We start from the raw sequence: 144,179 nt of genomic DNA on the forward strand, positions 1-144,179 counted from the left end.
TTTTTTTGAAATCAGTTGGTGGCCTATGGTCCACTTTATCCGGATGATTACTGTTTGATGATTTTAATTTCTAAAATGCTTTACTTTGCACATGTTCACACTTACATGAATTCTGTGGGGTACAAACTTGAAGTCTTGTTCTATTTTGTGTTAAGCTGCGATGAGCAGGTGAATTTGATATTTTGAGAACCAAGGTATATAAAAAAGAGAAGAAAGAAAAACGGTATGTATGCAATAAATGAAAAAAGTTCTTCACCAATGTGAAAGAAGTAAATGAAAAAAAAAAAAAAAAAAAAATTGAAAATGGTTAAGTTTAGGTTTATACCTAGATTGCTTGAGCAATTAAATTCTTAGGGGTGTGTTATGACACCTAATGCCCTAACACCATTTGGTTTGGGAGCCATTGGCTGAAAACTCGTTACATAAGGGGTTTAGGTTGCCTAGATTACTGGAACAATTAGATCCGTAGGGGTGTTTTAAACACTTAATGCCCTAAAACCATCTGGTTTGGGAGTCATTGGCCGAAAGTTCGTTATATAGGTGATTTAGAAAGCTTAATAAACCTAAACATTACACAGCACCCTTTTTGAAAAAAATAAGCGCTGAATGAAATAATGCATATCTGTAGAAAAATAGGAAAAATGCATTAGGGATTGGAATTTGAAAAGTTTACTTGTGAATTGAGGAATAGCATGGAATAGATACAAGTATAGATAGTAAGCCACATGTTTAAAACTGTGAGTTCACTTCTAAAAAGGATTTTAGAGATTGACGTTATTGAATAAGTGATTAAACTGACATGTGGGGACCATGGTTGCTAAATTGAGATCAGAAGTTTGAAATTTTTTCCAATTGATATAGTTTGTTATACTTGCTGTATTTGATTGATTGATGAACTGTTGGGACATTATAATATGAAAGCAAGTTTGAATTTGTGTATTTGTGTATTTGTGGGTATTCGTGGGTACCATCACTGGAAACCCTCACAAGACTACAACTCGTCCACTAAGGGTAACATAGGGGTTGAAAGGCTTTTTATATAAGCTAAATGCAACTGTGATTCCCTCGAAAGTGGATTTTTAGTTTTGTATTGCTAAGGGACTAGCAATATGTAATGAGCGCTGAATATTGAATATTCGAGCCCCTAAATATACGTATGTTAAGACCTTAAATAATACTTCTATCCAGTTTTAGACTGATTTATGTTTATTTCATATTTTAGGTACTTTCCCAAAGAAACGGTTAAAACTGGGACTTTAAGATAAAAATACTGATATCGAAGCTTACAGAGCCGTTGTCAATCATCTGAAGCAAGCTTGGAATCAAAATGATAAAAATTCTGGATTTGCTTCAGTATTTTGAGTATAACTTTTCACTCGAAACTCTAAATTAGGAAAACTTAGCGGCTATGGAAAGAAGACTCGAAGCCTGATGTTTTTGTCTCTAATAACAATTTCGAGATTCGCATTCCAAATATGTCAAAATTGCGTTACAACTTCAAAACAAGTTACTGACAGAAAATCAACTAAGGCAAAATAGCTTGAGCTTTGCTTGAAAGCTCGAGCCCTGAGCCAAAAGCTCGAGCTCTAGACCTAGGGCTCAAGAACCATGAAGAAAGGATCGAGCACTGTTAAAAAGAAAAACCCAAAAATATTCTAAGTATTGATGGAAAAGATGGTTCAGAAAATAATTGAAGAAATTTAGCTAAGTATAGAAATAGGAATCGAGCACCATTCCACTAAGCTCGAGCTCTGGGCCAAAAAGCTCGAGCCCTGTCCTGAAAGCTCGAGCTTTGTGCTAAAAAGCTCAAGCTTTGCTGTTAAGTCAGATTTTCAAGTTGCAGGATATGTTCTAATTCAGTCATACTTCATCCCAGATGGGCCCAGATTACCCCAGAAGACCTAAAAGCCCATCCAATCCTTATTAGAAGTTAATTCTTCTATAAAATAAAGCACAAGAGCCATCATCTGATTCCTCTCTCTCACGGTGGCTTTTAGGATTTTGAAGACAAAGATCCAAAGGAGTTCTTAGCGGTCCATGGCGATGAAGACCACACCAACACAAATGATATCTTGCGTCGTCATGAGTAGCTAATTCCTCTCTTATGACATTGATGTAACTCGAATCCGAATACTATGATTTGTTTGTTCTATACTTTGGGAATTTAATATATTATGTATTTTGATTACATGATTATTGGCAATTGACTTAATTTAATTGGTTTTTAATGATTAATTAGTGTTTGAATGTTTAATACTTTGTCTTAGATTTAATTGTTCTTAAATTATATTCAACCTATTCATAGTGTACGAAATTGGTGGCTAATAGCTTCTCGGATAATAAGAATAGAGATCGTGCAATGGTGTTTAAACATTTTTTGTGAATGAATGTTTTTATAGTTTATGCCTAGGGAAGACGAGTTATACTGCAAAATTAGTTAGAAGTAGGTAGGTACATAATTTGTGCCAACCGAAGATAGGTTATTATTAACTCAAATTCATAAAACATATTTCTTTAAATCTGAATTAAACGAATGTTATTGAGTTTAATTTTATATAATATATAATTGTTGAAATTCCAAGATTGAACAGTTGACCATAGTATGAAGTTCGTGGTGAAGTCAATACCTAAGTCTTTATTCTTTTGATCTAAATCCTTTTATTCCGTTTATTTTCTTTTATGTTATTAAATTGCATCACATCACAACACAGCAAATCAAATCCTCTTTCTAAATTAAAATAGTATTAATTGAAAATTGATAAATCACCACAGTTCTTGAGGTTCGACACCCTCAACATAGCCCTATCCTACAAGGATTCGTTCTAATACGAGTGGTATTTTATTATTAGTAAATAAAAACATACATCACTATTACTGGTGGATGTAGACCGTTGTATCTTGGGAGACAAGCGCCACAGAGTCCGTCAACACCATGCGGGGAATAAATTGTCTTAAGGACATAGTATCCAATACTAGCCTCGGTCCAGGTTCTTTATTTATTATTATTATTTATTGTTTTAATTTGCATTTTAATTAAATATCAAGTTAAATATTTAATTAATTATTTTTAGCATATTATTAATTATCTCATGACATATTAGTATAAGATTAGTGATATCTTAAATATCATTTGAAACATGTATCTTCAAACAGTACCAAGATTAGTTATTTGTTTAATCTTCCATTAGTCTTCTTATGATCTTTACATTATCTTATGCATTGATTGTGGTTGATTGATCTCAATATCTTTACTTATTGTAGTCGTGTGGGTGATGGTTAAACAATAGTGTTTAATTAATGTAATTGCAATTGATTTGATAGTTCATGCTTAGATTTTGATTCAGCTTTCCAATGGTATCTATATATATATATATGTATACAATATTTTTATATTCACTTATATAAGATGATGATTTTTTTTTTTTTTTAAATGTTTTTGCTTTCTTTCAATTTAATACTTTTTCATTTGCTGCAAGCTATTCAAAATGCTTATACTTCACGAGAATGTTTCTACTTTGAAAATAACCACAGGATATAATCTTTTTAAATAAGACAATAATTAATAAAATGTATCATGCAAGTAAACCTTCTATGTTGTTGTTCAGAAGACGTCCTTAAAATACCATGACATTTAAATCAACCCAACAACGATCGTAATTGATGACATCCTCATTAACAATCCAACAATTTCAGTTAATGTGGTTGCCTTTAGGACAATACTAAGGAACATGTTCAGAGAAATAACGATTTTAGATTTGACGTGTTTCAATAATTGTAAGCATCTTTTTCTGGGCAGACTTCATAGTCGTCTTCGTATAATCATTTGCCCTCATCAACCTCAACAAATTAATCCCTGCCTCTTTGTGTAGAAAATAATAATGCAATGCACATTGGATAAAGAGACTCGTAAGTGTTGCCTCGGAGGTAAGCCAACCCTGATTCTTCGTCATGCATAATCCATTCAACCTACTATTTAATATGCAAATATAACTTAATGTAATCGTTATAAAATCTAAAAAATCATTGTGGTTTTGAAGTATAATATCTATAGTTTTAGTATAAGTACCACCGCTCTAGTGAATTTTGCATTAGGATTCCTTGAGAAAAAACACGAGTGGAGGTATTATCTCCTTTGGTCAATGACACTATGTGAGGCATTATCGTTGGAAAGTAATCGGACTATTGCATTGTACCATTCCCACGTGATTTTCCTTGGTGCATTTCCCAATTGATCCATTTCTTTTCATTAAGAAAAAAATGTCATATATATGACACATAGATGATGATACTTACATTATGAGTTAAAAATAGTAATTATTGTAATGTAACAGAGAAAATAAGAATCATATACAAAACTAATCATTCATGCTTGTTGTGATATTTTTTGAAACATATAGCATCAATTCTCCTCTACACATCATCAATTGCAAATTAGATTTCTATATCCATAGTTATAGATGTCCAATAGTTGCAGCAAAATTGGACTAAAAATATATTAACAAACAGACGCTGGAGTGTACGTTTAAATAGGCAACTTTTACTAGGACTGAAAATATATGTATAAGCAAATGGGTCAGCCACATGAATTTTCTTTCTTCACTCATATCTTCTACTAGATTTAATTTTTGGTAATATTTTTTATCACTTCATTCCATATTAGTTTTGGCCAATATCTTTGTCTCTTATTCTCTATGCAAATCAATCTTCTTTTCTTCACAGGTGCAATTATAGGCCAATGATATGTTCATACCACCTAAGCCTACTTTCTCCTACTTTCTCGCTACTAGACGCCATGCCTAGTCTCTCCCCAATCCTTTTATTATTGTTAGACAAGATATGATGACTGTAACAACCCAAACCAGAGGGTCTGAAACACTATCTGGGTCCTAACCTGACCCGACACTACCCAAGGGTAATTAGTTCATTATAAGGTGAACGAGAGAAATAATTTGACTCTGAATAAGTCAAGGGGAGTCTATTTAAGTCATCATATCCACATAAACTCATTTAGTGTGGTTCGAGATACAAAGACAATGATCTCACTTAATTAGGCCTTTACAGTTTGGAAGATTTTCGAAGCAGTCTGCACTAAAATGGTCATAACTTCCTCTACATTTGGAATGTTAGAATGAAATTGGTACCATTGGAAAGCTGAATCAAAATCATTTAATTTAGACTCAAATTTGATCCAATTTGGTTAAGAAATGAAGGAAATATAATTGTTTGAGTAGGGTAAAGAAAACTAGTGCGCTGATGGCTTTAGCCGGCTGAAACGATGTTTCATCATGAAAATATTATGTTCGGACCAAAATTATACTGTCAGTCAGCTGGCTTATATCACCATCCGACTGAAACTCACTGGGAGAGAAAAATGGGCCATTTTTGGGTGCTCAAGGCATTGGATACCCTCATGGCATCAATAGTGACCTCAATTTGGTTTCAAACATATCCCAAGTGATCTAAGAACATTTATGAAATATAAAATGAGTAAGAGATGCATCGTACATATACATTCACCAAGGTGAAATGATATTAAAAAACCCTTTAACTACTTAATTCCTTAACAAAGATCCCATCCATCAATATAATTGAAAAATAGTGTATAGGGTTGATAATTACAAGCTTTCAAAAGAATAAGTTACATTGTCATTTAGGTGATTACAAAATAACTCTCTAAACCTCTGAAATGATGCCCTGAAACATGGAGGTGTATATGTGTATGTAGATATATAGAGAGAAAGAGGAAGTTATAGAGAGAAGGGATGGCCAAAAATGGGAAAGAAGGAGGGGGTTGGCCAAGTCAATGAGATGTACATAGCTCTCATTGTGCCAAGTGTCAAATGATGGTTAATTCTAACTTTGGTTAAAGTTACCAGTATGCCCCTCCTTGAAAAACCATGTACATAAGTGTCCCTAAAATATCATACCATACACACACACACACACACACACACACACACACACACACACACATATATATACATACACACAACATACCAATAAGTAACCATTGAGGAAAAACCAGGAAAGGATTCCCGAGCACAAAAGTGTCCCAACTCCGAAAAATTTTAAAATCGATCCTGTCAATCCCAAAATGCATAAAATAATCAAAATGCAGTTCTAAAAATTTTGAGCTCAAGAAAATGTCTTGAACGACCCCCGGGACCCACGTGGCATGCAAAACGAGGTACAAAAAATAAATAAAATAAAAATACCGAAACAAGGGCATTGTTTGTTCGGCACCACCTGCTCGAGAATGGTTTGTGGAGAAATTATTGATGATTTGTGATCTAAGAAGATATTGGTGATTCTTCCACTACATATTTTAAACATATGTATGAAGGAAAATGGTCTTAGGAGATTGTTGATTCTTCCATCTATATATTTTAAATATGCGTATGAAGGAAAATAGTCTGAGGAGATATTCTTGGTTGTTATGGACTGAGGAGACATGGTTGGTTATTTATGGTCTTATAAGACACTTTGATTAGTTGATCGACACTTAGATTGTGTTTGAGGACGCATTGTCCAAGTTGGACGTCTCAGATATTCACGCACTAACATGATGGGGAGTGGTTACAGAAATATGACAACCACAAAATATGGAGTTTGACTTTTTTTACGCATATATCTAGCAATAAAATATGCTGTGATTTGATTTAATTTCTTTTCTTGTAATACGAGTATTTTTTTTTTTAATCTATAAATACTAGATATGTAAATGAGTTATTTATCTCATTCAAGCTTTTTACAAGTTTCTCCTCTCTTTCTTCTATATTGTATATATTTTATTATTAATCCTATCTTCCCTTCCTAACATTCACCTTATCATCCACATTTCTGCCACATCTCATTATGTATTTTATGAAAAACCATTTCATGTTTTATATTTTAGTACTGTTCAAATTTCAACACACTAGTTGTGTCTAACATTGTTCGCGTTTCCCAGACCAACCAACAAAGTTTTCACTTTAGAAGATGCAATTTGTGTCATATTAACACCCAAATTTCAAAATACTTCTATTTTATAGAAGGGTTAATTTCACTGACACCCCCTCAGGTTTGGCCAAATATCACATTAAAATACTTTTCGAAATTATTATCACTCACATTACAAATATGTGCTCCATTTTTCACTCACACCCAAAAAGTTATTTTTCATATATGTTAGGCCACTTTTTATATGTAAAATTACATTATACCCTTTTAACACTGCATTGACTTACAAAAAGAATTGAAATGACTTAGATACCATTTACAATTATTATTATTATTATTATTATTATTATTATATATCCTTATATGTAGGGAAACATGTTCTTATATTGGTTTGAAAACCCTCATTTGAACACACAAATCTTCAAGACAAATAACCAATCCGTCTACACTGGATCTGTATAGCTGACCAATCCTAATTTTAAATCCTACTTATGTTGCATATAAATTTTAAAACTCTTATGTGGCTTCTACTGAATCAAACTCTAAACCCACATACGGTTCAATCTTTGACTCTCCCTCATCCTCTCTGTGGCCATTATCTTTCAAAACCACTGCACCAGCTAGTTTTGCTCTTATATAGTGTTCCCAATCTATTCTCTATTCATATTAATATCTGAGCATGCTAATGCCATAGCAAATATTGCTGTAAAAAAAAAAAAAAAAAAAAAAAAAAAAAAAAAAAAAAAAAAAAACACACACACACACATCAAATACAAGAAATATCTTATAATTATTATTGTATAAGATTATTCCCTACTCTTATTATTATCTCTAATAAGCAATATAAATATAGTTATAAATATCAATAAAGCACAAAAATGGTGTGGCCTCCTCTCCTTCCTTTGCCACTGGCGACTCATCAAAGTTTTCTCACTATTTGAAATGGTATTAGTAAAACAATTTCCACCCATGTGAACCGATTAGGATAATTAATTGAACTAATCCAAGCAACAAAGGAAGTAATCAAATAATTTTCTGCACATCAGCACTTTCTCAATCATTAAAGACTGTAGAACCACCACCAACCACCCATAAGTGACCGACTTCAACCCCAACCACACACCCCCATATAAACGGGATCACACACATATCAGATAGAGGAAAAAGATGAACATATAATTCAAGAATGGACACTCTGTTTCAAAGCAGGGATTCATGGGATGACGTCACCAATCACAATCGGTGGCTGTGGTGTTAAGGTCTGTATGAATCATTCTCATATTCCTGCATCCGTTGGGCGGTGGAGACCTCAAACAGAATTGAGAATTAAGCTTTATTAACAAAATGAAGCAAATTATAGGATTTAGATGGACACACATACACACATATATTGGTGAGTCAACTACACTATAACTTGGAAATTGAACATTATGTAGGGATGATATCAAAATAATCAAACCCCCCCTCCCCCGGGGGGGGGGGGGGGAAACTGTATTAAAAGCTTTCTCGAAAATAAATTGTCTAGAAAATTAATTTACATGAACATGACTAATTAAGAAAGAGAACAAGTCAAAAAGAAAGAGAGAGAGAGAGATAGTAAATATACAAAGTAATTAAATAGCCAGGACCACATATGTCGTCATTAAGAAAATTTAAGATCCAGCAGTCCCATGACTTGGATATATGTAAAAGTATATATATATATATATATATATATATATATATATATATATATATGTCAAATTGTGTTCGGGTATGACATGTGCCGCGGGGCGAAATTCGGATAGGCTTTCTAAAATGTAGTTCGGATCAGCAGCAAGATATAGAGATGAAAAAAGAAAAGAGATAGGTGGTCGGTGGGTTTGTTAAAGGTCTTAGTCCTTGGAAGGAGGGTTTGCAGAAAAGGTGGAGATGGAAGAAGTGGGAGTGGATGTGAATTTTAGAAAGATAAATAAATGGGGGCGATTTTGTCTTTTAAGTTTGTATGATATTTTAGATTAAAATGAATTTTAAAAAATAGGGTTAAAATTCTATATTTTTAATGGTAAAAGTGATGAAAAAGTAAGCTAGGGTATGAGTGATAGTTATTTTCGAAAAGTGTTTCCATGTGATATTTGGCCAAATCTGACGGGGTGTTAATGAAATTAACCTTTTTAAAAAAAATTTCCTTCCAAATCTGATGATTTTAATGTGACAACTTAGATTCTTATTAGATTTGTAATTGTGACTAGTGGCTTAATTAATCATAATTGGAGATCTTATGGCTACGTTTGGTGTGTAGGAATGGAATGTAATTTGGAATGGAATAAGAATAAGAATATAATGGGATGACTATTCTTATTCCATTGTTTTGTGTGACACGGTGAATCATTATGGAATGGAATAATTGTTATCATTCTATTGTTTGGTTGATTATAATTAAATTTGGAATAGAATAATTTTTCTCAAAAATACCCTTTTCATTGGCTTACATTACTTTTTAATAAAATCAATCTAATTAATATTCTGATGATGAATTATGAGATGCTATAAGATGCTCAATACTGTAATTGAAAAAAATAAAGAAAAAACTTTAAATTAAATTAAATTATTTTTAATGAGATTTTAATCTTAATAAATGACTGCAAAAGAAAAAATATCTGAATTCCCAAAAGAGCAAGCACAAATCCAAAGCCACCTCCCAGCCCCATGGTCACAATAATGTTCTAGAATTGGCTTTAAATCTTGGACAGATTCAAGTTTTACAACTAAATCAATTCACTATGATTGAAGACACGCAAATAAATTTGTCAGTATAATTTTATCCAAAAACGGTTGAATACTTAATCTAAAAAGCTGATGTTACCAACGCGCAAGTGGCCTAGCGATATCAGCCTCTTACTTCCCAAAGGGAGGTCAGAGGTTCAAGTCTCAAAAGAGACAAGTGTATGTGAGTACCAACTAGGAAAAAAAAAAAAAAAAAAAAAAAAAACTGATGTAATATATATATATATATATATATATATAAAATATGGTTGAAGGTCTTACAACTTTTTGTCAATGGCAAATATATTTAGAAGAGAGGGAAGGTGAAAGACCTTTACCATGTCTAATAAAGAAGCTCAAAAAACATGAAAAATGGAATGTGAAAGATTTTTTTGTCTATGCAAAAGATTTTTTTGTCTATGCTTGGAATGTGATGGAGGACTTATTGGGAATATTACAAAAATATTTAATCTTACTATGGAATGGAATGGCCATTCAATATGTTTAGTAATGGAATGAATTTTCATTCTCTATTCTATTCCTGCTCACTAAACAAATAAATTGTTGGAATGGATATTAGTGGGAGTTTTTATTATTATAATACGGGGCAATTGTGTGATTTTCAAATTGGACGAGGAAGGGTTTTCATTGTAACACACGTCTTACATGCATATAGCCACGTATATACCTAGCCTTACACCTGTTAATACATGCACCCACCTTGACACACCTCATAAGCCCCATTGGTTTTCCTACGCATACAAAACAAAAGGGAGAAATACAGAGAGTAGGGAATGAGAAATAGAGTTGGGAAGAGAGTAGAACAAGAGAAGAGGAGTAAGGTGGTTCGGCCATGGAAGGAGAGACTCAAGGCTGGAAGTTTTAAAAAGCTATATCCTCATCTTCACACCATCAACCTCTTATCCTCATATCCTCATCTAAAGGTAGGGTTTGTTCCAACTTTTGTTTCTTTGTGTGATTTGGGTTCTTAGTTCATACCTTGTTGCCATGAAAATTATTCTTGATCTGAAATTGCAACTGCTCTGTCAATTACTTGAACATCCTCTTTGATCCAACACATCTTTATTGAGTTTCTTGTGCCAAAATTGTTGAACAACTTGTTGGTTCTTATATATGTGTAATTGATATGCATATAATTTCTCAAAGTTGCAAAGCATTCTCTATTCATGGCTGTTCTTCCTATTTATGTTCTTAGATCCCTTAGCAACATTTGTTAGTGCATTTCTTACTGGGACTTCTAGTCTCCCCTCATTTCAGGTTTCTATGATCAGTGAAGAATTGGAGTTGCTAATTTCATATAGCTGGAGACTATTATATTGTGCATACAGTGTTTGAGGAAATGTTTGTATTTGAAATATTTGATGTATTTGTGAGGTTAAATGTCTATGTTGTATATAAACCATTTTTTGGGCATCTAGAGATTGGTTGTACCTATCCTTCTATAGTAGTTGTGATAGATTTTGTATTTAGAGCTTAAGTAAGAAAAGAAGGATTTTGTATTATGCTGAAATTCAATATTTTCTCCAGGGAGATGTAATGTTCTGATTGCTACGAAATTTTTACCACAGGTTCCTCTGCATGTCTAATTACTCTTTGCAAAATTTCATAATTTTTGGCTGAACGTTTATTTTTTTAAAAAATCCGACAGCACTTGCTGTCCGCTGTTAGAAAACCAATTTTAAAATTGTTTATTTGAACAACTTCTCGACACCAGATCATTACCAAAATTTTCAGTTTTATACTACCATGAATCTACTATCAAAATAAATTGAGTTTGCCTTGTTTCGATTTGAAATGAATTTTCTATGGATTTTTAGTTAGCAGCTATGCAGATTTTGTTTTGAGGTTGTTTGATATTATTTGTGTTTGATTTAGGACCACGAATGGACTCCTAATTCATATTTGGGATAATTTTTGGTTAGTTTATTCAGTCTTTTTCCGAAATCATATTTTGTAATAGCCCCTGTTTCAGGTCGTGACATTTTAATTCCGTTCTAAATTCTGTCTCCCCTTTCTTTATTTCTTTTAAATTTAATAATCTATGTCGAATCTCCATTTTTGGTCCTCCTCACTTCCTGCTCTCATCTATGGAGACAAAGTCATCAGAAACTGCAATTCATGCCATTTTAGGCCCCAATTCCCTAAGTTCGTCTAGACAAGACCCACATTTCGCACACAAAAGAACCAGAAAACCCACCTTGAAAGTGCTTCAATTTAATCTAGGAAGAAATGGGTATCGCCCAATTCAATCTTTTTCAACTTTTCCCACCAAGTAATCCAATATAAAACAATGTGCTTCCTTTATGTAAATTCTCTCCTTTTTTTTTATTTTTTTATTTTCTTATTTATTTATTTTTCTGCATTTTGTGCTTTAAAGATAGCTAGGAATTTGATTATTGCTAATGAAGATGATCTCATTCTCTACACAGAAAAACACATATATTAATGTTCTGATTGACACTTTCATGATACATATTAAACCATGAATTGTTGTTTGAGGAATACAACTAATAGTTCGAATTACAAGGGGTTGAACTTAGACTTGTGTATAGGCTATGATACACTGGGTTGATCTTTAAATATCGTTTTGGGTTGAGTTTGAGTTGATATGTGATCCAATCTAATTGTCTGAGTTGTAATCATGCACATTAGATGTCTCTTTATTGGAACAAAGAAAAGGGCTAGCCTAGTGCACGAGTCTCCCGCATTGCGGGGTCTGGGGAGGGTCTGATGTATACAGTCTTACTTTCAAATGGATAATGTTTCTAGTTTTGAACCCGTGACTTCCAAGTCACAATGGAGCAACTTTACCGTTGTGCCAAGGCCCACCCTCCTCTTTATGTGAACATAGTAATTATTTTGCCTTCTATGTGGCAATGCTATAGTTTAGTCAAAAGGTCTTTAGAAGGCTTGTTGGTAGGAGCATGTGACGGCCCTGCTTCTTCAAGGTAGTGCGTCCTGTGATGAACCGGAGATTGACCCGATAGCGGATCCAGATGCGGAAGTAAGAAACAAGACAACGGTCTCCCAAGACACAACATGCTTCTAAGACACTTTGATGACCTTCCACGAGGTCTGGAACTCAATGAGAACTGACGTGGAAACAAAAGATCGAAAAAGTAACAATTTAGCCCCCAGGGGCAAAATAGTCATTTATGAAAATATGGATTTGGGTGCCACCGAGCACACCGCTGGAAAGACAATGAAAAATTAATCAAGATGGACTCAAGAATCGAATGATTCGGAGTCCGGACGAAGGAGAAACGGTATGACGAAGAAAAACGAGCCCTTAAGGCTAAAAGGGTAAACTGGTAATTATCCAGGAAGATCCGGGTGCAACCGAGCACACCGTTGGAAAGACAGCGAAAAATTAATCAAGTTCAAAAAAAAATTCACTCAATTTGGAGTCCGGACGAAGGAGAACGAGCGAAAACAAAAGTCGAGACGAGCACCCTGACAAGTGGCATGACATACTAGGGGAAGAAAAGTTCCAGCTAGAACTGAGAGCCGAAAAGAGGTCTAAAACGAATTTTTCTGGAAAAACATGAAGAAGAAACCCCTCAAAATCAAGTTTTCTACCCGACAACGCGGAGGAAAACAAAAAAAACTCACTGTGAAATATCCAAATTGCCCCTAGATCATAGGAGGTCAAGAGGGTCAAAAAGCTGCTACAGGATCTGTCCGCGACTGAGAGCAAAAACGGGCCATCAAACGAATTTTTTGGGAAAACACAAAGAAGAAACCCCCCCCCCCCCCCCCCCCAAAAAAAAAATCAAGTTTTTTACCCGACAACGTGGACGGAAACAAATAAAATACACTGTAAAATGCCCAGAATACCCCCAAGAAAATTAGGTCAAGAAGTTTAAAATCTTTCCGAGCTGTTGCCAAAGGAAAGGAAATGGGGTTTCGGGAGGTTTTTAAATTGTCTAAATTGAAAATGCAATCTTAAAATACACCCACAAAACTCCCGAAAGTTTTGGATCGGTCGACACATTTTTCAAAAAAAAGTCGATGAATAGTACCAAGTACTAAAATCTCAAGTTTTAAAAAACATATTTATAAACTTTACAATTAATGGTCCTTGGCCTCATGTCATACATACAAAACAAGCATCCAAAAAGTGTACTTAGGTACACATTACATATTTGGAATCAAGGATACAAGTTTTGACATATAAGACTACAAAATGACATTTCATGCTAACATTTGTATGAAATGGAAACTTGAAAGCTACAAGTCATCCAAGGAATGATGAGCATCACGAACCAAGTCTTCGTACCTGAAACAAATCCCTAGTAACTTAGGGGTGAGTAACATAAAGCTACTCGTAGGAAATGAGCATGCATCGATCCAACATTTTACAAAATTATCACCTTAAGGTGAAACATGTCAAGGGGCTCATGCTACCTAACGTCTATGTCAAACTGAGACTCAGGGAGCATTCTAAACTACCTTAGATCATTTTTAGCATAAATCACATCATTCATGCAATTTAACTATATAGAAACATACTATACAACGCAACAAGATATAGGTTCTCAATAGTATTAATTTGCAATCTAAGATACGAAAACAATTAAAGTGGGTCATGCCACCTAGCGTCTATGTTCCAAATGAGTATAAGGAATCATCCTAAGCTACATTAGAACAATAAAACACAAGTGACGATATTGATGCAATTTAACCAACATTGGAACTTCTAATACCACACATAAAGCATGATTTCTCAAGTTAACATCTTGAAACTCAAAATGGAAAATCAAATAAGGAACAACAAGTTACGATATCATCTAGTTATCAACTTGAAATGAAATGCGAAATCAAACCAGGTAGATACTTGGACGCCACGTTGGATCAGACCGACACCATAGTTACTTTAGGGTTACTAGCCCACGGGTAACCTCCCTATGTGCGTACTAGACTTGTAGAGGGACAATCCCCCATACTAGAACCATGTCTTAGCCTTAGTCAAACAACGATATCCCCAAGTTTCCAAAATCAACAAGTTGTGCAACAACGTATATATCAATATGTATAAGATAATCAACTATCTATCACGCACAACCAAAATTGGAAACACATACAATACATGTTCTAAGTTCATAACTACTATGGCATGAAAGATGTCAAATACAAAATATGCAAGTCATTACACAAGACAATGATATATTCAATAAAGAAAACATATTTTCATGAATATAAATATAACAATTATGTTATCCAATGCTCAAAATGTAACCAAGTAAATATACAACAAGTCCAAGTCCATGATTTAAACATAGAAACAACTTTCAAAACACAATTAAATCCATGGAGCAATTAGATAGAATTTAATTAAATAAAAATAATTAAATTCTCTAGATTCCAAATTAATTCCAAATAACCTCAAATTTATATATGTTGAAGGACATATCATGGTCATCACATATATAACATCAAATAACTAATTAAGTGATTAAAACGCTAAAAATAAAATTAATTAAGCTAATTAATTAATTTGCTCAAGATTTTTAAATAACTCCAAATGCTCTCAGATTAACATATGTTCAAGAACTCGCCAAGGCCTACTTTAATATCACATTACAAGTTTATTTCATGCTTGATACAACCAAGTGAATTAAACTTTCACAAAAGATAAATATTAAATAAAAGTTGCAATTCTTATTCAAATAATCCCAATTTAATATATATCAACCACCATACCAAGGCCTAAATTTCTAGCATGCCACAATTTAATTCTAAGTTGAATATCATCATTAGAATTAAATCTTACACAAAGAAAATAATTAAATTAAATTCTAGATTATGAACAAAAGCATGCATATAAGTTGTATAAGCATCATTAGCATGCAAGACAACAAAAATATGAAATTATAACACCCCTTACCTCCATTTGAGATGAAAATCTCAAATCCCCACCGAAAGAAAAGTGCTCCGAATCCGACGATACTCCTAGGTTATATCGGGGACAACACGGTGAACATTAAACTCCAAAGAGGACATACCAAAATCCAAACTTGACTTCAAACTCGAACTCAAAAATAGCCAAAAATGGATTCTAATAAGGGGGAAAGATGCGCGCAGTTAAGACAAGCATAAAACACGAAGGCACTACGACTTTTTAACAAAGGGAAGTAGGTTTACTTGAGAGAAGAAGGGTGGCAGCTCCCTTAGGCTGCCATGGTAGCTTCTGGTCGTGCATGAAGAGAGGGGAAGATCATTTTTTTATTTTATAACCCCCTATTTATAGGAAAACCCTAAAAGTACCCTAAAAGGGCCCCGCCTGTTCCGGAAAAGTGAAATTTGAGCAGACGTGCTCAAACGGCAAAACTCTATGAATGAAAAAGAACCGAAATGAGAAAATATGAACAACGGAAGAAACGGCGTCGAAAACTGGGTCCCGAGCATAGAGATATGTGCTGAACAAGTTCGACGGCAACCAGGGTCAGAAACCCTGAAACTGGGGAAAAACGACCAGAAAAGCATTTTAAGAATACACGACTCGATGAAAAGTGAAAATGAATCTCATATGAGGATCCAAGCTCAAAACGAGGCATTTTTGCAATAACTTTCATTAATTGCACAATGGCCCCTCCAAAAAGTGAAAACTGCACTGATAACCCAGAATGAAAATATCTTCCAAAAATATTTTCTTAAAAATCCCTGAAATAAAATATCTTCAAAAGATATTTACGAAAAATACCCCAAGAAAAGAAAAAGATTCTGAAAAACTATGCATCCATGTCCCTATGGACACCGGGAGCAACCAGAGCACTTTACTGCAAAAGTAAAGATACGTATTTAGTGGAAACCACTTAGAATGAAGATACGTGAAGTCAAAAACCAACTCCGAGCACGAAAAGTGAGGTTGTGCCAAAAAATAACAAACGGGGAAAAGACAAAATAGGGAAAAGGACGAAAAGTGAATAGTGTCGAAAAACGAAAAATGTGGAAATGACTCAGTCCTTAAAGGAAGTTGTCAATTCAAAGGAAAGAGTCTCAAAAACCATTTCCGAGCACTCGAAACGACACTAAGTGATGAAAAACCAAACACAGAATAGAAAAGATAACGGAAAAAATTTATCCGCAAAATTTGAGAAAAAAGGAAAGGAAGAAAATGACCGGGTCATTACAGAGCAAGTGTTGTCAAGCACTTAAAAAGCCATTTGGACAACTATCCAAATGTCAGTGGAAAAGCGCATCTCATTGTATGATACCAGTTTCTAGATTCCTATTTCCAGAATCAAATTTTGACTCGATAAGACTGAATTTTTTTTCTCTCTTTCATTTAATAGCTGCTAGTAATGCTTTTGGTGCATAGTAGAAAGTGAAAGCATGATGGCAATTAGAACTAAAGGTTGTTCTCAGGGACTACTTTGGGAACTTATATCAGAACTTCAGAGGCCTTTGCCATCATGATATCTTCATTACTAAGTGTACAACCTCTGATTAATTTTCTAAATTTTGAATGAAATGGATAGATGTAAGGTGGTTAGTTAAGTGACAAAGTTGTAACCTCATTTTGAATACATCTATATCAAAAACAAACAAAGCAGGTGTTGAAAAAATGCATTTAGTGGTTATTTCCCCTTGTCCTGTTATTTTTGAAACAAAAAGCACTTTTTTCATCATTCATTATTTCATTTAACTTTCAAGCAGCTTTATAAATGGAAGTTTATAGAAGTGGTAAGTGCATTCTACAACATGGCTTTGCGTGTGTAAGCTTCAACACCCCCTTACATTGTGTTTGGGCAAAGAGATTTGGAAAAGGAAAGGAAATGAAAAGGATCAAATTTTTTTTATTTGTTTGTGTATATATAAATGAAATCATTACCGAAAAGTTGCAGAAAGGTAGAAATAAAACAGTAGAGGCAAAGATTTCTTTCCCTTGAGTCAAATCATTCCAAATCTGACCATTTTAAAATATCTAAATCCATCCATTTTGAACCATCTGTTTTGTTCCAAACACTAATACACTAGCTTCCTGTTTTATCAAGCAGGGATTGTTTCTTTCACCAGACTTTATTTCTCTTTATCTTCTTTTGTCTTGCTTACCCTAACAAACCCCAACCCCCCCCCCCCCACAAACCCTAAACCACCAAAAAAAAAAAAACCACCCCCACCATTTCTCTTGAGGGTTCAAGTCCTTTAGGGACAAAGTGGGTGTGAATGAGTTTCTTGTCAAGGAAAATAAAAAATAAAAATAAAAAAGAATACATGTATGACTTACTAGGGGTGCATAGCACTCCATTTATACAAAAAAAAATCGAAAAATATTCCCAAGGAAGGAAAAGTTTCCTCCCCCAACTACCACAATCACTTGAAAAGCTGGAAAGTAGAAAACGTTAAGGCGTTGTTTCCAAAGCTTAGATCAGCATGGGCACACACAAGAAAAGCAGGACATAAGTAATATAAAGCGTCTAGGGTGGAATTGCTCTCCATTGCATAGTAAAGAAAGAAACAGAGACTCCTTGTTCAAGATCCATCTTGCGTCTGTCACTTATTTTGAACAACTATGGAGGCAAAACTATCAGAACCTGCAACTCGCGCCATTCTAGCCCCCAACTTGAACCATATTTTCCATCCAAATCCAAAGCCACCCTTAAATGCAGGAAAGTCCTTAAATTCAATATAGGGAAAAAAGAGCATCGCCCTATTCAAGCTTCCTTTTCTCCTATAAGGTAAAACAAGATAAGAAACTCAACTACCCTTTTGGAATCCTCTGTCTCTGCATTTTGTGAATTGAGTTATAATTTTAGCTAAGAATTTAATTATTGTTAATTAAGATGATTTCTTTCGCTGTATTTTCTTTTTGGTAAAAATTTTGTTGTTGACCTTTCTTTGGTATAATATTAAACCATGATTCTTGTTCTACAGCGAATAATTGGAATCAAGAGTTAGATTGGTGGCCATTTGCTGGTTTTGAAATGTATTCTGACTATGATGATTATATGTACATATAAGAACCTATAAAAGGCCTTGCATGTAGGCTGGGGATGATGATTTCTGCAATTTTTGAAAAGTTGAGGGGGGGCACATGCTCCCCCGAACTGGCTCCGTCCTTGACTATAAGTGCTATCATGTGTATGAAGACTTACATGTAAAGTGATATATTGGGATTTGAGATTTATTTGTCACAGTAACTGTCCAGAATGATAGTTTCTTTAAAACCTTTGTTATGTATCTGTTAGCCATAAAATTTGTTGAAATCTAAATTAATTTGGTTACTATCTCTAAACATTTCTTCAAATCTTATATGATGTATGCTACTTTACTGACTAATCCTTTGTTGCACTGAATAACAAAATATTTGTATATTGCATATCTTTATAGAAAAAAGAGTTGCTATTAGTTTAGGTCCTCATGAAACATTAAAGTATAATCAATGGTAGCAGACAACAAGGTATTTATGCATATTCGATACTCATGCTTGTGACACTACGGATTTTTACTTAGGCTTTGAATCATGATTAAAGACTTGATTTTTATATTTGGAGACTTTGATAATATTATTGGGGTTGTTATAGTTCATTTTGGAGGTGGGTTATAAATTGAATTAGATATAAATTGTGGGAGTTTTATGGGAGACACTTATAATATTATTTATTTAGTGGTGGAAGGTTGGGAGATGATACGTGGCAGCCTTAGGTTTCACCTAGTGACACATGTTCTCCCCGTAGACATGTTTGTGTCCTATATCTCACCTTTTGTATTGCATCACTATTACAGGGAGAAGAGAGACAATAGAGGGACAAAGATCAAGAGAAGGAAAGGAAAGAAGTAGGAGGTCCGGCCATGGAAGGAAGAAATCAAGGCTGGAATTTTCGGCACCAACCTCATCTTCTCATCATCTCCATGTTTGTATAAGGTAGGGTTTATACTAACTCTTGTTGCTATGGTGATTTTATGTCAATTTCTTCATGTTGCCATGAATAATTGCTGTACCTAATTCTTGTGTATATTATTCTGTTTTGAGTTGCTCCATGCTTTGGTCATTTTGATTCTCCACCATCTATTGAATTCAGTGCTTTGTTGAGAGGTATCTTGTATACATATGTTCATATGCCATGTACTCATTCTTGGTATCATGCTCCTTTGTTGAGAGGTATCATATGCCTTCATGAAATCTCTTAGCAACATTTGTTAGTGTACATCCTGCTGGGACTTTTAGTCTCACCCTACCATCATTGCAGGTTTCAATGATCATTGGAGAACAATTGGGAGTTGCTGAAAATTATATCATTGGAGACCATTTAGTTTTGTGTATAAAGTGTTTGAGAAAATGTTTGTAGGACTTTATACTTGAGGAATTGGATGTCTTTCTGTGTTTAAGTGCTTTTGTTGTATATAAAACATATTATGGACATTTAGAGACAGGCTGTGCATATATATATTTTTCTACAATATCTGTGATGGATTTGGTATTTGGAGCCTAGACAGAAAACAGTGATTTTAATTTTTCTGGAATTCGATATTTTCTCCCCAAGGCTGTAGTGATCCAAACGTTTTATCACGAGTTCCTCTGTTTGTCTAGTACATCTCTGTAAAAATTCGTTATTTTTGGATGAACAGATTTTTTAAAAAAAATACAACAGTGCCTGCTGTCCATCTTTAAATCGCTGCTGGAAAACAGATTTTAAATAATTAATTTGACTAACTTATTGACACCGGATCACTACAATAATTTCCAGTTTTTTACTTCCGCGAATCTACTTTCAAAATAAATTGAGTTTTCCCCATTTCCATGTAAAATGAATTTTCTATGAATTTTTTATTATCCGCTGCACAGATTTTTCTTCTAATTTAGCCCTGCTGTCCTATTGAATTTTCTACTAAGTTTTTAGTAACCACTTCACAGATTATTGAGTGTCATTATCAGATTGGCGCAACAAGGTTGTTTGGTAATATTGGTATATTTAATTGATGTTTGATTATGTTGTTCGGGTGGTTGTCGGACTATGAATTTGTCATAGCCCCTATTTCAGGTCGTTGCAATGCTGCTGGATCATGATAAAGTAAATTGCAATATGTTTATGTTTTCACTGAATAAACTATTAACTAAAAAGGTTTTTGTTCTGCGTTGTTGACTTTATAAGTTAGATACCAATTCCCGACTTTGTATTTCCTTTTCACACAGATATGCTGGCAAGAAAAGGGAGGATGAGAGTGATAGCATCATCTTCAGCATTTTAGAGAGGGCACAATATTGTTATAATGCATACACACATGATCACAATGCATTCTCCATGGATGGCTTCAGTGGTTTGTTGGTGGAGTACATGGTTAGAGAAGCTGAAAGCTTCATGCCCAGGTTACTAACTTTTCATAGAGAAAAAAATAAAAATTATAAAATGTAGAAAAGCAGAATGGTGCTGTTAACAGTTTTCTAAACAGATCTTCCCTTACAAATTAGGTGGGCAGATACAAGAGCACCCGATGAGCATCCTTTCTTCCCAGTGGACTTTCCGGAACCAATGCTTCCACCTTTGCAATACCCACAGGTAACTGAGACTTCATTCTACTAGTTGGTTAAGAACAAACTTCCTAATCTGAAGGTTATATGCATTCTTTTGGCATATATTGTAACTTTTTTTTTTCCTAGTTGGTACTCACACACACGTCTCTTCTGAGACTTGAATCCCTGACCTCCCTTGGGAAGTAAGAGGCCAATACCGCTAGGCCACTGGCCCGTTGGTCATATATATTGTAACTTTATTGCAGATACTATTTGGAATTCAATTTGTATTGTTTGTTTGATCCTTTAATATCCTGTTTTTAGAAATGCACTTGAAACTTATCCTTGAGAGTTTGTAAACATTGACTGTCAGAGATAGGTAGCTAGATGTTTTAATTAACAGTTACAATTTTGCTATGGCACAATGAAGAAACATTCTGGTAATGGTAATTTGTAGTCGCTTCATCATAATCAGATGAAAATGAAAAGAAGGCCATTCATTAAAGTATATTATTATTTTTTTTTTGGAGTGTGTTTGTAGAAGTCTTAATATGAACTTGACATTTTAGTTTTCAGTTTTAAGATGAACAAAAAGAATTATCTAGATGCTTTGTAGGAAAGCAATTGATTTATTTTGAAATTTATGTACAAGATAAAATCATACAGTTTGCACTGGACACGGTAATCCATACAACAGGGACTAATTAGATGTTGATGTTTGTCGTATTTGTGTTGCATATAATTGACTTCCAAATATATGGAAGCACATCTCTCCACATTGTTAACTTAAAAATACTGTCTTGGGGACTTGTTCTTGGCAATGCTGTGGACGACGTAGTCACTTAGAACAATGACATCACCTAGTCATTTATGATGTCATATACCAAATACTATGTGCTGCTATCTGATTGAATTAATTTTTTTGATGTTGAATGCTCTATTCCTCCCTTTTGGTAATGAGTAGAGCAATCTTCTATTAAGGTGCCAAAGGGATACAACCCAAGTAAGACAAAGGATAAAAGAACAATCCATCAGAAACCTAAAAGTATCTCATCAAAAATTATACATGGATTTACAGACACAAGAAAGACTTGGACATTAGTGCTAAGTTCTTGCTTCATTAGCTGATTCCACCTGTCCTTTGTTCTGACTTGTTAATAGGTTTTGCATCCTGGTGCTGATGCAATCAATATCAACAACTAGGTTTGGAATATGTATTTTAAGGATCTTCTCCCAAGAATGGTAAAAGGAGGGGATGACGGTAACTGCGGATCATGTGCTGTCTGTGACACAATGTGCTTGCAGGTATCGTTTGTCCTAAAATGCTTTTATTTACATTTATTTTATATAATTTTTTTTGTGCTCTCATTCAGTGTCACTAAGTGATATAGATAAGTACACTGTGAATCCACAGTACTATTAGAGATTGGATTTTTACATAATGTTTAGATGTCAAAAGGCAGTTTTGGAGCAACAACCAAACTTATATTACCAAGCTTTACAAGAATGGTTTTAGGCAATTTTATTGTTGGATTGATTACTATCTTCATCACACGTGGATTCCTTTGTTGCTCACTCACTCATGGCCTACCATGATGCAGCTGTAGTTATGGAAAAATGCAGGGAAATGAGACCCACTGTTTGATGGCTCTCTGCCAGAAACCAACCTCATGTAACTATGGCTATCTGTTTTATCAGGAAATTTATGTGTGTGTGTGTTACAATTAATGACAATAATTTGATAGTAACTGAGTTAAATTTATTTCCTTTGCATTTAAGTAAGGACAATAATTTAGTGGAAGCATCAAAGCAGGCTGCAAAAATAACAATAGGCTGCTGTCTTCAACTCTTTTCTGCATTTATTCAGTTTAATGTTTTTGCACCTGACACAATTAGCTGACAATAATTGAGGTTTTGTTATATAAAGCGTGTTTACAAGTTTTGTACGCAAAATTATGCCAGCCTTCAGTATTCTTAGTGATGTATGAACAAGGCAGTTTCTAGTGGTATACAAATTAAACCAAAATTAATTGCACAATCAAATTATTGAAATGTTCATTTCATTTTCTTCATGGTAGGACTTTTGCTAAATGCTTTGCCTCTTATCTTCTTGGTGGACTATCTTGTCATCTTCATTATGCCTGCAGGCACTGTCGAAAAGAATCCATTATATTATTATTATTATTCTTATTTGTTGTGTTGTATCTGTTTAGTTTTTCGTTTCGTCAAAAATATTGAAACATAATTGCTGAATTCTTCTTTTTTAAAGTGTGTTCATATTAGTTGGAGGAATCTTCCCAACTTTTACCCTTCATAGTTTTCAATATATATTATACATATTTAATTTACTTAAAATTTTATTCAATTTTAATTTTTTCTAAAGAGGCTTGTCTTACTCTCCGAGATAGTAATATTATTTTTATTTGAAAAGCATTTGAACAATCTTCTTATGTTTTATAGAGACTAATTATTAATAGTTAAAAATTTATAAATTGGCCAAAAAAACCAATTGTTGGGAAAATTCTAAGCATGTTTGAATAATTAATAAAAACAAAAATTTAGTTGTAAAGAATGAATCATTTTTCACAATAATAATAATAATAATAATAATTGCAAAACATCATGTAATTTTAGAAGAGTATAAATTGAAGATCAAGAGATTTAAAATTTATGTTATTAAATTTACTGGTCTTATTGAATTTTTTACAAGTCTTTGTGGCATTTAAAATTAAAATATTTATATTTACTGACAATTTTTTAAAAAATTCCTTTGTTTTGAAAGAACACATCCACTCTATTGAAGAGTCAACCCTCAATATTTCAAATAAAATTGTAATGTCTTACTATTTAAGAATTGTAATTAGTGGTACTTTTTTGAAGAAAAAAATTGTTTTACTATATTTGACTCAAAACATAATTTCATTTAGATTACACAGCTAAATTACAAGAACACCCTCCGCTATTAAACAATTTACCTTTCTTGGGAAAAGTGAGCGCAGCTTTTTATTTATTTATATTTAAGCAAAGCTGAATGTTTGTCTCGGATTCTCCTCCATGCCCCAACCCTCACTGTGTTCAAAGCATAGCTATAGATAAATATATATATATAGAGAGAGAGATGATAGAGAGAGATTATGGAGAAAGCTCTTTTAAAAGTTGGAAGCAGTAAAGCCGGAAGCTATTGGCTTTCCAAGAAGGCTAAGGAGGAGTTCACCAACATCACTGAAGAAATCACTGTACGTACAAAAATTTCAATCTTCTCTTTCTTAAACTCTGTTTTTCAGTTTTTGATCTGTTTTTTTAGTGGGTTTGTCCATTGGATAATTTTGGGCTAATTATTGGATGAACACGCGGGTTTGTGGATATTTGTATAAATGACATGTTGAATGGAAAAACAGTTGAAATAAAAGGTTTAATAATAAAAGGTATATGTATAATGGAAGAGATGTGTCATTATTATGTTATAGGATAGGGCTTAATTAAAGTGCGCACATTGGTTAATTTTCGGCCAATTATTAGGATGAACAGAAGGGTTTATGGATGTTTGTATAAATGACATATTAAATGGAACAGTAGTTGAAATGGGATGGTTTAAACATAAAAAGATGTATGTATAATGGAAGAGATTGAAATCTTATAATTTTATGATGACTCGTGCCAGTCTTGGTAAAATTATATTAAAATTATGTTTGGGAATAAAACTGTGGTAAAACGCTTGAGTATCAGTGTCATTGACGCTAGTTCAAGTCGTAGAACATTCACTTTATTAAATAACAAAGGTTAGGTCTCTGTGTCTTCCCTCCCCAAGATTCTGTCAGACTAGAACTGGGTAATGCCTTTTTTAAGGAAACTGTCTCTTGATTTATGATAAGTAATTACTGAAAAGGAAAAGAAAAGAGAGAGATTATGTTTGGATATTATATTAAGCATTCTAGCTTAGGATGTGTTTGGTCACAATTTGAAGTTGCATATCTCAACAGAAAGGAGAGAGAGATTCTGATTGGACATTTGTGTTAAGCACTATGGCTTAGGAAGCGTCTGGTCACAATTTGAAGTTGCATATCCAGCGGACGCGATGGACAGACTGCAAGAGAGAGTATGAAAGAAGCTCATGGCACATTTGCACTTGCCCCTTGAAAATAAATGATATCACCTTGAAATCATTGTTGGGCATTGTCTCTTCATGTAGAGCTATCAAATAATTGTACCACATCAAATCTTGGTTATCTGTGACTGGAAAATTGTCAAATAAGAGGATTGCTCATAATGAACTTCTTGACCACAACTGAGCTGCACTTGTCCACAACCACCACCACCACCAAGCCTTTTCCCAATTACTTAGGGTCAGCTACATGAATCACATGTCATTCCGCTCTATATAAGGCCATAGTGTCAGTCAATCCACATGTTATCATATCTTTCTTTACTAACTCTATTCACGTTAACTTTGGTCTTCTTCTCCTAGTATTATCCATTTATCCTCAATGTGGACTATGTCAATTTTCCTATACGGTGCACTTCAAGGTCTTCTTTGCACATGTCCAAACCATCTTAACCGATTTTCTCTCATTTTATCTCCGATTGGTGCTACTCCAACCATGTCCCAAATGTGATCATTTCTAATTTTGTCCTTGTCCATGAGGCACATTATTATTATTTGTAAATTTGATCTTTTGACAATATCATAATAACTGGCTTCTTTCTGTTCTTGCTCTCTAATATATTGGTGCAATTATGACTGATACATACCTCTACATAAATGGCCTGTTAGCTGTGAGCTGTAGGTCTGATTTTCCTCATTTTATTTTTTTATAAGTTGTTACTAGAAGTATAGAAATAAGATATAGTATAATGATAAACATACATCATTGCAATATATGGTGCATCCTATTTAGTGCAGAACTGCTAGGATCCACCACCAAAATCAATGATATTGTCCAATAACTACCTTAAATCAAGCATGGATGTGTGTACCGTATAAATAAAGGGGAAAAAAGAGCTATTTAAACCTATTTCTTTAGTCGATGAGTGTAGCCAAAGTGTTTTTATCCATTTGATGAAGTGAACAAGATCAACACTGACTCTCATCCACTTCATCATGTGTGGATAAAAACCCTTCTACTATGATTCTGGTTTAGGAAAAGGGTTTAAATAAAAAAGCTAGTCCACTGCACGAGACTTCCACCATGACTAGCAAGTATAATTTTAAATAAAATTACTAAATAAATAGGAAATAGTTCTAAAGTTAAATAAACGGAATAGCAAGTATAAATTTAAATTGTACGTATGTGTGTGAGTATATATATATATATTCGCCGGATAATGATATATTTGGTAAGTAATATTTATATTAGAAAGAAATCGAGTATATGAACAAGGGCTTTCCTGCAATATTCTGGATGTAGGTGATGCTCTTTTTTTCCTTAATTGAATTGAAGGACTTTCCTGCAGTTAAGTGTGGCTTTGGATGGAAAATATGGTTCAAGATTTGGTGAATTTTGAAAGTTGGGGCTAGAATGGCATGAGTTGCAGCTTATGATAGTTTTGCCTCTATATCTATTCAAAAGAAGTGATATACACAAGATGGATCTTGAATAGAGATTCTCTGTTTCTTTCTTTACTGAACAGTGGAGAGCAATTCCACCCTAGACGATGTATATTACTTTTGTCCTGTTTTCCTTGTGTGCGCCTATACTGATCTGAACTTTGAAAATAACGTCTTGACGCTTTCTACTTTTTAGTGTTTTAAGTGATGGTGGTGTTTGGGGGAGGTAACTTTTTCTTTCTGGGCAATTGTTTTCAGTTTTGAGTTTTCGTACATATGGGGGTGGTATGCGCCCCTCGTAAGCTATACCTAGGGACTTGAACCCTCGACTTTCTACTTTGGAAAGTGAGAAAGTACCACTAGGTTACAACTCTTGTTCATGTACTCGATTTCTTTCTAATATGAATATTACTTACCAAATAAAATAAAATAAAATAAAGAAGAGAAATGGTGGTGGTGGTTGTGGTGTGGGGGGTAGGGTAAGCAGACAAAAGAAGATAAAGAGAAATAAAGTCTAAACAATCCCTGCACTTGATGAAACAGGAAGCAAGTGTAGAAGTGTTTTGATAAAATAGGAAGCAAGTGTAGCAGTGTTTGGAACGGAACAGATTGTTCAGAATGGATGGATTTAGATTTTTATTCTTTTTTTTTTTTTTTTTTTTTTGGATAAGTAAGATTGTATTAGAAGCGGTCAAATTAGTAAGATTTAGATATTTTAAAATGGTCATTGGAAATGGTTGGATTAAGAAGGAATTGAATTCTCGAGAGTAAAAAAAAGAAATAAATATTTGCCTCTTCTGTTTTATTTCTACCTTTGGGCAACTTTTCGGCAATGATTTCAGTTATATATATGAAACACAAACAAATAAAAGAAATTTGATCCTTCTTATTTCCTTTCCTTTTTCAAATCCCCTTGTTGATGATCCAAGCAAAATGTAAGGGGGGTGTTGAAGCTTACACAAAGCCATGTTGTAGATCATTCAAATATAATTTAGTGGTGCAGGGCAGTAGCAATAAACTGCTGTCCGGCAACTGTAGCAGTGCAAAACCACGAAGGAAAGGGTTTTCCAGCAACAAACAAGCAGAAAAACATAGAGATAAAGCAATAGAATCGAAGTTGGAACATAGATAGGTGAGTTCTAGGGCAAAGAGACCAATGGAAAGTGTTCAATTGAAACATGAAAACAATAAAAGAAATTTAATCCTTTTTATTTCCTTTCCTTTTTCAAATCCCCTTGCTGATGATCCAAGCAAAATGTAAGGAGGCCTTGAAGCTTACACACGCAAAGCCATGTTGTAGATCATTCAAATACAATTTAGTGGTGCAGGGCAGTAGCAATAAACTACTGTCCGGCAATTGTAGCAGTGCAAAACCATGAAGGAAAGGGATTTCCAGCAATAAACAAGCAGAAAAACAGAGAGATAAAGCAATAGAATCGAAGTTGTAGATAGGTGAGTTCTAGAGCAAAGAGACCAATGGAAAGTGTTCAATTGGAACATGAAAACGTGACTAAATTGGTCCTAGTTACTCTTCGGAACGGAGTGGAAGAAGCCCGAGAGAAACTCTAAATATGATTTTCTGGAATAAAAAACTGCATACAAAGTCACTTAATAGTCTATTTATACTAGGGTTACAGCAGCCCTAGCATCCTTGCCCTTGATTACTTCAATAACTAATAGATCTTAACCCTCCAAAGTAGTTAAAAACTCACATGACAGTCACATGACTATTTAAAAAGTCTAGGACTATAACTATCATCTACCAAATAACATAAAACATAAAAATCAAATAAGACACAAAGAAAATAAGCAAATAACTAAAACCCTAAGATAACTAGAACCCAAGCCTAGTTGGCTAGTGGGCCCGATTAGTCTTGGAGAGCATTGTAGATGCTCCTGCATCCTTTAGTCTCAAGAGACCTAAGAGGATGGATACAGTTGCCACTTCTATAAACTTCTATTTAAAAAGCTGTTTGAAAGTTGAATGAATGAAAAAAGTGTTTTCCGTTCCGAAAGGAAATAATAGGACAAGGGGAAATAACCACTAAATGCATTTTTTCAACACCTGCTTTGTTTGGTTATGATTCGAAACGTAGTTACAACTTTGTCACTTAACTAACCACCTTATATTTATCCATTTCATTCAAAATTTGAAAAATTAATCAGAGGTTGCACGCTTTGTAATGTAGAGATCATGATGGCGAAGGCCTTAAAAGTTCCTGAGCTCTCCTTTCAGTTTACATTGTTGATTGGGAATGTCAATCTGGATAAGAACCCTTAGTTCTAATTGCTGTCATGCTTTCACTTTCAACTATGCACCGGAAGCATAACCAGCAGCTATTAAATGAAAGAGAAAAATACAAATTTCAGTCCTATGGAGTCAAAATTTGAAATTCAGAATTTGGTTTTGGAAATAGGAATCTAGATATTGGCACACAGATACAGGAATCATACAATGAGATGTGCTTTTCCACAGGCATAGAGAGAGAGAGTTTAGAGAGAGAGGGAGATTATGGAGAAAGCTCTTTTAAAAGTTGGAAGCATTAAAGCTGGAAGCTATTGGCTTTCCAAGAAGGCCAAGGAGGAGTTCGCCAATATCACTGAAGACCTCACTTTATGTAATTTTCAATCTTCTTCATTTTTGGTAGTTCTACGGAATTTCCAGTCTTCTTTTCCTTACATTCTGTGTTTTGCAGTTTTTGATCTGTTTTTTTAGTGGGTTATTGATTATGATATAGAATGGGGCTAAATTAAACTGTGCCCATTGGATAATTTTCGGCTAATCATGGGATGAACACAAGGGTTTGTGGATGTTTGTATAAATGACATGTTAAATGGAAAAATAGTTGAAATGGAAAGTTTAAAAATAATAAGATATTTGTATAACAGAACAGATGTGGCATTATTATGTTATAGAATGGGGCTTAATTAAACTGCGCACATTGGATAATTTTCAGCTAATTATTGGGATGAACACAAGGGTTTGTAGATTTTTGTGTAAATGGCATGTTAAATGGAATATTAGTTGAAATGGGAAGGTTAAACTATAAAAATATGTATGTATAAAGGAAGAGATTGGCATCTTATAGTTTCCTGAATTGATAGAGGTTATTATGTCAAATGAAAACCTATGAATTGTATAACTCAATCCTTGGTAAAATTATATTAAAATTATGCTTGGGAATAAAACTGTGGTAAAACGCTTGAGTATCAGTGTCACTGACGCGAGTTCGAGCTGTAGAACATTCACTTTATTAAAAGGAAATGCCACATCTGTTATGGATATTTCTTCTTTAGCGGAAGTCCTTGGGTGTAGGGTGAGTTCTTTTCCAATTCCATATTTAGGCTTGCCTTTAGGGGTTTCCTCTAGAACGGTGGGGTTTTGGGACCCTGTGATTGATAGGTATGCGAAGAGATTAGCAGGATGGAAAAAACAATACTTGTCTAAGGGAGGGAAAGTTACGCTTATAAAGAGCATTTTATCGAGCCTTCCCACATATTTTTTATCTATGTTCCAAATTCCTTGCTCTGTTGCTGATAGGATTGAGAAAATTCAAAGGGATTTCCTTTGGGGTGGGAGAGGTGATGAATTTAAGTATCACCTTGTCAATTGGGAACAAGTTTGCAAGCCAATGAAGTTTGGTGGTCTTGGTATCAGAAGACTGGTTCCCTTTAACCAAGCTCTTCTGGGTAAATGATTGTGGAGGTATGGAAGGGAAAGACATCGCCCTTGGCGAAGGCTTGTTTCATGTCGATATGGGGAAGTGAGTGGTGCTTGGTCTACTCGTCCAGTTTTTCTTTTGGGAGGAGTTGGGGCGTGGAAATTCATAAGGAAGGGATGGGACACTTTTTTTACTCATATCAGATTCAAAGTTCATGATGGCAGATGTGTACGCTTTTGGGAGGATCTTTGGTGTGGAAACCGGCCTTTATCTTGTTTATTTCCCAGGTTATACAGTATTGCAGTTGATAGACTTGCCTACGTAGCCAACTGTTATCAACTTGATAGTAGAGGGATTACGTGGGACGTGCAATTTCGACGCTCTTTTCAGGATTGGGAGGTGGACGAGGTATGTGTTTTCCTGGATTTGTTGTATCGACAAGAGGCAGTTGGCAGAGGCATTGATGATATGACATGGACTCCCTCTTCCCATGGTCGCTTTGAAGTTCGTTCCTTATTCTTATGTCTTTCTGATTTCGATATTGTTGATTTTCCATGGAAGACTATTTCGTGTTCTATGGCTCCAACTAGAGTGGCATTCTTTGTTTGGACCGCTGTTTGGGGTAAGATCCTTACGATTGATAATCTAAGGAAATGGGGCAATTGTCTTGTTAATTGGTGTTGCTTGTGCAAACAAGATGGTGAGTCAGTTGCTTACATTCTCATGCATTGTCCTATAGCGAGGGATTGTTGGAATCTTATCTTTTGTTTGTTTGGTATGCATTGGGTTATGTCTCGTTATCCTAAGGATTTGATTTGTATATGGAGAGGATGCCGTGTGAGTAGCGTTGTTCGCACTTATTAGAGAGTTGTACCACATTGTGTTTGGCGGTGCATTTGGAAGGACAGGAATAGTAGAATGTTCGAAGGGAAAGAATCGTCCACGGCGATTCTGAAACTTCATATCATACGCTCTCTTTTCAGTTATGTGAAGAGGAAGTCCTGTTCTTTTTCCAAGATTTAATCATTTTTTTGGCTTCTCTGGGATCTTAATCCCTAGTTCAATTTTGTATAAGGGATGCGTTCCCCTCTTGAACGCCTATTTTATTTCAATTATTACTTATCAAAAAAAAAAAAAAAAGATTCTGTCAAACTAGAACTGGGTAATGCCTTTTTTAATGGATCTGTGTCTTGATTTATGATAAGTAATTACTGAAAAGGAAAAGAACGGAGTGAGATTATTTTTGAATATTATGTTAAGCATTCTAGCTTAGGATGTGTCTGGTCACAATTTGAAGTTGCATGTCTCAACGGAAAGGAGATGTAGATTCTGTTTGGACATTATGTTAAGCACTATGGCTTAGGACGTGTCTGGTCATGATTTGAAGTTGCATATCTCAACGGACACAATGGACAAGACTGCAAGAGAGAGTATGAACGAAGCTCATGGCACATTTGTAGTTGCCCGTTGAAAATAAATAATATTACCTTCAAGTCGTTGTCAGGCATTATCCTCTTATGTATAGCTATCAGATAATTTTACCACATCAAATCTTGGTTATCTGTGACTGGCGAATAGTCAAATAAGGGGATTGCTCATAATGAGCTTCTTGACCACAACTGAGCCGCACTTGTCCACAACAACAACAACAACCAAGCCTTTTCCCAATTACTTGGGGTCGGCTACATGAATCCCATGTTACCAGCTCTATTTAAGGCCATAGTCTCGGTCAATCCACGTGCTATCATAACTTTCTTTATTAACTCTACCCACATTAACTTTGGTCTTCTTCTTCTCCTAGTATTATCCATTTATCCTCAATGTGGGCTATGTCACTTTTCCTAACTGGTGCACTTTAAGGTGGACTTTGCACATGTCCAAACCATCTTAACCGATTCTCTCTCATTTTATCTCCGATTGGTGCTACTCCAACCATGTCCCAAATGTGATCATTTTCTAATTTTGTCCTTGTCCATGAGGCACTTTATTTTTATTTTTAAATTTGATCTTTTGACAATATCATAATAACTGGCTCCATTCTGTTATTGCTCTCTAATATATAGTCGCAATTATGACTGATACATACCTCAAAGGGCCCGTTAGCTGTGAGCTGTAGGTCTGATTTCCCTCATTATATTTTTTTATAAGTTGTTACTAGAAGTCTAGAAATAAGATATGGTATGATGATAAACATACATCAATGCAATGTATGGTGCATTCTATTTAGCGCAGAACTTCTAGGATCCACCAACACAATCAACAATATTGTCCAATAACTACCTTATATGAAAATGAATGTGGGTACTGTATTAAAAAAAAAAAAAGAAAAAAAGAAAAAAAAGCTATTTAAACCTATTTAATTAGTCGATGAGTGTGGTCGAAGTTTTTTTATCCATTTGATGCAGCGGATCAATTAAAGCAATTAAAATAAATAAGAATAGCAAAGTATTCATTCATTAAACACTCGAATCCACGAGAAGAGGTTGAGAGAAACTCTCGATTTTCTGATATTGATAAAAGTAATAACTGATCCCTAAACTATTACAATAGCATGTATTTTTAGGCCTAACCAAATTCTAAACGATTTAGGAATTAAAACAATGAAAACTTTCCTAAAATAGATACTAAACTAATAAGAAACTAAAACAATAAAAACTTTCCTAAAACATACACTAAACAGTAGGAAATTAAAACATTCTGAAAATAGAAACTAGAAAACACTGTTCATACAACTGTTCTTTCGCTGTTTACATGTACTACATCAATACACGAGAGGAAGGTAATCAAAAAAGAAAGAAGAGCCATGTAATTTGCTCAAGGAATCCTTCCACACGTTGAAAATCGTTTAACAAATATTAAATGATCAAGTATACCCTCTTTGTTTAGGCTTATCTTCATTTCATACCTTTTACTTTTACTCTCTCTAAAATTTATCAAATCTCTCTCTCTCTCTCTCTCAAATTCTCTCTTCTCCATCTCCTTTGGCCAAATTTTATGGTCCTGAAATTGGGTATTCAAAATGGTTGAATATTTGGAAGTTTTTGTTGGAGGTCTAGACAGACTCAATTTTTTTTAAAAAGAATTGGTATAGAATAATTTTTAGTAATAAGTTTTATCATCCTATTTTTTTGTTATTTTTAGACTGTTGGATTTTAGACTTATTTTTAGCTTTCATTTGCCGTCAGGTGTTCTTCAGAGAGAGCTAAATTACATTAATTTATACAATATATCAGGTTTCTCTTTTTGCCTTTTGCTTTAAGCATTCAATCAATTCAGCTTCCGCTTCATCAATATATTTCCACAATACATGCAACGTTGCATTGCATTCTTGATTTAATGATTTTATAAATGTAATATGTTAACTAAAATAGAAAATGCAACACATTCATATATTGCATCCTGGATTTAATGGTGTTAAATCCTCAACCTAATATATATATATATATATATATATATATATATATATATATATATATATATTTAATTATATCTAAAAATGTATCCAAATATGTATCAAAGAGGATTCGAGTCTCTCTCTCTCTCTCTCTCTCTTTTAAAAAAAATAAAATTGCTACATGGAAAGGCCCTCTCAAGTCTTCATTCATTGATCTATTTAATGAAGTCATAAAAAAAGGATTTTTTTTTTTTTTTTGACATAAAATTTTCTTTCGTCTTTTTCTCTTTTCTTTCTAAATCAAGAGTTCTGAGTTGTTTCACAAGATTCTTACAGAACTTTTGAAATACTTAAAACTTTCTTTTCATTTGTTTCTTCTTCTTCACCATCATAATCATCCGTGTCTTTATCCTGTACAAATGGGCACATTTCTTCAAGGAATTGTTTGCACTCAAGACAATTCAAACCTTAGACCTGATACTTCATGAAGCACCAGGGCCAAGTTCTTATCCACTTGAGCCAACCCCTTAGGGTTATAGGTCAGTGATATGTTCATACCACATTAGTAAACTTTCTCTTATTTTCTCGCTACTAGGCGCCACACCTAGTCTCTTCATAATCCTTTGATTATTAATACTATCTTCCCTTGTTATTCCTAACATTCACCTTATCATCCACATTTCCACCACATCTCGTTATGTATTTTATGAAGAACACATTTCATGTTTTGCGTTTCAGTACTGTGCAAATTTCAGTACAATATTTTTGTCTAACATTGTACGTGCTTCCCAAACCAACCAACATAGTTTTCACTTTAGAAGCTGCAATTTGTGTCATATTAGCACCTAAATTTCAAAATTCTGCTGTTATTGAGAATTTATTCCTTCCAAATCTGACCATTTTAATTCTGTTCTTAATTCTCTCTCTCCCCTTTCTATATTTCTTTTAAACTTAATAATCTATGTCGAATCTCCATTTTTGGTCCTGATGACTTTCTGTTCTCATCTATGGAGACAAAGCTATCAGAAATTGCAATTCATGCCATTTTATGCCCCAATTCCCTAAGTTCATCAAGACAAGACCCACATTTCGTACACAAAACCACCACAAAACCCAACTTGAAAGTGCTTCAATTCAAGCTAGGAAGAAATGGGTATCACCCATTTCAATATTTTTCAACTTCTCCCAAGTAATCCAATATAAAACAATCTGCTTCCTTTCTATACGTTCTCTCCCTCTCTCTCTCTCTCTCTCTCTCTCTTTTTTTTTTCTTTTTTTTTTTTTTTCTACATTTTGTGCTTTAAAGATAGCTACGAATTTGATTATTGCTAATGAAAACACGCACACATTAAAGTTATTGTTGACCCTTTCATGATACATATTAAACCATCAATTGTTGTATGAGCAATACAACTAATAGTTTTAATTGAAGGTTGGGTTGAACTCAAACTTGTGCATAGGTTTTGATACACGGGGTTGATCTTCAAATAGAGTTTTGGGTTGAGTTTGAGTTGATCTATGATCCAACCTAATTGTCCGAGTTGCAGTCATGCACATTAGATGTCTCTTCATGGGAACAAAGAAAAGGGCTAGCCCAGTGCACGAGTCTCCTGCCATTGAGGTGTCTGGGGAGGGTCAGATGTACGCACCCCTACTTCCTCATGGAGAGTGTTTCACAATGGAGCAACCTTACCATTGCGCCAAATCCCAGCCTCCTCTTTATGTGAACATGGTAGTTATTTTGCCTTCTATGTGGCAATACTATAGTTTAGTCAAATAGGTCTTTAGAAGGCTTGTTGGTAAGAGCAAGAGCTATCAAGCACTTAAATAAGCCCTTAAAGAGCACAACTATCCAAATGCCAGTGGAAAAGCACATCTCATCGTATGATTCCATATCCGTGTGCCAATTTCTAGATTCCTATTTCCAGAACCAAATTCTGAATTTCGAATTTTCTCTCCATAAGACTGAAATTTTTATTTTTCTCTTTCATTTAGTAGCTGCTGCGTATGCTTCCGGTGCATAGTTGAAAGTGAAAGCATGATAGCAATTAGAACTATGCACAACCTCTGATTTATTTTTCTAGATTAACTTTTCATTTAGTAGCTGCTGCTTATGCTTCCGGTGCCCCAATTTCTAGATTCCTATTTCCAGAACTGAAAGGAGAGCCCACGGACTACTTTGGCAACTAATATCAGAACTTCAGAGGCCTTGGCCATCATAATATCTTCATTACGAAGTGTACAACCTCTGATTAAGTTTACAAATTTTGAATGAAATGGATAGATGTAAGGTGGTTAGTTAAGTGATGAAGTTGTAACCTCATTTTAAATGCATCTATATCAAAACCAAACAAAGTAGGTGTTGCCATCATGATATCTTATATCAGAACTTCAGAGGCCTTTGCCATCATGATATCTTCATTACGAAGTGTACAACCTCTGGTTAATTTTTCAAATTTTGAATGAAATGGATAGATATAAGGTGGTTAGTTAAGTGACAAAGTTGTAACCTTATTTTGAATACTTCAATATCAAAATCAAACAAAATTGGTGTTGAAACAATGCATTTAGTGGTTATTTCCCCTTGTCCTATTATTTCCTTTCAAAACGGAAAGCACTTTTTTCATTCATTCATTATTTCATTTAACTTTCAAGCCGCTTTTTAAACAGAAGTTTATAGAAGTGGTTTTTGTATCCATCCTCTTGTGTCTCAGACTAAATTGTATTTAAATGATCTACAATATGGCTTTGCATTTGTAAGCTTCAACACCCCCTTGCATTGTGTTTGGATCATCAACAAGGGAATTTGGAAAAGGAAAGGAAATGAAATGGATCAAATTTATTTTATTTGTTTGTGTATCATTTATATAACTAAAATCATTACCAAAAAGGTAGAAATAAAATAGTAGAGGCAAAATTTTCCTTTCTTTTTTTACTCGAGATTTCAGTTCCTTCCAAATCCAACCATTTCCAATGACCATTTTAAAATATCTAAATCCATCCATTTTGAACCATCTATTCCGTTCCAACCAAACACTGCTACACTTGCTCCCAATTTTATCAAGCCCTGGGATTGTTTCTTTCACCAGACTATCTTTATCTTCTTTTGTTTGCTTACCCTACCAACCACCACCATCATTTTTATCTTTTTATTTTAGTTTATTTGATAAGTAATATATATATTAGAAAGAAACTGAGTACGGGTACCAAGGGTTGTAGCCTAGTGGTATTTCCTCACCTTCAAAAGTAGAAGGTTGAGGGTTCAAGTCCCCTTGGGGGGGGGGGGGGGGGGGGGATATTGTTGTCAAGGGGAAAGAGGCCCCCCCCCCCCCCCCCCCCCCAAAAAAAAAAAAAAAAACAAAAAACAATATGTAAAAAAACTGAAAACAATTCCCAAGAAAGGAAAAGTTACCTACCCCAACCACCGCCATCACTTAAAAAACTGGAAAGTAGAAAACGTCAAGGCGTTGTTTCCAAAGTTCAGATCAGCATAGTCACACACAAGAAAAACATGACATAAGTAATATAAAGCGTCTAGGGTAGAATTGCTTTCCACTGCATAGTAAAGAAATAAACAGAGCTTCTCTGTTCAAGATCTATCTTGTGTCTGTCACTTCTTTTGTACAGTTATGGAGGCAAAGCTATCAGAAGCAACAACTCATTCCATTCTAGCCCCCATCTTTCAAAATTCATCAAGAGTTGAGCCATATTTTCCATCCAAAGGCACACTTAATTGCAGGAAAGTCCTAAAATTCAATTTAGCAAAAAAAAAGAGCATCGCCCTATTCGAGCTTCTGTTTCTCTTATAAGGTAATACAAGATAAGAAACTCAACTACCCTTTTGGGCCTCCTCTGTCTCTGCATTTTGTGAATGAGTTTTAATTTTAGCTAAGAATTTAATTATTGTTAATTAAGATGATTTCTTTCTACGCATTTTCTTTTTGGTAAATTTTTTATTGTTGACCTTTCTATGGTAAAATATTAAACCATGATTCTTATTCTACCGCGAATTGGAATCAAGAGTGAGATTGATGGCCATTTTATGGTTTTGAAATGTATTCTGACTTGCATCTCATATATTATGATTGTATGAACATATAAGAACCTATAGAAGGCCTTGCATGTAGGCTGGGGATGATGATTTCTGCATTTCAACATCTGCTTGCAACTTTAGTCCTAGACACGTAGTTGAAAACTGAAGGTGCTCTCTTTCTGTGGGTGATCGGGCACTGGACAGTATGCTACCACAAATTCCCATATAAAGGTGTAAAGCTGTGACATTGGATGTTATTTCACCCACACATGCAAACTTTGATGATCTACTAGATCCTGCATTTGCATTCACAACCCACAGACATTCATTTGCTTTAACTACTGATATTTTAGAAAGAATTTGGTCTGCCAAGCTGCATGCATTAGTTGGTACCATAAGTGCTATCATGTTTATGAGACTTACATGTAAAGTGATAAATTGGGATTTGAGATCTATTTAGCATCGTAACAGTTCAGAATGATAGTTTTTCGAAAACCTTTGTTTTGTATCTGTTAGCCATAAAATTTGTTGAAATCTAGATTATTTTGGTTACTATTTCTAAACAATTTCTTAAATCTTATATGAGGTGTAATACTTTACTGACTAAATCCTTTGTTGCAACAGTCTCGTGACAAAATCTGTTGACAATTGAAAAGTTGCACTGAATAACAAAATATTGTTTATTGCATATCTTTATAGAAAAAAGAGTTGGTATTAGATTAGGTCCTTATGAAACATTAAAGTATAATCAACACACATGATCACAATGCATTCTCCATAGATGGCTTCAGTGGTTCGTTGGCGGAGTACATGCCGAGAAACTGAAAAGCTTCAGGCCCAGGTTACTAAATTTCCATTGAGAATATTTTTTATATAAAATGTAGAAAAGCAGAATGGTGCTGTCAACAGTATTCTAAACAGATTTTCCTTACAAATTAGGTGGGCAGATACATGAGCCCAGATGAGCATCCTTTCTTTCCGGCAGACTGACCGGAACCTATGCTTCCACCTTTGCAATACCCACAGGTTATTTCTTTTATCATTATTCTACTAGTTGGTTGAAATTGAACTTCCAAATCTGAAGCTTATATGCATTCTTTGGCATATACTGTAACTTTATTGCAGATATTATTTGCAAGTCTATTTGTTTTGTTTGTTTGATCCTTTAACATGCTGTTTTCAGAAATGCACTTGAAACTTATCCTTTAGATTTTACAAATATTGACTGTCAGAGATAGGTACCTAGACATTTTAATTAACAGTTATAGATTTGCTACTTTGAAGAAACATTCTGGCAATGGTACTTTGTAGTTGCCTCATCATAATCAGATGAAAATGAAAAGGCCATTCATTGAAGTATATATTTTTTTGGAGTGTGTCTGTAGAAGTCTTAATATGAACTTCACTTTTTAGTTTTCAGTTTTAAGAGAAACAAAAAGAATTATCTAAATTCTTTGTAGGAAAGCAATTGATTGATTTTGAAGTTTATGAATAAGTTAAAATCATCCAGTTTGCACTGGACATTGTAACCCATACAACAGGGAATAGTTGGATGTTGATGTTTATTGTATTTCTGTTACATATAATTCACTTGTAAATGTATGGAATCACATCTCTGCACATTGTTAACTTGAAAAATACTGTTTGGGGACTTGTTCTTGGCAATGCTGTGGACAACATAGAACAATGACATCAACTAGTCATTTACAATGTTAAATCTAATCGTACACCAAATACCATGGACTGTTACCTGAACGAATTAATTTTTTTGAAGTTGAATGTTCTTTTCCTCCCTTTTGGTTATGGGTAGAGTAGTCTTCTATTAAGGTGCCAAAGGGATACAACCCAAGTAAGACAAAGTATAAAAGAATAATCCATCAGAAACTTAAAAAGTATCTCACATAAAAATTATACATGGATTTAAAGACACAAGAAAGACTTGGACATCTAGAAGTGCATATATCTCAACATGCATTGCTGTTACTTATACATTGAAAGTTCCTCTCCCTTAACATACCTCTTGGTCCTCCCCTTCCAGAAACATCACATGGGATACAGGGGCTACTGCACTTCTCTGACATTTCCCAGGGACCAGTTTAGTCACCATCTTGACATCTCCTGCATGTTCCTGTGAAATAATAGGATCTATTACAATTTTGACTTGTTTGTACATTCTAGTTGAACTGCACATGATTATCCATATGGTTGATGTAATGAGTTGTGTTCCTCACTCATATATCTGGAGAAAACATTTGTAGCAACATTAGTGCTGAGTTCTTGCTTTATTAGCTGATACCATTTATTCCGACTTGTTAATAGGTTTTGCATCCTTGTGCTGATGCAATCAATATAAACAAGAAGGTTTTGAATATGTATTTTAAGGATCTTCTCCCAAGAATGGTAGAAGGCGGGAATGATGGTAACTGCGGATCATGTGCTGTCTGTGACGTGCTTGCAGGTATCGTGTTTGAGTTGATTTCACTGAGATATATAAGCAACTTTTAGCTAATCTGGACTTTTAAACAGGGGAATATCACTCTGATGTCCTAAAATGCTTTCATTTACATTTATTTTATATAATTTATTTGTGCGCTCATTCAGTCACTGAGTGATATGGATTAGTACACTGTGAATCCACAGTAATATTAGAGATCCGATTTCTACATGATGTTTAGATGTCAAAAGGGAGTTTTGGAGCAACAACCGAACTAATATTACTAAACGTTACAAGAATGGTTTTAGGCAATTCTATTGTTGGATTGATTACTATCTTCATCACACGTGGATTTCTTTGTTCCTCACTCACTCATGGTCTTCCATGATGCAGCTGTAGTTATGGAAAACTGCAAGGAAATGAGGCCCACTGTTTGATAGCTCCCTGTGGTGGCTCTCTGCCTGAAACCAACCTCATGTCACTATGGCTATCTGTTTTCAGGCAATATATCTATGTGTATGTTACAAGGACAATAATTCGATAGTAACCAAGTTAAATTTATTTCCTTTGCATGGAAAATCTCATTTCTGGGACCCATTGATATTGAATGTTGCTTCTTATATGAGCAACAGGGGTGGCGTCAGTTTTTAACATGGATTCGTTAATTCAACTTCCCACATCTGCTGTCCTTATCTAATTGTTTGTTTTTGCTGGTGTATCTACTTCTTTTGCTGTGTTAGATTGTCAAATTAATGATCAGACAAGAAAATTTTTGTGGAAGCATCAAGGCAGGATGCAAAAATAACAATAGGCCGCTGTCTTCCCCTCCTTCCTGCATTTATCTTTTGCGTATTGTGCGAGTGTTTTGTACATAAAAGTATGTCAGCCTTTGGTATTCTCAGTGATGTATGAACGAGTCAGTTTCTAGGGGTATACAAATTGATCAAAATTAAATTGCGCAAACAAACTATTGAGATTCATTTCATTTTCTTCATAGAAAGACTTTTGCTGAATGGTCTGCCTCTCTTATCTTTTGGTGGACTATCTTGTCTTCTTCGTTATGGTTGCAGGCACTCTCGAAGAGAATACATTATGGAAAATTTGTAGCTGAAGCAAAATTTCGAGAATCCCCAGCCAGCTATGAGGCTGCCATCAAAGGGCAAGTATGGTTCTTAATTTCTTCTTTTCTCCTTTATGTAATCCTGTACTGGGGATGTTGGTTTTGCAGGACAGGGCTCAACTTATGGTACTACTGACATATGAAACAGTAGAAGCAGCAGTAAAGAAGAGGGTAGAGCTGAAAGCCAAGACGTACGGCCAGGAGGTAAAAATTGAGCCAGTGAAAGACGCGGTAAATCCAGTATATAAGATCAAGCCGATTTTAGTTGCCAACCTGTATGGAGATTGGGTCATGCCCCTCACAAAAGAAATTCAGGTTGAGTACTTGTTGAGGAGGTTGGACTAAACCTCCAGTCACCTTCTGGCCTGCTTGTGTGATCAAGCATTATAATTTACGGTTTCCAATCTAGAGACAGCCACCTCATCCAAATCAAGCTGAAGAAAGTTTGGTTGTTACCAAGATCAGCCCCTCCTACCACCTCAGATTTGCAGGAACAGCATTCCGGGCCTCGTTTGTAGTGCTTTGTGGATGGATGAGTAAAACAATTACAACTTTTTGTTATGAAAGTTTTAATGTGTAGCTGGTCTGTCATCCTGTTTTGTCGACTGAATGTGCACAATTTAGAATGCATATATATGTATATATATCCTTCAATGTGTTATGTAAGTTCTGTATCCTTCAATGTGTGCTTTCATGGCTTGGCCAAGGCTGGTATTGGGCTAGTGGTTTGTATATCATTTACTTGAGGACCATGCACCCAAATGCCTATCAAAGAAGTGTGCTACAGTTGTGACTGTCCGCCGATACTGTGCAAGCACAACCCTTATAGATCGGGGGCTCAAAGATCTAAGGGTTACCTTACGTAGTCACGACTGCACTTGGCAACATGCAATTCTATCATTTATTTCTGGTAAGAGTTCTAAATAATCAAGTAAATTAAACTTAGTGACGGAATTAACTTTTTAGGCAGGGTAACAATCAACCATGTACAAATTTTGAGACGATTCGTCTCAATTTTTGTAGATATCATCTGTTTGGCATACTCTCTTCGGAGTGATTTGTTTAATTCACAATTTTTAATTGATCATGCATGTAAAATATAAGGAAGTAGAGATTTTACTTTCTTACCAATAAAAGTAGTAAATCAAATAACTCACTTTCACAATTCGACCTAATTATCATTATTCTTTCTAAAATAATGCAAGACTCACCTTAATCTGTTTAGATATTATCTGTTTTGTGCACTTCTCCCCATTTTACTCCAAACATTATCTACGAAATATTCATATTTTAGCTCTTAAAAACATTGTCTACGAAGTATTCATATTTTAACTCTTAAAAGTGATTTAGATGGTTGCATCAAATTTTGCAGGTAAGGTGGTGTAATTTATCATTCATAAAACTAAGGTCAAAACCTTGGTTGTCATAATCAACTTTTGAGCTGGAATATATGTGAGCTTGACCCTACCATGTGCAATGAAACTTTTTTCCGGTCACATTCTTAAAAATGTTCTTCTTTCTCTTTCCTTTCTTTTCTTGTTTTTCTTCACCCCCTTTGTATGTTTCTACAAAAAGCTTGGTGTTGCATGTCTAAAGTATTTTTCTTTTTTCCTTGGTGGTTCGTATCTTTTTAGTCATGCATATCGTCAAAAATATTAGAAAAATATCGTCAGTGACCTAGTAGTATTAGGTTTTTACTTCTCAAAGGAAGGTCAGGAGTTTAAGTCTCGGTAGAGATATGTGTGTATGAATACCAATTAAAAATAATAAGAATTGATAAATTCTACCTTTTCCTACTTAAAAATGTTTTATCCATTAAATTATTCTTCTTCTTCTCCTTAATTTTGAATAACATATATATTAAATTTATTTTATTTTAACATTTCACTTATGAAAAAAAAAATTATTTTACATTTATATTCAATTTTAATTCTCTCTAAAAAGTCTTAGTTTATTTTCTAAAGTAGTAATATTAGTTTTATTTGAAAAGAATTGAACTATTCTCTTATATTTTATAAAGACTAATTATTAATAATTGAAATTTATAAATTGGTGAAAAAAAAAATCAATTGCTAAGAAAATATTAGACATATATATATAATTTTTGCACCAAAATCTCAAACCAATTTATTTAATTAGAATTTCTATCCCTGTAAGTGAATGCGACCCATGTTTAAGGTTTATCCACGTGATTAAATATCATTATTCCTTATAAATATATCCATTATCCTATTTTTATTGTAGTAATAATTAGTCACATGTATCATGGTTTACCAATTACCATTTTTGTCACTCACACTTAAATTACACAGATAAATAACAAGAACGCCCTTCGTTATTAAACAATTTACCTTTCTCGGGAAAAGTGAGCGCCGCTTTTAAGCGGAGCTGGATGTTTGTCTTTATACCCCTCGTTGGAGGCTGTGGTGAGTGAGGCTATAAGACACTGCCTTCAAACCACAGCCATAGATAGATTTTTAGAGTGAGAAACAGAGTTTAGAGAGACAGAGCTATTATGGAGAAAGCTCTGGTGAAAGTTGGAAGCATAAAAGCCGGAAGCTTTTGGCTTTCCAAGAAGGCCAAGGAAGAGTTCACCAACATCACTGAAGATCTCTCTGTATGTACACATTTTTCATTCTTCTTCTTTTTTCCGGTTATTTTACTGATTTTTCAGTTTTCGATCTGTTTCTTTTAGTGGGTTATTGATTAAGATATGAAATGGGGCCTAATTAAACTGTGCCCATTGGATAATTTTCGGCTAATCGTGGGGATGAGCATAAGGGTTTATAGATTTTTATAAAATTGAAATGTAAAATGGAACAATAGTTGAAAAAAGGGAAGGTCTAAACATGAAAAGATACATGTATGTTGGAAGAAATGTGGCATTGTTATGATATAGAATGGGGCTTAATTGAACTGTGCCCATTTGGATAAGTTTTGTCTAATCATTGGAATGAACACAAGGGTTTACAGATGTTTCTGAAAACGACATGTAAAATGGAACAATAGTTGAAATATATATGTATATATGTATAATTGAATTATGGAAGAGATGTTGCAACTTATTGTTTCGTGAATTGGTAGATGTATTTATGTCAAATGAAAGCATATGAATCATATAACTTGATCCTTGTTTGTGAGTCATGACTAGTGTCAGTCTTGGTAAAATAATATTTTCATAATGCTTGGGAATGAAACTGTGGTAAACCACTCGAGCCTTAGAGCAGCCACCTTGTGAAATAACAAAGATTAGGTTTGTCTCAAGTCCTTCCTTCCCAAGACCTCTGGGTAATGCCTTTTTTTGTGTGAGTTCAGACTAGAACTGGGTAATGCCTTTCTTTATGACACTATGTCTTGATTTATGATAAATGACTACTGAAAAGGAAAGGAAATGAGAGATAGATTCTGTTTGGATATTATGTTAAGCACTCTAGCTTAGGATGTGTCTGGTCACAATTTGAAGTTGCATATCTCAACGGAAAGGAGAGAGAGAGAGAGATTATGTTTGGATATTATGTTAAGCACTATAGCTTAGGATGTGTCTGGTCACAATCTGAAGTTGCATATCTCAACGGTGCAACAACAAGACTGCAAGAGTGTGAAAGAAGCTAATGGCACATTTGCACTTGCCTGTTGAAAATAGATGATATTACCTTCGAAATCATTTTCGGGCATTGCCCCTTTATGCATAGCTATCAGATAATGGTACCACATCAAATTTTGGTTATGTGGTGACTGGCAAATTCAAGTTAAACAAGGGGATTGCTCATAATGAACTTCTTGACCACAACTAAGCACTTGTGCATGATGCACATTGTTATTATTATTATTGTGTAAATTTGATCTTTTGACAATATCATAATAATAATTGGCTCCATTCTGTTCTTGCTTTCTAATATATAAGTGCAACTATGACTGATACATACCCCTACATAAAGGGCCTGTTAGCTATGAGCTATAGTTCTGATTTTCCCTTTTTTTTTTGTTTTAAGTTGTTACTAGAAATAGGATACAGTATGATGATAAACATGCACGATTGCACTATATGGTTCATCCTTTTTAATGCAGAACTGCCAGGATCCACCACCACAATCAACAATATTGTCCAATTTCTGCTTTGGGTTCCCCTCATGGTTTCAAAATGCATTTTAACATATTGACAGGAACCCACAAAGAATATTGCATGTAGTTTATATTTTTAGCAGGTTATACTATATTAGGAGCTTATAATGAATGTTGCTGTAATTTTTTATTTTTTATTTTGTATAAATTTTTAGAGGCTTTAGGATTCAAATTGAGGTTTTATTTACTACCATATGGGGCCGAATTTGTAGTGTCTCTGAATATTTCTATGATCTCTAAACCCTAACAAAGTGCCTTATTGTTGTAACGCTGACCCAAGGGTGCATGAGGGTGCATGAAGAAGAAGAGGAGTGAGGACCATCATTGTCCTTAGGATGTCTGGGCAACCCTTATTATATTTTATACAAGTGTATAGTCAGACTTTCACTTTTCAATTTGCAATTGATTACTCAAATAGGCTTAAGCATGTCAAAATCAGATAATTTCATCTGCCAAACGCAATATTAATGTTCACTTTGCAAATAGTTATTCCTTGATTTGATACTTACTGAAAGATTGCTTACTTTGGCAGACTTTCTCAAACACTGTTGAAGAGAAGGCGAAATGGGTTTTCAACAAGCTAAAAGGTTTGCAATCAGATTCTATTTAAGTGTGCTTATGATAGTTTAAACATCAAGATTATCAATTTATCATGCTTTGAGTCCTTCATGCTGTTAAATATACAAAATGAGAAAAAATTTCTTTAACGTAAGTCAACATACATCCTGCATTGGGGTTTTTGTCTGGCTGAGGAGCAGGAACTCCTTGAGCTCAAGTAGGTGCCCTCACGATGCACTGTGGACCTAATAGATAGATGATGTTACAGAATTAATTTTCTTTTGGGCTACCTCATGACTCGTTATGTATAACTTCATAATAGATGTAGAAATATAGGAGGGACCGAACAACAAAAAAGCAGAAGGCTGATCATGGTAAAGGATAAACTACGTTCAGTTTGACATTGGAGTATATGTTATTAAATTGTAGGCAACTTGATCTTAAGGGGAACTCATCTTGTTTGCTCGCAAGTGATGGGAAATATATTGTCACCTTTTCCTTCTTGGGACATCCAATCCATAGTTTGTAGCTGGTTATTTAGGTTATGTGCTATGGAAGAGTTAAAAAGGAAGAATTATACCACACAATGCAGATTCTGTTTTCTTGGAACAAATTTTTCTTTCCTCCTCTTTTTTTACCCTTTTCTTTTTGACTCGTGTTGTTCACTTGTTCCACGGTGCAGAATCTTCTCTGTATGATTAGTTGATTGTCTATTTATTATGTTTGCATAGGGAAGCCACTGAAAACATTGCCAGATCTCCTTCGAGAGTACAACTTACCACCAGGCCTCTTTCCCCAGAACATTACATGTTACGAATTTGATGACACAAAGGCCAAACTGGTTGTTTACTTGCCCTCTACCTGCGAGGTCAGCTTCAAGGACTCCTCCGTCATAAGGTATGCCACTCGGGTAAAATGCATTCTGTTGCGTGGTAAGCTCACCAGCATAGAAGGAATGAAGACAAAGGTCTTGGTATGGGTTAAGGTCACAAATGTGGCAGTTGAAGGATACAAGTCCGATAAGGTGTGGTTCACTGCTGGTGTGAAGAAATCAAGGCCTAAGGTTGCTTATGACACACCCCTTAATGCTGTAAGAGTTGATGAATTTTGATATTAGACTATTAGATTAGATATCTGATTCAGTTGGTGAATAATTCTAGTGAACAATTTTAAAAAAGTTGGCTACATCAATTGTTCTTTTATATTTGGACAAGATAAAAAACGACTGTGTTGTGAGTTGTGACTTCCATCATTTGCCAAAGTGAATGGGACATTACATTTGTTTTGCATCTCATTTTGATTTATTTATTTTATTATTGGTGCGCCATAGGTTCAAACTTTGGCATATCAAACATAAAAAGGTAAAGTACAAGAAAAAAAACCCGGTTATATAAAAATTGTGCACAAAACACCCCTTTTGTTTAAGTATGAAAGATGCAGTGAATGTTGAAATTGGATTTTGCTTTTATTTATTTGTTTTATTTTATTTGGGTTCATTTTCGGCTAAGTTGGTTTTAATATTTGAAGGGTGGGTTGCATCATTTTCGGTTAAAATAGGGTTAAAAAATTCTATACTCCTATTATTCACCCAAACAAGAGAGATGTGTCTGCCTTTGCAAAATGAAATTAAATCTCTTTTAGCCATCCTATTCTCTTCAGTCAACTCGGGCATCTCTTTAGTTCTCTTTGCAGAGATATCAAACCCTAATTAGATGTGATGCAGCTTCAATTCCTGCAGCACCAGTACAATAGCTGTTCCGAACCGTCTGCTTACAGCACTTGTAAGCCCATTGATGGTTACTCCACCACGATCCCAACACACTACTATGGTTATTATTGTAGACATCCTCTTCGTACTTGCTCCGGGATGTCTCATGGCCGCCTTCTATCATCCTGCCGAAACAATCATATTCAACCTCCCTTTCGCAGCTTTGTCCGAGTAGGATTACTGTTGGAAGTTGTTCATCTGTAACCGTAGCCGAATTGCCATACCTCTCTGTTATCTTCTCCGTTATTTGGACCTTCAATTTGTCCTTGTTGATTTGGTAGTTTTTATGAAGGAGCTCAGCTTGGGATGGACCTGCTTGAATGTGAATTTCATGATTCCCTTTCTCAAAAGCTTCCCATGCATGGATTTTAAGCTGTTGGAAAGCTAATGCTTGTCCACTTGCTCTACTTTGATTTTCTCCGGCATAGAATTTCTCGTTCGGATCCATATCTGGCAAAGGATCCTCACGCATGGCCCTGGTTTTTGGATCATAATGTGCCGAGTCCACATCCAGGTTGAGAAGATACTTTGCAGTGTCTTCTCGGATCCGCAGGTTCCTAACTGTGCCTGTGCTCCCACCCCCAGTAGTCCGAACACGCTTCTCAGCCTTGGCGAACTCTGCCGGCTTACTCTCGTCCACTCTAAAACCATCTTCATTGTTGGTTTTGGAAAACACCAGGTCCGTGACATGTTGCTTCTTCAAATACTTTCTTCTGGCTTCATCTCTGGCTTCATATCTTTCAACAACATTGGCATAACTCGCTGCATTATAACCATTCCAACGATCGCGTTTGCCATTATAATCCAGCTCGATGGTCTCAATTTTCTCGTCAGCTGCGATGGTCTTGTCAGTCCATCTCGCGCATGATTTCAAGTCGTGTGTGATGACTCAAAAGTTTTTGAACCTCTGTCATACCAAGACTTGGTGTAATTTGGGTCTGGCTTCCATTTTTTCTGATGTTTCAAAGACGGTGTCTCTGCATTGAGATACCAAGGCGCAGATGACATGGACTGGGGTATGTGAGGATTGATTTCTCTGCCATCCTCGTCGACCTCGGCCAGAGCAAGCCCGGCCTTTCACGCGTCTTCCATCTCCACCTGTTTTCGGTGGTCCGCCCTAGATTTGAACGTTGATGATGCAGTCGCCATGCTTCTCTTTGTACATGAGATGCCGTGAATGTTTGAATTTTTTTTTTTTTCCCACGGTAAGAGAGAATATATACACAAATCCTTGTGAGTCTGAGTTCAGTCGATTTGGATTTGGATTTTATTTTACTTCGTCCGTTTGGATAGGGTTCAAGGTTGAATGAAGTCATGTCTACATGAGAGTAACAGATTCTAATTCTACCAGGAAACATCTCTTCAAATAACCCCTCAATTTATTTTTATTCAATTTGGGCAATTTATTTATTTATTTGTCTTTCCCAGACGTATACATGTTATATGGCCGAATGTTTAAAATTGGATGTCAACGCAAATTATAAGCAGCGACTCCTAAACCTTTTTTCATTTTTGTTATTTTCTACAATGACCCCTAACCTAAACCTACAATAATTTGATAATGTCAATACCTATATTTTACAAGGCTATTTGTTAATTTATTTTATTTAAATGAAAAGTTACATTGAGCCATGGAAATGGCAAAAATTGAGTAAAATTGCATACATTTAAAATGATGTTTTAAGGTTAGCTAATCAAAGAATGATTTAAGAACCGGTTACAGAATTCAATTTATGTGAGTGGGGTGGTGGGTCCCATGATATAATGTCACCTGTAAAACCCCTCCACCCCTTACATAAATTGAATTCGGTAACTAGCCACTTTCGTCCCTGAAACACTACTCAACAACAAATAAATTATCTGCAGAAGATCATCCATAATCCTCTTGTTTAACAAGTCACTGAAGCATATACTCATCCAAGGGCATGGGAGATTTCAAAAGACACTCCATATTCAAAATAAAAAAACACTGCAACTAAAACATTACTATTGATCCACATTCACAATATTTTGACTAGAATGAGTCTCATTTCGCATAACTAAACTATGAAATATTTTTGGTCAGAAGTTTTACCGGTCAAGATAACTGGAATTAGCCACCAACATTTTAGATATCTTTCCCAAAGAGGTAATGTCTGCATTTTCATTTCCGAAGCAGTATGCAGAATTTACAGCTTGATCAATAATTAGTGGGCATCCAGGGTTCCAAAACTGCTGGTGCCCAGGATATATCCATCCAATGATAGGTCGTATTTAAGAAAGGTCACGCCTCTCATCGTATAAAAACGAGTCTCTAATTAAACAAAACCTGTATCAGTATTAAGCACTACCATTTCTCCCTGTTCTGATCTTCTATCATTCCAAAATTTTGTCGTGTGTTTTCTACATGTTTTCCATTTTAGCTGCTGAGAGCAATTTAGAAAGCAAAAAACAGGTATTATTAGTGGTATTGGAAGGCGGATGAAAAATATCATTGAAACACAAAGTCAATCGTAAACACTATAAGACTAGATTTTGCTATAGTAATTTTACCGGATGTCAAAAGTTCTTGGTGTACCTTGGTGTAACTCATTATCACAAAGGAGCTGCAGTTGTCGTGTCACGAATGATCTCACATATTGATATAACATTCTCTATACTCAACAAGAATATGATGCACCATTCCAAGAGATCCGACTTTCTGTTTTGGAGGACTTCTTGAAGAAAATGAATGTTGTGCTGTGAAAAAGAACAATTCAATTAAAAGGTCTAACAATGGTCACATAAAAGAATATGAAATAACATTATTTCATACACTACTACATAATTATATGATGCATCATTTATAACAATACATAATTATAATAGTTTTTATCACAGTTAATGGATCATACACTATATTTAGGTAAATTATGGACATTAGCATTAAATTTATGCTGTAAACTGTATGATGATTGATGACATTCAGACAGCCATAAATACCATATCCAAAGCCACATTTTCAAGCATTAGAATGGTCGCCATGTAAGATATAACATTTCAAGCAAGTGTATATATAGTAGCCACATCACTCATTAAAAAAAAGTTTATATATGAGCCACATTACTGTTGGCATGTCAATTTTTGGGCCAGTTATTAGTTAGCAATCAAAACCCTTCATGTGCAGTTTCTAGTTTCTATAAATTCGTTGAAAGAAGACAGATTTCTTCTAGTATCTTTTACTCAACACCACCTCCAAAACCAAATCATCCAAATATGTGCTATCTTAAGAAATCATCAAGCAAGGAAACTTTTAATATCCTACAGGCACCAATCTGAACGTTAATAACAGGACTGAAGGAAATATTAGACGTAAATGATACCTCAACAAATTTCAATTTGAAATCAAGGTTTCCGAAACGTTGCGTGATCTCATATTCCTCCCTAAGGTACTCAAAGATTTGAGCATATTTTGCATCTCTCCAAGCAATTTCTGATCTGAACAGAGAAGGGCATAAGAAATTTGAGATATTGCGACATTAATATTCAAGAAACTCACTCAGATAATAAAATAAACTTGAGCAAAAATAATGTAAAACATTTCTTACTCAAAAATATATATATAAAAGTTCAGAAAAGATGCAGCAAAATGTTTCTCATACCAGGGCAGAATGCGGCAAAATGTTTTTACATTTCTCCATTCTGAACTACCATAAGTTCTTTTCTTTTTCTTTTTTTTATATAAAGAGAAACTTTAAGTTTCATATTTCAGTACATAAGTTTCATTTCCAGAGAAAAACTTAGATTATCAATTGTGTGTGCCGCGCGGCCGCCGGGGGGGGGGGGGGGGGGGTGTTTGGGGTTGTGGAACCATAATACACTTCTTTGTACTCCTTATATGCAGATATATCTGGCCTCTGGTGATATCATATGTGAAACAACCATTTGCATCTGTGTGAGATTACCTCTCAAAAAGACCGACTTTGAGAATTACATCGGCGAGATTCGAATTTGCCTTCCCAACCAGTTGAAAGAGTTTCTTCCTATTCATTGTGAAAGTTCCAGTTTTCTCCATTCCACGGTTTATATATGTGAATTCTTCAACCATACCATCAACCTGAGAGAGAGGGAGTAAAAAATTTATTCCAACTTCTAATTTAGTTTACGCCAAAACTAGCATTCCAAACAGCAAGCTATGCAAAAGATATATAGTCACATTTAGAGGCAAAATGACAAGCAATACGCATGGTGAATGCTATGTAATTTTGTTTCAACCATAAAGAAATTAGAACCATATATAACAGTTTACAGGCACTACCATGCCTTTTTCCTCCACCAAATAACACAGAATTATCGAATATATATTTCTCAAAACTATTTACCTGTGAAACAAAATAATCCAGAGCAATACTTTGCCCAAGCACACAACCAATAATGCGGATACTATCAGTGTCCAGATGTTTTAGAACAATATAGTCTGGACCTCCCTGCATATCCTCAACCAACATTGGCTTCTCTTTTACAGCATAATCTATTAACAAACGAAAGTGGAAAATGAACAAAAACATTTTAATAATATATAAATCCATCAACGAATGTGAGTTTACACTGCATGTATAACAGTGACCATACGGCAAAATATAGAGTATCATCTGGGATGGATATTGCGTAGTATGAAAATCTAATTGCTCATACAACCATAGAATCAACAAGACTGTTTGAATCATGTGGGTTCAACTCTTACCATCTGATCAAAAGACAACTATAAAAAGGATGCAAAAAATTTGTAGAAGGTTGCAGTACGAACAAGTAGAAATTGAGAAAAAACAGTATTTTCTCTAAACACACATGCTCCTTGATATTATTTCTGAAGTTTTGTAATTTCTGGAACAATGACCAACTAAATTATGACAAAACAATATATAAGGGAGATTCCTTTATCATGTCAAGTGAGAGGTTAGGTAGGCTCAAACAATGTAATAGTCTAATATACATAGAGCATCAGTTGATCCTCACCAGTCTCAGAAAACCTATATATGAAAGAAATCTGCCAATTCAGACCCGTGGTCTTGTGGCCTTCTAGTAGCTAACTTCTTCCTTATTTGACAGTTATATAGCCAACTCCCCATACCCTTCCCCTTCCTCCCTCCCTCCCTTTCACCCCCTTCTCTTAGTAAAGAAAAATTAGTAAATAAATAAAAACAAAAAATGAACGCCTTCTTACAAATGAATAAAACAAGGATAACCACAGATAAAAATATATATATTTAAATGCTAAATATTATAGAGCTTCCACAACAACCAGCTATATAGCCAACTCCCCATACCCTTCCCCTTCCTCCCTCCCTCCCTTTCACCCCCTTCTCTTAGTAAAGAAAAATTAGAAATAAATAAAAACAAAAAATGAACGCCTTCTTACTAATGAATAAAACAAGGATAACCACAGATAAAAAAAATATTTAAATGCTAAATATTATAGAGCTTCCACAACAACCAGCTGTAAGCAATTAGCTTGAGTGCCATTTCTAGCAACTCCCAAAGGACCAAGGGGGAGGTGGAGGTTCAGGTCCTGGTGGTTATCTGTGTGCATATGGTGTACTTATTAATATATATTATGGAGCTCCCAAAAATTATTTCAAAAGGATTACAATTTTAAAGAGACAAAAGATATTCAACTAAGAAAATCCTCCAAAACACAAGGTACATCTGATAAGCAGCCACTTCTCTCACATGTTGTTTAAAAATTGTGGAAATATTTCATTAGGTACTACTAACAGATTAATTATTATTATTATTATTATTATTAACAAAAAAAGTACAGAAGATGTGGAAGTGAAATCCCTTTCCAGAGTCCAGATTAAAGTGCATATAATTTGTCTTGCTTCTGTTTCTTATAACATCTCATGAACCAGAGTCAAAGGTCATTCGGCAATGAAACCCACATAATCCGTTGTCTATCAAGAGCAAAAGCTGAGTAAAAAACTCAAGAAGCCAGTTCCTGATCCAAAATAACCCATAATATCCAAAGGTGGTTAAGTTTACAATTTCAGTTCTACAAAATGAATAAACACCGTCATCATCACTGTCACTAACATGGTCACAGTGTTCCAAACTGTTTTGGGGTAAGGTTGCATGAAAAAATATTTAAAAAGAAAGACTAAATTCCAATTATGAAACTTCCATGATACTGGCATATAGTCATACAAAAATTATAAAGAAAAACACACAAATGATAATTAAGAGGCATAATGTAGTAAATATCAATTTCCCAAGAAGAAAAGAAGATATATATATATATATATATATATTGGGGGAGGGGGAGGGGACTGACCATCTTTCTTTATCTCTGGAAGAAATCCAGAAGCATGTCTTCTAATGATTTCCAGGTAAGATTCAACCTCATCATCCTCCATGTTGAACAGGACAGCCGACCCGTATTGGGATACAACCATGTAACGCCAGTAGTTCACATTCTCTTCAACTCCAATTCCCTGAAACCGAAGGTTTCAAGTCAGCAGAAGGGCTATGAATAATATATATTTGAATCTAAATTAAGAAGTTCAGGACGATTCTCTCAGTCTTTTTGGAACTCAGTTATAAGAACAGGCACAATATTGTCAACTGGAACAATGACTATACTACATAACTCCAACCTGGTCCACTATTGCAAACCAATACAGAAATTTAACATGACATCAATCACGGCATAACCCAAAAATACCGTCTACAAAAAAATTTAAGCATGGACACTTAAAAGCCTAAAAATTAGTAACAAATGGGTATAAAGCTTCATATGTCAGGCCAAAAGCCAGTAAGAATCTATTCCATTGGACCAACTAATTGAATAATATTCAATTTCTTGAACAAGAAGAAAAACCAGAGCAGTATAATTATGAACAACTTCTAAATATGCTGTGTCAAGTTTTTCCTCTGAAAGATAAACTGTTAAAAACTGCTTAAAAAAGAAGGGTAGGCTACATTAATGCAAAGTAAATGAACCAAAAAAAAAAAAAAAAAGTCTCGTTGATAACGGTACGAAATGAAAAATTGATGTAAGAACCAGGGAAAATCAGAAGAAAACAGAAAGAACTGGGGAATATAAATAGATGACAAAACGTTTATTGACTCTTCTTACAGTAGCTTCTGAAGGGAAATTGCGAAATCTGAGGGCAATATAATTTGTTGAGCGAGAGGTTGGAGGAATAACATTGCTTGAATTCTCGGCTTGCATGCTCTTCAAATCGATACTGCCAAAACCATGAATCTGAGAAAACCAAACCATAAAGAAGAAAAAGAAGAACAAGGAAAGATGAGAGTGAGGGAGTAAGCCCCAAAAAAGCAAAGCATGTGAAGAAGAGGACGTACAAGAAGATTAAATAAACAAACCAAAAAACAACACAAAAATCTATAATAATGATCCAACGAGTAATATGGTCAGTTGGTCATCTTCTAACAAACAAAAACCTGTAAAATAAATTGTCAGACAATCTGAAGGAAAACATGAATTTTCTTCTCTCTTTCCCTCCCCCCACCACAATTCCCCTACTCTATTAAGAACTTTGAACCTTTATTCTTTTGGTAGAAGTTATCTTTTTGAAAAAAAAGACCACACCCTTTGGACAGGGATCGGGCACTCTGGTAATTTTAGCAGTGTCACATATCCTATTTTTTGGAAGTCATGAGAAAATCACACATTCAGACACATTCAAACTTGAAGCACAAATCCGAGTCCATGTAACATTGGAGTCCATGTAAATGATTTATAATACTCATTTAAATAGAAAATCCCTAACTACGAAGGATAATCAAAGAGGGGTGATAGCAATTTAACATCAGTTCATTTGTCATGTTCCAAATATAACAATTTTTTCAAAGTTAAAGCTTTAAAGAGCTAAAAATTCAAACTAAGACAAAAACTTGCAACTTCAGTCAGATAATTGCTGGAACCAAACATGGAGAATAGGATAATAAGGTCTAAGCAAAATGAAGGTTCAATTTAATTTCTACGGAAATGAAAGCTCGTGAAAACTTTTTGAAGTAAGGACTGATGTTTATTCCACTTGGGTTCCACTAGAGTCTCATGTGAACTTTTAAAAAGGCATCCGTTGGAAGAATTAATACAGAAGTTCTTACGAAGAAAAAGGGAAGCTGAAGTTGACCGAAGGGTGGTTTAAGAAAACCAGGAGAAAGACATGTGCCCAATAACTGTTAACACCGGAGTGCTCACAGGAAGAATTAATCAGAAAAAGGTCAAAAGTTCAGCATCTGCTTAGTGAGTGAGGGGAGGTATGGAGGCATAATGTACTACGTTTGCAAGGACATCTGTTAAATTTGTCATGTTCAATTCCAAGGCCTACAACAACTATTTTCAGTCCAAAAACCAAAAAGGGTTTTCTAACCTCTTTTTCGGAATCAACTCAAGTGGACTTGACTTCCCTATGACAGTGCAATTTATAAGTATCGAAAATTGGCAACAATAAGTACGGTAATAGAACTCTCAAAAACTATGCTAAGTATGGCTTTTCCCATCCTGTGAAATGCTCCCAATGAGTTTGCTCTGAATAAACAGCTTTTTAGCTGAAGTGGTAAATTGAGAATAGTAGCTCATTATTTTGCAAAAGTAAATCTATCTACACGAAATATTAGAGCACATCACAATGTCAATAAGTGTAGACCTTTCTCTGACATAATTTTGCCGGCAACACCTCTAGTCACTTGAAGGAAACAATGCTTAATGTCAACAACAGTACTTCCGATTCATCAAATATCCTAAATCTACCAACACTAGTGACTATCAATGCGCATTATATGCAATCCACACCCAAAAGTTGTAGCCATAACTAATACTCCAATTTTTTTATCTTTTTTATTTTTATTTTTAATAAGCAATAGCTAACATTCTTTTTTCTTTTCTTTTTTTGTGATAAGCAATAACTAACATTTCAAATTTCAGTCAGTTCACTCAATAATACACCAATGCGAGCAGAATAACATCAAATAAACACAAACAAACGCCCAAACAAAAAAAAAAAAAAAAAAACACCCAGAGATTGCATTATCCAAACAACCCAACAATGAAAGACAACTTTTGCATATAAATATATGTCCAGTGTGTGCATATACAATTATATTGTAGGTCAGAAATGAACCTGGTACACAGAAAAAAGGCTTTGATGGGGATTTTCCCTGTATCCTCATCTTCATCGGACTCCGACACGTAGTCCTCTCCATAATTCTCGGAATCAATTTCGTTTCCATAGTTGATGTATGGTGATGGGATTGCAGAAAACACCCTTGAACCGAGGAATTGAAATCTGGGTTTTGAAGAAGGTAAGAGGTGGTGGAGAGGTGTGAGAGGACGAGAAAGGATGGGGCTATGGCTAGGGTTACGACAAGCGAGAGATTTGGGTATTCTGGCGATGTATGAGAGGATGAGGGAAGATACCCATCTCCCCATTCACTGATTAATTCCTTTCTACTTTGTTAATCGTCGTTTGGTTCAGTTCTGTGTGTTCATGGTATAACTATTGGTTTTCAGTTGTTTCCCTCGTCCGGACTCTTTTCTCTTGAGAAAGAGGAAATGTCAATGGAGGTTGTGCAGAGGAAATGGTCTTGTGATCGAACCCTGATAATGAAGTATAGGAGTGGAGACCAATTACCAAAAGGAGAAAAATGTAAATGGTGAGAGTGATAAATTCATTAAAATATTTTTGAATAAGGTTATGTTTGTTTCTAAGTAAAATGTTTTTTTGAAAAATATTTTTTTTTTTTGGAAAATATTTTCTTTTTTCAGGTAAAATATTATTTTATTATTATTATTTTTTTTTTTTTTTTTTTGTGTTTAGGAAAGGTTTCTGCCAGGTCTAGTCTATCAGTGACATGCAGAACATCTTGTTGAAAATAAATGAATTTTTGTTAAATTTTAATTTTTTTTTTTCATAAATATTTTACAATAACCAAACGTCAAAAAATAAAAAAATATATTTTATAAAAAATATTTTACATTCAAACAAACAACCTAAATTTCACTTAATTCCTTTAATTTTGTCTAATTTCACTTATCTTTCTGATTCTAATTTATGTAACAAATTCTTCATGTCTATCATTTCATTTTGCATTTCTAATATCTAAAATAACAACAATCATTTCATAGATAAAATGGTAAAAAGTGAGATTTACCTAATATTTTTTTCTTCATTTTCTTCTTATAGGTTAACCTAAAAACCAAAAGTGATTAACAATATATATATATTATATTTTATTGTTATTTCATATATAATGTTTTTATTTTTTCCAATTTCTATAACTTAGAATACCAAAAATATTTTTCTTTAATGAATTCATCACTCTCACCAAAACTTGATTCTGGCATCATTACTCATAAATGATAAAGAAGAGTTTTTAATGGACACTATTCATTAAATTGAACAAAAATAATTAATTGATTCTTGCATCATCACTCATCAAACAAATATTAAAATAGGTTAAAATAGTGGAATCAATTAATGCAACTCATTCCCTGTACAAGTGGGTTCATCACTTCAAATTGTAAATTATTCCTAATAATTAGTCCATGGTTTCATTCCAAATTAATTTTTATATTCATCAACATCATCAGTGTTAGGTCTCCATAATTCATGATTAGACACGTACAATTCTCAGACAATCTTCCCTTACAAATAATATGAAAACAATTATCGAAAATATTCTTTTAAAATAACCTCATAAAAATAATGTAACTACAAAATTCTCCTATCACATATTTTTATTTATAATTATCCCGTTAATGTAATAGGATAAAACATTACATGTGATGTGACTATTACCCCATATATTATCAAGCCAAAAGAAAAAAAATATATCTGTATAATAATGCTATTTTTCATTATATTTTATATTCAGTAATATCTTATTTCGCAATCACATTTTCTTTATAAAAAAAAAATCACATTTTCTTTTTTTTTTTTTTATTCCAAGTAATATACTTTTGCTGTCGCTCACCTGAAAGTCGCGTCACAAGAACCCTAGCATAGAGGCGGTAAAGTGAGATCCAGTGGCTGAAGAACTGAAGAGAGAGAAAGAGAGTAGAGAGAGAGCAAATGGCGATTTCCGGAGATTTTAGGGTTTCTGCAACACTGGGAACTCATCCAACGAATCCCCTTCGGAGCTCCTTGCCCCCTTCAAAGGTCGAAAATCTTCCTCATTTTGGTTATTAGCTTTATAGTTCACATAAAATTTACTCGCATATATCTAATTTGACTTGGGTTCAATGTAATCCTTCAACTACTTAGATTTAATTTGATTCTTCTATGACATTTTAACTAGCAATTCATTTTTATTCAATTGATATTGCAAGTCATGAGTTACGTGTTTGCTGAGGTCTGATGTTTAACTAGCTCTTGTATGGGTTTGTGTTCAAATTATATACCAGAAGATGAAATTTTAGAAATGTAGTGTTAAATCCTCAGACAATTACCATGCCTGTTTCATTTTGTGATTCTGTTTGAATATTTTCATTTTTGTCCTGGAAAAACACATATGGGGCTTATTACTTCAAGCGGGATTTCTTGTGATTGTTCATGGTCCGTGTTTTCTCATCCGAATTCCTCATCTGGGTGTCATAATTGGCCTTTGATGCGGAACGGATGAATTATTACTGTTATTGTTGCTTACATTACATTATATAACATTCTCAGTGTCCAAACCCGCCACGAATTTGCCTGCTCAAACTCCCAAGGTCTTGTTGCCGAGGTCTTCCAGCACATCCGTCATGTATATGCGGAACGGATGAATTATTACTGTTATTGTTGCTTACATTACATTATATAACATTCTCAGTTTCAAACTTGTCACGAATTTGCCTGCTCAAACTCCCAAGGTCTTGTTGCTGAGGTCTTCCAGCACATCCGCCATGTATGGCATAATTTTAAGTTATAATCATATTGGCCTTTGATGTGGAATGGATGAATTATTACTGTTATTGTTGCTTACATTACATTATACAGTATAACATTCTCAGTAACCAAACCCGCCACGAATTTGCCTGCCCAAACTCCCATGGTCTTGTTGCTGAGGTCTTCCAGCACATCCGCCATGTATGGTATAAGTGTTAGTTATAATAAGGATCAACTAGGACAGGCCTAAAATGTTTGTGGTAAAAATTCAAACTGATTTGATTTAGGAATTGAGACTCACATAATCAAATGTTTGTTTGTCTTCTCTTCGTGCTAAATTTTTGTGGTGCTTGATTTGTATTTTAAAAACATGGTTGAAACATATGCTTCTGTCCCTCAAAATAACAGGCAATTTTGAAAGTATGAAACGACTTGCACGTTCTTGGGTGGTTTGTTAGTCATTTATTTTTTAATATTGTCATCTAAGTTGCAATTTTTATTTCTTTTTAAATTTGGTGGATAGGAAGTAGGATCAAGAAGCTCTTGGTCACGAACTAATATGGATCCTAAGAATATGCAATTTTACCATCCAAAAGTATTGCATTGTTTCAGATCATGGTCGTCATGTAGAAGAGCTGAGGAGGGTAGAAATATTTTGGATGGTAAAATTGCATAACCCAATGGTCACACTCTACTCCTAAAAAGTAAAAACAGTGTTTCAAGTCTTTGGTTATTCTAATGACCAGCCGATTCCACTCTTTCCGATCATATGTATTATGCATTATTTTCAATTTCAATTTCAATTTGTCTTATGATAATTCTAGGTTGTAGCTTTTTCTACCATTATCATTTTATGAGAAAGCTGATTTTCTTATATAATTTTAAGTGCTTTATTTATCAGTGTTGTTAATCTATTATGTTGTCCCAGGTGATTCTTGTTGCATAACTTATATTTTCTACTCTTTTTATTTATCTTTCATTAAATTGAAATGTTACTTTGAAAATGTTTGTCATGGCCACCAATTTTGGAGGATATCAAAGATACATATATATATATACATATATATATATATATATATATGTTCCTTTTTTACAAGTGTGATAGGCATTGTAGCTTGTTTTTATGAATTTCTTATATTTTGGAATTCTTCGTTGTATCATCCCACTGCAACCTGAAAGATAAAAAAGTTATAGAAAACTGAATGACTGCAGTTGTTTGTAATTATAAAAAAAAAAAAGTTTGTGTATTGTGAAGTGAATGCAATTTTAATTCTTAAATGGTAGGAAACATCTAGTAGATTTGACATGACAGTATGTCAAACAAAATTGGGGATTCTAATTTGATGGTTGCATTGGTACAATGGAGCATCATATGTATTTCTTAAAGACGATTTTGTGCTGCATTATAGGTGGATTTCGGTGGTTTCTTGAAAGGAGGATCTAATGTTTCTGAGATTGCACCCAAATGGTCCCGCATAGTGCTCAATTGCCATAGCAGCGTACGCTGTTACTATAAACAACCTCATGGGATTACTGAAGAATACAAGTTATCTACAAGTTCCATCAGCCCAGAAGCTGAGAGTTTCCTCCTTAATGCTATAAACATGAGTTTTTTTGAGCGTTTAAACTTGGCGTGGAAGATAATGTTCCCGTCACCAACGTCAAGGAGAAAATCTAATGCAAGGATTGCCAAGCAACGTTTGAAGATGATTCTCTTTTCTGATCGATGTGCTGTTAGTGATGAGGCAAAGCAGAAGATAGTGAGCAACGTTGTGAACGTGCTATCAGATTTTGTGGAGATCGAATCACAAGACAAAGTTCAGCTGAATGTCTCTACAGATCCAGATATTGGGACTATCTATTCTGTGACAGTGCCTGTTCGTCGGGTGAAACCAGACTACCAAATTGAGGATGAGGTTGGAGCAATAACAAATATAGAATACAAAGATACTGGAGAAACTTCTGGTTCGGTCGATGTCAGGTTTGATTTCTATGTTCCAAGTGAAAACTACAATGACTTCAGCATGTAGAAAAAGGGTACACCTGAGCATAGGCGGGGCGTGACACTAAGCTGGAAAATAGAAAGAAAAAAAAAAGGGGTAAACAAATAATGTTTTTCCTGGTAGTTAAGAGGCTCTACTTCTGAATGTTTGGGCTTTTAGCCATTGAGACAACCTAAATACTTTTGTATATATTTGAAGTTTCTTTTTAGGTGAGTGATGAATTTATAGTTGTGATTTTTTTTTTTCCTCCGAAAAGTAAAAAAGTTGGACCATTTCTCGATTTGTGATGGTTGTGGTCTCATTGCATCTTGCATATTGTATTCACTACTCAGGTTTTGTTTCTTAACCTCTCTGCATATAAATGCACATGCAGGGCTTGGTTCTTCAAAGGATAAAGGCTGCTCATTGACAAATGATTTTTTTTTTTTGGTGGAAGTTTGTGTGATTAGTATGGTTTGCAAGCGGTCATGGTAATGGATTCGGACAAAGTCAATAAAAATTGGCCAATACGAGTCACGTATCAAATTTGAAAAAAAAATTTGTATCGGACGATACACTGAACCATAATGATTAGAGTTATGGTACATGAATGTTATGGACCAAAATTGAGGGTCATTACTCCTAGGCTCCTAGCCAATTTATGAAATTGAGGGTCATTACTCCAAGGCTAGGACTCCTAGGCTCCTAGCCAATTTATGTCCTTGGTTAGTGGGATAGTGGAACATGTTACATGCATCTCCAGTGGTACCATATACCGTCAATATCTTTTATTTTTTTTCTTTTTTTAATGGAATATATATATATATATATATATGTATGTATGTATATACACATACATACATACATTGAAAACATCCATAATGGGGATTGTTTGGTGCAAAGTGTATATGTTTGAACAGATAGGTGTTAAGACGTGGATTCTAATATGTGAATGTAAATTTTGTGCAAAATTAATGCCAAATATTCGTATTAATGAAAGGCAGGTCCAAAAGAAAATGACGATTTTCTGCTATAATTTTTTTCTTCCTATAATTGTTTGCAACATAATGAATGCGGAGATTGCATGTATCAATAGTGGATTATGGAATGCTTTAAAAAACCCAACATCACAAATTGCTCGTGAACAACTAAGTTAATTTGCAAATCTTATTTCTACCATAACACTAAACATGCTAATAGTTAATTTTAGTTAACGAAGTGAAATATATTGAAATCCTATTCTAATGCAAAATATTTAATTGCAGGCAGGAAAAAAAAATGACGTTTTGCAATATTGAAGATCATATATTAATTTGTACAAATTAATACCTTGAGTTAGTGATAATTAATAAAATACAAACATATGCTTGTGGCAAAGAGGATAAGTCACAATCTAAATAACTATTTAATATTTTTATTGTAGCAGTGCTGAGCTTCATCTCGTGCATCTAGAGCCCTTATCTTCCGTACACCCTTATTTATAGCTTCTTTTTCCTCAGCCGTTAAGTTTATCACCAAAGCCTTCGATATATTCACTCTGTTTCTGAAATTTTTAAAAAAAGACCAATTAGACAATAACAATAGATATAAGTTATAACATAACACGAGCACAATGTTTTTTTTATTATTTTAATTCTATTAAAAAAAGACAAACATAATGCAAAAAAAAAGATAATAATATCAAAGATACAAAAACAATGCAGATAAGGTAATTTCCTATAGGGATATATACTTAAATAATAATAATGCAACAAATTAATTATCTAAGAAAGAAACTATAAGCTCCAAGATCAATTCTAAAATTACTTTCTTTTACCCTAGAAGCCCTTAAATTCATGGAGTGATATTTGGATTAGGAAAAACGTGTATGAGAAACAAAAATAAACAAAGGAAGCATGAAAAAATTACGAAAAGATGGAACTCTGACTTAATATTAAATGAAACCGGTGTAATCTCCTAATCCTACGGTGCACAATCTTTAACAAAAAGGACGCCAACATAGTTTCATCAACATTCTTTATTTTAACCTAGAAGCCATGAAATTCATGGAGTGATATCTGTATTAGGAGAAAAATATTTGAAAAAAATACAAACTTAAACACAGGAAGCACAAAAAAGTTTACAAGAAGATGGAACTCCAACTAACTATTAAATGAAACTGGTGTGATATCCATATCCTTAAGGCACACAAGCTGTTTTTTTTTTTAAAAAAAAAAAAAAAAGACAGTTGCTGAAGTACTTCACGTGCCCAAGTGATAGCAGTTGCATCTCCTTAAGCAACCTGCTTAAAGAGCGAGAGTTTCTGGCAAACTAAGCAGAAAACGCAAAACCTCACATATGAATCAACTCCAGAAGTTAGTGCTCCATTCCATGACTGAGTTTACGCATAAGATTCAATATGTTAACTCAAACCGGTAGAGCAGGATGACAAAGCTTTTCAAGGAGAAAAATGAACCGAGTATTTCATGAATAGATCCAATTTGATGCGAGGCTCATTCATGTTCGACCATTTAGATAATGAAGCAAGCTCAAGGATTTTATTAAAGCTCTTTTAAACATCAAGCTCAAAATTCTCCAAGTGAACCACGCCCTGACCCAAAGATCAGGGCATGTGGAGAGTTCGATAAGCTCCCTCACAACGCAACAATCCTATGAGAGCATAAAGATGTGTAGAGAATGCATGATGAGACAGCCTGCTTCAGTAGTGCAGTGTGAGGTGAGGATCCTTAAGAAAGCCTATTTGCACGACAAGAGACTCTACACCGAAACCCTTAATTGGATTACACAACACCCAAAAAGAAATGTAGTCTAAGCGATGGGATTGGAATATATAGAGCATTATGAAGAGCACACATCAAAATTTCAGTGGACACATCCTTCATGAACATAGTGTATTAAGCCTCCAGTTGGGGGTGGAAAAAGCTTCTAAGCCTCAGAAGTCAAGCTAGAATGCAGAACGAAGAGCTCTTTACTATATATTAATGAATCTTACCAAGTATTTCTTAAACAGGATGCTGAATCAAATCTTTGTTTCAGAAAATTCCCTAAATAAACTAACTCGATAAAAGGAGTATGGCACTTCTCAATTTGATAAAGGAAGAAGATCTACTCATCTCACAAGGCATTAAAGAAACAAAGTCGTTTACCATTCCACCAGAACATCTAAGTATTTGACAGGTTTCACTGCGGAAAGCCCCTCGCTACACAACACAAGTAGCGTCGGCCACTTTGACTCGCGTAACACTTGCTATATCTACAAGAGTCGGTGGATCACATCCACACTCATTGAAGACAGAATGTAGGCGGCTCAAATCCAAAATATTGGAAGGCGCGGTTGAAGAAGAAGATCCAGTAATGCAAGAGAAGAAAGGGGATTGGTTCTCAGTTAGAAAGGCCTTAAGACCTACTAGCTTGCAAGATGGTAAAACAGGACCAAAGCCTTTCACGAATGTTAAAGGTGTTGTCATCTCAACAAGCCGGCACCCCTTCTATAACCCTCATTTAAACATCTCGCATGGCCACTTGTGGGCCCATTTTCCATCTTATCCAGAAAAAGGCCAGCCAACTCATTGAGATGACCATCCATTTTTCAACTGGAGGAAATTGCACGAGTTGGCAAATTGACACATGGAATCTTGTGCTAAGTCCATATGATGCGATACAAAGTGCCATCACATGTTAGGAATACTGGAAGCAAAAATTCTGATTGTCAAGCATGAACTAGATTCAAGATATCACAATGGCACGTAGATCGCGAGCTGCAATCATTAAAATTGAGTAATTGTTTCATATACAACTATACACTTTATACAAGGTGAGACCAATAGATAATGAAAAACAAAAAATTACATGAAAGTTTCAAGGGAAATAAAACATACCTTTCAAAGAGCAAATCCGCCGATTTAATTCTCCTGTAATCAAAACAAATTAAGATATAAGAGACATTAATAGTGAATATTACTCCACAACTGTTCCAACGTAATTCATAATTCTTAGATATACCTGTTAGATACATCAATACAGTACACAATTTATCTCTCTCTATATATTCTTAACAATACCCATAACAAAATTATGAACCTTGTATGATTTCAAGTATTGTTAATACAAGCTGTGAACTAGTCAATTGAGATCTGAACTGAACAAGAGAGTGAAACATACCACTTGGCAAGTAGAACACCGACACTGGCACTCGCAGCAATAGTCACCGGAATTGAAACTGATTTACGAAAACGAAATTATTTGTATCAGTGAGTGAGAATTGAAACGCATAGAATCGAGACAATGAAGGTAAGGTGGAGAGAGAGAATTACTCAATTGAGTGAGCGCCGACATCTTGGTGGCAAAATTACTCAATTTAGAATGGAAAAGTAACAAACGAATTTCAATTCTTCTGATTTGCTCCTCCTGAAAACCCTAGCACCGTACAGGATAGCTTAAAAATCTCCACTGCAGAAGTTCTCTACGAACGAAGAATTAGCAAACTTTGACAACCGCCTTTCGATTCTTCTGATTTGCTCCTCCTGAAAACCCTAGCACGGTACAGAATAGTTTCAAAGCCTCCACTGTGAATGGTTTTATAATATACTCAAAAGTATATATGTAGAAGAAGAAGAAATCTTGTAAATATACTCAAAAGTATACATGGTCCCACTTGGAGAAGGAGAAGGAATTTAAAATTGACGAGCCGGTTTGGAGTCTTTGGACGCAAAGGCTCGAAATAATTTGGGGCCATAGGCCAACAAAAATAAAGAAGTGATTTTTTAATAATATATTAATCGTAAATAATATTCATTTAAAAATAATCCTTATTACTGTATAAAATATAAAATTACTAATTAGATTCTTGTATTTAAGTTAGGTTAAAATATGCTGCGCGCACACACACACACACGTGTGTGTATATATATATATAAATTTATAATAACAAAATTTAATAAAATTTAAAAATAAATAATAAAACCTAATTTAGAAAACCCAAATAAAATTTAACGAGTATTGAGTGAAGAAAAAAGAGAATTATAAACTTGTATGTTCCGTTTGGTAGGAAAGAAAAAAATTGAATAGAATGAAGATAATAAGGAATGACTGAGACATCCAAAATAGATTAAAGTATTTCCCTTTTTTGTTCGGTTGGATGGAAGAGAATGGAAAAAACTGACAATTTAATTTGATCGGTAGGATAAGAGTAGGGGTGATCACGAATCGGATCGGTTCGGTTTGGGGTAAAATTCAATCCGAACCGGTCCTTACGGATTGGAGAAATTTGAAATCGAACCGATCCGTGGGGAACTTCAATCCGAACCAAACCGATCCGTGAAATAACGGATCGGATCGAATTGGGCTTTTCAAATAACCCAATATAATTAGACTTTATGGCCCATTAAAATCTCAAATTAGTAATTAAAACTAGAAAAATAAAATAGATTTGTAAATCATATACCAGGTAACATGCTAACCCAGCAATAGATTTGTAAATTATATACGCAATACAAATTATCCAAATAGATTAATGAATAGAAAAACAAATAGAAATACAGTAAGTATATTCAATGTTGTATACTATAAATATATAGTTATATATATATGATATATTAATACATTATTTAGGCAACAGTTCGGATTGATTTTTTCAGGGTTCAATCCGTTAACCGAATCGCGAATAGCGAATTGCTATTTTTCTAAACCATCACTGAACCATGAGATCTAAAAACAGAACCAAACCACACAAATCGGATTGGTTCGGACCGAATTGACGGATTATTTGCACACCCCTAGATAAGAGGAAAGATAAAATTTTAAGTTATTTTTACCATTAAACCCATCCCTTACTTTATTTATGGGATTTATTAAATATTTATGAAGGATGATGTAATAATTTAAAACTTCTATAATAGACTCACATGTCTTCTTTTCTATCTTCCGCCCATATTTGGGTGGATGAAAATTTGTGAAGGGGATGACTCATCCTTACTATTATCCTTTCTTTCCCTATATCATATCTATCAAATGAAGAAAATCGTTTCCTTCCTTCCTATTTTCCTTCCACCCCTCTTATTTTCTTCCTACCAAACATAGGAGTAATGAGAAAGAAGGAAGACCACTTGTTGACAAGGGAGAGAAAATATGTGAGAAATAAGAAAAATAAATAAATAATAAAAGATAAAAACTAGAAAAATAATATGGAAAGTTTCACCACTTTCTCAAACAAATACATATTTCATCTGGACAGTGCTTAAGTCCTGCCCTATCAAAGACAAATTGTGTCATGCAGATTAGGTGGAGTGATAAAAATTTGACACTGGCCTCCAAAAGTGAAAAATGGATTAAACATTTTAAATGGGTTAACCTGGTCTCATTTATTTTTATAATTTTTAATATTATATTATTTCTTATCATATATGTCAAATTTTCTTTCAATCACATCACTTATGAGGACACAATCTGTCTTGATAGGGCAGGACTCAAGTATTTTCCTTTCTTGTAAAGGATATAAATTTACGAGCCCCAATATTTCTATATTGGTTAGAGTTCAATTAAAAAAGGTAAATGAGGAGGATAGGGAAAAGAGAGAATATAAAAAGTTATTTTAGGATATAAATTTTTGTAGCCCAATATTAAATTTCAATATTGATTAGTTTTTAATAATATTAGAAAATAATTATAATATAACTTATATAAATAAATTTATAATTTTAAGAGCCTTCCAAATTGGAGGCCCTAGTCTCACTGGTAAGTTCCTTCACCACCGTACTTCTGTCATTGTTTTTCTACACCTCGTGTAAAAATAAGAAAAACCTGCAAAAACTAAATTAAAGATGGTATAGAATAAACAGGGTCGAACCATACAAGATTTAAACTTGTGAATCAAAATTAAAACCAAAATTTAAGGAAGATTAACTTTTAAAATAATTTAATGATTTTTCACTAATGAACTAAAAATAAAATAAATAAATAAGACTGATCAAATAATAAGAAAAATCTCAAGTAAAGAATCCACCACCACAGCTTAATATAAATAAATATGTATATTTATCTTTATGTAAAATTTTATATTGTAAGCAAATCACTTCACCAGTCCAATTACAACTTTGAAAGATAAAGGAAAATAATAGCGTGAAATAACAATTGCTTAAAAACATTTTTTACTTAATCTGATATATTTTGGTAAATAGAAATAGGCATTCTCCGAATTACCATTAATTGACAAATACAAAGAATCTTCTTTCTAATTTCTTTATCAAAATAAGAACACAGAATAAAAGAGTAAAGTAATGCTCTCAAAAGAAAATTTCATAAAAGAATTAAACTAAATTTAATTATATTTCAACCATGGTGGCTTCATCACTCTCTTGGGGAGAGGAGAGAGGTGTTTAAGCTAGCATAATAAGAAAAGAAAATAAAGAAAATAAAACAATATTCATAACAAAAAATTATAAGAAATAAATTGAAGATAAAATTTTTAGGGTTAATTACAATGACACCCCCTGAGGTTTGCTATAATGACAGCTATATATAAGTTGAGTCTTTTTTGAACGATGACACCCCTTAGGTTTGATAATGTAAACAAATGTACCCCAATGGTCCTCACACATGGTGAATTGACATTATTGTTCTTTGACTCATTCAATTACCTATTTATCCAATTTACCATTCTTTATTGTTGACCATAATACCCTAAGTAACCCTACTCATACTAGTAAACCGAATATCCACCTCCACCACCATTTCACAGCCCCCATAGCCCCTTTTGTATCTCAATCTCACCAAAAGCTCCACAATCCAAACACCCCCAAACCCTAACCCAATTTCAGAATTTTTGCCACCTATGCCACCGGCAAGGGCAAAAGGATTGCAGTTGAGACACTTACAACCTTTGGGTTCAAAATTTTGATGGAAACATTCCCAATTGATGAGATTGGTCGGGATGAGAGAAGATTGGTTCGCTTGGAAATTCTACAAGTCTTTCTCTTGGGCTCCGGCGACGATGACGACCAAAGTGATGAGATTGGACTTCGGTGATGTGATTCTGGTGTCGGTTGGGTTTATGTGTGTGTGTGTGTGTGTTGTAGGTGGCATAGGGAGAGAAAAAGGTGAAGGCAGCGGCGTTAGGGATCTGTACTAGAGGTTGGAGGTGTCGATGGCGTCGTAGAAGAGATTGTAGCCATTCGATAGCTGGGTTGCGATCACATTCTCGAGTTCTTACACACAATAACTGGTGGTGGAGGAGAAGTGGTGGCGGCGGCTGTAGTGGAGAAGTGGTGGTGGTAGAAGGAGGGAGATGATGGCGGCGACTGTGGTTGGGGAGAGACGGCGACTGTGGTTGGGGAAATAGCGGCAGCGGATGTGGTTGGGGTGATTCGGCGGCGACAGCTGATGTGGATGGGGCGACGACTGATGTGGAGGAGTGGAGAGAGGTGGGGAACGTTGCAGTGGAGAGTGAGGGTGGAAGTTGTGGTGGTGTAGGACCGTAGGAGAGACGGCGACTGTGGTTGGGGAGATAGCGGCAGCGGATGTGGTTGGGGTGATCCGGCAGCAACAACAGATGTGGATGGGGCGACGACTGATGTGGAGAAGTGGAGAGAGGTGGGGAACGTTGCAGTGGAGAGTGAGGGTGGAAGTTGCGGTGGTGTAGGACCGTAGGTGGGTAGCGATGGTGGTCATATATATATATATATATATGTCTTTTTCTTGATTTCTGGGTGTTTTCTGGATTGTTTCAACTGGGGATGGTGTTAACCCATCTGGGTTATCTTTAACTTTATTGCAATTGATCTGATGGTACTGATGTAATAATGTATATAAATATAAGGGCAAATTTGACTTTTCATGAGTTCTAATATTTTATTATAAAAATGAATTAAACATTGAAGGGCAAAGTAGTCTTTTACAGCATTTTAAGGGCATGTTTGGATCAAAATTCTCACAGGGGGTGTCTGTGTCAAAAAAATAACTAAGTTATATATGATTGTCATTATATCAAACCTCAGGGGGTGTCATTCTAATTAACCCAAAATTTTATAACTTTTATTATTTTATCTCACTAACAATATACATTAACCTCCTCTACATATGTCCCTATTTATAGAGTTTGAATTGAACGATTGGGAGGAGAAAATTCTAATTACAGAAGTGAAATAAAATAAAATAAAATCTTCCTAAAATCTTGCTGCTTTCCAATTTGGTCTGATCTTTGCTGATTTGATGGAAAGTCAAATTTCAATTTGACTGATCGTATAATCTCATAAACTTGTTATTTTTGTCTCTTTCTTCTTATTCTAAAATCAACCGTACAAAACCTAAAAAGCAGGAACATTTATCTAATAAAAAATATTAATTAATCATTTATTTTTAAATATAAAATAACAAGTTTTGTGCACTTATCACTCGTCGACATCATCCAAACACCTTTAAGTCCTCCACCTCCTCTGCAATAGCCCACGCAAATTGTCGATTTGCAAAATTCCACAGAAACCGGAGAGAGTTTCAGCGATATATAGAGAGAGACATTTCAGCGGTATTGTGTTGAAATCGAAGGAGGCACCATTGCTTTTTTTTTCCGACTTGAACTTTAGATTTCTTCAGATGCATTACTTCACACGAGGACAATCTATCTCTGTATACACTTTCTCTCTCTATATTATTCTGCTTCGTCTCTATTCTCCTATATGTATCTTCTCCCTCTAGAATAATTGTGGATTTGTAGTTTCTCTCTTTATCGCTGAAATTGATCCTTCCATCGCCACCTCAGTCGTCACGAGAACCTCCACAACCACCGGTGTCATTACCGTTTCCTTCTTTTTTCTTCTCTTGTGGCAGTGGTTCTTCAAGCCAATGTTATAATTTTGGAGGCTAATTTTGACATTGTGAAAGTATTACTAATCCATTTTCAATTCTCTCCAAATCTTCTCAAATTTGAAGGAATACAATAATGAAGAATTTGAAGGGATAGTTATCCCTCCAAATCCTTCCCTTTCATTTCTTGTATCCTCATTAAAAGTTATCCAAGCACGACAGTTCTTGTCATTTCTTTTCTTTTCTTTCCTTATTCCCTCAAATCATTCCCTCCAAACGTGGCCTTTCAGACGTGTGGATGCAACAATTTCCACCATCAAACAAATAAAGAAATATATATTGCTCTTTCTGTCAACTGTTTAAAAAATTGATGGCCCGGTTTGGACAAGTATTTTACGGGTCAATTATATTAACAAGAACAAACCAAGCTGTTAAATGAACGGGTCAACCTGTATCCAACATGATGAATTGAATTTATTTATTTATTTGAGACATTTAATAATATTGTAATTGGTAAAGAAAAATAATAATATTGTAGTAAATTGGTGTAGGCTAGATATATTTTGTTTTTTTTTTTTTCAACTTTTTTTAATTACTTAAAGAAAGAGAGGAGGGGCTCGTCCAATGGCAACTTTTAGAATTAGAAAGGTTTTAAGACTAACACCAAAAAGCCGAACTCAAGCTAGTACACTTGTATGAGCAAGACTTCGAAGTACAACAAATGATTCCAATTTTAATATTGAACCGATTTACAAGTCTTTTATTTATTTTTATCTTTTTTTTATTAAAAATGGTATAGAAATAGTAGCTTCATTAAAGAGCTTGACCATTTTTTTATTGGTCGTGGTGGTGTTAACCCTCTTGGAGGGCTCAATAACTCATCATCCGTAGTGACAGACCTAAAAAATTGGGAGGGAGGAGCTTATATAGAGGGGGGTTTTTCATAATTTCAGTGGAAATTTTTTCAAAATTATGAGTATAAATGCAAAAATAAAAATTTTAGTTATGGTAGATCTGTGATGACCCTGTGGGCGGGTGTGTCGTGGGCGGATGCAAAACACTGGCAGTCTACCACACTGGCGAGATATGGTGCACAATCTCACATCGCCTAGGTAAGGGAAATGTGAAGTACTTATATATAGGTGTGTCACTCCAATTGATATGAGGCCTTTTAGGATAAAGATCAAGAGTAAAACCGTGTAGGTTTAGGCTTAAAGCAGACAATATCATACCATGTGGTGAATTAAGTTGTTACAAATGGTATCAGAGCTTGACCCAGCCAGAAGTGTGCCGACGGGAACGTCGGGCCTCCAAGGGGATGGATTGTGATGACCTTGTGGGCGAGTGCGAGACATTGGCAGGCTAACACACTAGCGAGTTACGGGTGTACAATTTCACATCCCCTGAGCAAGGGAAATATGAAGTGTTTATATGTAGTAAAGCCCAAGAACAAAACCGTGCAGGCTCAGGTTCAAAGCGGACAATATTATACCATGTGGTGAAAAATTACTTACAATATGCTTTCTTACATTCTATCAAAACTCTCAAACAAATTTTAACGGACACGGTCACAAGGTGAAATAAAAATTAGATTCAATATATAAAATAAAAAATAATAAAATTTCAAACTAGTGTACCGGCTTTCTTAAGGCTCATTCATGTTCGACCATTTAGATAATGAATCGAGCTCAAGGATTTTATTAAGAGTCTTCTAAACATCAAGCTCAAACTTCTCCAAGTGAACCACGCCCTGACCTAAAGATCAGGGCATGTGAAGAGTTCGATAAGCTCCTTCGTGAAGCAACAATCCTATGAGAGCATAAAGATGCGGAGATGTGCGACAAATGCACGATGAGACAACCTATAGTGTGAGGTGAGATCCTTAAGAAAGCCTATTTCTACACCAAAGCCCTAAATTGGATTACACAACACCCAACAAAACATGTAGTATAAGCCATGGAATTGTAATATATAGAGCCTTATGAAGAGCATGTATTAAAATTTCAACTGACCACATCTTTCTTGAATATTTAGGAGGGGCACAAGTTGGCAAGCCATGTGATGTGATACAAAGTTTCATCACATGTTAGGAATATGTAAACCAGAGCGGAAGAAAAAATTATAGTAATCAAGCTAAAAATAGATTCAAAATATCACAATAACACGTAAATCACAAACGAGCAATTAAATTAAGTAATTGTGTCATATAGAAACACACACTTAATACAAGGCAAGACCAATAGATAATAAAAAATAAAAAATTGCACGAGGTTTATTCAAGTTTAAGGGGAATAAGCTTGAGGTACACACATATCATCCAACTTATTTTGTAATAGTAAAAGTTTTTCAATTTCAAAGTTTCAATATGGTGTTACCAAACATACCTTCATTTTATTTGGAATGAAATCCTTTTCGGATTTGAAATTGAAATTGAAAAAGAAATTGAATTAGAATTTAAAATGAAATAAATTACTTTCGATATAAAAAAAGGGTTGAAGGAAAATAAAATTTGTATTCGTAGTATATTTAACACTTTTCACTTTATTTGTAATCAAATCCTTTTTTAATTTGAAATTGAATTGGAAAAGAAATTGAATTGTAATTAAAAGGGTTTAGTGCAAAAAAACCCCTTATATATAAGACTTTGTGCAAAACTTACCCTTACTTTTTGAAAATGTGCATTCAAGCCTACAAAATTCAAAAAAGGTACAGAACTAGTCCATCTGACACATTTTTACAAAAAGTAAAATTGAAAATCCTATTTTACCCTTTTAATTCCCAATTTACCCCTACCCATTTGTGCATATTAACCCATACCTATTTCCTCCTCCCTCTCTCTCCAGGGTTATGCTATTATATATATATATATATATTAATTCCTTATGTTTTGTTTTTTTATGCAAATTTGATTTGCATATTTCTTCCTTTAATTTTAATTTTTTTGCAATCTCTTTCTTTTATTTCTATTTTTGGCAATCTAAGATCTTCCATATATATATATATAAATGTATGTAGTTTTTAGGGAAGATGATCAGAACCCTAACCCCTCTCTCTTGCCACGCCCCCATTGTTGTTTATCACGAACACATGAAGTAAAGAAATTGTCAATTATTTACTTCAAACACTCATGATATATTACAATGGTGCTACGGACCACGTTTACAAGTTCCATATTTAAGAATCTGATGTGGGTTCGGTGGATCTGGAATTTGGATCTCAAGAATTTGGAATTTGGAGACGAGATAGATGGAGGGGTGGTGGGAGCGAGGTGGGTGGTTTGGTGGTAGGCCAGAGGTCGTAGTCGATGGTTCGATGGAGGAGGCCGGTGGAGGTTTAACCAGTCGCGGGGTTGAGTTTTGAGACGAGAGAAAGGGAGTGGTGGTGGGTACCGGCGAGGAGTTCTTTGACGGGGACAGAGACGGAGCCGATGTTTTAGTGGCCGAGGATGCCGTGGTTGGAGTGGAGTTTGAAAAGGAGGAAGAGGTCAGTGGGGTTGTCCAAGTTTCCTGCTATTTTCATATTTGCCGATGTATCTCTATCTTCTCTTTTCCGGTTCCTTCCATATTCACGGATTCATACTGTTGTCAACACTAGATTTGCTTTCTCTCTTTACGATGCTACTAACAGAAAAATCTGAGATTACTTAAAATAGAACTAAAGAAAAGAACAAATCAGATGACAAAAAATTTGAAATCAAAGGAAGAAATATACGTGATCTCAGATTGGAAACTTCTCAGATTACCAAGAATTGAAAGGAAAAAATAGACATAATTATTGTCAAAAATTAACAATTGAAGGAAGAAATAAACATATATAATACATGTATAGATATATTATTTAAGTATAGGTTTTGCGTGAAATCAGAGTTGACGATGAACCTGCATCCAGAAGGATATGTTATTTATTGTCAGTTCTTTCACGATTTTGTAGCTAATGCCTAAAGAGAAGTCAAAAAATGGATTTTCCCCTCAATATACCCAGGCAGCATAAAAGATTCTTAATTTTTTTTGTCAATCTGGAATCAAGATTGGGGTAGCATATTTTTTTAGGGCAAACTACAATAACCTCCCTTAATGTTTGGATTAATTGCAACTAAACCTGAAGTTTGTCATTTTGTCGCAATGTGCCCACTGAAGTTTTCTCCATTTTGCAATGACTTCCCCTTCGTACAAAAAATAATATTTTTTATTAGAAAATTAGTTTGAAGTTACTAAAATAACCACCAACAACATAAAAAGACGCTATTACCCTTGTAATGTAAACAAATGACAATAAAATTCATGTTAAATGGACCAAACTACCCTTAAACCACTCACCGTTGTCTCTCTCTCTCGCCCGCCTTCACCACTTCACTGCCACCATCATTTCTGCTAAATCTATATGTAACACCCAAATCAAATAATGTATTTTGTGTGCAAAATTCACACACACACACACACACACACACACACACATAATGCATATATGTTAACAAATTCATACAAATTCATCTATATTCTCGCTCCTCTCAACCCACTGCCGCCACCATCTCGCTCCTCTCCACCTCATCTTCTCCACCCACCACCGTCACAACCACCATCTCTCTCCTCTCCACCTCATTTTCCACCCTTCACTGCCGCCATGGCCATGATATTTTGTTGATCTGTATATATTCTTTTGGTGGTTTATTTTATGGGTTTGGCTTTGTATGTTATGATATCGTTCTCTATCAATTTTTTATTTTTTTCAATTTCTTACTTTGTTTTTACAGTACTTTGAATTTCAAACCCTAATTTCTTTTGCCCAATAATCTATATATTGAAGCTAATCACAACCATAATTTTGAAACTGATCTAGTTTGGCTTAGTCTCCGTCGTCGGCTTCGGCATCTTCACTAATCACCACCTCTGGAAAATAAGCTCGTACCGTCGGTACGGTGGGTGTCCAATTCAATCAGCATCCCTCACCTTTCTATTCTTCTCTTCCACGATACACTGGGTATCCAATTCCGACGACAGGGTACAATACCAGGTTCGGGGATTTTTCTCCGGCCATAGTCGATTGGGTCTGTCGGGCATCGCGGGTAGCATTCTTCTCCGGCCATGGTTTGTTGGTCGCTGTTTTGCATCGCTTGCAGGTTCGGTGCTAGAATTGTGTTTTTCTCCGGCCGTGGGTTGCTGCACCGTCAACGGTTGGTGCGGTTGTCATCTTCTTTTCTTCCGGTGAAATGGGCGTCAAAATCCAGCTGGTTTGTGGGTCGCGGTTAAATTCCGGCGCCATGGTTTGAGTCCGATTCCGATTGGGATTCGTCTCCGGCGGGGTTTGTTGGGTCTTGCTGGTCTCTGTGGCAACCATCGTTGCAGAGTATGTGTTTGTATATATACATATATGTGTATATATATGTTCTTATATATATATATATATATATATATATATATATATATATATATATTGATTAAGTATAACAATTATTGGGGGTAAAAGAGTCATTTGATATACTCAAATATTTGACATTTTTAATAATATAATAATGAGGGTAAATAAGTAAATTTATACCAAATTCTGACATGGGGAGGTCTTTACAAAAATTTGGCAAACCTCAGGTTTAGTTGCAATTATGTCAAACCTCAGGGGAGGTCATTATAGTTTGCCCATTTTTTTAAGGTTTTAGATCTTTTTACCTAACTATTTGGAAGCTCCTCCAATATACATCCTCCCAAGTAATAGCTGCTAAAGGAAACAAAAAATACTGCCAAAGCCATACAAGACATAACAGCGAATGTATATGATAAAGGGTGAAATGGTCATTTTACATAGTATTTAATTTTATTATTTTATTTCACTGAAATGAGGGTATTATTGTCATTTTAAGTCTTCAGGGGGCTATTTGCACCAAATCAATAGTATAGGAAGGTTTTTTACTACACAAGGACTATTATGCACTATTTTGATAGTAGAGGGATTTTTTTGCACTTCACCCTAATTAAATTAGTATTAATTTAGTTTGAAATAAATAAAATTTTAATTAAAATGAATTACTTGGGATATAAAAAAGGGAGTTGAAAATAATTTTGACTAAATGGGTTTTCAAAGTTCAAAAGCATTTTAAGGCCTTGAAATGAACATTACGGGCCCAAAAGCAAAAATAAAATCAAGGGTTAATTACAGTGATACCCCTTTAAATTTGACCAAATATTATATTGAAATATTTTTCGAAAATAATTATCACTTAAAGTACAAACGTTTAGTCTATTTTTCACTCACACTCCAAAAGTTACTTTTAAGTTATGTCAGACTACTTTTACATGTAAAACGACATTATAACCCTTTGACTTTGTCAAAATCCTCTTTAACCCTAAAAATTCATTCAAAAGACCAAAATACCCATATATATATATATATATACATATATATATAATAAAACAAATCATTAATTAGCTAGATAAAATATTAAGGGTTAATTACAGTGACACCCCTTTAAATTTGACCAAATATTATATTAAAATATCTTTCGAAAATAATTATAACTCACGGTACAAACTTTTGGTCTGTTTTTCACTCACACCCCAAAAGTTACTTTTAAGTTGTGTCAGACTATTTTTATATGTAAATTGAAATTATAACCCTTTAACTTTGTCAATATCCACTTTAACCCTAAAAATTCATTTAAAAGACCAAAATGCCCATATATATATATAAGAAAACAAATCATTAATTAGCTAGATGTTATGATGGTTCGAGATGATTTGATTACGTTGGCCAAAATTCGAGATGGGAAGGGGTAGCTCTCGTCGCCTCTGGTTCTGTTCTTTATCGGGCTTCTATTAGCGATTACCAATACTCGCAATAATTGGTTGTCTTGCTCATTTTATCATCAAATACCATTATTGAGTTCTCTGCATGTTGAACTACCAAATTTCATCTGCTTACAATCAATAATTGAATACGAATTGATATGACAATTGATGGAATCGTGAGTCCTTTATGTTACGCTAATGCATACACAATTACACATGTTTATATATCAATTATATATATATATATATATATATATATATATATATATAACAATCAAGTTCAATTGGATATAATATAAAATAAAGGAATTTCAATCACCTATTGAAACAAAAAGATTTCAATTACATACATTTATATATCAAAATAATATATATGTAACAATCTAGTTCATATGGAGATGACTGAAGCAAAGGGATTTCAAAAAAAAAAAAAAAAAAAAAAAAAAAAAAAAAAAAAAAAAAAAAAAAATCCTAATTTTGGTTGAGAAAGTGGAAGATGAAATAATGTTCGGCATATAATGTTGGGCATCGAAGTGGGACTGGGCGGACGATGTTGTAGACCTCGTCGGCGAGGATGGCGTCAAGCCAGCGACAGAGGTCCAAGCATTTTGCACTGTTTATCCAACCAACAACCCTTTGTTCATTGTTCACCTCAGTGTTACAAGCCCACAACCATCACTATCGTCTATTCAAGCCTTTAAAACCATAAGGGCCTGTTTGTTATATGTTTTACTTTGGTGTTTTTGTTGCAGGGCTTCATTTTAGGCCCAAAAACATGTTTGGTGACACTTATTTTGTTTTAAATAGTACAAAAATATTGTTTTAAACAGTGCTGAATTTGGGTCCAAAAGTGAAACACCAAAATGGTGTTTTTGGTTGTTTCAGTACTGTAGCCCAATAAAAAATACTGTAGCGGATGAAGTAAGTTGGTCCAATACTGTAATGGATGAAGTAGCCTTAAAACGGATTTGCATCATTTTGGCCCGATGTTTTCTCTCTCCTCTGAAACCCTAGAGAAGCGATTTGGGAGGCGATTTGGGAGGCGACAAAAAGGAATCGCGATATACTGTGAGTACTGTCTTCTATTTCCCTTTCTTTGTTGTTTCCTTTGATGTTGTTTCCAAATCTGCAAGCACGAAGTCCAAATCTGTAAGCTTGCACGCAGTCCACGAGATGAGCTGATTCCACACCCTCGTCTCGTCTTGTCGCCCCACTCATCGTGCCCACTCTCTCTCTCTAAAACCCATACTCTAAACAAACAATTTCTCTCTCTATAAGATAGCTCTGCGACTGCCCATTACTCCAAACCACAAAATAATCCTATATCATATTTCAGTCTCTCTCTATATATATATCATTGTCACTGCTTATCCACATATAATTTTTCTTTTTCGTTTCATTTTGAATTTGAGAATCAGAAATTCGTTCAAAGTGGGGCTATGATGGCTCTGAATTTACTCTCTCCAACAGAAATCAAGACCATTTCATTTCTGGACTCCTCTAAATCCAATCTTCACCTCTTCAAGCTTCAAGGTTCCCCTCTCTCTATCTCTTTCTCTCTCTCTCTCTCTCTCATGTCTCCCTATTTTGAGTTAGTGAATGATTAACATTCCACTACATTATGACTACTTGCACTCTTAGAATAATTTAATTTTTGTACCTTCTGTAATTATTTTTATTTTTTTTTATGATTTTCTGTTTATACCCACTAAAGAAAGATTATGTTTTTGTTGTTTGTAGGAGCACTATATTAGTTGCTGTTTTATGGATTAATTCAAAGTGGGTGCTTAACAGCTGTTGATTTTTATGTCTTGTGGTTATATTTTGAATATATATGCTGCTAAAATAATGGGTTGCCAGAATTTTTTGATTCCCTGATGTCACTGTTATATCTTGGTATTTTGATACACTTTGGTGGTTTTGGTCTGAAAATATATTGGATAAACTACATTTTTTTATCATGTGGAGAGGTGGGAGTACACTGGCTTTTGCATTTGATTCTTGTTTTGTTTATTGGTTTCTTACATATGAGAGGAGGTGAAACAAGGACTTCTCGAGACTTTCTTGAGTTCACTCAAGAGATTTTCATAAATACAATCAATCTCTATTCATCAATAATAATAATAATAATAATAATAATAATAAATCAATCTCAGGAATATCAAAGTACAATCTTATGATTTTTGAACTCTGTATATTTTAAAGTTTTCTTCATAGTATACAATAACCTGAATTGTAGAGTTTTACAAAATTAGTTTTCTAATATTTTCATGTACTTTAAAGCTTAATTGTGTATATCACCTTTTTTATTGGTATTATTCAATTCTGCTTGGTTCTAGGGATTCAAGTCTTTTAGTTTGTTGGGTGGAGCTGGGTACAATCATAATATATTATGTACAATTCTAACATGTAACAATGATTGTATTTGCTTCTTTATGTTCCTCTGTTGCAAGATTTGATTGTGGGAATTCTGAAGTATGACTGGTAATTTTCTCCTTTCACTTAGTAATTTAAGTTTATCTCATCATGTATAATTTAAAATGTGTGCATGATGCAATCTGTCTTACCAAGAGAGGACGATCAAAACATTGTTTACAACAAGATTGAAATTGAAAAGTAAAGAAAACAGCCAAAAAAAAGAGAGGAATTAAATGAATCTTAAAAACTGAACCAGAAAACTGATTTAATAATGATTCTCCAAGCCTTAGGTAGCCTAATATATAAGAATTTTTCTATGTTACATGGACTTGGATATATGTACCCGTGCAAGTGTGTGTCCATGTGTTGGACCTCCCTAAATCCCAAATCTTAGGATATATGGAGCTGCCTTGAAATGGGTCCAAAATTTGGATACATTACATGGACACATCTTGTATATTTAAATACATAATTTGCTATATAATAGCTTAATATATGATGCAGTTTATCATTTAAAATTATACTTCATCGTATTCAAGTTAAATAGAATATGGTGAAAAATGGAGGATTCCATCTATCCCAAAATTAGGGAAGACGTTTTTGCATGTTCGATTTGAATACGTGTGTTGGACATATCCTATACTCATATCATGTCCTATTGTGTCGGTGCTGAGGGTGCGACTGTTTGTCCTGGTGTTGGACCTCTCTAAATCCCAAATCTTAGGGTACATGGAACTGGCTTGAAATGGTCCAAAATTTGGATATGATACATAGGCATTAGAATTACAATTATTTGGTTTGCTTTGCAGAGTAAAGAGGAGGAACAAGAGGTGCACAATAACGCAAATCATGTATTCAGTTTACAGAAGGATACATTACATAACAATATATAATAAGCCCTAAACTAATAAACTAAGGAAAAGACAATAGTAACCTCAAATAATAAAATAAATCGTACTTTAACCCCCTTAAACTCACGATGTAACAGAGAGAAGCATTGCGAGTTTGCCTAGAAGAAAACGAAAACACATGATAGTGTGGGACTTTGTGAAGAAGTCAGCCAACTGCATAGTAAAAGAAACAAAGGGCAGAGAAATAGTGCCAAGTTGAAGGTGTTGGCGCACAAAATGACAAGCAATCTCCACATGCTTCATGCGCTCATGAAAGACAGTTGTGTGCAATCTGAATTGCAATCTTGTTTTCACAATACATAGGAATAGGAACAGAAAGAGTAACACCCATATCACCAAGCAACCATCGAAGCCAAACTATCTTTGCTGCCATGGCATGATACTCAGCAAGGAGCGAGCAACAACTGTCTGCTTCTTGCTTTTCCAGGATATAAGAGAGTCACGTAGAAAAATACAAAAGCCAGTAGCGGACTTACGATCGGTTGGAAATCCGGCCCAGTCAAAATCAGAAAAAGCTCGAAGTTCCAAAGCAAAAGTGGAGGAAAACAACAAACTCTGATTTAAAGTACCCCGAAGATAACGCAAAACTTGGAGAACTGCAGCCCAGTGAAGTGTAGTAACAATGTGTACTGCATATGTAAGATCAGCATCAGCCTGATGACATATTTGATGGTAATGATCATCCTCAAAGTGATGGTGAAGATGATGAGATTGTTGAGCATGTGCCTTTGGCTCAGCTTTGAGAAATGAATCAGTTGCGTAATACTATTGCTGATCAAATTTGGAATTCTCTTCAGCACTCTTGATCCTTCTGAAAGTGATGGTATATTTTTTCTTTTATATGTAATATATTTGTTGCTATTGTGAGCTTGCAATATATATATGTAATATAAATCTTTTTTACAGATATATAATTCAACTTAAATGTTATTATTGCAGATATGAAGTGTGTTGATGCTCTCTTGAAGGCCACATGTGCTGTTATGAAGATGATGTGTCGTTGCCATTGTCATCCACTTTATGAACTTCTTATCAATTTTTAGTGACAACTATGTATTGTTAATGCTTTGTTCCAAACATTTTATGTACAACTTAAATTTGTTTAATTTGTTGGTTGAATATTTAAGGACTTGTAAATGTTATACACTCTATTTCAATTATGCTTTCAATTGAGTTTGTTTTTATTTTAATGTTGTGTTGGACTATACAGGTGTCAGGATAATAAAATTGAAGCAGGTTATTGCAAAGAACTTGTAAATAGGTTATTGCAAATTTTTTTTACAAATATTGACTCTCATGTAGTATTGTAAAATGTGACTAGAGATTATTTATTTTTAATGTTGAGTTGGTCTATACAGGTATAATCATTATAAAATTGAAGCAGTTTATTATAAAGAACTTGTAAATAGGTTATTGCAAATTTTTTTACAAATGTTGACTCTCGTGTAGTATAGTAAAATGTGACTAGAGATTATTTATTTCTAATATTGAGTTGGACTATACATGTATAATGATAATAAAATTGAAGTAGGTTATTACAAATAACTTGTAAATAGGTTATTACAAAAATTAATATATATATAATTTTGTAGGGGTTTACATTTTTTTACAAAAGAGAAGGCAATAATCTGTATTTTGGAGTTAAATTCCCACCAATGCAGACTTATAAGAGTCGAAAATTATTATCAGAGCTGTGTAGTATTTTTTTTTTCTTCTTTCGCTAATGCGAAAAATGAGCAAAATGAATGAAATACAAACCTATGGACAATCATTATCAAAGGAACAAACTATACCAGGAAATTTCAAATAACTTAAAGTGTAGTTTCAGATCAAGATAACATGTTGTGTGTGTGTGTGTTTGTGTGTTCAAATTTTAATATATTTATTAAAAATATATATACTATTTATATAGAAATAAATTTATAAATAAATTTAAAATTTATAAAAATAAATTAAAAACAATGATAACCAAACATGTGTTTTGTTTCTGTTTTATTTTGTTTACAACAGTTGAAACTACCAAACATGTTTTGTTTTTAAAATTCTTGAAACGCATGACTTACCAAACATGTTTTGCATGTTTTTGTTTCCGACATTTCTACAGTAAAAGATCGTTCCCAAACGTGTTTCCGATTTTTGCCAAAACACCCCAATAGTAAAAACGCTATTTCTGTTTTAGTCAAAAACAAAACGCGTAAAGTAAAACGCATGCCAAACGGGCCCTAAGGTTATGTTTGTTATTAATTAATGAGGGCATTTTAGTCCTTTTAATTTTTTTTGATATTTTGGAATAAAAAGTATTAAAAATTTTGGGGTAAAATTATTATTTTGTATATTTTTAACGATGTCAGAAAAGTAATTTGAGGTCTGAATAATAGCGATGATATTTGACCAAAAGTGAAACTAACTCTAAAATCAAAGCAACAAAAGGGGCAGGAAGACCCCAGACTCAGTTGCGTCTGCAGCAAACCAGAGGAGAGGAAGTGAGATGAGCTCCTCTCTCTCTATGGCGTCTGTGTACCTCAAGCTTCGCAGGCCTGCAGCTGTCAATCCGGTGGTCGCAGTGGAGGTCTACGGCCGGTCGGAAAATTCCATTCCACCAAGCCCTGTTGTCTCTTCCATCATGCCGAACCCTAGCCTCTAGTCTGTTGGCACGCTCTTTAATCATGCCCACCGGAGAAAATTTTTCAGTGCCGACACAGATCACAGGTATATTTCTTATTATTTCACTCCGTTCTTAATTTTTATTTATTTTTTTGGTTGAATTTACGGTATAAAGATCGGTTCGTGTGTGTGTGTGTGTGTATATATATATATATATATGTGCTGTACAATAGAATATATATAGGAGTATAATTTTGAATTAGTTAATTTTACAATTTTTTTTTCCTTCTAATTTTGAATTAGTTAATTTTACAATTTTTTTTTCCTTCTAATTTTGAATTAGTTAATTAGCAAACCAGAGGAGAGGAAGTGAGATGAGCTCCTCTCTCTCTATGGCGTCTGTGTACCTCAAGCTTCGCAGGCCTGCAGCTGTCAATCCGGTGGTCGCAGTGGAGGTCTACGGCCGGTCGGAAAATTCCATTCCACCAAGCCCTGTTGTCTCTTCCATCATGCCGAACCCTAGCCTCTAGTCTGTTGGCACGCTCTTTAATCATGCCCACCGGAGAAAATTTTTCAGTGCCGACACAGATCACAGGTATATTTCTTATTATTTCACTCCGTTCTTAATTTTTATTTATTTTTTTGGTTGAATTTACGGTATAAAGATCGGTTCGTGTGTGTGTGTGTGTGTATATATATATATATATATGTGCTGTACAATAGAATATATATAGGAGTATAATTTTGAATTAGTTAATTTTACAATTTTTTTTTCCTTCTAATTTTGAATTAGTTAATTTTACAATTTTTTTTTCCTTCTAATTTTGAATTAGTTAATTTTACAATTTTTTTTTCCTTCAAATTTTACATTTTTTATTTTATTTTAGCAGGATATCTGCAAATAGGAGTTTTTATTATATATATTAAATGAGATATAGGGTCCGGGCCGGGCAGGGATTGGCCCAAGTAATATTGAGACAAGCCCAACCCATCCCTTTTCCGGATTAGGAGCATATTTGCCCAATTCGATGGACCACCCATTATTGGGCTGGTCCGCGCGAAGCTCCGGCCCAGCTTACATCCCATATAAGACGCGCACACGTGTGCTCTCTCTCTCTCTCTCTCTCTCTCTCTCTAAACTAACAACTGAGTTTGTTTCTTTGAGGTGAGTTCTTTTCCATTTGCAGTTGAATCAGGGCACAGAAACCCTACCGGGAAGCACAAAATCTCTGAAGTGAAGCACTTATTCGGTGAGTTTCTACACCCTTACACACACTCTCTCCCTCCCTCTCATTTCTATATCATCTTTTTTTTTTGTTCAAAATTCCTTAATATTGATGAATTTCTATACATTGTTTTTCAAAATTTTGGTCTAACAGTAGTGTATTTCTGCATTTTTTCTTCCTCAGCTCCATCTCATTTCTGTAAATTTCATTGAATCAGCGCACAGAAACCCTCCCCGGAAGCACAAAATCTCAGCAGTTATTCGGTGAATTTCTACACCCTTACACCCTCTCTCTCCCTCTCATTTCTCTATCATTTTTTTTTTAACCCTAGTTTATATCATCAGAATTTAGATTCCTTTCTTTATTGAATCTTTTTTCATTTTTCCTTAATATTGATGAATATCTATACATGTTTTTCAAGATTTTGGTTAAACAAAGCATATCTTCGTAGAGAATGAAGATTTTTCTTGAATCATTGAAGCACAAAATCTGAGTTTCTACACCCTTACGTACACTCTCTCCCTCCCTCTCATTTCTAAATCATCTTTTTTTTTTTCCCTAGTTTATATCATCATAATTTAGATTCCTTTCTTTATTGAATCTTTTTAATTTTCCAAGATTTTGTGCAAAACAAGAAGCAGTTCTTCAGTGAGTTCCCACACCAATTCCTTAAGTTCCCCCATCTACACTTGAATTAGAAAAAAAAAAATCAATTTATTTTGAACTATGATGTCATTCTTCAGAGATAAATATAGAAAAATAAATCAAGACCTTGGGCATTTTGATGAATATTGAAAAAAAGAAGAAGAAAAGAACTATAACACTTGCATTTTCCTCAATAGGTACTGTTGTGCCCATTCTGTGTATGTTGTAGTTACCCTCACAGCAGGAGCGGACATATTCAGGATTCCCTTTCACTTTCAAAACGATTAGATTCAGTTTTGGCAACACCGAATTTTGTGGCTAACTGGACCTTTTACTGCTTTAATACCTGCAAGATTAGGGCTCTATATGATGTACAGTGACCGGGCTAGGGAAGTACTTGAAAAAGAGAGAGCCCGCATCAGTCAGTCCCTCCAAGCTCTGTCATTGTCTGAAGTGGAGGAGATACGCAAGCAAGCACAGGCCATCGTAAAAATATTCAAGGGAGGCGATGAGGAAGAGTCGGGGGATGGTGAGCCTGGAGAGGAAGCTAGAGGGGACTCTGCTGATGGTGAAGGGGTTGAGGGAGGGTCGGGGGATGGTGAGACTGGAGAGGAAGCTAGAGAGGACTCTGCTGATGGTCAAGGGGTTGAGGTTGGGTCGGGGGATGACGAGGCTGGAGAGGAAGCTAGAGGGGACTCTGCTGATGGTCAAGGGGTTAAGGTTGTGTCGGGGGATGACGAGGCTGGAGAGGAAGCTAGAGGGGACTCTGCTGTTGGTGAAGGGGTTCATGACTAACATACAGATATTGAGCTTCACAACAGTACTGTATGTTTGAATGATGTTATATTACTGTGTTGGTCACTGTGCAGATTGTAGTCCTTATTCTGCCTAGTTTAACTAAGCAATCATCAAATGATCTTGACATTAATGTGTGCTTTTGGTCAGTATGCAACTGAAGTCATTCATTTTTGTGCCTGGTTTAACTAAGCAGTCATCAAATGGTGTTGACATTACTGTGTGCGTTTGGTCACTGTGCATATTGTAGTCATCGTTTTGCATATCAGCAATCATCAAATGATCTTGACATTATTGTGTGCGTTTGGCATATTGTAGTCACTACTCAGGTTAGCCATTTTTAGTGACTTTACTGCCATATTTTGTTAGCTTAAATTTATTGTCATCAACCTATGTGTGCATATAGATGCACGTCATTGTTGCTATGGACCAGAATTTAGGGTCATGGTGGAAGATGCATCTGCTGTACATGATTGTCTAGTATGGCACTGTATTAATGAAAGGCAGGGTCAAACAGAAAATGACACTTTCAGCTATAATTTTTTCCCCTCTAATTCAATTATAAAATTGAGTTTCTTAAACAATATACTAGTATATATATATATATATATATATAATTTGTAACTTCAATCCCCGTTTCAAAAAATATATGTGAACATCTCTGCTATATTATGTAACTACATTTTATAAATTGAATGCAGAGATGTAGTTACATAATATAGCATCTTTATTAAACAGAGCATTCAATTTATAAAGTGTAGTTCCATAATATAGCAGAGATGTTCACATGTATATTTTGAAACGGGAATTGAAGTTACAAATTAAAAGAGGGGAAACCAAACACCCAACCGCCATTATTTGGACTGCAAAAAAGACATAGTTTAAGAAAACTGAGATTGTTCTACTCAACTTAGACTTCAAGTCAGTTTATTTTGACTACTAGACCTAGACTTACGAAACGTATTATATTACTTTTGTCATTTTTATTACATTTTTAAGTAATGGAGATAAGACTTTTCAAACTCCCACAAGAAGAAAATGCTATGCCATCTTTATCATTCTTGCTTTAATTCCTTATAAATAAGAGTTCACTTAATTGGTTCTTTAAAATTGTCTAATAATTGGACTTGCTTTCTTGAAATACAGAACGAATTAAAATTTAAATCAGCCAAGTTTAATTTTTAGTAGGTTGCTTTTTATTCTGACTCCCTGACCTAGAGTCTGAAACATATTATTTATATTACTTTTTTTTTTTTTTTTTTTTTTTTTTTTTCATTTTTGTTACATTTTTCAGTAATTGGATAGAAAAGTTTTCAAACTTGTAAAAATAAATAAATAAAAGGGACCAGGTTATTAGTTCCAAAGATTTATTAATTAATTTCACTGACATCCCCTCAAGTTTGACCAAATATCACCTTAAAATAACTTTCGAAAATTACTATGACTCATGTTGTAAACGTTTGTTCCGTCTTTCACTCACACTCCCAAGAGTTAATTCTAGACCTCTTATACCATGTAAAATGACTTAAATACCCTTTGGTCAAAATCAACTGGTAGTTATGGGTGGTGGTAGTTATGGGATGGGGATGGTATTGCAACTGGTAGCCGTGGTGGTGGTGTTGCCGTATTGCAACTGGTAGCCGTGGTGGTGGTGTTGCAACGGCAATACCATCCCCATCCCATAACTACCACCACCACAACCACCTCACCCCACAATCGCCTGTAGTCACCACCATCATAACCAACAACTAACAATTACACCATTACGATCTCCACCACCAAATCTCCATCGAACGCACACCATCAACCCATCAATGACGTCGATCTATTGAGAACAAGTGTGATTTGTTGTTCTGATGGATTGTTGTGTCTTGAGGTGGAAGAAATTGTAGTTAGTGAAAAGGTGAAAGGGGAAACAAAAAGAAAATTAGGGTATCTCATTCTCTTGATTGTTCCATGAAAAATTAGGGTTTGTGAATTCAATCAATGAAGAGAGCAAATTAGGATTTGAACAAATTTGGATTTGGTTAATAAACTTGGTGGTCGGAAGACTCAAAATTGGCGTCGACGCCGTGTTCTTCGTCAGATGAAGCAATCCAAAGGATATGTCCTAAGCTGTGATGACGAATTGAAGAAATTCAAAGACATGCATTGATGACTCCGCTTGGGTTTTAGATTGAAATTTCTTGGAATTTTCATCAATAAATTAAACTGAACCGCCAAAGAAACACCATACGCATATGTATATATATATGATTCTATTTTCTTACTATTTTCCTCTCAGTAGTTAGGTGATATTGTAACGACCCACTCCACCACATGGTATGATATTGTCTGCTCTGGGTTTGAGCCCGCACGGTTTTGCTCTCGGGCTTTACTCCAAAAGGTTTCATACCAATTGGAGATGACACACTTACATATAAGCACTTTACCTTTCCTCTACCCAGATGATGTGGAACTGTGCACCCGTAGATCGCCAGTGTGGCAGCCTGACAGTGTCTCTCGCACCCGTCCACAAGGTCATCACAGATACCTTCAACAAACATGGAAACTTCATGTATAGACTTTCAAGTTTTCTTAATTTTTCCTTTTCTTTCCAAATCCTTCTAAGAAAAGGAAAAGAAACCAAAAGAATTGTTTATGGAAAAAATAGTAATAATTAAAAAAAAAAAAAATCATTGATAATGAAGGGCGACGGCTAGTGAATTAGGTGGTGGACATGAAAGAAGAGGTAAATTAGCTAAAAGGTCAATTCATCATGGTAGTGTGGTGGTGGGAGGTGGCCGGCGCCAGAAGTAAGAGTGTGTGAGTGACCTGTGAGGGTGATGGGGGTAATTTCGTCCATATACCATTATGATATTTTAAATTAAAAGGTATTAAAAAATGAGGGTAAAAATGTCATTTTATACCCATTTTGAGGATGTCATTGACGGAAAAGTGATTTGAGGTGTAAGTGATAGGATTTTTCGAAAGGTGTTTTAAGGTGATGTTTAGCCAAATTTGAGGGAATGTCAGTAAAATTAACCTAAATTTTATTATAGCTTTGCATCACTGTGCACGTGGTAGGCACTTGCGAATCGAGGCAAAGTATTTTGGTAGAACGCTTCGATTCAAGTGTTTTGTTTGTATATTAAAAATAATATACTCGTGATCGTAACTTGTTAATTGTTGAGTTCATGAAGATCATTTAAAAAAATGAAGTGTTAAAATTCAACTTGTTTGGCCCGTTTGACATGCGCTTTGTTTTAGACATTTTGTTTTTGGTTGAAACAGAAACAGTTTTTTTGCTGTAGGAGTGTTTTGGAAAAAAATCAGAAGCACGTTTGGAAACAATGTTCTTCTAAACCAAAAACAGTGTTTTTGGCTACTGTTATGGTTTTGGATTATGAACAATTGTTAAAATAAGAAAAAATAACTTTTGGTATTTTGGTTTTCGGCCACGGTTCATGAAGCGTTTTAATATTGTGTAAAATAAAACAAGATTGCATCAAATATACTTTTATTGCCAAAATTGACACTTTAATAGCTCAAAAACAAAAATAACTGAAACAAAAGGCATACCATTACTTGAAAAAAGAGAAAAAATTCAAGCGAAAACTTGAAATTAAAATTAGTAGAATCAGAGTAAAACAACTTTTATTATTAAATTTTAACTAAAAAAAAACTTTTATTATTGAATTAAAATAATAATAATTATACTATATCCGTCCCTTATTAGCTTTTCAAAAAAGACAACTAATATGAGACATGTAAAAAAAGAAAAATAGACCACGGTATTAATTTTTTTTGGGTTAATAATGAATGAATATCAACCTCAATTTGAACTAATTATATACTCTCAAATGACTGTTGAGCGGGAAATTTCCAGGCCGAAGTCGTCTTCGTCCTCTTTCATTCTCTGCTTCCCTTTTCCATTTTCACTCACTTCTACATCTCCACTCCATATTTCCTTCCACCTAGAAAAGCGTTCGCAGATAATCAAAGTGGTTCAACCGAAGAATCTGAGAGTCCTTAGCCAAACAATGTTCTGACGCTCGAAGCACAAAAAACTAGGGTTTTTGTTTACTGATCCAATGTCTGGTCATTTCTTCTCCAACTTAGGGTTTGAATAATTCAATTGAATGCTCTTTGATTCGGCCTCTCTTTGATGTCTTTAGGCTCGCTTTAGCAGGTTTCAAAAATGAAGGCCACTTGTTTGAAGTTCGAAAACCCGATTCAAGACGCCATTTCGAGGATCAGGTTCGCTCCGCAATCCAACAATCTCCTCATCTCATCCTGGGACTCCGTAAGTATTCTCTCTACTTCTGTGTCGCTTGTAACACACACACAACATGTTTTCCTATTTGTAATTACTTTCATGTGCAGAGTCTTCGATTGTATGATCCGGACAGCTTTAAGCTTAGATTAGAAGCTCCTTTGGAAGACGCACTTCTTGATTGTTGTTTCCAGGATGAATCTGTTGCTTTTAGTGCTGGTTCAGATGGATCCCTTCGAAGGTTTGTTGTTGCATTAATGCAAGGATTTTTTTTTTTTTTTTTTTCCCTTCTAGAAATATATATTTTATTTCCATTTTATGCCTTTAATCTGCTTAATTAATATCATGTTATACTGAAAAGTTGAGTTGTTGAGGTCAGCAATATTGAGAAATTGCTGAATTGGCATGAAAGTTAATACGAGTAATACGAAGAGGCTAATTGAATAATTTTAGACTTATAAGGCATATAACAAATGGGGATACGATTGCCCATCTTGAAATTTTTTGTGTTGGGTAATATTACCATTCATATTGATGGAATGTGATATGAATTGGTGATGATTCTTAATAGTTAAATAGTTTCGTCTGTTCGATGATAATGACTCTTGAAATGATTATTACTTCCAATGTAAAGCAAATGAAATTATAACATATTACTGGCCAAAAAACCACTCTGCTCCATAAGGACTGACTAGGAACCTTTGGGAGGTGCACTTAAACATTTGCGCGTCATCTTTTAAGTTCAATTTCTAATTTTCCTCCGTAGTTTGGTCTAATGAACGCATTCACATCTCACATACTCATTACCTTATTCTATGATAAGGAGTATCATGAAAGAATAAGAAAATTGTGTGTCTGGTATTTTTTTTGTTTATTTGCATTGCATATTTAAACAGGACAAACAAGTTCCCTTATTTTTGTCTGCTACATTTTCAGTAGGTTCTGTGAAGGTTATTAGACGGCATTTACTGACATATTTTTGTTGTTTCAGGCATCATTTACATTCAGGAAGTCATGATGCAATTGGAAGCCATGAAGATTTAATGACCTGTGTTGAATATTCCGTTGAAACAAGTAAGCTGTTGGTGTCACTTAACTCCCATTGTTAACAGTTCCATTTTTAAAGTTTAAGCCATCATTTGTCCTTGTGTTTGGGTGTGTGTGCATCTGTCTGCACTCTGCATTGTGGCATGTCTTGCTACCTCTTTTTTCTACATTGTGATTTTAAAGCTTGCATAAAATTTTATATGCTAAATTCAATATGTCTTGACGCAATTAAAACTAGACCTTTTTCTTTAATAAATTAAAGATTGCATTAGAGAAGTGCCAGAAGGGGCACAATCACGCAACCTATATGCACATGCAACATAAATGACACAAAACTAATATTTCAAAATGGACAAGTCTCTTAGGAATCTTTAAAATCATGTAAAGATTATGAGAACCTCCTAGACATCAGAAACTGAGAGGTATCTAACATCAGTTTCTTATCCATATGTAGACATCCCTATTTTTTCAAAAGCCAACGGTTTTGTTCACTATACATGCTTCATGGTTCATGTGGGGTATAGAGGAGTGATAAAACAAAGGATTTCTCAGTGACCCTTCTTATTAACACAATTATTGGTCTAGCCCTTCAGAAGAGATGATAACGAGGGTCTTGTTCCATAAGGGTAAGCAGTAAGTTGGGATGCCATAAATCCGAAATACTACCGCGCTTTTCTAAGCTTGCCGGACTCTCTTGCTCATCCAACTACCCACCCAACAACAAAGGAGCTCTTAGATTGGCCAAAACATGAAACCCAATGCACACCAAACAAAGAAAAAGCTTCTCAGACTTCAGAAAATGAGAAGTATCTTACACCACTTTCTTAATCATATATCTAAACATCTCCACATTTTAAAAAGCCAATGTTTTTGCTCCCTGCAAGTACTTCACATGAGACCTAGAGGAGCGATCAAGCTTGTCGGACTGTCTTGCTCCCCCAGCTATGCGGCTAACAACCAAGAAGCTCTCCCATTGGCCAAAAAATAGAAGTCAATGCACGCCAAAATCCATACAAAGAAAACAAGATGCTTCATAGCTCACGTGCTCCAACAAAGATGACTTGTGATTTTCTCCTCAGCCTTCTTACATATGCAACACCAATTGAACTTCACGTTGCCCTATTCTTCAAATTGTTTATCATTAGAATAGCATCCAAGACTGCTGTCCACACGAAGGAGGTTCTGGACAGTAGTTTGACCTTCCATAGCAACCGACTCTATCAGTGTTGGACCTCTAAATATCCTCTTGCTCTTAACTTATGGGTGGTTGTACAAAATGTTGAAAAGGCCTTTCACTGAATTCGACTCTGAATCCTGAATTCTCCGAAGATTCGTGACTTCCCTACCATGTTGCTCCCTGTTAACTTGATATACTTGAAAGAGATCCAACAATGCTTTTTTTTTTTTTGAAGGAACCTCTGCGCACAAAACATCATGCCAAAATTGCACTCTAAAGGCATTAACAACAGGAACCCCAAGAATTATCAATTGAACATGATATTTTTGTGCATTATCTTAAGCCAGTAATAATCAATTGTTCAAGGCTGTGGGAATCCTAGGATGAGGATGTAAAAGTGGAACTTGCATCCTTGTGAATTTATTTTATTATATTCATTTTCTTTGTGGAATGCAATGCAGCTTATCAAGAAAATGGTAAAAATGTAAATCAACCTTTGGAAAGGGTCTCATTCTAGTTTCATTGTTTATTTTATGTAAGAGCCCCCACGAACTTGTATCTGTAGATAAACAAAATGAACCTTACTTTCTTCAATTGATAGTAAAAAACTCGGTGTCATGTTGCCTTTCTGAAGCCTCAACAGTCTTCCTGTTCTTGTGATAGATTCTTTCATTGTTTCCTTCCATATGCATCAGCAGGCTGCTGTCTTAACCATTTTCAAAGCTAGCGATCCCAAGCTCAACCAATCATCTCCTAAATTTAGTCATCATTGCCATCAGTGAGATCTAATAAAAGAATACAAGCTAAAGGTCTTAAATTCTTGCTGAGGATAATAATTAATATTAAATAGTTATCTCTCTCTACATGCCTTTCTAAGCATGTATTGCCTTATAATAAGTGCTTCTACTTGGAGTCTTTCAAATGACTACTTTCCATCTATATCAATCATTATGTTGGCACTTACCACAGACCATGACTCTGCAACGTAGTCAGTGGCTCATATAGAAGTCTCATCACTCATAATAATGTTCACATTTGCAACTCCTCATTTTTCTTTTCTTGAAACAAATTTGACATGATTTCCAATTTTTTTTTATTTTTTTTTATTTTTAAATTCTAGGTCAAGTAATCACTGCTGGTTGGGATAAAAAGATAATGTCCTGGGACACACGCGCAACACATGCTCATCGATGCTTGGACACTTTAGGTGCTGAGGTGGTGTCTATGTCAGTCTCTGGGTTTAATTTGTTTGCTGCCATTAGGGAATCAGTAAACATTTACGACTTACGTAAGTTCAACTACTCAGCCGCCGAAAAAGAATCACATCTGGACATCCGAATAAGATGTGTCCGCCCAATTCTTAATTCTGAAGGTATTATAACAACCATGTTATCATATTGGTAATGATTTATATGCCTTATACAAGTTAGTTTTTTTTTAATGCTCGGAGATAGCCTCAACCAACAGCATTGTCATTATTCATCTGTTCATACAGGATTTGTGGTTGGATCGGTTGATGGAAAGGTCAAACTGGAGTATCTCTATCCTTCCAATTCTAGTGCCGTGGGGTCAGTTTCTGTTTGTGGTACTCTAAATCTCTGGATAGTGATTTATATGCAGAAATATCATATATGTGATTTGATTATAATGGGTTGAAGCTGTCTTATAAGCTTTGTTTGTTTGCAATGAAGTCGTAAAAAAGAAATGGAAAAACAAAGAAAATAAACTTGAAATCTTGCTAGTGTAGCTACAACCAATATGAGAGGATTACAGGTATTCACTACTTTCCCTGCATTCTCCTCAATCACTTGGAGCATAATGTCTCAAATGTTGTTCAGACGTGACTCAAAAATTGTTCCTGCAATCAGTACTTGTGTCACTGCATCATGATACCCTTGGTCTTCACTTTGATCACTAGTGTTTAGATTTGTCCAGGATCTGGAATTTCATATTTTAAACTTTATTGAAGCTCTCTAGCACTACAAACGTCTGGCATCAATTTTTATTTTGCTGTAATGGCTACATACCTTATGCAGTTCATGATACATTGCAGATATGCTTTTCGGTGTTATCCGAAGTCAAAGGATGGAAGGCATCATCTTGTAGCGGTGAATGACATTGCATTTAATCCATTGTATGTGTTCCCCCATTATTAGCTTATTATCATAGATGGGACAAGTTGAATCATACTTTTTTTCCTCCTTCTTTGATTAGCTTCTGTGGTGCTTTTGTCACTGGTGATAATGAGGGCTATGTTACAACATGGGATGCTCGAAGCAAGAGAAGATTATATGAGGTACTTTTATCTGATTCTAGTTTACGTGTTGTCTATTAGACAAGGTTAACTTAATTGTAAAGCTAATAAGATATATGCTTTGCAAATGAAGATGCCTAGTGCCCAAAATGTGTAATTAGTGCATCATAGTTTTTTTTTCGGAAGTTCAAACAAATGCACGCACACCCACAATATATTGCCCCTAGCGGGGCTCAAACACTCTACCTTCCCTTTGGGGAGGAGAGATGATACCATCTGGGCTAGTACCCATTGGCTTTTTAGTGCATCATAGTTGATGTGCCTTTTAAATTTACATATTAATATTTGCTACAAAATTCCCAAATTTGTGCAATTTTGTTTTGTGTACAAAATCACTCGTATCACTTCAACATATGTGGTAGTACGATACTTGCATTTGTTTATCTTGCTAGTTTTTGCTAATTACAAGTCATGATGTACTTTTTCTAAAATATATATCATGTCAACTTTTTTTGTTCTTTCTTCGAAGTTTAACAGCTTTATGCTTCTTATGTCACGAGGAAATAATTGTGATCCTAAATATGCATGTGTAGTTGTGTACCATATGTTTTGTTTCCACTCAAAAAATGAACCATGTTTACCCTGATATATATGGCAACCCTTCTTTTACCAATTAATGGTTGTTTAATGTGTCTCATAGCACTCTTAACCTTCTACTACTTTAGTTGCCTAGGCACCCCAACAGTGTGGCATCCTTATCATATAGCCGCGAGGGGCATCTTTTGGCTGTTGCATCAAGCTACACATACCAAGAAGCAAATGAAATGTTAGTCAATCTTCTCTCACCTAATGCCTTCTGAAGTTCAATACTATGTCTCTTTTCAATGAGGAAAGCTTGGTAATAATAATCACCAGTTTTTTTTCATACCGTGGCAGCTAATTATCATGTTGCTTGTGTAGAATTTTAACTGTACTTCATTTTAAGAAAACTTTGGGTGATGTCATGGTATCGTCAATAAATCAAAGATTACAGTCGAACTTTTAGAAGAAAATTTGATATTTTATTGGCTCGAGTTTTTGAAGTGGGAAACTGTGTATGTAAACTTGAATGGTAATCACAAAACAAAAGGCAGAAACAGATGTGAATAGGATAATGTAGAATGTTGATATCCTATGTTGTTTTAATGGATAAACTCTCTTTGCAGTGCCAAAATTTTAACCAAACCATAATTACTTCACCACCAGATCACGCTTAGAGATGAAGGCTGAAAGCCTCAAACTCGTGTTATTTGGTTCATAATCGTCGTTTTAGCCAACTTACCTTCCATGCAGGTTTAGTGTGCTTGTTTTTTTATCTTTACCAATCTTTTCATTCCTGTACAGGGATGATCCAATCCCCTCTATCAACTATGTTGTGCTCCATTATTTATTTAGGCTATGTTTGGCAGGCATGGAATTGGAATTGGTGGAATTGGAGAAAAGCAACTCACAAAATTGAACCAAATTTTTCTCCAATTCCACCTATTCCATTTCCAAGGCTCCAATTCCATGCCGCCAAACACAGCCTAAAAGCTTTTGAAATTCCACATCGTCAAATAAGGGGTGTCAACAGATTTGTTTTTTCTGATTCCTTTAATCTCGTTGTTATGCTCTTCTCAGGACATACTCATGCTCTCTCAATTTTGTGCTTGGTTTCTCATTACCAATGAAGGTTACTTGTTGGGTTTCACATGAGCTTTCCATTTCCACATTTATTAAATTCATCTACTCTCCCCATCAACTGCTGCATCCCTGTGAAACTTACATTTTGGAAATATGATATCTCGGTGGTCCACTATACTAATCTAGAAAACTTTGCCAGTTATCGCCTTATAGCATTGGCGTATGTTTAATTTAGAAAGTAAATTTAGAGTAACATTTATGAATAGGAGATCCATAAAGCTTGTTCTTGACATCTTGTGGCTCCAGTAAAATGTTACTGATTCTTCCATGTAAATCAAAGCTTTGGGGCAAACCAAAGTGAACTCTTTTTTTGCCTGTGACTTTCAGAGAAGAGCCTCCTCAAATATTCATACATGAAATAGATGACCGCTGCATTGGATCAGCTTCAGCCGGAAGTTCCAAGTAGAGTTTACGTGTGATATTGCTTAAAGAAAGGTGATGGCTTACATTTATATATGGATAATCTACTGCATTAGTTGCTTATCTTAAATTTTTTGAATGGTCACCATATTAACTTGTTGCGCTTATTCCAATGGCAGTATTCGCTATGCTTTGTGGGTGATTACATCAGGAAAACTTTGGATTGGTGGATATAAGGCATTATAACACACTGAATTTTCAATTTAAACCCCTTCATCTGACTTTAAGTTAAGTTAGTCTGATCCTGGACCCTGAAATCTAAACTTTTGGCTCCGGAAAACAAATCCGCCTGTTACATAGAATTGCACTACCGGAGTGTAAAGACGAGTCTATTTCATTGATGGCTTCCTCTTGTAGGATTGCAAGGTAATAAATGAGGAAATGTTGTATCAACTATAATCACAGCGAACACGCTACTTCTTGGGGCAACAAGTAAAGGAATGGCATGTAGCTGTGTACAATTTTAGGAATCATTCTTGGTGTACAATGTTCTTGATTTAAGTATTTAACTAGTTAAATGACACACTGCCTACTAATCAGCTTCTGATCATACATTCTAAATTATTGATGTATTGTTTTTGGTGTAAAATTCTTCTTACCTCTGACTTTTTAGCAGAGTTATTTGTTTGTTAATTTGTTTTTTTTTTTTTTTTTTTTTGGTAAGCAAGCAAATATTTGTAACTTTGGACATGCCTGGTAGCTTCTCATATTTATGGACTTGATGTAGCAAGTTGTTTACCGAACTAGTTGTCATTCATCACTTATGGGTTACGAATCACATCAATTTGGACTCGAATCTGATTCTATGCACAGCACGGTGCTCTGCACATGTGAATGGTAGAGATCACTTTAATTTGTGTAAATTGATCTCCACCCTCCATTGAGGATCCCGGTTTAAATTGATATCTCAAATGCTTTTAATGGGCAATTATTAGTGAAACACACGATAATTCATGAGGAGTCCATCTGATTTTTGTTCTAACTGGTTGAAAATTCGAAATTGGACATACGTTATTAGGACCAAAATTTTGAACTTTAAAGCCTCTATTTCCTTCCCTAAAAAGGAATGTGAACGTTTTTTTAAAAGATTTTTATCAAGTATTTAAGTCGTTATAATGTTTATGTGTTATTTACGGACCAGGGATCCCCTCGTGTACAGTTGGCAGCAAACCTAAAACTAATTAAGGGAACAATTGCGGATTGTTTTAAATACAATATATCTCTTTAAGGTTTCATTTGGTTAGATGAAAATAAGTAAGAAAAAAAAAAAAGAAATTTAATAAAAAATGAAAGAAAAATGAAGTGAATGAAAATAAAATTTATTTTTTAGTATGCATGTGGGTAATCATGAAAATTTATTCAAGAAAATTGTAAGGAAATATTAATTTGTTATTTTGGATAGCATAAAAGTGAAATTAAAGTGATTGAACATACCAAAATTACCCTTATGATTTCAAATACTAAAAAATAAATGAGTTTGTCTTTGATGATATATGTTTTTAGCGAAGAAATAGTAAAATGATTATTAAATTTAATAATAGAATTATTTATATTTAAAATAAGACGTCATAATATTTTCTTAGGTAAAATTAGAACTAATTATTAATTTAAGAGAAACGAAATTAAAAAAAAAAAAAAACAATTTGATTGTATGTTGTTGTTGCCAATTTTATATAAATTTTGAGAAAACAAAAAAAAAATATTTGTTTCGTAGAGAACTTGTAATAAAGAAAGAAATTATTTTGCAAGATTAAGTTAATGGGTAAAATAGAAATGCCAAATAAAAAAGGCACTTATTATTTCTCTGTATTATGTGCAAGAAAAATTTTGAGAGAAAATAAGCAGTATGAAAACATTATGTTTCTTTTTTTATTTATTTTTGTAGTTGATTTCACCTCGCCAAATGAGTTACAATATTAATTCAATTCAATCAAAATTACAAAATCAACTCCTCTCTCATATTCATTGTCTCTTTCTCCCTCTCGGATCGATGCTGTGATGAAACTGGAAGAAATTTCAGACTAATTAATATAGGTGTTGGAGAGAGGGAAGACAGAGAAGGAAATTCCATCAATTATTTTTGCCGATCTTTAAATGATTGGGAACTAGTATTATTATTGGAGTAATATTTTAAAAACAAATCTAATTGAATTAATATGTTATATTTAAATAAATATATTATATTTAAAGAAATGAACAAATATTGTCTTAATTAGTTTTAAGTTGCGGCAAACTGTGAGAGTTTTGAGGCACAAAATTTGTCCTGTGATCTCTTCCAAGTCCCTTTATGGATCAATAAGCAAACTCATTTGTTGAAATTGCACCAACTATAAGGCCTAAATTAAGAGGGAAAAGTAAATTTCAGACTAATTATATTTCAGGGTGTTGAATACATTCAACTTGGATTCACTTGGCGAAGCCTTCAGGTTGTTGAATGCCCTGAACGGTGTTGGTGCATTTAGACACAACTTTGATTATCCACTTTTAAATCGTTCAATTATTGGTGCATTTAAACAAGGCTTCGACTCTCCACTTTTATATTATTGAATGCATTATCAAACAGTCCTGGTGCATTTAGACAATTTTAATTCTCTCTACTTTCAGATTGTTGAATTATTGGTGAGTTTAGACACAACTTTGATTCTCTACTTTCAAGTCGTTGAGTTATTAGAGCATTTAAACACAATTTTGACTCTTTATTTTCATACGTTAAATATATACGGTGGTACTCTTCGCTATCGTGAATTAATCATTTTTTGAAATTTTTTTTTTTCCCAATTTATTAATGTGAAACATATTTGGTATAAAAATGAAAACTACAAAACAAAAGTAATCAATTTCTAGTTGGATTAAATTGATGTCAATTATTTTTATTTTAAAAAAGGAGCACAATTCAATTAATCCATTTAGTGCCAAAAGTAAAAAATAAAAAATTTAATCCATTTAATGTAGGAGTGTGGGACCTTAGCAGCCCACGTGCGGATTCCGACTCCTCGTGAGGTCCGGTCAGCGTTCTTTTAACGCAACAAAAGAGATAGATATATCGATGAGAATATTCCCACTTTAATATTTCATAATTCGCAAATTGAATCCAACGGCTGAGATCAACCCGACACAATACCTTTTATGTACTGTAGTAGCGAGTTTCAGAAAACCCTAAATAGAAAAATCCCAATTTGCTCCTGCATAATATAACCACACTTTCTCTCTCACATCAATTTTCTCTCTCTAGAAGAAGAAGAAGAAGAAGAAGGCATGTCGGACGAGGAGCACCACTTCGAGTCGAAGGCCGACGCCGGAGCTTCGAAGACCTATCCTCAGCAGGCTGGCACCATTCGCAAGAACGGTTACATTGTCATCAAAAACAGACCTTGCAAGGTTCCCTTTCTTATTAGCTTCTCGATCTCTATACTTTTCTATATACATGCACACACACACACACACATGTATATATATATCGTCTTTTAGATCTGTGTGTTCTAGGTTTTGTTTTGGATCTCCAAAAGTACGTTTGTGGAAGTATATATGATCGTGATGCTAGGGGTTTTTTTTTTTTTGTCTCGGACTGAATATGCGCAAGCCCAATACATATTGTTCGATTGTAATTTTTTTCCTTCTAAAGTTCAGATCTAGTGTAAAAGACAATATTGCATTCGTAAAAAAAAATATAAAAATTCACTCCAGCCTTTCTTTTGTTTCTTTGCCTCTATTTTTGTTTTATAGACACCATCTTTTTGAAGATTTGCTGGGTAGAAATTTTTTTTTTCCTGGTCTACTGTCTCTTTTTTCTTTTCTTTTCTTTTTTTTTTTTTTTTCATGGCAAGGGCGAGTCAGTTCCATCTTTTTCAAGAGTGGTTTTCTTGCAGTTAATGCTCTCTGGTTTTGCTCCATTAAAAATTGTGTCAGTTGTCTTATGGTGGAACATAGTCATACAATCAATTGTGTAAAAATTAGATTGCCTAATTGAGTTTTAGCCAATAAGTCGTTTAAAATTTGCTAGAAGGGTAAGAAGTAAATAATTTTGCGATCACTTTGTTTTTCTGTAAACTTGATTGCCATAAATAATATAACCTATTATGTGGCTTGTCCTTATATATATATATATATATATATATATATATATATATTCGCGTTCATGGACTAAGGAAGACTGTTTCCCTTATTTTTTAATTTTTAGCTATACAATTCTCAAACAGTGAGTTTGTTTATTGAATTCCTGTCTTGCTTGAACCTTTTGCAGTCACCAGGAGCTGCTGACATATTTTAGGACTGTCTAATTATATTGTTCTCTCCGAAACAGGTTGTGGAGGTCTCAACTTCCAAAACTGGCAAGCATGGTCATGCTAAATGTCATTTCGTTGGAATTGACATTTTCAGTGGAAAAAAGCTTGAAGATATCGTTCCCTCTTCCCACAACTGTGATGTAATACTTTTATTTTTTATTTCCTTTTAATCATTTTTATGTTGTTCCGGTGTGCTGCATTTTGTCTCTTTTCCTGTTAGGACCTTAATATGTTTGTTTTTGAATTACAGGTTCCCCATGTCAACCGCACTGACTACCAGCTGATCGACATTTCTGAGGATGGATTTGTACCTACCAACTTTATCTTGTTTGATTGCCTGTGTTACTTTTTGTGAATATATTGGTCTGATAATTCTGCCAAATGTTTCAGGTGAGTCTGCTGACTGAGAATGGTAATACCAAGGATGACCTAAGGCTTCCAACCGATGATAATCTGCTCTCGCAGGTTAGAGAATGTGGTTGTCTATGTTATTACATATGCTAATCTATAATTTTATATCTCTGTGTTTTTCAAAAACAATTGTATATGTTGGTGTGCCATGGGGTTGAATTGCTGTATTTTTCCAGCTTTTAATAGTTTATCAATTAATATTTATGAGTTATTTTATGTATTCTGTATTTATAGTTTATATGTTAATCTTTTCCTAGTCTTCTTAAATTCGTGAAGCTATATGCAGTTGGGATACTGGGTACAGATGGGTCCATATCATTCCCATTCTAAGCATTTGTTTACGATTTGTTGCTAACTGTGTAAAATATATACTGCTTGAAAAGTATGCCCTTCTCCCTTTTAGCTTTTGTTATTCTAGTGCTTACATATTGGTTGTGTTAAAATATTAGATTGTGTACTTTAGTAGTCTAATCATTGCAAGTGTAGCAAGTAACATCAACTGGTCCGGATTTGTCTCAAGCTCTGTTTTCGTGTTAGAAGTGTGTATCAGCTGGATGATTAAAAAATGTTGAGTCCTTTCTTTTTACCTGGTTACTGTGGGAAATAAAGAGGTAATTTGGGATTTTGGTTAAAGTTGGTTGACTGTATTTACTGAAATTTGGTTACTTCCTCTGAAAATTATTTTGTTTAGTACCTTCCTTGGTGTCTTTAGATAGGGATTGCAATTCTTCATTTCTCGGCTTCTGAGATCTTCCGCCCTTTTGGCAATTTAAACAGTCCATTATAGAATATTAGGATCGTAGCTTCTGCCAATAGATTGGTATTTTTTTTTAATGGTATCCTGCATAAAGCACTTGACTCCCATGGTTTAGAATGCAATAATCAACAAGGATCGTTTAGACTAGGATGCGACACCTCCCACACGCAAGAACGCCAAACCTGAAGTTTAAGATACATCTACTATACTTCTTATATTTTACAGTGTTATCATTCTTTCATTCCTTCAATACAGTATATTTGTCTGAAAATGTTCTACTTACTACGTATAACCTGAAATAATGGCAATAACAATAATACATAACAGGCATATTATCATTCTCTTTCTCGAACTGGCTGGTCCAAATGTTGAATGGGTTTTTATTAGTTGTTCTGATTTTCTTTTTAGTAACTCTTTTATGTTTTTTTAATGAACTGAAGTGGAGTTGAGGAGGGTTCAGATCCGCTAGTCCGGTCTGTTTACAATAACACTGATTGCATATGCTACCTTTGAATTTGAAACCAATGTCATTGCTTGTTAATGCAGATCTGCTATGTTAATTCTATAGTTAAAGCATTTTAAGATTATATAGGGGTGATAACTGATATCTGCGGTCTGAATATCAAATCTTGGTATTTTCATTCTAGCGTTAACTTTTATTGAGGCGTATGAGATGCATACTTCCACTTGGATATTTACAGTAGTATTTCAATGTGGTTGATTTGTTTTGGTGTCATAACTCCAGCCCTGTATCTGATGATCTTTTTTTTTGCGACTTTTTTCTTATTGAAATTCACAACTTGCTTTAGTTTCTTGATGAATTTATTTTAATTATTTTATTCTTTTTGTTGTCTGAACGACTAAATGTTCTACGAGTAATTGTAATTGTTGAATATATTACAGATCAAGGATGGATTTGCTGACGGAAAAGACCTTGTTGTGTCTGTGATGTCTGCCATGGGAGAGGAGCAGATCAACGCCCTTAAGGATATTGGCCCCAAGTAAATTTCTCAAGTTATAGACAATGATTGGGGCTTAAAAATTTCAAATTATGGTAACTTACTAAGGGGTTTAATATGGGACACCATTTTGTGGAACATTCGGATGGGATGCTCCTCAACTATTAAGAGATACTTGTCTTTATTATCTATTAAGGATTGCATAATGGACGATTTTGTTCTGTTATATTACTGCATGAACCATGTCTCTATTTTTATGGTGCTGTGAAACGAATTTGCCACCAAGATGGTGTATACATCTTTTTTGCTCCTTTTATCTGTTGTGCAATTGCAATTTATAGTATTCTCATTATCCTTTGTATTTGTCGCCTCTTTTAATGTCATTTTGTTTTCTTTCGATTCACTTCCTCTCATACATGTCCCCCTCTGAGATGGAAAGATCATTCCATTGGGTAGAGGCTCTTTGGTATCTTGGAGGTCTGTTGTTTGGATAATAGAGTAGGTTTTTGGTTGGAAATCTTGCTCTGTTCTGTTTTACGCCATAGTTGCTGCTTATATCGATTTTTAGGTTCCATTTTTTAAGCAAGCTGAACCTTAGATAGCCGGTATAAAGATGGGGTTTATCCATTTACTTCTAATGCTCCAACTCTAATGAGGGATCTATGTTTGACCCCTAGGATTACAGATTTTCTTTCAGGAGATGGAAATCTTAGAAATGTTTTTTTTTTTTCTTGGGTTAATTCCACCTACACCCCCTTGAACTATGCTAATATTCCACACACTCCCTCTATGTTTCATAATAAACATAATTCCACTTACCTCCTTATTAAGCAACTGACGGTGTAAGCATGAACAAATCTGTACAAGGTTAATTTTGTCCTTCCAATACTTAAAATGACATTTTTAACCTCATTTACCAATGCAAATTTACAAAATTACCCTTAACTTATAAACTCAACGAGTTTAACTGATTGCTTGATTGCTTCAACTTTGTAAGTCGCCGGAATTGAGCCCACAGTATTAATCCACGCACTCAAAAGATGGTGACCAAACAAGTCTATGTAGTCATCGTAGAATTTACCGTATGATCTAAAATCCCCTTCTTTGCTGAAAATATTCTCTGTATCTTTCTGAACTGAAATCTCCTTCTCGATGTAGAACCCTCCCTTTCTCAACTAGAAATCTCTCTAGTTGGAATTTTTTTTTTGGAAATCTCTTTGTGTTTCTAATAATCTCGCCATTAACCCTCTCTTTCTTCGTCGCTGGTTCACGATGGTTATAGATAAAAAGAAGAAAACACATACAAATGATTAATTATGTTCTATTGAATTGTTTTATCAAAACAAAAACAGAGACCAGCACATCCAGTCAATGTTGGGATGCGTTTTATCTTTAGATTTTCATCCTAATTTTTTTTTTTCCTGATTTGATTTGGAGACAAAAAAGAAAAATAATAATGAATGGAGTTGGGTTTCCGGCGAGATCAGGTGAGTTTCGGGGGAGGAATTGTCGGCGGTGAGCTGATTGTTTATGAACCTTGAGATCAATGGAGATGGAGTTTTCCGGCAAGGTTATGACTCAAATTGCTGAAGGGTGACGGCAGTCATGCACTGCCATCGGGTCCGATCTTCTTGTTGTCGATACAACCTCCTCACATGATTCAGATTTTGGGTTGAAGACTTAGATACCTCCTTCGATTTCATCAATCTTCATTCTGCTCTCCCAAACAGACCTTACAACTACACCGTTTTTTTTTTTTTTTTTTTTGTCGCAATTGGATCTTGGGTCTGCTAGTGGTGTTGTTTGCAAAGGGTGATTGTGGATGGTGGTTGGTGGTCGACCGTGGTGGTGGTAGGTCGAGGTGGAGAAACGGCAAGATCAGTTTTTTAACTCGCCAGAGATCACTTCACCCAGTTCAGTCTAGCGATCCCAACTCCAGCGAAGTTCAGTTCAATCCAGTGAAAGCTCGCAATGGAGTAAGGACTGAAGGTCGAACGGCGGTGTGTCCTTGCAATTGAACGGAGGGCAGTGAACTGTCCTTGCAATTGAACGGAGGGCAGTGAACTGTCCTTGCAATTGAACGGCGGGCAGTAAGGAGAATGGCTTGGCTGTGATAAGAACCATCTTTTTTTGTGGTTGCTGTGTATTCCATCGGTGGCATAGTTTCTTCGTCGCCGGCAATAATGAAGAAGAAAGAAAAAAAGAAAAAGAAAAGAATATATATATATAGTGTGTGTGTGTGTGTATGTGTGTGAGTAGAGAGAGAAATTTAATGGTGTTAAAGTTTTTTCCCTTTAATTATAAATGGGATAATTACACTTACCTCCTTTGGGGTTAGGTCTAATTACAAGCGGTACTCCTAACGTTTAAAAAATTACACCGCCCTTCCCCAATGTTTGCTCTGTCGTAACACTTAGCCCCCTCCGGTGAAAGTCAATGCCGGTCAAAGATAATTTTTGATGACATCAGCACTTTTTAACTATGTAATACCACATTTGCCCTTACTATATTTGTAAAGACATTTTTACCCTTACTTTTGTATTAAAATAACCCATATACCCAGAATAAAAAGACAAAAAAGCCCTGCATAATCCACACTAGCTCTTCTCTCTCTCTCTCTCTCTCTATATATATATATATATATAAATATATACTGGTCACTATATATATACACACATATATACATGTATATACATTGGTTACCATAACTGTCTCTCTCTTGATCTATATATGCATAAATATTATATACACACACAACATGAAGAAAGGAAATTGGGGAAAAACAAACTAGAGATAGGTCATTCAATAAAGAATCAGTTGGGTGCTTCTCGTTGACGAGTTATGCCGGGAACCCATCTTTCCAACAAATCCAATGAGCTGAATCCATAGTCCAAATTAATCTTCCAGTCTTCATTGCCGTAGTCCACCAATCACAGAGCCACATCAGTAAGCTTCGTTTAGACAGTGCCAAACACGCCACATATCGCTGATGCCACGCGCAACCACTCGCCGGCAACTGTAACTCGCGTTAAGTCCACGCGTCTCATGTGACGTCAGTCTCTGACGTCCCGTGCTCGCCGTCGACCGAGCAGCAGCCAACAGCCACCGGCCCACCAGCCAACTTCAGTGGTGTGGGTCAGATCCAGGTGCCGTAACTCTCCGTCCGCCGTCTTAGATGAAATTCAGGTCATCAAAGACGCTGAACTGGCCGGAAACGGCTCTTTCGGCATCGTCATCGACCGTCCCGAAAAAGCCCTGCATGATCCACACTTGCAAGCCTCTGTTACCTGCTGGAGATGTCACTGCTTTTGTTCCATGGCATCATCGGAGGTAAGTAATTGTGTTATGGCGGTGGTGGTGGCTATGGCTGTCGTGGTAGCGGTGCAGATGGTGGTTTTGTTGTGTCGGCTATGCAGATGGTGGCAGTGAAGACTATATGTTCGGCAAATCTAGGGCTCAAGGAGGTAAAACTTCAGGAAAAAGAAAAAAGAAAAAAAAACGAAACAAAAAGAAATCTCTATTTTAGGGGGAAAAAAAAATTATTAGGGTAAAAAAGTAATTTGACAATTAATTATCATTATTAATATAATATGGGGGTATATTAGTACTTTCACAAAAAAATCTAACATAAATAACCGGCGATAACATTGAAGGGAGGTCAGTGTAATTTTTGAAACGTAAGGAATACTGCCTGTAATTACACCTAACTTCAGGAGGTTAGTGAAATTATCCCATTATAAATTTCAATTTATAATCAAAGAGTAAAATAGTAAAATTATACATTTCCGTTGATAAATTAGACAGCGGTTACTGATAGAGGGTTATTGACAGTGGGTGTAGATGGAATTATGAAACATAGAGGGAGTGTGTGTGAAATATCAGCATAGTTTAAGGGGTATAAGTGAAATTAACCCTTTTTTTCTTTTTTTCCTTCCCCCCCATTTGCCTTATTGTCACATACTTTTGGAGTTAGAGGAGAGATAATTTTAGGCAACGAGGTCCTTGGTAGAATAGCCAAGAATTATGTGTATTGTGAGACAAGACAAGAAATCAACACAGGGTTAAGGAATAAAAAAAAAATTAATAATAATAAAAATAAAAAAAAATAATAAAAAAAACGTAAGTGTATAGTAAAGAAAATGATGGTAAAATGTGACTAGAATGGAAAAACAGGGCAACATTTAGCCCACTAGTTGGAAAAGCTTGTTTGTTGGCGAGGCACTACGCATGTATTTAATATCAACAGTCTCGTATACCATTTTTTTTTTTTTGTTAAAAGGGTGAGCAACAGTCCCGTATACTTACTTTGCTCCAAAGCCCAAAAAACACCAAAAGTACACTTTTCATATATAAAATATTGGTTATTAAATAAATATTATTGAGACATTATATCTGTTTTAATATAGTTTTTCATTCTAATAATTTTAGTAATCAATACAACTTGTTACAAAATAGATTCGTCGTTGAGCAATATGAGGTCAACTATCAACTCTCTGACAGGGCTTTAGCCCAACTGAATACATAATGTATCATAGAACTTTAGTCCAACGTGTCATTACCCAAGCTATCGTGCATTTAATTCTTTCCGTCTTTCAAATTCACAAGATTTCTGTGATTATTCCTTTTAACAATTGAAGAGCATAGAGTGGGTATGGATTAGTAAATTCTTTAGTAACATCTGAAGAAAATGTAGTAGGCCACATTGTGGAACACATATACTGACCCCACAAAAATACACTGGTATCTACCTGCCTAATAAGTTGGAACAAATGTTGAAAGGGAAAAAATGATAAAAAGTCTCTAGTATCAACCATTGAACCAAACACTTAAAAAGGAGAGAGAGACTAACTTAAAAAACCAATTCGGGTATCGTAACATCAAGTTAAATGCTTCACATGGTACTCCAAACCCAGCCAATGTAACAACCAAAGCTGCATGCAAAAAAGGAATAATTAGTGAGCCGAGAAGGCATAGTTCCAGTTCCGTCGAATGGGTTTGAGAAATCAAAGCGAAGAAGACAGACAGTATGAGCAAGCTACAGGAGTAACAGGACAACCAATTAGTGACTGATTTCAAGGGAATAAAGCAAGTCCAAGCCAATTTGGAACCTTGCATGTAGGTTCACCTGGTATCCTCCTGCTTGTGTTCCTTATCCTATTTAAGGACCAACTTCCATGAGAATACATAACTTTAGGAACCCATCTCTTTTATCTCAGAAACCGGATGACTGTTCCAAGCCAGTCTTCTGGTATGTTGTCCTTCAATTCCCCGCTTAGGGCCTTTAACGAGTGTTCTGTGGCCGCCTGCAAGTAGCCGATAGTGTACACGAGTTCTCGACTGAGAAGTTTAGCAGAAGAAATGAGATTATAGCAGGACATGGCCAAGAGTCACTCGTTACCTTTACAATGTAGACATCGATTCCAAGTTTTGCAATCATCGCGGCTTCTGATATTTTTGTATTCATTCCCCCTGTAGTGTCATGGTCTGCTACAGTAAACTCAACTGCTGATGACAACAGAGTAAGGATTTGAATCAGATTTCCATTCTTTTAAATGAGAGAAAACCCCATATACCTATCTCTAACAACCACAACAACAAAAACAGGGAAAAAGGGGTGAATTTCTGAATTTAAAATTATCAACTATAAGCGAGAAGTGGCAGCGGATATGACATTTTAAGTTTTAACTGTATAATACTGGCGATTTACCATTTCTTTCAATGGCCAGAACCATCCTATGTTTAGTCCAGATAATCAGCATTTTAAGTATTCGATGCGGTTTAGATCTCAGATGGGGTTCACACACATTTTCGTTCTTAGTTGTTGAAGGTAACACGTGGTTTGTTATGGCCATGATAATGGAAAAATAAGGTTTATGTAGCCGATCCCAGGTAGCTGGAAAAATACTTGGTTAGAGTTGAGTTGAGCTGAGCTGTTGTGAAGGCATGATTTCATCCTCCATAAGAGAGTGATCGATTGAGGGATCATCGAAATCGGAACAATCACCACAGATGACGGCAAAAAAATTAAAAGAAGTCATACCATGAATACCTTTGGATGCCCATGTTTAATTTAAGTGCTAAAAAAAAAAATTAAAGTGCTATTATGCTTCAAGAAAAAAGGGGAATAAAAATCAAATCAAATGCAATGCAGAGTAGAATAAGTTTTCAATTTTCAAATGTTGGCGACCTTTTTAATTAATCAATATAATGATGTAAAGAAGTATCCTTTACTGACCATTCATGTTTGGTAATGTTGGTTTCTCTACATACCAGCTCCCATTTTCACGAACAGCTGTTACATACAGAATTGTTCAATTTAAAATATGCAAAATCAGGCCCATCAGTTGCAAAAATCTGGGGTTTAAATTTTAAACTGGCTCCTTACCAATCTCCCTGAGGAGTACTGCATTAGGATCTGTTGGTGGACGGTCATATACGCCTAAAACGTCTGTCTTCAACCCGCATTGTATAGGATAACATGCATAAAAAGCTGCTTCCGCAAGGATTAAAAGATGATACGTGAACAGTTATTAACACAAGGAGATGTGAGATTATGCCAGACAAGATATTTGGAGAGCCAACTTGATATATACAGTGATACATTTGATCGTGTATAGCTTAACTAAAATTATGGTTCTAGTCATAATAAAATGACAAAAAATGACTCATTTCAAAAAGTTGGACCAAGGAAGAAAAATAAATTTACCATAGCGGAATTGACGCGAGTCATCCAGATCTCGAGATGCATGGACAAACCTACTTGCAAGTTATAAATTGGGGCATTGCCTAACAACATAAATATGAAAGAAACAAGGTAACATACACAAGGTGGTCGAAGATGATTTTAAGTACAAAGCATGTTTGACTTCCATCTCTTGAAAGTATACTCTAAGTTTTAAAAGAATATAGTGTAGGACGTGGGCGTTCCCCAACAGGAAAAATCCAGGCGCATTGAACATATAATTTGAAGGTTTGGTTCAGATGCATAGACAGCAATTAGAATCAAACTATCAAAGCATGCACCAATTCTATATTGAATATCGTCCTCGATATGATCATGGTGGGATTAGGACAGGATCATTCAAAATCGTATAATTGCAATATGACCATATTGGAATTGCCATTGGATTGTTCGGGCATTAAAAATTGTAATTTTTATGTTTTGTCATGGTAGTTGGAAGTTGGAACTATTAAGAACGTTAACTGGTTTTCCACCTTTTGTCATAAGTGTGGTTATGTAGTATGTAATGAGTATTTAGTAGATTGTGTAAAAAATATATCTTGGTTTCTTTTATTATGAAATAGTTTTAGTGTTAAATAACTCGGATCTTTTGTGAGGAAAAACAACGAGAATACAAGAACTCAAATCTTGACTCTCCATGCATTACTTGTAAATTGTAATATTGTAATACTGATTGAGGGCTCTACCTCTTTTAGCTACACTCTCATATTTACTTGGATGAACTTGTACATAAATACATATTTCATACGACCGTATAATATTTCTACATTTTTCTCTTTTGCATAATAGACATGTTCTCTGTTTGTTTCAAGGATTTTTCATCTATACATATAGTTTTAGTTTTCCCCCTCATTTTTTAGGATCTTACAATCCACATTCCCCCTCCATCAATCCAACTTAGTACCCCAAGCCTAACCACCTTGCTTCCTAATCAATTTTACTTCCACTCGCGTCTGGTAACAACTCACATATCCATGTCAAAGATACAAAAGCATATTAGAAATCATTCAGTAGACAGTGGATACAAGAAAAACAACGTATTCAGGCTTTAGTTGCGCTGCAAGATAACGTATGATCACATCTCCACTCAATATGGTGCAACCCTGATTTAATAAAGTTATAAAGTACATGTCAATATCAATTACCAGATGACCAAGAAGCTGACGACCTAATGAAAGAGATCAAACCTGTATACCATCAAGTACTGCATCTCCATGCAAAACCTAGAATGTCAAATAACAAATACCATATTACCATGCCAATGCCAAAGGAAATAAGACAACAAAAGATAAAATAATAACAACTAACATAGAAGAGTACAGCCAAAAAAAAGTAAATTGATTTATTTTGAAATCTTCAATTTTTTTTATTTTCTATTTTTAATGGTTCATTCAAAGAGTGATCATATCCAAATTAATGACAATATAGTCATTAAGGTCCCCACAACAATACATTAATGCGAGGGATTGTTCCATCATGCAAAACTGATAGAAAGATAAATATGTACTAAAAAATAAAACTTTTATGATGGTTCCAAAATTGTGTTTTCCACCTCAAAATAATGTTGATACATACGATGAACATTTCTTCGCAAGCAAACATGGTAGAAAGAAAATAGCAAGCTCAAATAACTTGAGTATGGAGGTATGATGCAGATAAATAGTACAAATCAGTTCAGCAAACACAGAATGATGACAAGTTCTCAGAAGTTCTAAATATGAACAAGTTGATTGAAACTACTTATTTCTGGTTCATATTTCACGTAAAAACATGAACATTCATATTTCATGTAGAAGAAACACAAAAATGAGCAAAAGCATTTAACAAGATCAAGCTTCAAAATCTCAAAGGTAATTAAAATAATTCAAACTTACAGGTACAAAACCAGAGTCGATAGCTTTAGCCACCATAGACACATCAGCTGAGGGTAGCTGCATACAAGTCTAGATTTTAGGCTTTAGGGTACTACTAACAGGGAATGTTCCCAATACTAAGGGAAACACTAAAACAATAATTTCCCACATTTGATGCATATAATTCAACAAATACAGTGTTTCTAGACGTGTACTAACATCTCTTTCACAAGTTGACCATCCACACGAAAATGGAGACATTCCAATAGAAGGAATACCCTCTGCAAGAAAAACCAAAACATTTATTAGAGTGAATCCTTGTAGTCCAGACGACATTTAGTATGAGTAGGGTTGTTAATGCTGATAATAGCAGGCATGTAATGAATAGGTCATATAACATTAACACGTAACACCTAATTCTAAATTCCTGGAGGTGAATAAACATTATTGTGCTAATACAGGAGTGAGATAACACATTACTAAGATCTTAAAGCAGAGGCTGGGTCAAAGACTTGAAGGTTCTACTTGACTCAAAATTTTCAAATTGACACGAAAAGATGTTGAAACCAACGCACGATAGCCCGAGGCTATTTCACAGATATGAATCATTGATCTGAAACTGCATCAGGTTTGATCTCTCAGATTTACCCGACGAGTACTACAAAAAAAAAGAAGAAAGGAAAAGAAAAAGAAAGAGAGTTCTGTATCCAATAGTTTTAAACCCCCTTCCAGATGCTTGAAAATTCTAACTTTTCTGTCATTATAAGTTTTGGATAATAAAGTTAATAGGGAGGAGAGAATTGGTGTGATTTCTTGAACTCTAGCGACCATGAGGAGGCTTATTAATACAAACCCATGTAAACAAAACTTGTATGCATCTCAACACACACAGATACACATGCACAAACATGTAAGCATAGTAATTTAAGTTTATAGCCATGGCTTGTAATCTAGTCAACTTCTGCCAGCTCCTAGTTACTTCCTATCCATGAATCTGAATATCATACTGGTTTTTGATGAACCACTATGAAGTGGGAAATGCCTACTAGGCGTCTGTATTTAACAAATAGGGGACTGAAATTGGAATTCTGACTTCTTTGGAAAAGATCCTATCACAAACACGTCATAATTTAATTAGAATTACCTAGTAAGCAGAAATGCAAACAATATAGAGGCGGAAAACAGGATTGTGACATAACAGTTGCATTTTTTATTGACCATATGTGTACCTCTGGCCAAGGCTCTAACAATTTCAAGATTGAGCGACGTAACCTGAAATCATGGATACAAACAAATCAAAGGATGAATCTAAGTCTAGAAGAAGAAACAAAGTAAAGGTTGCAAAACTCACAGAAATACGTGTAGCAACAAAACCAGCCTTGACAAGAGGTTTGTTCAATCCTCCTTTATGAACCCCAGATTTGCTAGCCTGGAAGTGCCCAAAAGAACCTAAAGCGAGCAAATAATAATGTAAACTCAATCAATGCAGAAGTGCATGATATTGAGCTATGTTACACACTAAAATAAGTTAAGAGAATAAGTTAAATCACTGACCCAATAAGCTAAATCTGAATTCAATATCTTTAACTCATACAGTATCACCATATATTTTAAACATATAAAGCAAAGACCAATTGACCTTAAATGAGCTAAATAAGCAACCTGCTCCATGAACAATAACGACACCGCTAGAATCCAATACTCGTTCATCACTGAAATCATCAACAGAACATGATGCTTCCGAAAACCCGGGACGCTTGCTCCAATCCATCCCAGTAACCTTCCCAGAAGAAGAACCCAACATCATCACTTGCTGCAGATGGAAGCAAACCATTTTGAGATTTTCTTCATTTATCTTCTCTAACTCGTTCTTGCAAGTAATTGCCGCACCTCCTTAATTTATATATGTTAAAAAAAAAAATGTCAATAATACGCAAATTTGTGCACAAGTCTCTCTCTATATATAGAGTTCCTAAGAGGTCTCTCTCATGGAAAGAGCCATGAGCTCTCCTATTTTTTTTTTTTTAAACTTAGATGATTAAATAATTGAATTGACTTTTCACACATCTCAAAAAAACTGTTGGTTAAATTTGAATTGGTATTTTCTCCATCACAATTATTGTGAAGAGACATCTACAATAATTAGTCTTGTTCATGGCCATTATGGTGGTCCTCTTAAGAGCATTTCTTATATATATATATATATATATATATATATATATATATATGTCATACATCAAATGAAAGTCGAAGAATAGTAGTTTAAGCAAGTCGATCACATCAGATTGCATTTCATGCTCGTCTTCGTTTCTCTCTCTCTATATACACACACTGTATATGTCATATATCAAATCAAAGTCTAAGAATAGTAAAATAAGAAAGTCGATCACATCGAATTGCATTTCTTGCTCCGTTGCTCGATTCTGTAAATTAAATGTATATGCGTCCATATCAGTCTTAGTATCTCTATCTATTTGTGTATTTTACACACACAAATATAATTTTATACACAGAGATTAAATCGAAGTCGGACTTCCGTATTTACACATATATGTATAATTATATATATATACACACACATACATATACAGATCCAATCAGAGTCGGACTTCCGTATATAGATCAAATTAAAGTCGGACTTCAGAGTTCAGATTGCATTTTCTAGCTCGATTTGTGGATGATTACATGTACGAAAACCAATTGCTACTAGTGAAAATACTAAATTGAAGTGAAGATTGCTGACCTAGTTTGACGATGCAACGGATCGGTTTGGCTAGATTGATAGTATCAGTAGTGGAGTTGATGGATGTGCTTTGCTGCTTCATTTGATCCTCCTCTTCCATTTCGGGTTTCCACGACTGTGCTAGCTTTGCTTCAGCTTGGACTCAATAACACTTTAGATATTTAAGGCACCATTCAAGACCGCGGGCTGGACTTGGGTTCAGTCAGGTCTCCACTAAACCGGTCTACCCAAAAAAGGAAAAAAGAATTCTACTTTCATATAAAGTTTTTTTCTAATTAAAGAAAAAAAAAAGTTACTATTTTTGGTAACTAATATTTATGGATATTTGGGCATTATTCTGTAATCAGTTTCGTGGGAATCCAACTTTTTAAGAGTATGAATTTTAATATTTATTTAATTTTATTATTATTATAGAAATTACCAAATATAAGAAAGTAATAAAATTTAAGTTACGGGGAAAATAAAAATAAGAACATGTTTAACATGAAAAGCTGAGAGCGATCCGATTTTAAAAAAATTGATGTGGCTTTTGAAACCACCTCAAGAAAATGTTTTGACCAACCTGAGAGCGATCCGATTTTAAAAAAATTGATGTGGATGAAGGAGTAGAAGACTGCATATATAGCAAACCTAAAAAATAAATAAATTGAACGGGGACAAAGAATGAAATATATGTGACAGATATTGCTCAACATTTCAAGGTCACATTGATTGCTTTACCAAGCAAAAGTCCTTACATTTCACTAAAAATATAGTCAACTATTGATTTTGTAAGTTATAACACCACGTTCACTGTTCTTTGTCAAAATGGCAAGCGAGTCCCTCGTCGTCGTGGCCACTTGTTGCCCAAATACAGACTGTCGATTCCAAACGGCAAATGCCAATGGTAATCCCGTAGTTTCGCAAGTCGTCGGGGACATTATAGTCAATTCAAATTTTACATCATGGCATCCTCACTCCATCTTCATTTCCATTTTTATATAATTCCTGAGCCAACACTGAACTCCCCTTGTTCTCATCTGCTTGGTGGACTTTTTACTGAATTTCAGATCCTCAAACCAAAAAGTAGAGAGAGAAAGTTAGAGACATACTTCGTCTTCAACTGTTCCAGAGGTCTAACTTATGAATAACTTCAACTAAAGAATCAAAAGAGACCAGAGTCAGAAGGCTGAGACTCCATCGACATCAATGGCTGAGAACGAAGGATCATCATCAAGAGCTTTGTCGGCTCCTTTCCGCCCCACGATCACTCTCCCGCCACGTTCAACGATGGAGAGTCTGTTCACAGGTGGGGCCGGGGCGAGCCCGGGGCCGATGACTTTGGTCGCCGGCTTATTCTCCGAAAACGATCCGGAATCGGAGTGCCGCTCTTTCTCTCAGCTGCTCGCCGGAGCCATGGCGTCTCCGGCGGCGATTCCCGTCCACCGGCCGAGCTTTTTTGCTGCGGAGGATTCTTCTTCCAACGACAGAGAGGCCAATGGTGCCGGCGGCGACAGTTTCCGGTTCAGGCAGAACCAGCCGTCCGGTTTGTCGGTTTCTGATTCGGCCATGTTTACGGTACCTCCTGGTTTGAGCCCTGCTAGCTTGCTTGATTCACCGGCTTTCTTCTCGTCTGGACAGGTATTGAAGCTACAACAGCTCTGCTTTTTTACATAGGCATATATAGTGTTTGTGATATTGGTTGTGTGGAATTAGAGTTTTGGATGTGGAATTGGTACCTTGAAATTGGAATTAAAGAAAAGTTAATTCAAATTCTAAACTATTTATTTTCCAACTAAGGCATCAATTTCATGCTACCATACATAGCTTAAAGACTTTCTTTAGGTTTTATGGAAATTTTGTACAATTATTATCTATGTCGGATTTAGTATTGATTTAATAGCTGAAGCTGCTTGCTTTAGCTCACTAAAGGCTAGCCCAGTGCACCAGGCTCCGGCCATTGCGGGTTCGTGGAAGGTCAGATGTTTGTAGTCTTACCTCTGCATACGGAAATGCTTGCTTTAACTTACTATAAGTTTGATTTCGGTAATGGAATGATTGTAAAAGTTACCTCCAGATAGTTGGAGTACTTGGAGTCATTTCACAATAAGGGAATGCTGCTTTTAATGCAGTACTACTCAATTATATATTTACTTCTATACTGAAAATTTTGGTGACAATCCCTTATGGTCTGAGGTGTATATTTTTCCTATAAGTTGGGAACTCTCTAATTTTTTGGGAGTATGTGGGAGAGTTTGAAATCAGTGTCTTTTGGTCTCGTGGTGTGTAAATCCATGTCTGGATTGTTTCGTCTTGGTGATATAGTTCTTAAGTACACTATACTTATATATTTTATGGTCTGCATTCTCTTTAAATTATTTTGCTCTTAGTGAGATAAGCACTTAGTGCGATACTTGGTATTTTGCCAGTATTGGTTAGATCAGAAGTGCAGATGTAGCTACCAGAATGTCAAATTGGAACTTGAGTTGGCTGCCTTTTTCAATGGGGCATGGGCAAACAATCAACTTTTGAGGTTATAATTACATGATTATAAGTTCTAGTTTTTTTTTTTTTTTTTTTTTTTGTGTGTGTGTGTGGGAACTGGAAAGCATTTCATGTAATTATAATGTTAGATTTTAATATTCAAAAATCTTTTCTTTTGCACATTTTATCAAAAAAGAAAGAAAAAGATAAAGTAAAAGATGCTTACATTAGCTCCTCACGTATTTGATCCGATAATATCAGAGTTAGAAATTGAGTTTGTGCCAGTATAAGGAGTCATGCCAAAAAGTGGATAAAGTCTATTTCTTTCAGTTATGCAGCTCAAAGTCTGTCAGAAATCCATCTTCAGAGAACCTTGTAGGTGTCTCTTTATCTTCCTGTTGGGAGCTCAGTAATTTGTGAAGAATGCGATGAAGTTGATTGAGATAATTTAGATCAATATATACAACTTATTCTTCTTTGTCATGCCTCTTTAAGAAAGAGGATAACCACCAATTACTGAGTGATTCTGACTTGGAGGATTGGCAGGGAAGCTGAAAAATAGGGACAATGGTTGCATACTTGCATATACAGTGATGATTTCCTACCTCAGTTACTCAAAGCTTCACCCCTCTTTCAGCTATTTATTTTTATGATTTTTGAGATGTGTAGGGCACCTTTGGGATGTCCCACCAACAGGCCCTGGCACAGGTTACAGCTCAGGCCGCACAATCTCAATCCCATATGCATATCCAATCTGAATATGCAATGCCACAGCTTCCATCGTTTTCTTCCAATACAACCACACAACAGCAAATGCCACCCTCTGTGCCAGACACTAACATCACGAATGAGTCATCAGAAATCTCTCATTCTGATCAAAGATCCTACAGTTCTTCCTTTACTGTTGACAAGCCTGCTGAGGATGGCTTCAACTGGCGGAAATATGGGCAGAAGCAAGTGAAGGGCAGTGAATATCCTCGAAGTTATTACAAATGTACTCATCCGAATTGTCCAGTCAAGAAAAAGGTTGAACGTTCTTTTGATGGCCAAGTAACTGAGATTATCTACAAGGGTCAGCACAACCATCAGCAGCCACATGCCAATAAGCGTGCAAAAGATACTGGAAATCCAAACGGGAACTCAAGTCTCCAGGGAAACACTGAATCGGCTTTGGAAGGAAGGTCTGGTAATTTGAACAAATCAAAAGAAGGGGTACCTGTTTATTCATTGTCTATGAAGGATCAGGAATCTAGCCAAGCTACACCCGAGCATTTGTCAGGATCAAGTGACAGTGAGGAAGTGGGTGATACTGAAACCAGAGCAGATGAAGGGGATGAAGATGAACCTGAACCAAAGAGAAGGTTTCTACCTTTCCTGGAAGCATTAGACGTTCATACTGGAATAGTTTTTTATTTTTCAATTTATCTTGATTGCTACCTTGTTCTTAATGTATGTTGCTCAGGAATACTGAAGTCAGGGTTTCAGAGCCAGCTTCATCCCACCGGACGGTGACAGAACCTAGGATCATTGTACAGACAACAAGTGAAGTGGATCTGTTGGATGATGGCTATAGGTGGCGCAAGTATGGCCAGAAAGTTGTTAAAGGAAATCCTTATCCAAGGTAGTATTCTTTTTCCTGATTTACTTATCATTAAAAAGAAATATAAAATATGAAAATTTTTATGGTAGTTCAATCTCGATTCCAGTTTCATCGTAGGGAATTATACGATCCTGTTTCTTTACATTTCATGGTTGAATTTGTCACCATTGAATTATAAAACTCGTGATGCTTGCTAATATGGAAACTCCAGCATTTATAATCAAAGTCGTTATTGCATGGAGTGCCCTGCAGTCGTAAACCTTTTAAAAGAAGGGGGAAAAGGGAAAAAAAGGAAGAGGTAAAGAACAGAGATTATACTGAAGACCAGTATTTTATTGGGAGGTAAAGCATACAACAACGTAACAAACATTAAATCTCAAGTACTTGGGTGAGCTTGACAGTCTTTTTATTTATTATTATTTGTTTTTAAACCAGTTTTTTGGCATAATATTGAGATGTATTTATCATCTTGTAAATCACTACATGTTTAAGCTCTCTTGCTTTACTTGAGACTACTGAAACCAAACATATTTTTTGTTTAAATTATGTGCGGTTGCCCTCAACTAGTTTAACATTTCATCTTAGCTTAGGTGATACTTCCTAATGCCAGAAAATTGTGCCACACCATCTAGGGGGGGAAAATAAAGCAAAAAGGAAAAAACCATATAATTCTATCAGACTACCTTATTAATTAAAGCAAGAAAGGTGCAGTCCAGAAATAAGGAGAACATATCTCCAGCCAAACACTCTAGATGAATCCATGATGCAGTACAAACGATGTAGAAAAACTACTTTGTTTTTCCCTGCAAGTAGACCTGCCTGTCCTAGCCGGGACAACATCATCTCGCAAGACGTATCATGACACTGTGATGACTAACTTTACTCAATAAGCTTTGTCCATTAATATCAGTTGCTTTATTAACCACTCAAACATCAAATAGAAGTCCTTTATCTTCCGGAGCTTCATATGCTATCTTTCTCCTTCTACAACCATCAACTACCAAATAATTTTGGTTTCTTGGATTTCAGTATTTGGGTTTTTCTCAAAAAATATTGTCATCATTTTTCTTTCTTCTTAAATGAGATTGTACTTATAGTATTCAATTTGTTGCAGCTATACATGTTTTACGTTAGGTCTTGTTGCATTATTTTAATTTCTCTTTTAGAAGTTTAAAAAAAAGTCAAATTCCATTTCATCTTGTAGATCTATAATATGCTTAACTAATTCTGTGAATATTTATTGTTCAACTATTATGTAATATGATAGTAGACTAATTCGATAACACTCATTATTGATCATTCAATCCATGTTATACGTGTTCAATAGTGCGTTTTGTCAATTTGATGATCCAGTTTGATTATTCTTATTCTTCCAGATTTTTCATGTTTTTCATTCTATTTTTTTTAAAAAAAAATTTGGGCTTATATGCATATCATCGAGTATTCTCTGTACTGATCTGTGATGCTGCAATAGTGTTGTCTCGTATAATTAGCTTTTAACAAGGTACAGCTGTCAATAACAAAATGATCCATCAAAGACTGCTATTTCGATACATTTTCTGTTGCTTTAAATGTTTTCGTACATTAACAGTCTTTTACTAGCTGCGTGATTTGTGTTTATTTACAATCCTTGTTTAAGTATCTTGCTGCCAACTGCAGGAGCTATTATAAGTGCACAAACCCAGGGTGCAATGTCCGTAAGCATGTTGAGAGGGCTGCAAGCGACCCCAAAGCTGTCATAACAACGTATGAAGGCAAGCATAATCATGATGTACCAGCAGCTAGAAGCAGCAGCAGCCACAACTCAAACACCAATAACAACACATCGCAGGTAAAGCCACACAATGTCGTAAATCATGCTACGACTAAGAAAACAGATTACGGAAGCAATGATCCACAGCCTGTAGCGCGACTGCAGTTTAAACAAGAACAGATAAGATAGCTTCTTTGAGTCGCGGTCATGAAAAGAGACAGGAGGACAAAGGAAGAACACGAAAGGTCAGCGTAAATCAGTAAAAAAAGCTTTTAAGTTATATTTCGGTGGGATATACTTTTGGAGGCCATAGTTTAGATCCAGGCTCTCTCTCCTCGATTGCAAATGAACAAAAGAAACACGAAACGAAAAGGGAAAAAAAGAAAAGAAAAAAGAACAGGCTAGCAAAGGTTGAATTTGAACAGAAAAATTGTTGTATGTAAGCTAGTTGGCATACTGTGTTGTATTGTTATTCTTATGTGCATTCTTTTGTAAATGGTAAGTGGGAGTCATGCTTGTGTTTTGGAAGCTAGAACAGATCGTATTAGGGAGTTAACTCTATTATAAATCCTTACTGTCAACCACTCTTTTATATTATGCGTTTTGTCCAGAACATTATGCAACTACTAGTTTTCTGATGAGTTTGATGTCTTTTTGTGTTGGGGTCGAACAGAGGGTTCTTCACATGATTTGTGTGTGTGTGTGTGTGTGTGTGTGTGTGTGTGTGTGTGAGAGAGAGAGAGAGAGAGAGAAAATGACGAGGACACCGAAATAAACAGGTGGGTCCATTCTAGAGATGCAACAAGTGGGACCCATCCACATTACACAGCTAATGCCTAATGGGCTAGTTTAGACCAGATCTCTGAATTTTGTTCAATTGAAGTCTTGGGTTGAAGACTTCAAGCCTAAATAGCGGGTATCTTTCAACACGAATAATGATTTTTGCGCCCCAAGTCTTGGGTCGTAGACTAAAACGATAGGAATAATTGATTTTGTCCCCAAGACTTCGGGGTACCAAGTCTTGGATGGATGCATTGTGGCCCTGGGTAATACATTCAACGATGCATTGTGGTTGGGAAGACTTCGGCCTAAATGGTTCTTCCTATAATAATTATAATTCTTGCATTGAAGACTTTGGCGTACCATAATGCGCCCCTTGGATGCATTATGACAGCATGTAATGCATTCAACGATGCATTTTGTGGTCAGCTCATGTCTTGGGAAAGACTTGGGCCTAGAAGCTCATTTTTCATGACTATAGAAATTAGAGTTAAATATAAGTTCAATGTTCTTTATATATATGAGTACTCCCCGTGGAATAAAATTTTTTTTCTGCACTTCCTATTGTGACCATTATATTAGATTTAATGGTCACATTCTAAATCCACCAATATACTTTCCTTTTAACACAAAATCACTACCACTATTTATTATTTTCAAAATTTTCGACACTTCATTTTTAATACAAAACCACTATCACTCTTCACTTCTGAAAATCACGTCTCATCACTAAAAATTTTCTTTGAAAAAAAAGAATTATAAGTGTTAAAAAATTATTGTATACCTCCCTAAATGCATCCTATTTAAAAATTAAAAATTCAATTTATTTTTCTCAGACCCCTTTGTCACAAATTGTCTCATCTTCCTTATTATTATTATAATTATTTGTTGATGCGAAAATCCTCGCAACTCGAAACGATGGCGTTTACTTGCAAAATAAAAGGACATCATCTCGAATGGCACCGATAGGGTGTCTGCCGAGGACTCTCCGACGATCAAGTTAGTACTTGTAATCGTATTACATAATAATTATGTATATTCTCTTTAGGGGTTTTTTCTCGTACCTTCTTTAACGGCTTGGTGCCCTATTTATGGCTGTCGATTGGAATCATATTGGTCCCGCGGGAGATCCGCTTGTGCGAGATCAGAGGAGATCGTTTGTTGCCAGATTTGTCGGAGATATGATTTACTCCTTTGACGTTCTCAAATTGTGCCAAGGTGACACCCTGTTAAACCACGTCGTCATTCATTATCCTGGATAAGAAATGTCATCATTCTTATCTGATGGAAATCTTTAACTTTGATAACGAAATATGTCGAAGAGGTCTGGCGGCTGGTCAATGTAGGTTATTTTTCCCTATCAGTTGCCCCCTATTCCCAAGCTTACTCGTCTAACTTTGGGAATGTAAATTTTTTTGCCCCCAGCACTGTTCCCAAGGGAACAGTACTGTTCATTGGAACAATAAATTTTTTTTTTTTTTTTTGGCCCTGGGTACTCTTCCCTTGAGTAATTTTCTCCCTTGAGTACTCTTCCCTTTGGTACTATTTTTGGTACCCTTGGGTAATCTTCCCTCGGGTATTATTTTTAGTATCTTTGGGTACTCTTGTGTACTCTGCCCCTGGGTACTATTTTTAGTACCCTTCGGTACTCTGCCCCTGGGTACTATTTTTGGTACCCTTGGGTAATCTTCCCTTGTGTACTATTTTTTGTACCCTTGGGTAATGTAATACCCCTAGTTTTCAAAAATATAAAATGATAATTTAATTTTGAATTTATTGTGTTTTTATTTAATTATGTGACTTTTGTGTTTTGGGTACTTAATTGATTAATGGTGAATTTGTTTTATGTGTATTTGCTTAATTGATTAATTGATTATTTTTGTGTATTTAAATTAATTATTAATTAGAAATTGTTTTAATTTAATTGTGGATGTGTTTGGAATGTTTTATTTAATTATATTTATTTATTTGTTTTCCTTGGTTTGTTTGTTTTAAATGTCTATTTAATTGTAATGGACGTAACTGTTTGGTCATTTGTTATTACAGTGTTTGCGTATACTTAAGTTTAGGGTTTTGTTTTATATAATTAGGTAAGCCGATGTATAAGTAGGCTGGGATTAGGATTAGGGTTTTTACAGAAGCCTCTATATATAGAACAATATATGTCTGCAAGGGTTTGAGAAACCCTCTTCACGTATTATCTGGAGAGGGGAAAATAGAGACTCTGGAATGGTTTTGAGAATAAAGAGAGAGGGTCTTGGGAGATTAATAAAGGGAATTGCTCGTGAGTTGAGCCAAGGAGCAACCTAGGTGGAGAGCAGTGGACAGAGGAGGAAGGAATGGTCTTGGAGTTGCCGGATTATAGAGACGACGTTTTAAAGTTTCAAACTGAAACCGAAGGCAAGTTTCATTCTATCTCCTTCTTGTAAACTTGTGTTATATGCATTCTATATAGTCTCCAGGAAGTTAATTAAACTTTAAAACGGAATTTTGATGCATGGTAACAGACTTTATACTGTTCGTATGTTTAGGTGAACTGAAATTATGTTCCTTGCATAAACTGTTTTGTTCGGTTTTAAATTTTTGTCAAGCAATGCTTGTTGATATTTGATGAGTCCTTAGGATGGTTGGGACTTAATTGAAACCTAAGAACTTTAAAAAAAATCTAGATTAGAGGGTTGAACTTTGCCGGAAGCAGAGAAGGCAAACAGAGGAAGCATAAACTGTTTCGATTATGATTTATGTTTTTGTCAATTAATTTATACTGGAATTGGAGAAGTTTCTAGGATTGTTAGGACTTAAATTGAACCTTAAAAATCTTTAACAAAAGTGGGACAGAGGACTGAAACTTTGCCGGAAGCGGAGAAGGCAAACAGAGGAAATGGAGAAGGAAAAACGGAGGCTGAAAGAGTGGAGGAGGCTCCACCCTTCAATGGAGCCGGCTCCATTGAAGTGGAGCAGGCTCCACACTCTTGTGGAGGTGGCTCCAAGAAGGTAGAGCAGGCTCCAAACTTTTGTGGAGCCGGGTCCTCTTTTGTAAATGCACAGTAAATGCGTTTTGCTGATTTTTTTTAATTTATTTCAGGGGCTTAAATGAAATTTCTGGAAAGTGATATGGGGTTTTAAATGTTTAAAATTAACCTATTAAAACCTTAAATTAGTTAGTATATGCTAGTGTGTTAATATTAATGGACATCATGAATTATTAAAGATTAATGTGCATGCTGTCCAGGAAGGAGGAAGACTTAAATTTCCAGTTTATTTAGCCAATTGAATGGACTGAAATGAAAGATATTTTAGGAATGTTATATCAAAGATATATAACGCATAATTAAGACCCAGGAATGTGGGTGTGTGATCTGGAAAGAAACGTCATGAAATTTAGATATCAATTTACATGCCGTCAAGGATTGTGGAGGATTTCATTACTAGTCTTTGTTTCAGTGATTTAAGTGAACTAGTATGACAGTATGGTTTGGGATTTCTAGTATAATGTCCTCAGTTCATAATTCTGATAATCATTATACCATGCTATAGATGTTAATTGATAAACTGTTGTAATTTCTGTTTTGTCAATTGGAAGGATATGGATAATTTAAATTGTTTATCAGTACTCTAACAGTTTAAAAGGAGTTTTTATGATTATAATCATATACTGGATGTATGATAGGATCTTATTAATATTTGATTTCTATTATGTTGGTTTCTGGATTTACTTGATGTTCATTTGAGTGTGTATCATTATTGGATCATATGCATTATATGCACCGGTATGGGACGGTGGCAAATCAGAGATGGATTAGATCAAAAAGCTAAGTCCTACCTCTTTATACATACGGAATGGATTAACTAAAACAGTTAAGTCCTACATGGATGCATGTCCTATCAACTAAAACAGTTAAACGACATAATGGATATTTATTCTATCTTTCTGCATTATGAAGAAATTTATATATATACTTATGGTACCGTAATACAGCTTGAGTCTCCTGATCACGGTTAGGGTGCGTATATCGCAAAGGTTGAGTAGCTAGATATAGTTGATGTTTCCTGGTAGGTCTAGGTACTTGGCCGCTGGAAAGCGTGTTTTATATGTCACCTTCTACCCAGGCTGAACTATGTTATAGGCTAGTGAGCATCTTATAATTTGTATATATATATATATATAATATATATATATATATATATATATATATATAGACTATTTTAGATATTGCCGAACTGTCTAGGATGTATCTGCGTATCGGGTTTATGTACGGATTGTAGTAGGATGGAACTTGTATGTGGGCCTGACCCACCTTTATTTTTTCCAGGTGTTCGTAAGTACCAGGCTTAGGGCTTGATCGTGGTGATGCAGATACAGTCACTCACTCTTCCGACTACATAAGATTTCTTTTCTTATTCTAGTTTTGGATTTTAATTTTGTAAATTTATTTATAGTATAGGATTATTAGGGGTCCACTAATTGGATTCCCGAGTTGTACGGATTTGGAGAATTTAAATAATATTAATTTATTATTTAAAGTTTGAGGATTTTTATTTTAAATTTTTTTCAGCGCATTATTATTTTATTCTTAATTCAATTTTTATTCTTGCTTGTTTACATATTAATTGTTTGGTATCCCTCGGATCTGTGCCCGAACTTAATCACCTGTGACTCTAGAATCGAGAGGTATCACAGGTAATCTTCTCTCGTGTACTATTTTTAGTACCCTTGGGTATTCTGCCCCTGGGTATTATTTTTGGTACCCTTGGGTACTATTTTTAGTACTCTTAGGTACTCTGCCCCTGGGTACTATTTTTGGTACCCTTGGGTACTATTTTTAGTACCCTTGGGTAATCTTCCCTTAGGTAATATCCCCTTGGGTACTTTTTTATTGGGTAATCTTTCCTTGGTAAGGGAATAAATTGTACGAGCTTCACTCAGTTCGTCACTCCTTTAATAAGGAAATTAAATTTTACGAGCTTTACTCAGCTCGTCCCTTTAGTAAGGGAAGTAGGCTTTACGAGCTTCACTCAACTCGTCCCTTTAGTAAGGAATTATATTTACTATCCTTTATAGTATGAGGATATTGATTACGGGATTCATTCAACCAGGGTTGTAATACTCCTATATTTTAAAGAATTATTTAATTAAATTAATTACCTTTAAATTAATTTAATAGATTTATTTATTTTAAATTAATTATTTGTTTAATTGTTTATTTGATTTATTGGTATGATGATGTGCTTGATTGTTGATTAATTTGTTGGCGTGTTGGTTTTTATTTGTATGGTATGACTTGGTTGTTAATTCTTGTTTGATAATGTGCATCATGTATTTAGTTATTTTAATATTAAATGTTTATTTATCTAATTATTTGTTTAAATTTAATGGACTGAGTTTGGATTATTTGGATCAAAGAATTTGAGTCTTGGGTTGGAGAATGAAGCTTTAAATGATTTGGGATGGTTTAAAGGCCCATGGATTTATGCATGAGTATATATATATATATATATATATATATATATATATATATATATATTATGCATATTAAATGAATTATATATGTATAATTATATAGAGAATTATATATTTATAGTAAATATATATGTATAGGACTATATGCATATATATGGTAAGTATAGTTAAAAATGATTTATAAATATATATTACATAACATATATATTTATATTTATATTTTTTTATGTATATTAATATAGTTGGAGTCCTACATGGAAGAGGATTTGAATTGGCAATATATTATTTATCTATTTATATTTATATGTGTCATGTATATTAATATAACTAGAGTCCAACATGGAGGAGGATTTGAATTGACAATTTATATTATTTATTTTTATTGTGTGAGGAATATATATGTGTGTGTGTGTGTGTGTGTGTGTGTGTATATTTTATTTAAAAGTATTATTAGTTTTTTTGGGTAATCATACTAGGAATAGGATTAGGGTATTAATGTGTATAAATATACACATAAAGTTATATTGTTAATAGATTTTTCACGTTAGAAAAAAATAAGAGAAGTAGAGAAAAAGAAGAAGAGAAAACTGACAAAGAAAAGGCCGGATCAGAGAAAGAGGACGTCGGATTTGGAAGAAACAACCAAGGTTGAAGCGTCGGTTTCGTTTTGAAACCTTCAGACAAGTTCTTTTCTAACTCTCCTCTTAGAATCCATAAGTTTATTACTTTGGGTATCAAAATCTATAGATTAAATTGGCATGTTAATCATCTAGATATCGGATAAATGCATGTGAAAAAATTGATTAGTAGAAAAGGAAGAATCCTTCTTCAATTAGGAAACTTTTTTCAATTCCCGTTTTAGTATACTGTCTGTATCTCTCTCCTCGAGTGTCAAAACTACTCAAATCCTACTTAGTTGAATGGAAATTCGATTATCTACAATTTTGTATTTCACGAAAATTTCGTGAAACGGATGTTTACCTTGTCAAAACTGGGTTGGAAGATAGTACGAATTTTGTATATATATATATATATATATATATCTTATCCCATAATTGTTTTAACCAATTTGGATAATTTATATTGGTTGGGTGTTGACCTAATAATTCTTAATATCTATATTTAACATGTAACGTATTATTTGGACATTACTAAATTGTGTAACCTATGTGTTATATACTCCTACGTGTTATACTGTCACACATAAATAAATAAATATAACCTAATTAACTAATAAGTTGTTCATTGATATTTATCATGTTTATATATGTGATGGCGGTGTTGATGAAATCATAATAGGTTGTTTACTTAAATTAATTATATGTTTGTAACTTACATGGAGTGCCTATGTATGATTTATTTCATAGCTAATTGTAAAGTTTGGTACATGGTTAAATTGGAGGCATGGATGAGTTGCTAAAGGCATAAATAAATTGTCTTATTAATTGTATGAATAAAATACATACATGGGAAGTATGGATGAATTGCTAATTAATAATATGGATAAAAACATACTTTTGGAGGTATGGATGAATTGCCAAGACATAAACAGATTGTCATTTAATAGGCATGGTTGATTTGCCAAAGTATAAATGTATTATTTGTAGAGGCATGGTTGAGTTGCTATAATATAAATAAACATACTCTAGAGGCATGATTGATTTGCTAAAACATAAATAAATATTTATGGAGTCATGGATGATTTGCCAAATTATAAATAAATTGTTAGGTTTGTTAGATGATTAAATATATATCTATGGATATTGTGTTTATAAGTTGGAGGTAATAAATATTCTTATTAGAATAAAATAATGTTTAAAGGATAATATAATATTTTATAGTATTAATAAAATAATACTAATATAGGCATGAATGAGTTACCAAAGTATAGATCTTGGTTACGTGATCTTTATAAATAAAATCATATATACATTGGTGGAAATTGGGATTTAGATTGAAGGAAAATATTTCTTAAATTATTATTTATTATTTAAATGGTTAAATAATTGTTTAAATATGGAATTTAGGTTTAAAGGAGTTTTCTCTTAAAAGTGGAATGTACTTGATGTTCAGTTTAAATATAGAGGTAGTCTTATCATTGTTTATAGTCTTCGATTTCAAGGAATTTATTAATGAACATATTCTTTATATATTTATATATATAATATATATGTATCATCTTATATTAAAGGTTAAAACTTTAATTAGGATGATTTTGGCTAGAGATGTTTTATTTATTGGTTTTCAGAGGCTTGGTAGAAGGAACTTGTTCATGGGTCTAACTCACGATTTATTTTTCAGGTTATTAGAAATACCAGTCTCGAGGTTGAGGATCCGCAGCTGAGAGACTGTCATTCAACTACTCATCTTGTTTACTTTTTTAGTATTGTTATTTATTGTTAGATGTTTGGTGAATTAATAGTTTATGGTTTAGGAGTCTTTGACTTATAGGATTCCCGAGTTGTATTTTAGAATTTTTAAATTCATGGAATTTATTTTTGTCAAGGAGGATTTATTTTATTAATAGAATTTCGTTCAGCGATTTATTCATTCTTTTTATTCTTCTTGTATTCTATGTTTGTTTAAATACTAAATTGTTTTGATATTCTCGTATTTTCGGGTGTGGGCTTGGCCAACCTGCACGTGAAAATTCAGGGGTATCACAAGGGTCATTTTAGTACAAGACATTTATTTACTATCCCTTATAGTATGGGGATATTGATTACGGGATTCATTCAGTCCGGGTCGTTTTAGTACAAGACATTTATGTACTATCCCTTATAGTATGGGGATATTGATTACGGGATTCATTCAGTCCGGGTCCTTTTAGTATAGGACATTTATTTACTATCCCTTATAGTATAGGGATATTGATCACGGGATTTATTCAGCCCGGGTCCTTTTAATCCAGGACATTCATTTAATATCCCTTATAGTATGGGGATATTAATTACGGGATTCATTCAGCCCGGGTCCTTTTAATACAAGACACTCATTATCATCCCTTGTATCCCTTTAGTAAGGGAATTAGATTTTTATCAAGCGTTGGGAATGCCAACTCCTACTGAGCTAAGCATACTTGATGATTACTTTCTTACCCCTTTTAATAAAGGAAGTGGATTTGCTCGAGCGTTGTGAGCTCTCCCTTTAATAAGGGAGTAGTTAACTTATCGTCTCTTTACCGAGGGAAAAAGATGGAGTTGACCCTTCGTTCCTTTATGGGGAAAGATGTGCAGTCTGAAGGAGGGTGACCCCTTTAATACGAGGGGTAGTCGTCTAGTCTTTTTAGTAAATGAATGAAACTTTAACTATCTCACCCTTCTATGTAGAAGGAGTAGTCGGCTTCTTGTCCCTTTAATGAGGGAAGAATGTGTTGTTGACCTCTCGTCTTGGACTACTAGTGCCACCAAGGGGTCGCTAAAGGAGAGAGATTAGAAACCCGACTAGCTCGATATATCAAGGTTGGTACATCAATCTTCTAGACCTTGTTATCATATGCAGATCGACGATTGATATCGTGTGATCCACTATTCTGCCCCCAATGGTGGGATCTTGGGCAATGACCCATTCTATAGACGTTTATACAACGGACGGGGTGCCTGGTATTGCAACAATTTACAGTTGTCTAAAAATATTAAATAGTGTTAGAAATGATTACTGAAAATTAACCTACCATGAATTATCAATCCAAAGTTTTGCATTATTTGAAGTCAATAGGCAATTCCTGCAAAGGAAAAAAGGTGACGACTGTCGTCTGGTAGCTGGAGGCTTGGTGTCCAGCGATTGGCGTGATAGGGGCGTGGTACCCAACGACTGATAGATGATGGTCTGGTGGCCAGTACCTCGTTGGGTCCAATGATCGTCCTTCACTTAGGAACCTCTTTGGAAATACACACCTCATGGGATCTAGAGGAACATTAGACCTCCTTGGACCTGAAGGCCTCGATACATTCTTGGGTGTAGAAGGCCACCCCGATTGCACGAACGGATGGAGTAATAAGACTTCATTGCTAGAGACATCCTTAGGGGTAGAGGCTTTACTAGTAGGTAGAAACCCCCTTGTTGGTAATGATCCTCTTGAGGGGTGGAGACCAACTCACTTATGTAGGCGCAGAAGGACCAGACCTTAGTCTTCAATGATCAGGCCTTGGTAGTTGGCTGCTGCCAGATATGATATAGAGTTTGGTCTTAGACGACTAAACCTCAGTAGTGAGGGGACCAAGCATCGCTAAATGGAAAACACCACACTGGACTGCCTGGGTCGATGTGCCAAATTTTGATTATTGTCATCATACACTGGGTGGTATCACGCAACCCCCTGTTTTGCCCCCAGTATAATGGACGGGTAGTCAGGATGTAGAGTCCCGTCCTTATATAAGAACATGGAAACCCATTGTCAACTGATGACTTTGGGATGGTTTCCATGATCGGAAACTTTCGTCTTGCCGTCCGAGCCAAGTTGCGTCAGGATTATTATTTTTTCAGAGAACTAATCTTTCCCATAAACGGTGCTAGCTGTTGATGCGAAAATCCTCGCGACCCGGAACGACAGCGTTTACTTACAAAACAAAAGGACGTCATGTAATACCCCTAATTGGTATTTAATTTACCTAATTTCAAAAGGATAGTCTTGGTATTTAATTTATTATTTTAATTGAATTTTAAATTGTTTAAATTGTTGATTGGCGTGTTTATTTGCAATAATTGACAACTTGTTATTTAATAATGATTTTGTGAATTTATTAATTATTAAATTGTATTTTATTTTCTGTTTTACGTTAACTTGGAATTTTATTGTTTCTTTAATTGAATTAATAATTAAATGTTTTAATTAATGACTAAGTATAAAAGTGTGGTTAGGGTTTTAGTTCTGTTTAGGTTTAATTTAATGAGCCGACAGGGTTTATAAACTAGGTTGTGTTTATGGGCCGAGTTTCAGACTTTGGATATAATTGGACTTAGGTTTTTGGTTGCCTATAAATATATAAGATAAGTCTGCTTAGGGTTTTAAGAAAAGTAAAACCTATACACGTCTGTGGAGGCAGAGAGAGAACAAAGGAGGAATTTTGCAGTAGGAATCGCCGGAACCTTAGAAGACGACGGAGAGATTTTGAACAAAAGTCTCAAAGGCAAGTTCTAATCCTATCTCTTTCCCTTAGGCTCGTGTTCTTTACACGACTAATACAATTCCAGGATTTAATAAGGATTAAATAAGGATTTAAATTGAACTGTATTACATATCCTAAATGCTTAAAACTGATTGTGTTTCTAAGTTGTGTAATGGTTGTTTTAAGTCCTTTGTTGTTTTAATTTATGTTAATTCATGGAAATTGATGAGTAATAATTTTAATTAATTCTATATTATGTTGGGAATCACTGAAATTTATTTAGATTGCAAGGTTGATGTGTTAAAACAGTTGGGGTTCGGGATTGCATAAACTGCTAGTATTAAATTCTTGTTACAAAATTTATGCTTTAAATTAATTTTGGTAATTGAACAAAGAATTTAGTGGATTCTGGAATCAGTTGGAACCCAATTTGAACATCCAAGTGCCTTAGGAATGGAAGTCGGATCAACAGAATCAAGTCGGACGTGAAGGAGATAAAGGAACGGAGAAGAGCAGGCTCTTATTTTTGAAGAGCCAGCTCATTGGGGCGAAGAGCAGGCTCCATGTTTATATGGAGCCGGCTCTAGAGGTCTTGGAACCGCCTCTATGCTTAGGAGAGCCGGCTCTAAGCTTTGGAAGAGCAGGCTCTTCCTTTGGGGAGAGCAGGCTCTTGGTTGGATTTTTGTTTTCCATTTTTCTGTGACTTTATGAGCTAGGGAACTCGGATTTTGGGATTTTTAGTTTCTGTTGGAAGCTATACTGAGGTGTTTAGAGGTGGTCTAAGCATGGTTAAAATCCTTGAGAGAAGATTTACGCAAAGTAAAACAACTTTGTTTTAATGCGACAGTGGACAATGCTTAATTAATCAGTTTATTGTGTTTTTGTTAAGAAATGATGCAGAATTGCTTAACACTTAGAATAGCAGTTCTTAGCAATAAAATTCTCAATTAAACCTATCCCAATGTTTATAAAATAAGTGTGTGGATTTATATGGTTTAGTATGCTTATTTGGCCTTAAGTCGGTTTTCAGTTTGGATGGGAGGAACTGCATGATGTTTAAGCTTTGGTATTAAAATTCTTAGGGATGATTTGCAGTTAGTCACGTTCCAGAATTACTAAAAATAAACCTGTGAACATTTATATTCTGTTACGGTTGATTAGAATTAATTAGTTTACATGTAAAACCTGTAGTATCAATTAATGGACATTTCATAGTAGTATGGATTAAGCTTATTAATTGACAATTATTTTATCATGCTTAATATGGAACAATTGATATTTGTACTTAGTGTTTTATTGTCAATTGTGGAATGTATGGATTGGTTGATAGTTATATTTTTATTTATTCTATTAACTGCCAAATGGATTAGATTGTATGCACCGGTATGGGACGGTGACATACTAGGTTTGGATTTGGCTCAAAATTGCTATATCCTACTTATACGGAATAAGGGAATGGATTAAAAATAAATCCTACTTATATTTAGGCTAAGTCAAAGAAGCTGCACTAGCTGGATTACTGGTTATCTATGTTAAGTCTGTGCAGTTGAATAAGCTGAACGACTTACTAGATTTATTATGGATTGTTATGAACGGATTTTAAATATATGTTTATGGTACTACGAGAGGAGTTTGAGTCTCAGACTCGTTGGTTAGGGTGCGTATATGCAGTGGATGCGTAGCTGGCTATAGTAGATTGAGGTGTACCCTGTTAGGTCTAGGTACTCATGCCCACCTTTGGGTGCGTTTTCGCATGTTGCCTTCTATTCAAGTTGAGACCCCTACTGTAGTCCAGTGAATGTCCCTTAGTATGGATATATATATATATATATATACACGACTTATATAGTTATTGTTGAGTTGGTTAGAGTGTATATGCGTATCGAGTCTCTGCTTGGATTGTAGTAGGTTAGAACTTGTTCGTGAGCCTGACCCACTCCTATTTTCCAGGTGTACGTCAGTTCCAGGCTTGAGCTTGTTCGTGCTGGGCAGAGAAGATCTTCCATTCTGCTGACGATGTAGGACTTCTTTCCAGATATTTGATTTGGATTTTATCTTCAGTTTACTTTCATTCAGTTTGGTTTTAGGGGTCCACTGGAGATGGATTCCCGAGTTGTTAACTTATGGAGGTTTTGGATTATTGGGATTTAAGTATTTTTAATATTAAAGGTTTTTATATTTAGTTTTCTTCCAGCTTAAACTTTATTTATGAAATTCATTTTGTCTTCTGGGTTCGTTTTAAAATACTTTAATTGTTTGATATTCCCTCGGGTTTGGGCCTGGGCCTGATCAACCCGTGTCTCGGATCCGAGGGGTATCACAGTTGGTATCAAAGCACTCCAGGTTCAAGTGTCTCTAGGATTCTATCGTATAAGACTTCCGCGTAGCGTTTTCTCTTGTTTAGAGCTTTAGAATTAGGATTCGTTGAATTCCTTTACGGTTCATTTAGAAAATACTGATGTCAAGTGTATTCTGTAATTGCAGAATGTTTGGCACTAGGAAGAGGATGAGGGCCACGGTGAAAGCAAAGAAGGGCCCAAGGTCGAAGAAGGTTATTCCGGTGATTCCCCTACGAAGGCCGACCAAGAAGACGGGATTGGAGACCAGGGAGTTGATTCCAATAGGCGTTGCATCGGAGTACAAGTCAAGGAAAGTTTCTTGCGTGCGGGATTGGCCACCATATTGTGGACCTAACGCAGCTTCGGTGGTGCTTGAGGCTGAGCCAAGTAGAGAGGAAGACCCCGAAGAAGATCAGGATGGAGATGATACCGGAGTGTCCTAGATGGAGGTTACCAGGGTTCAAGAATAAATGCTCTTCTAAGAGTGAGATGATTTTCATTACTAGTAGGAGTAGGAGTATTATTTAATGAGTAGTACTGTTTAACTGTCATACACTAGTATGTTCAAGAATATTTTATGATTATTCTTTTGACAGTTTATGATTTAAAGAAGTTTTTTTTAATAAAGTAAACTAGTGGTTTTGGCTATCTCTGTTGTGGATTATGATGGTCTTGTTGGATTTATTCACTTATGGTTTATTTAAACTATAGTGGATTGTATATGATGTGATAATAACGGAAAGTCACAGTAGAGTGATTTATTTTTGAGCAAGCACACAAAGCTTTGTTTATAGGTTCGTTATGTTAGAACGAAATGATTACTAAGGAGTTTGTAAAAGAACTTGTGTAAATCAATATGATAAATTGGATATTAAAGGAGGAATTCTCAAAATAAAGTGTCGCTCTAACTATGAGTTGATTTTGGAGTATTTTGTGTACCCTTTGTGCTTTGCTCTACGGAGTATTTAGCATTGGGTTTGGATAATTTGGTTGGGACACTGGCTATTTGCAGGCTCGGATTCCTAGCCAATCTAGTGGTTTTGGACATGTACATTTATACGATGTTATTTGGGATGGATTAGTTATCACACTACCATATCCAAGTTAATGGTTGTGATAGGTCTGTTGTTTTCACCATACCTGGTCAGGATATGTTGTCGCTATGCCATGTTCTAAAAAGCTAGTACTACTTGTACCTTACGGAGGAGGAAACAAAGGAAGGGATTACTGTACCATTGGGTTATATACCAATTATGCAGGATTTTTCTGGATGTATTTTAAGAGATTCTAGGGTTGTCTTTCTGCTTTGTTTCTGGGTCACGTGGTGTCAGAAAAGGGGAATAGCAGTAGATCCAGCCAAGGTTTCAGTTATGGTTGAGTGGGGACAGCCTACTTCATCTACCAAGATTCAGAGTTTCCTCGGTTTGGCGGAATATTATCAGAGGTTCATCCAGGGGTTTTCCAAGATAGCGGGACCACTCACTCATCTGACTAAGAAGGGTGTATAGTTCGTGTGGGATGAGCACTGTCAGCAAGCTTTTGATGAGCTAAAAAGAAAGTTGACTTATGCAACGGTTCTGGCTACTCCACAAAGCGGGATCGAGTATCTTGTTTACACGGATGCTTCGTTACAGGGTCTTGGCTGTATTTTGATGCAGGATATAAAACGACAATTTTGGTGGGCAGGTATAAAGAAGGATATTGCTTTATTTGTCTCTCAGTATAGTACTTGTCAGATGGTCAAGATTGATCATCAGAGGCCGTTAGGAGCTCTACGGCCACTACCGATACCGGAGTGGAAATGGGAGAGCATTTCTATGGATTTTGTGGAAGGATTGCCAAATTCCTTCAAGGATCACAATTCCATTGGGTTAACTTGGACAGACTGACGAAATCCGCTCATTTCTTACCTTTTTGCACTGACTTCACTTCGGAGCAGTGGCGAGACTTTGCATTTTAGAGGTTGTGAAGTTGCATGGTATTCCATTGTCTATTATATCGGACAGGGATTCGAGTTTTGTATCCGGATTCTGGAAGAGTTTTTAGCAGGCTTTGGGTTTTGAATTACACCTTGGTACTGCTTATCATTCTCAAACTGATGGACAGACTGAGAGGGTGAATCAGATAATGGAGGATACGATTTGGTCATGTGTTCTTGATTTCAAAGGCTACTAGGAGGGTTACTTACCGCTGGTGGAGTTTGCTTATAACAATAGTTTTTAAAAGACTATTGGAGTGGCACCATTTAAGGCGTTATACGGCCACCCGTGTCGATCTCCTGTTTGTTGGATGGAGGTTGGTGAGAGCAGATTCTTGAGTCCTAGGTTAATTAAGGATACTTCTAAGAAGATTACTCTTATTCGGGATCGCATGCGTACTGCTCAGAGTAGGCAAAAAAAAAAAAAAAAAAAGTTATGTTGATCGGCGTACTCGTGTTTTGGAGTTTAGGGTTGGAGATCAGGTTTTACTCAAAGTGTCGCCTATGAAAGGTGTTATGCACTTTGGGAAGAAAGGGAAGTTGTCACCTTATTTTGTCAGTCCATTCATGGTCACGGATCGCGTGGAAGCTGTCGCTTATCGGTTGGCACTTCCGGATAATTTGGATCGTGTACACAACGTGTTTCATGTTTCCATGTTGCGGAAATTTCTACGAGATGAGGATCGGTATCGGCATATCGATGTTGGGGAGTTTGAGTTGCAGCCGGATGCGACTTATTTGGAGCCACCATGTCGTATTGTCGACCATCGGGATCAGATCCTTCGTAACAAGGTTATCCCTTTAGTTCGTGTGCAGTGGAGTCATCACAATGAGGCTGAGTCCACTTGGGAACGGGAGGATGTCATTCGCTCGCAGTTTCCTGAATTATGGGAAGAAGGTAAGAGCGAATTCCGAGGACGGAATTCCTTTTGTTAGGGGGGAAGAATGTAATACCTCTAATTTCAAAAGGATAGTCCTAGTATTTAATTTACCTAATTTCAAAAGGATAGTCCTGGTATTTAATTTATTATTTTAATTGAATTTTAAATTGTTTAAATTGTTGATTGGCGTGTTTATTTGCAATAATTGACGACTTGTTATTTAATAATGATTTTGTGAATTTATTAATTATTAAATTGTATTTTATTTTCTGTTTTACGTTAACTTGGAATTTTATTGTTCTTTAATTGAATTAATAATTAAATGTTTTAATTAATGACTAAGTATAAAAGTGTGGTTAGGGTTTTAGTTCTGTTTAGCTTTAATTTAATGAGCCGACAGGGTTTATAAACTAGGTTGTGTTTATGGGCCGAGTTTCAGACTTTGGATATAATTGGACTTAGGTTTTTGGTTGCCTATAAATATATAAGATAAGTCTGCTTAGGGTTTTAAGAAAAGTAAAACCTATACACGTCTGTGGAGGCAGAGAGAGAACAAAGGAGGAATTTTGCAGTAGGAATCGCCGGAACCTTAGAAGACGACGGAGAGATTTTGAACAAAAGTCTCAAAGGCAAGTTCTAATCCTATCTCTTTTCCTTAGGCTCGTGTTCTTTACACGACTAATACAATTCCAAGATTTAATAAGGATTAAATAAGGATTTAAATTGAACTGTATTGCATATCCTAAATGCTTAAAACTGATTGTGTTTCTAAGTTGTGTAATGGTTGTTTTAAGTCCTTTGTTGTTGTAATTTATGTTAATTCATGGAAATTGATGAGTAATAATTTTAATTAATTCTATTTTATGTTGGGAATCACTGAAATTTATTTAGATTGCAAGGTTGATGTGTTAAAACAGTTGGGGTTCGGGATTGCATAAACTGCTAGTATTAAATTCTTGTTACAAAATTTATGCTTTAAATTAATTTTGGTAATTGAACAAAGAATTTAGTGGATTCTGGAATCAGTTGGAACCCAATTTGAATATCCAAGTGCCTTAGGAATGGAAGTCGGATCAATAGAATCAAGTCGGACGTGAAGGAGATGAAGGAACGGAGAAGAGCAGGCTTTTATTTTTGAAGAGCCAGCTCATTGGGGCGAAGAGCAGGCTCCATGTTTATATGGAGCCGGCTCTAGAGGTCTTGGAGCAGCCTCCATGCTTAGGAGAGCCGGCTCCAAGCTTTGGAAGAGCAGGCTCTTCCTTTGGGGAAAACAGGCTCTTGGTTGGATTTTTGTTTTCCATTTTTCTGTGACTTTATGAGCTTCGGAACTCGGATTTTGGGATTTTTAGTTTCTGTTGGAAGCTATACTGAGGTGTTTAGAGGTGGTCTAAGCATGGTTAAAATCCTTGAGAGAAGATTTACGCAAAGTAAAACAACTTTGTTTTAATGCGACAGTGGACAATGCTTAATTAATCAGTTTATTGTGTTTTTGTTAAGAAAGGATGCAGAATTGCTTAACACTTAGAATAGCAGTTCTTAGCAATAAAATTCTCAATTAAACCTATCCCAATGTTTATAAAATAAGTGTGTGGATTTATATGGTTTAGTATGCTTATTTGGCCCTAAGTCGGTTTTCAGTTTGAATGGGAAGAACTGCAAGATGTTTAAGCTTTAGTATTAAAATTCTTAGTGATGATTTGCAGTTAGTCACGTTCCAGAATTACTAAAAATAAACCTGTGAACATTTATATTCTGTTATGGTTGATTAGAATTAATTGGTTTACATGTAAAACCTGTAGTATCAATTAATGAACATTTCATAGTAGTATGGATTAAGCTTATTAATTGACAATTATTTTATCATGCTTAATATGGAACAATTGATATTTGTACTTAGTGTTTTATTGTCAATTGTGGAATGTATGGATTGGTTGATAGTTATATTTTTATTTATTCTATTAACTGCCGGATGGATTGGATTGTATGCACCGGTATGGGACGGTGACATACTAGGTTTGGATTTGGCTCAAAATTGCTATATCCTACCTATACGGAATAAGGGAATGGATTAAAAATAAATCCTACTTATATTTAAGCTAAGTCAAAGAAGCTGCACAAGCTGAATGACTAGCTGGATTACTGGTTATCTATGTTAAGTCTGTGCAGTTGAATAAGCTGAACGACTTACTAGATTTATTATGGATTGTTATGAACGGATTTTAAATATATGTTTATGGTACTACGAGAGGAGCTTGAGTCTCAGACTCGTTGGTTAGGGTGCGTATATGCAGTGGATGCGTAGCTGGCTATAGTAGATTGAGGTGTACCATGTTAGGTCTAGGTACTCATGCTCACCTTTGGGTGCGTTTTCGCATGTTGCCTTCTATTCAAGTTGAGACCCCTACTGTAGTCCAGTGAATGTCCCTTAGTATGGATATATATATATATACACACGACTTATATAGTTATTGTTGAGTTGGTTAGAGTGTATATGCGTATCGAGTCTCTGCTTGGATTGTAGTAGGTTAGAACTTGTTCGTGGGCCTGACCCACTCCTATTTTCCAGGTGTACGTCAGTTCCAGGCTTTAGCTTGTTCGTGCTGGGCAGAGAAGATCTTCTATTCTACCGACGATGTAGGACTTCTTTCCAGATATTTGATTTGGATTTTATCTTCAGTTTACTTTCATTCAGTTTGGTTTTAGGGGTCCACTGGAGATGGATTACCGAGTTGTTAACTTATGGAGGTTTTGGATTATTGGGATTTAAGTATATTTAATATTAAAGGTTTTTATATTTAGTTTTCTTCCAGCTTAAACTTTATTTATGAAATTCATTTTGTCTTCTGGGTTCGCTTTAAAATACTTTAATTGTTTGATATTCCCTCGGGTTTGGGCCTGGGCCTGATCAACCCGTGTCTCGGATCCAAGGGGTATCACACGTCATCTCGAATGGCATCGGTGGGGTGCCTGTCGAGGACCATTCGACGATCAAGTTAGTACTTGTAATCGTATCACATAATAATTATGTATATTCTCTTTAAGGGTTTTCTCTCGTACCTTTTTTAACGGCTTGGTGCCCTATTTATAACTGTTGATTGGAATCAAATTGGTCCCGTGGGAGATCCGCTTGTGCAAGATCAGAGGAGATCGTTTGTTGCCAGATTTGTTGGGGATATGATTTAATCCTTTGACTTTCTCAAATTGTACCAAGATTATCCTCACCATGTTGAACCACATCGTCATTCATTATCCTGAATAAGAAATGTCATCATTCTTATCCGATGAAAATCTTTATCCCTGATTACGAAATATGTCGAAGAGGTCTGGCGGTTAGTCAAGGTAGGTTATTTTTCCCTATCATTATTATTATTATTATTATTATTATTATTTTCAGATTTTAACTAGTTGTAAACACATTTCAATTACTTATCAATATCATAATAACTCGCACAATATCCTATTTCTAATTCTACTATAGTAACAAAAATTTATTGACGTAATGAGGAGATTGATTACAAAACATACTATTATTCTATTAAATTTCATATTTCCTTTGTAAATTAGTTTTTTTTTCTTAGTATTTTCTTTAATGTTGCGATTATTATACTATCATTACTATTATTTTTCATTATCATAAAAAATTATTATTATTATTATTATTATTTTATTTTATTTTATTTTATTTTTTTTATCATTATTAAGTGATATATATGTACATGTAAATAAAACAATGATTTATTGCTATAAACTTCTCCCAACAATGAACTTATATATTTATTTTACCAAATTTAAGCTTTCAAAGTAAGCTAAAAAAATTTGAAATATAATTTTATATGAGTTTTAAGATAATACAAGTTATACTTATTTCTGAATTTATAATTAGTGGGACGATAATAACTGATTTAAAAATTTTGGGGGGGCCAATTAAAATTTTATGTCAATTTTAGAGGTTATAAGTAAGGGTATTTATATAACATAATAATTTAAATGGGGGTATAATAAGAATTTGAAAAAATTTTGGGGGGCCCATGGCCCCTGCTGTTCCCCCTCTGGCTCCACCCCTGTCCACGCTAACCAAACGACACCATTTCGATACACATGACAAGCACAAGATCCCTTCAACCATTTATGTAATAAATTCCCTCGTGTCCGTAATCAGAAGATTAAACTCGTTGATCCCAAATTCCCAATATTTTTTCTGTATATAATAATGTCTATGTACCTTTGGTCATCTCATTGAATGACTAGGGTACCATTCCACAAAGCAATTTCACCTAGCACCTGGGCTTATGTGGTTATTAAATGTGTCACATGTTTGTCCCAGGTTGCATTATGAAAGACACCCACCTCTCCCATCTCATTTTCCATCAACTCAGCATGAAGTATCCATCCAGTTTTATTATGATGTGATGACACCACTAGCTGTGTGTGTTTGTGTGTGTGTGTGAGAGAGAGAGAGAGAGAGGACATTGCTTTTTTGAGCTCCATTGTTCTCTTTGTATTAAAATACAAATGAAAGTAGTTCCCCTTGTAATTATTCGAGGATTCACCTCTAGTCCATGGATTTTCAGCAATGAAACACATTCACATTCAACTAATTTTACTAAAGATTTATTGTCGAAAATACATGGAGCTGAATGAATATATATTTGGGTTTTGAGGAGATTTCAACATGGGATTTGTTTGCAAGGAAGTAGAGTTAATTGCATTCATGCGTGTCGTTTTTTTATCAATTGCAGTCTCGATCGGTGGTTTTTTTCATGTTCACATGGTTCTAGAACAATGAATTTTTCTTCTTCGTTCACGATTCTAATATGGTCTACTTGGTTATTTTTTAGGATTTTTGTGGTGATTGTGCCATCGTTTTTATACTTCTTAGAAGACGGTTGACTTATTACCAAAATACCTCTACCAAGTCGAGAGGGTTTTTAATGCAATTCACCCTCATTTTTACTACGGCCATGCATATAACTTTAAACAAATATGAAATTTTCAATTCAAGCATAAACTAATCTAATTTGTACTTATTCTATGTTTACTCAAAATTTTCAAAACTAATTATTCTAACAAGATAAATAAATAAAATCATATGAAATATATATATTTTGTTCAGAAGGGAAATTGTCTTAAAAAGTTTAAATGTACAAATGGGCCAGAGCCCCAAAATTAGAGAGCAGGCCATAAGAAAGGTTAGGCCCAAACAAGCAAGAGAACAATTGGCCCAAGACATTTATAATCTATAAGAGTAATGATAGAGAAACCGAAAGTTTACCGAAAAGAACACCCAACTTGACGTGGCCATAACCACGTCTCACAATTTCATTACGCGTAAGACGCTAACTCATTTTTCTCTCCTCCTCTTTGTTTCTCTCTCCTGCTCTTCATTAATTCTTCTTATCCATCCTCTTTGTGGAAATCTAGTGGTCAAATTTCTCCTTTATAATGAACCCCAAGAGTGCTCTTCATTAATTCTTCTTATCCATCCTCTTTGTGGAAATCTAGTGGTCAAATTTCTCCTTTATAATGAACCCCAAGAGATTAATTCTTGTTTGAGACTGGGTCTAAATGTTTGGATGAAACGTATACACATATCCAAAATATTCTAGAGAGAAGATCCAACATTTATGTAAGATTATATCTCTAAACAAGGGAACAAATATATATATATATATATATATATATATATATATATATTTTCTTATCCTCTCTCTCTTTTTAAAGATGACCTACTCTACTCTTCTTGGTATCTAGAATTTTGATTCATAAATATTTCAAGAAGAAATCTTTCCAGTCCCAGATGAAAAATATGCAAAAGATTTTTTTTTTTACGGTAAGTAAATATGCACAAGAGTTGCCATTATAAGACACATTAATTTCTTATTGTCACAATTTCATTACGCGTAAGACACTAAATCATTTTTCTCTCATCCTCTTTGTTTCTCTCTCCTGCTCTTCATTAATTCTTCTTATCCATTCTCTCTGTGGAAATCTAGTGGTCAAATTTCTCCTTTATAATGAACCCCAAGAGATTAATTCTTGTTTGAGACTGGGTCTAAATGTTTGGATGAAACGTATACACATATCCAAAGTATTCTAGAGAGAAGATCCAAAATTCATGTAAGATTATACCTCCAAACAAGGGAAAGAATATATATATTTTCTTATGCTCTCTCTCTTTTTAAAGATCACCTACTCTACTCTTCTTGGTATCCAGAATTCTGATTCATAAATATTTCAAGAAGAAATCTTTCCAGTCCTAGATGAAAAATATGCAAAAGAGTTTTTTTTATGGTAAAAAAAAAAAAAAAAAAAAAAAAAGAAAGGCAAAAGAGTTACCAACAAGCCAGTGGCCTAGTGGTATCAAGTCACTACTTCTCAAAAAGAGATCAGGGG

The 144,179-nt window shown here is 34.9% G+C and overlaps 8 protein-coding genes, 2 long non-coding RNA genes and 1 pseudogene across 20 annotated transcripts; 8 read left to right on the forward strand and 3 right to left on the reverse strand.

The window, feature by feature from the left end:
• Positions 1-10,437: 10,437 nt before the first annotated feature.
• Positions 10,438-23,730, forward strand: LOC132302817 (uncharacterized). The gene is made up of 5 exons (XR_009480937.1): positions 10,438-10,628; positions 19,435-19,573; positions 20,843-21,016; positions 21,119-21,206; positions 22,322-23,730. It is a non-coding gene; the product is annotated as an uncharacterized LOC132302817 (long non-coding RNA).
• A 13,370-nt stretch (positions 23,731-37,100) lies between these two features.
• LOC132302816 (uncharacterized) lies at positions 37,101-42,022 on the forward strand. Of its 2 annotated transcripts, XR_009480936.1 has the most exons (4): positions 37,101-38,635; positions 38,734-38,820; positions 40,114-40,252; positions 41,299-42,022. It is a non-coding gene; the product is annotated as an uncharacterized LOC132302816 (long non-coding RNA). The 2 variants fall into 2 exon arrangements; XR_009480935.1 differs by having other exon boundaries at positions 40,114-42,022.
• Positions 42,023-43,763: 1,741 nt separating this feature from the next.
• Positions 43,764-47,322, forward strand: LOC132302820 (uncharacterized protein At5g01610-like). The gene is made up of 3 exons (XM_059799786.1): positions 43,764-43,965; positions 46,003-46,057; positions 46,760-47,322. Exons 1-3 carry the CDS (start codon positions 43,864-43,866, stop codon positions 47,137-47,139), a joined length of 537 nt encoding a protein of 178 aa, XP_059655769.1. The 5' UTR covers positions 43,764-43,863; the 3' UTR covers positions 47,140-47,322.
• Positions 47,323-47,403: 81 nt separating this feature from the next.
• LOC132302818 (pre-mRNA-splicing factor SLU7-like) lies at positions 47,404-49,667 on the reverse strand (annotated as a pseudogene).
• Positions 49,668-49,748: 81 nt separating this feature from the next.
• Positions 49,749-57,400, reverse strand: LOC132302819 (protein RETARDED ROOT GROWTH, mitochondrial). 4 transcript variants are annotated; one of them, XM_059799784.1, is made up of 8 exons: positions 56,904-57,400; positions 54,890-55,001; positions 54,086-54,245; positions 52,137-52,285; positions 51,720-51,871; positions 51,138-51,252; positions 50,329-50,514; positions 49,749-50,201 (listed from the first exon to the last, which is right to left on the reverse strand). In XM_059799784.1, exons 1-7 carry the CDS (start codon positions 57,209-57,211, stop codon positions 50,371-50,373), a joined length of 1,140 nt encoding a protein of 379 aa, XP_059655767.1. In that variant the 5' UTR covers positions 57,212-57,400; the 3' UTR covers positions 49,749-50,201; positions 50,329-50,370. The 4 variants fall into 4 exon arrangements, with proteins under 4 accessions (XP_059655767.1, XP_059655766.1, XP_059655765.1 ...); XM_059799783.1 differs by having other exon boundaries at positions 49,749-50,198; positions 50,354-50,514; positions 56,904-57,399; XM_059799782.1 differs by having other exon boundaries at positions 50,354-50,514; positions 56,904-57,399.
• Positions 57,401-58,737: 1,337 nt separating this feature from the next.
• Positions 58,738-61,933, forward strand: LOC132302821 (cell division topological specificity factor homolog, chloroplastic). Its single transcript, XM_059799787.1, has 2 exons — positions 58,738-58,940; positions 61,058-61,933. The coding sequence occupies exons 1-2, from the start codon at positions 58,854-58,856 to the stop codon at positions 61,676-61,678; spliced, it is 708 nt and encodes a 235-aa protein (XP_059655770.1). The 5' UTR covers positions 58,738-58,853; the 3' UTR covers positions 61,679-61,933.
• A 21,999-nt stretch (positions 61,934-83,932) lies between these two features.
• Positions 83,933-87,018, forward strand: LOC132302822 (spore wall protein 2-like). Of its 2 annotated transcripts, XM_059799788.1 has the most exons (5): positions 83,933-84,239; positions 84,478-84,729; positions 85,322-85,384; positions 85,578-85,623; positions 86,359-87,018. In XM_059799788.1, exons 2-5 carry the CDS (start codon positions 84,687-84,689, stop codon positions 86,798-86,800), a joined length of 594 nt encoding a protein of 197 aa, XP_059655771.1. In that variant the 5' UTR covers positions 83,933-84,239; positions 84,478-84,686; the 3' UTR covers positions 86,801-87,018. The 2 variants fall into 2 exon arrangements, with proteins under 2 accessions (XP_059655771.1, XP_059655772.1); XM_059799789.1 differs by lacking the exon at positions 85,322-85,384.
• Positions 87,019-90,630: 3,612 nt separating this feature from the next.
• LOC132302824 (mitotic checkpoint protein BUB3.3) lies at positions 90,631-98,198 on the forward strand. Of its 2 annotated transcripts, XM_059799790.1 has the most exons (10): positions 90,631-91,085; positions 91,166-91,296; positions 92,047-92,129; positions 94,400-94,651; positions 94,775-94,847; positions 95,333-95,413; positions 95,494-95,575; positions 96,259-96,359; positions 97,583-97,690; positions 97,795-98,198. In XM_059799790.1, the coding sequence occupies exons 1-9, from the start codon at positions 90,981-90,983 to the stop codon at positions 97,659-97,661; spliced, it is 987 nt and encodes a 328-aa protein (XP_059655773.1). In that variant the 5' UTR covers positions 90,631-90,980; the 3' UTR covers positions 97,662-97,690; positions 97,795-98,198. The 2 variants fall into 2 exon arrangements, 1 of the variants encoding a protein (XP_059655773.1); XR_009480938.1 differs by lacking the exon at positions 96,259-96,359.
• A 2,624-nt stretch (positions 98,199-100,822) lies between these two features.
• LOC132302825 (eukaryotic translation initiation factor 5A-4) lies at positions 100,823-104,311 on the forward strand. Its single transcript, XM_059799791.1, has 5 exons — positions 100,823-101,053; positions 101,976-102,098; positions 102,209-102,265; positions 102,349-102,423; positions 104,030-104,311. Exons 1-5 carry the CDS (start codon positions 100,931-100,933, stop codon positions 104,129-104,131), a joined length of 480 nt encoding a protein of 159 aa, XP_059655774.1. The 5' UTR covers positions 100,823-100,930; the 3' UTR covers positions 104,132-104,311.
• A 4,420-nt stretch (positions 104,312-108,731) lies between these two features.
• Positions 108,732-115,610, reverse strand: LOC132302826 (isopentenyl phosphate kinase). 5 transcript variants are annotated; one of them, XM_059799794.1, is made up of 13 exons: positions 115,424-115,610; positions 114,343-114,573; positions 114,032-114,129; positions 113,910-113,952; positions 112,900-112,961; positions 112,702-112,758; positions 112,015-112,050; positions 111,853-111,930; positions 110,471-110,537; positions 110,321-110,377; positions 109,484-109,590; positions 109,211-109,388; positions 108,732-109,120 (listed from the first exon to the last, which is right to left on the reverse strand). In XM_059799794.1, the coding sequence occupies exons 1-12, from the start codon at positions 115,521-115,523 to the stop codon at positions 109,293-109,295; spliced, it is 1,032 nt and encodes a 343-aa protein (XP_059655777.1). In that variant the 5' UTR covers positions 115,524-115,610; the 3' UTR covers positions 108,732-109,120; positions 109,211-109,292. The 5 variants fall into 5 exon arrangements, with proteins under 5 accessions (XP_059655777.1, XP_059655778.1, XP_059655779.1 ...); XM_059799795.1 differs by having other exon boundaries at positions 108,732-109,016; positions 109,194-109,388; XM_059799796.1 differs by having other exon boundaries at positions 108,732-109,016; positions 109,484-109,587; positions 115,424-115,609.
• A 785-nt stretch (positions 115,611-116,395) lies between these two features.
• On the forward strand, positions 116,396-121,836 carry LOC132302827 (probable WRKY transcription factor 4). The gene is made up of 4 exons (XM_059799798.1): positions 116,396-117,043; positions 118,556-119,247; positions 119,349-119,507; positions 121,146-121,836. The coding sequence occupies exons 1-4, from the start codon at positions 116,612-116,614 to the stop codon at positions 121,426-121,428; spliced, it is 1,566 nt and encodes a 521-aa protein (XP_059655781.1). The 5' UTR covers positions 116,396-116,611; the 3' UTR covers positions 121,429-121,836.
• Positions 121,837-144,179: the final 22,343 nt, after the last annotated feature.

Source organism: Cornus florida, unplaced genomic scaffold, assembly GCF_030987335.1.
Source record: "Cornus florida cultivar Cherokee Brave unplaced genomic scaffold, ASM3098733v1 CherokeeBrave_3.0.0_Hap2_Chr04, whole genome shotgun sequence".
NCBI classification, from domain to species: domain Eukaryota; kingdom Viridiplantae; phylum Streptophyta; class Magnoliopsida; order Cornales; family Cornaceae; genus Cornus; species Cornus florida.

Excerpts from the sequence above, each read along its gene's own strand:
- LOC132302827 (XM_059799798.1), top strand. The coding sequence starts at position 116,612 with ATGGCTGAGAACGAAGGATCATCATCAAGAGCTTTGTCGGCTCCTTTC. Across the intron at positions 119,248-119,348 it reads GAACCTGAACCAAAGAGAAG|GAATACTGAAGTCAGGGTTT; the intron begins GTTTCTACCTTT and ends TATGTTGCTCAG. Across the intron at positions 119,508-121,145 it reads AAAGGAAATCCTTATCCAAG|GAGCTATTATAAGTGCACAA; the intron begins GTAGTATTCTTT and ends TGCCAACTGCAG.
- LOC132302824 (XM_059799790.1), top strand. The coding sequence starts at position 90,981 with ATGAAGGCCACTTGTTTGAAGTTCGAAAACCCGATTCAAGACGCCATT. Across the intron at positions 91,297-92,046 it reads TCAGATGGATCCCTTCGAAG|GCATCATTTACATTCAGGAA; the intron begins GTTTGTTGTTGC and ends TTGTTGTTTCAG. Across the intron at positions 95,576-96,258 it reads GCAAGAGAAGATTATATGAG|TTGCCTAGGCACCCCAACAG; the intron begins GTACTTTTATCT and ends CTACTACTTTAG.
- LOC132302820 (XM_059799786.1), top strand. The coding sequence starts at position 43,864 with ATGGAGAAAGCTCTGGTGAAAGTTGGAAGCATAAAAGCCGGAAGCTTT. Across the intron at positions 43,966-46,002 it reads ACATCACTGAAGATCTCTCT|ACTTTCTCAAACACTGTTGA; the intron begins GTATGTACACAT and ends TTACTTTGGCAG. Across the intron at positions 46,058-46,759 it reads GGTTTTCAACAAGCTAAAAG|GGAAGCCACTGAAAACATTG; the intron begins GTTTGCAATCAG and ends ATGTTTGCATAG.
- LOC132302826 (XM_059799794.1), bottom strand. The coding sequence starts at position 115,523 with ATGGAAGAGGAGGATCAAATGAAGCAGCAAAGCACATCCATCAACTCC. Across the intron at positions 112,962-113,909 it reads TGTTAGAGCCTTGGCCAGAG|AGGGTATTCCTTCTATTGGA; the intron begins GTACACATATGG and ends TTTTTCTTGCAG. Across the intron at positions 110,378-110,470 it reads AGTACTCCTCAGGGAGATTG|CTGTTCGTGAAAATGGGAGC; the intron begins GTAAGGAGCCAG and ends TGTATGTAACAG.
- LOC132302821 (XM_059799787.1), top strand. The coding sequence starts at position 58,854 with ATGGCGATTTCCGGAGATTTTAGGGTTTCTGCAACACTGGGAACTCAT. Across the intron at positions 58,941-61,057 it reads GCTCCTTGCCCCCTTCAAAG|GTGGATTTCGGTGGTTTCTT; the intron begins GTCGAAAATCTT and ends GCTGCATTATAG.
- LOC132302825 (XM_059799791.1), top strand. The coding sequence starts at position 100,931 with ATGTCGGACGAGGAGCACCACTTCGAGTCGAAGGCCGACGCCGGAGCT. Across the intron at positions 101,054-101,975 it reads TCAAAAACAGACCTTGCAAG|GTTGTGGAGGTCTCAACTTC; the intron begins GTTCCCTTTCTT and ends TCTCCGAAACAG. Across the intron at positions 102,099-102,208 it reads CCTCTTCCCACAACTGTGAT|GTTCCCCATGTCAACCGCAC; the intron begins GTAATACTTTTA and ends TTTGAATTACAG.
- LOC132302822 (XM_059799788.1), top strand. The coding sequence starts at position 84,687 with ATGCCCACCGGAGAAAATTTTTCAGTGCCGACACAGATCACAG. Across the intron at positions 84,730-85,321 it reads AGTGCCGACACAGATCACAG|TTGAATCAGGGCACAGAAAC; the intron begins GTATATTTCTTA and ends TTCCATTTGCAG. Across the intron at positions 85,624-86,358 it reads AAAATCTCAGCAGTTATTCG|ATTAGGGCTCTATATGATGT; the intron begins GTGAATTTCTAC and ends AATACCTGCAAG.
- LOC132302819 (XM_059799784.1), bottom strand. The coding sequence starts at position 57,211 with ATGGGGAGATGGGTATCTTCCCTCATCCTCTCATACATCGCCAGAATA. Across the intron at positions 51,872-52,136 it reads TGGATTATTTTGTTTCACAG|GTTGATGGTATGGTTGAAGA; the intron begins GTAAATAGTTTT and ends CCTCTCTCTCAG. Across the intron at positions 50,515-51,137 it reads TCAAATTGAAATTTGTTGAG|CACAACATTCATTTTCTTCA; the intron begins GTATCATTTACG and ends TCTTTTTCACAG.